The sequence below is a fragment of the Tasmannia lanceolata genome, unplaced genomic scaffold (genome assembly GCF_043159265.1).
Source record: "Tasmannia lanceolata isolate RefF3 unplaced genomic scaffold, GAP_Taslan_0.1 ptg000048l, whole genome shotgun sequence".
Lineage (NCBI taxonomy): Eukaryota > Viridiplantae > Streptophyta > Magnoliopsida > Canellales > Winteraceae > Tasmannia > Tasmannia lanceolata.
In genome coordinates, this window is record NW_027518725.1 from 4,605,313 (window position 1) to 4,734,055 (window position 128,743).

General features: G+C 38.6%; 8 protein-coding genes and 1 non-coding gene across 11 annotated transcripts; 5 read left to right on the top strand and 4 right to left on the bottom strand.

The window, feature by feature from the left end:
- Positions 1-18,840: 18,840 nt before the first annotated feature.
- LOC143864145 (2-methylpropanoate--CoA ligase CCL4-like) lies at positions 18,841-26,847 on the top strand. Its single transcript, XM_077375002.1, has 4 exons — positions 18,841-19,130; positions 19,219-20,017; positions 25,845-26,139; positions 26,387-26,847. Exons 1-4 carry the CDS (start codon positions 18,933-18,935, stop codon positions 26,748-26,750), a joined length of 1,656 nt encoding a protein of 551 aa, XP_077231117.1. The 5' UTR covers positions 18,841-18,932; the 3' UTR covers positions 26,751-26,847.
- Positions 26,848-29,902: 3,055 nt separating this feature from the next.
- LOC143864134 (Zinc finger, C3HC4 type (RING finger) family protein) lies at positions 29,903-78,032 on the top strand. Its single transcript, XM_077374956.1, has 13 exons — positions 29,903-30,685; positions 32,865-33,591; positions 34,271-40,275; positions 43,099-44,612; positions 44,991-45,254; positions 52,727-52,947; positions 58,235-58,506; positions 67,386-70,413; positions 70,551-70,683; positions 73,263-73,780; positions 74,168-75,073; positions 75,183-75,359; positions 77,596-78,032. Exons 1-13 carry the CDS (start codon positions 30,342-30,344, stop codon positions 77,791-77,793), a joined length of 14,307 nt encoding a protein of 4,768 aa, XP_077231071.1. The 5' UTR covers positions 29,903-30,341; the 3' UTR covers positions 77,794-78,032.
- A 1,505-nt stretch (positions 78,033-79,537) lies between these two features.
- Positions 79,538-80,639, bottom strand: LOC143864469 (uncharacterized). The gene is made up of 4 exons (XM_077375393.1): positions 80,497-80,639; positions 80,087-80,204; positions 79,698-79,943; positions 79,538-79,600 (listed from the first exon to the last, which is right to left on the bottom strand). The coding sequence occupies exons 1-4, from the start codon at positions 80,637-80,639 to the stop codon at positions 79,538-79,540; spliced, it is 570 nt and encodes a 189-aa protein (XP_077231508.1).
- Positions 80,640-80,738: 99 nt separating this feature from the next.
- Positions 80,739-81,836, bottom strand: LOC143864471 (protein FAR1-RELATED SEQUENCE 5-like). Its single transcript, XM_077375394.1, has one exon. It carries the CDS (start codon positions 81,834-81,836, stop codon positions 80,739-80,741), a length of 1,098 nt encoding a protein of 365 aa, XP_077231509.1.
- A 2,457-nt stretch (positions 81,837-84,293) lies between these two features.
- On the bottom strand, positions 84,294-92,971 carry HCF136 (photosystem II stability/assembly factor, chloroplast (HCF136)). 3 transcript variants are annotated; one of them, XM_077375118.1, is made up of 8 exons: positions 92,527-92,971; positions 91,600-91,835; positions 90,012-90,142; positions 89,614-89,746; positions 87,884-88,006; positions 86,322-86,396; positions 85,890-86,005; positions 84,294-84,524 (listed from the first exon to the last, which is right to left on the bottom strand). In XM_077375118.1, exons 1-8 carry the CDS (start codon positions 92,867-92,869, stop codon positions 84,458-84,460), a joined length of 1,224 nt encoding a protein of 407 aa, XP_077231233.1. In that variant the 5' UTR covers positions 92,870-92,971; the 3' UTR covers positions 84,294-84,457. The 3 variants fall into 3 exon arrangements, 2 of the variants coding, with proteins under 2 accessions (XP_077231233.1, XP_077231234.1); XR_013241121.1 differs by lacking the exon at positions 84,294-84,524 and having other exon boundaries at positions 87,874-88,006; positions 92,527-92,970; XM_077375119.1 differs by lacking the exons at positions 84,294-84,524; positions 85,890-86,005; positions 86,322-86,396 and adding an exon at positions 87,739-87,773 and having other exon boundaries at positions 87,874-88,006.
- A 275-nt stretch (positions 92,972-93,246) lies between these two features.
- Positions 93,247-93,319, top strand: TRNAA-AGC (transfer RNA alanine (anticodon AGC)). Its single transcript has one exon. It is a non-coding gene; the product is annotated as a tRNA-Ala (tRNA).
- Positions 93,320-94,680: 1,361 nt separating this feature from the next.
- Positions 94,681-100,906, top strand: LOC143864358 (Peptidoglycan-binding LysM domain-containing protein). The gene is made up of 3 exons (XM_077375286.1): positions 94,681-95,426; positions 96,241-96,371; positions 99,784-100,906. Exons 1-3 carry the CDS (start codon positions 95,223-95,225, stop codon positions 100,430-100,432), a joined length of 984 nt encoding a protein of 327 aa, XP_077231401.1. The 5' UTR covers positions 94,681-95,222; the 3' UTR covers positions 100,433-100,906.
- A 769-nt stretch (positions 100,907-101,675) lies between these two features.
- Positions 101,676-111,746, bottom strand: LOC143864289 (uncharacterized). Its single transcript, XM_077375204.1, has 19 exons — positions 111,593-111,746; positions 110,397-110,624; positions 109,666-109,788; positions 109,462-109,584; positions 109,290-109,352; positions 106,749-106,856; positions 106,077-106,154; positions 105,736-105,828; positions 105,387-105,473; positions 104,554-104,655; positions 104,348-104,467; positions 104,172-104,234; positions 103,586-103,716; positions 103,428-103,509; positions 103,254-103,312; positions 103,068-103,113; positions 102,336-102,427; positions 102,029-102,098; positions 101,676-101,939 (listed from the first exon to the last, which is right to left on the bottom strand). Exons 2-19 carry the CDS (start codon positions 110,610-110,612, stop codon positions 101,862-101,864), a joined length of 1,734 nt encoding a protein of 577 aa, XP_077231319.1. The 5' UTR covers positions 110,613-110,624; positions 111,593-111,746; the 3' UTR covers positions 101,676-101,861.
- A 3,034-nt stretch (positions 111,747-114,780) lies between these two features.
- On the top strand, positions 114,781-119,454 carry LOC143864360 (Metal-dependent phosphohydrolase). Its single transcript, XM_077375288.1, has 7 exons — positions 114,781-114,983; positions 115,112-115,142; positions 115,231-115,249; positions 115,524-115,624; positions 117,846-117,944; positions 118,316-118,488; positions 119,082-119,454. The coding sequence occupies exons 1-7, from the start codon at positions 114,798-114,800 to the stop codon at positions 119,166-119,168; spliced, it is 696 nt and encodes a 231-aa protein (XP_077231403.1). The 5' UTR covers positions 114,781-114,797; the 3' UTR covers positions 119,169-119,454.
- Positions 119,455-128,743: the final 9,289 nt, after the last annotated feature.

A 128,743-nucleotide genomic window follows, 5' to 3' on the forward strand; every position in this document is an offset into this window, starting at 1 on the left:
TAATTCTGTACTTTTTTTTCTGGATTTTCTCTACAATGAAAATACAAAAATAATGAAAATGAAAATCACGTAAGCACCAACATAGGATGACACTATCTTCATTCTTGTAATGTCATAAGGGTATTTGGGTCTCTTTCCCTCCCTTTTTTTTTAAAGAATCACACGTGTTCAATAGGTACTTTAATGGGCACCTGTGATTTATATTTTTTTGTAATTAATGCCCTCATTCCGTAATTTTTCAGAATATTCTCTAGAAATAAAGTACTAAAATAATGGAAAAGAGGATAATGTAAGCACCAACATAGGACTCTTTCTTCGTTCTGATAATGTTTAAAGGTTATTGGGGTCTCTTTCCCACCCGTTTTTTCAGAATCACACGTCTTTAGTAATTACTTCTATGGGCACCTGTGATCCGTAATTTTCTGAAAATATTGCCCTCTTTCCGTACTTTTTTTTTGGGATTTTCTCCATAAAGACAATACTAAAATAATTAAAAGGAGAATCATGTAAGCACCAACATAGGAGGACTCTATCTTTGTTCAGATAATGTCGTAATTTTTCGTAATTAGTGCCCTCATTCCGTAATTTTTATGCTCTGTATGGTTGCCGGGTTTTTTTTGTTCCTGGGAGTTATGTGGAAGAAAAAAATACCCTGAGAGATAGGTGGGAAAAAAAGTCCTAAAAGTATCCTGGTAAAATAAAAATCCCATGTTTGGTTATGTGGGAGAAAAAATACCCTGGGAGATATGGTGGGAAAAAAAAAACCTTTGTTTGGTTGCTTGAACTGTTGGGTAGAAAAAAATTCTTCTCAAGCTTATTTTTGGTTCCTGGGGTTATCTTGGGATGGGATGAAAAGGCAATCATTACAAAAGTGGGATTAAAAAATTCACCCCACAAGTAATCATTACAAGAGTGGGATTAAAATAAACCTAGTGTTAAAAGGCAACCAAACATGGGATGGGACCAAAATTTAACTTACTCTCCCACAAAACTCGCAGGAACAAAAAAAACCTGGCAACCAAACAGAGCATTAAGGATTTTCTCTAGAAATAAAATACTAAAGTAATGAAACGGAGAATAGTGTAAGCACCTACATAGGAGGACTCTTTCTTCGTTCTGATAATGTTGAAAGGTTATTGGGGTCTCTTTCCCACCTATTTTTTAAGAATCACCCGTGTTTAGTGATTAGTTTTATGGGCACCTGTGATCCGTAATCTCCTGTAAATATTGCCCTCGTTTCGTACTTTTTTTCGAGATTTTCTGTATAAAGAAAGTACTAAGATAATGAAAAGGAGAATCATGTAAACACCATCATAGGACGACTCTATCTTCGTTCTGATAATGTCGTTAGGGTATTGGGGTCTCTTTCCCTCCTTTTTTGAAGAATCACCCATGTTTAATAATTACTTTAATTGGTACCTGTGATCGAATTTCGGTGGAGACCGAAACCGAAATTTTTTAAAATTCTGAATTTCGGCCATTACCAAATTTAGGCCGAAATTTCAGAATTTCGGTCCGAAATTTTTGTAATTTCTGGAATTTCAATCTGAAATTTTTGTCAATTGTAATTTATTTATTTTAAAATAAGTTACAAAATTTAGGCCGAAATTTCGGAATTTCTGTCCAAAATTTCGAAATGAATTAAAATTTATTTTTTTATTAATACCAAATTTCGACTGGAATTTCGGTCGAAATTTCTGTTTTCCCAAGGTCCGAAATTGTTATCGAAACCGAAATTTTAAACAATGCTTGTGATCCGTAATTTTCTAAAATTAATGCCCTCATTCCGCAATTTTTCACGATTTTCTCTAGGGAAAAAAATACTAAAATAATAAAAAGGAGATTCATGTAAGCACCAACATAGGAGAACTCTATCTTCGTTCTGATAATGTCGTAAGGGTATTAGGGACTCTTTCCCTTCCGTTTTTACAAGAATCACTCGTGTTTATAATTACATTAATAGGCGCCCGTGATCCATAATTTTTCGTAATTAATGCCCTAATTTCGTACTTTTCTCGGGACTTTCTATACAAGGAAAATACAAAAATAACAAATAGGAGAATCATATAAGCACCAACATAGGAGGACTCTATCTTCGTTCTGATAATGTCGTAAGGTTATAGGGGTCTCTTTCCCACCCTTTTTTAAGAATCACTCGTGTTTAATAATTACTTTTAGGGGCACCTGTGATACGTAATTTTCTGTAATTAATGCGCTAGTTCCGTACTTTTTTCACTATTTTCTCTACGGAGAAAATACTAAAATAATGAAATGGAGAATCACGTAAGAACCAACAAACGAGGACACTATCGTCATTCTTGTAATGTCATAAGGGTATTGGGGTCTCTTTCCCTCCCGTTTTTGAAGAATCACAAGTGTTCAATAGGTACTTTAATGGGCACCTATGATTCATAATTTTTTGTAATTAATGCCCTCATTCCATAATTTTTCAGGATATTCTCTAGAAATAAAGTACTAAAATAATCGAAATGAGGATAATGTAAGCACCAACATAGGAGGACTCTTTCTTCGTTCTGATAATGTTTAAAGGTTATTGGGGTCTCTTTCCCACCAGTTTTTTCAGAATCACGCGTCTTTAGTAATTACTTCTATGGCACTTGTGATCCGTAATTTCTTGAAAATATTGCCCTTTTTCGTACTTATTTTCTGGATTTTCTCCAAAAGACAATACTAAAATAATGAAAAGGAGAATCATGTAAGCACCAACATAGGAGGACTTTATCTTCGTTCAGATAATGCCGTAAGGTTATTAGGGTTCCTTTCCCACCCGTTTCTAAAGAATTACCCGTGTTTAATAATTACTTTTGTAGGTACTTGTGATCCTAATTTCTCGTAATTAATGCTCTAATTTCGAGTTTTTCAGGATTTTCCCTACAAAGAAAATACTAAAATAATGAAAACGAGAATCATATAAGCACCAACATAGGAGGACTTTATCTTCGTTCTGATAATGTCGTAAGGTTGTAGGGGTCTCTTTCCCACCCTTTTTTAAGAATCACCCATGTTTAATAATTACTTTTAGGGGCACCTGTGATCCGTAATTTCCCGTAATTAATGCCCTCATTCCGTACATTTTTTTCGCTATTTTCTCTACGGAGGAAATACTAAAATAATGAAAAAGAGAATCACGTAAGCACAACATACGAGGACGCTATCGTCACTCTTGTAATGTCTTAAGGGTATTGTGGTCTCTTTCCCTCCCGTTTTTGAAGAATCACACGTGTTCAATAGGTACTTTAATGGGCACCTGTGATTCATAATTTTTTGTAATTGATGCCCTCATTCCGAAATTTTTCAGGATATTCTCTAGAAATAAAGTACTAAAATAATGGAAAGGAGGATAATGCAACCACCAACATAGGAGGACTCTTTCTTCCTTCTGATAATGTTGAAAGGTTATTGGAGTCTCTTTCCCACCCATTTTTTCAGAATCACACGTCTTTAGTAATTACTTCTATGGGCACCTGTGATCCATAATTTTCTTAAAATATTGCACTCGTTCCGAACTGTTTTCTAGATTTTCTCTAAGAAAAAAATACCAAAATAATAAAAAGGAGAATCATGTAAGCACCAACATAGGAGAACTCTATCTTCGTTCTGATAATGTCGTAAGGGTATTGGGGACTCTTTCCCTTCTGTTTTTTAAGAATCACCCGTATTTATAATTACTTTAATAGGCGCCCATGATCCATAATTTTTCGTAATTAATGACCTAATTTCGTACTTGTCTCAGTATTCTCTATACAAGGAAAAAACTAAAATAATAAATAGGAGAATCATATAAGCACCAACATAGGGGGACTCTATCTTCGTTCTGATAATGTCGTAAGGTTGTAGAGGTCTCTTTCCCACCCTTTTTTAAGAATCACTCATGTTTAATAATTACTTGTAGGGGCACCTTTGATCCGTAATTTCCCGTAATTAATGCCTTCATTCCGTACTTTTTTCGCTATTTTTTGTACAAAGGAAATACTAAAATAATGAAAAGGAGAATCATGTAAGCATCAACATACGAGGACACTATCTTCATTCTTGTAATGTCATAAGGGTATTGGGGTCTCTTTCCCTCCCGTTTTTGAAGAATCACATGTGTTCAATAGGTACTTTAATGGGCACCTGTGATTCATAATTTTTTGTAATTAATGCCCTCATTCCGTAATTTTTCAGGATATTCACTAGAAATAAATACTAAAATAATGAAAATGAGATAATGTAAGCACTAACATAAGAGGACTCTTTCTTCGTTCTGATAATGTTGAATGGTTATTGGAGTCACTTTCCCACCCGTTTTTTCAGAATCACGCGTCTTTAGTAATTACTTTTATGTTCACTTATGATCCGTAATTTCCTGAAAATATTGCCCTCTTTCCGTACTTTTTTTGGGGATTTTCTCCATAAAGACAATACTAAAATAATGAAAAGGAGAATCATGAAATTACCAACGTAGGATGACTCTATCTCTGTTCAAATACTGTCGTAAGGTCATTGGGGTCCCTTTCCCACCAGTTTTTAAAGAATCACCCGTGTTTAATAATTACTTTTATGAGTACCTGTGATCCGTAATTCCCCGTAATTAATGGCCTAATTCAGGGTTTTTCAGGATTTTTCCTACAAAGAAAATACTAAAATAATGAAAACGAGAATCATATAAGCACCAACATAGGAGGACTCTATCTTCGTTCTGATAATGTCGTAAGGTTGTACGGGTGTCTTTCCCACCATTTTTTAAGAATCACCTGTGTTTAATAATTACTTTTAGGGACACATGTGATCCGTAATTTTTCGTAATTAATGCCCTCATTCCGTACTTTTTTTCACTATTTTCTCTATGGAGGAAATACTAAAATAATGAAATGGAGAATCATGTAAGTACCAACATACGAGGACACTATCGTCATTCTTGTAATGTCATAAGGGTATTGGGGTCTCTTTCCTCCCGTTTTTTAGGAATCACACGTGTTCAATAGGTACTTTAAGGGGCACCTGTGATTCGTAATTTTTTGTAATTAATGCCCTTATTCAGTAATTTTTCAGGATTTTCACTAAAAATAAAATACTAAAATAAGTAAAAGAAGGATAATGTAAGCACCAACATAGGAGGACTCTTTCTTCGTTCTGATAATGTTGAAAGATTATTGGTGTCTCTTTCCCACCCATTTTTTCAGAATCACCCGTCTTTACTAATTACTTCTATGGGCACCTGTGATCCGTAAATTCCAGAAAATATTGCCCTCGTTCCGTACTTTTTTTCTGAATTTTCTCCATAGAGAAAATACTAAAATAATGAAAAGAAGAATCATGTAAGCACCAACGTAGAAGGACTCTATCTTTGTTCAGATAATGTCGTAAGGTTATTGGAATCCGTTTTCCACCAGTTTTTAAAGAATCGCCCGTGTTTAATAATTACTATTATTGGTACCTGTGATCTGTAGTTTCCCGTAATTAGTACCCTAATTCCGTACTTTTTTTGAGGATTTTCCTTACAAAGAAAATACTAAAATAATGAAAAGGAGAATCATATAAGCCCCGACATAGGATGACTCTATCTTCGTTTTGATAATATCGTAAGGTTGCAGAGGTCTCTTTCCCATTATTTTCTAAGAATCACCCGTGTTACGAATCACCTGTGATTCGTAATTTCCCGTAATTAATGCCCTAATTCTGTACTTTTTTCAGGATTTTCCCTACCAAGAAAAAACAAAAATAATGAAAATGAGAATCACGTAAGCACCAACATAGGAGGACATATGTTCATTCTTGTAATGTCATAAGGGTATTTGGGTCTCTTTCCCTCCCATTTTTGAAGAATCACACGCGTTTAATAATTACTTTAATGGGCACCTGTGATTCGTAATTTTTCGTAATTAATGCCCTCATTCCGTAATTTTTAAAGATTTTCTCTTGAAATAAAATACTAAAATAATGAAACAGAGAATATTGTAAGCACCAACATAGGATGACTCTTTCTACGTTCTGATAATGTAGAAAGGTTATTGGTGTCTCTTTCCCACCTGTTTTTTAAGAATCACTCGTGTTTAGTAATTACTTTTATGGGCACCTGTGATCCGTAATCTCCTGTAAATATTGCCCTCGTTCTGTACTTTTTTTGTGATTTTCTCTACAAAAAAAGTACTAAGATAATGAAAAGGAGAATCACGTAAGCACCAACATAGGATGACTCTATCTTCGTTCTGATAAGGTCGTTAGGGTATTGGAGTATCTTTCCCTCCTGTTTTTGAAGAATCACCCATGTTTAATAATTACTTTAATGGGTACATGTGATCCGTAATTTTTTGAAATTGATGCCCACATTTAGCAATTTTCATTATTTTATCTAGAAAAAGATATTAAAGTAATAAAAAGGAGCATCATGTAAGCACCAACATAGGAGGACTTTTTCTTCGTTCTGATAATGTCGTAAGGGTATTGGGGACTCTTTCCCTTCTGTTTTTGAAGAATCACCCATGTTTATAATTACGTTAATAGGCAACCATAATCCGTAATTTCTCATAATTAATGCCCCAATTTCGTACTTTTCTCCAGATTTTCCATACTAGGAAAATACTAAGTAGGAGAATCATATGAGCATCAACATAGGAGGACTCTATCTTCGTTCTGATAATGTCGTAAGGTTGTAAGGGTCTCATTTCCACCCATTTTTAAAGAATCACCCTTGTTTAATAATTACTTTTAGGGGCACCTGTGATCCGTAATTTCCAGTAATTAATGCCCTCATTCTGTACTTTTTTCGTTATTTTCTCTACAAAGAAAATACTAAAATAATGAAAACGAGAATCACGTAAGCACCAATGTACGAGGACACTATCTTCATTCTTGCAATGTCATAAGGGTATTGAAATCTCTTTCCCTCTCGTTTTTGAAGAATCACACGTGTTTAATAGGTACTTTAACGGGTACCTGTGATCGTAATTTTTTTTAATTAAAGCCCACATTCCTTAATTTTTCAGGATTTTCTCTGAAAATTAAATACTAAAATAATAGAAAGGAAGATAATGTAAGCACCAACATAGGATGACTCTTTCTTCGTTCTGATAATGTTGAAATATTATTGGTGTCTCTTTCCCACCCGTTTTTCCAGAATCACCCGTCTTTAGTAATTACTTCTAGAGGCACCAATGATCCGTAATTTCTTAAAAATGTTGCCGCCATTCCGTACTTTTTTTGGGATTTTCTCAATAAAGAAAATACTAAAATGGTGAAAAGGAGAATCATGTAAGCACAAACGTATGATGACTCTATCTTTGTTCAGATAATGTCGTAAGATTATTGGGGTCCCTTTCCCACTCGTCTTTGAAGAATCACCCGTGTTTAATAATTACTTTTATGGGTAACTGTGATCCGTAATATTCCGTAATCAATGCCCTAATTCCGTAATTTTTTGAGGATTTTCCCTACAAAGAAAACACTAAATTAATGAAAAGGAGAATCATATAAACCCCGACATAGGAGGACTCTATCTTCGTTCTAATAATGTCATAAGGCTGCAGGGTCTCTTTACCACTCTTTTTTAAGAATCACCAGTGTTTAATAATTACTTTTAAGGGCACCTGTGATCCGTAATTTCCCGTAATTAATGCCCTAATTCTGTAGTTTTTTTCAGGATTTTCACTACAAAGAAAATACAAAGATATTGAAAATGAGAATCACGTAAGCACCAACATAGGAGGACAATATGCTCATTCTTGTAATGTCATAAGGGTATTTGGGTATCTTTCCCTCCCGTTTTTGAAGAATCACACTTGTTTAATAATTACTTTATTGGGCACCTGTGATTCGTAATTAATGCCCTCATTCCGTAATTCTTAAGGATTTTCTCTAGAAATAAAATACTAAAATAATGAAACAGAGAATATTGTAAGCACCATAGGAGGAATTTTTCTTCATTCTGATAATGTTGAAAGGTTATTAGGGTCTCTTTCCCACCTGTTTTTTAAGAATCACCCATGTTTAGTAATTACTTTTATAGGCACATGTGATTCGTCTACTCCTGTAAATATTGCCCTCGTTCCGTACTCTTTTCGAGATTTTCTCCATAAAGAAAGTACTAAGATAATGAAAAGGAGAATCACGTAAGCACCAACATATGACGACTCTATCTTCGTTCTGAAAATGTCATTAGGGTATTGAGGTCTCTTTCCGTCCTATTTTTGAAGAATCACCCATGTTTAATAATTAGTTTAATGGGTACCTGTGATCCGTAATTTTCTGAAATTAATGCCCTCATTCAGCAATTTTTCATGATTTTCTCTAAAAAAATACTAAAATAATAAAAAGGAGAATCATGTAAGCACCAACATAAGAGGACTCTATCTTCGTTCTGATAATGTCGTAAGTGTATTGGGGACTCTTTCCCTTCCATTTTGAAGAATCACCCGTGTTTATAATTACTTTAATAGGCACCCGTGATCCGTAATTTCTCGTAATTAATGCCCTAATTTCGTACTTTTTCTCCGGATTTTCTATACTAGGAAAATACTAAAATAATAATTAGGAGAATCATATAAGCACCAACATAGGAGGACTCTATCTTCGTTCTGATAATGTCGTAAGGTTGTAGGGGTCTCTTTCCCTCCGATTTTTAAAGAATCACCCGTGTTTAATAATTACTTTTACGGGTACCTGTGATCCGTAATTTCCGTAATTAATGTCCTAATTCCGTACTTTCTCCAAGATTTTCCCTACAAAGAAAATACTAAAATAATGAAGAGGAGAATCATATAAGCACCAACATAGGAGGACTCTATCTTAGTTTTTAAGAATCACCCGTGTTTAATAATTACTTTTAGGGCACCAGTGATCCGTAATTTTTCGTAATTAATGCCCTCGTTCCGTACTTTTTTCTCTATTTCTGTTCAAAGGAAATACTAAAATAATGAAAAGGAGAATCACGGAAGCATCAACATACGAGGACACTATCTTCATTCTTATAATGTCATAAGCGTATTGGTTTTTCTTACCCACCCGTTTTTGAAGAATCACACATGTTTGATAGGTAATTTAACCACACCTGTGATTCATAATTTTTTGTAATTAATTCCCTCATTCCTTATTTTTTCAGGATTCAGGATGTTCCCTAGAAATAAAATAGTAAAATAATGGAAATGAGGATAATGTAAGCACCAACATACGATGACCCTTTCTTCGTTCTGATAATGTTGAAAGATTATTAGTGTCTCTTTCCCACCCGTTTTTTCAGAGTCACCCGACTTTAGTAATTAAATCAACGGGCACCTGTGATCCGTAATTTCCTGAAAATATTGCCCTCGTTCCATACTTTTTTTTGAGATTTTCGCCATAAAGAAAATACTAAAATAATGAAAAGTAGAATCATGTAAGCACCAACGTAGGAAGACTCTATCTTTGTTCAGATAATGTCATAAGGTTCTTGGGGTCCCTTTCTCACCCGTCTTTAAAGAATCACCCGTGTTTAATAATTAATTTTATGGGTACCTGTGATCCGTAGTTTCCCGTAATAAATGCCCTAATTCCGAACTTTTTTGAGGATTTTCCGTACAAAGAAAATACTAAATTAATGAAAAGGAGAATCATAAAAGCACCGACATTGGAGGACTCTAACTTCGTTCTGATAATGTCGTAAGGTTGCAAGGGTCTCTTTCCCACCATTTTTTAAGAATCACCCGTGTTTAATAATTACTTTTAAGGGCACCTGTCATCCGTAATTTCCCGTAATTAATGTCCTAATTCTGTACTTCTTTTTCAGGATTTTGTCAACAAAGAAAATACTAAAATAATGAAAATGAGAATCACGTAAGCACCAACATAGGAAGACACTATCTTCATTCTTGTAATGTCATAAGGGTATTTGGGTTTCTTTCCCTCCCGTTTTTGAAGAATCACACGTGTTTAATAATTACTTTAATTGGCACCTGTGATTTGAAAATTTTCGTAATTAATGCCCTCATTTCGTAATTTTTAAGGATTTTCTCAAGAAATAAAATACTAAAATAATGAAACGGAGAATATAGTAAGCACCAACATTGGAAGACTCTTTCTTCGTTCTGATAATGTTGAAAGGTTATTTGGGTCTCTTTCCCACCAGTTTTTTAAGAATCACCCGTGTTTAGTAATTACTTTTATGGGCACTTGTATTCCGTAATCTCCTTTTAATATTGCCCTCGTTCCGTACTTTTTTCTAGATTTTCTCTATAAATAAAGTACTAAGATACTGAAAAGGAGAATCACTTAAGCACCAACATAGGACGACTCTATCTTCGTTCTAATAATGTCTTTAGGGTATTGGGGTCTTTTTCCCTCCTGTTTTTGTAGAATCACCCATGTTTAATAATTACTTTAATTGATACCTATGATCCATAATTTTCTGAAATTAATGCCCACATTCAGCAATTTTTCATGATTTTCTGTAGGAAAAAATACTAAAATAATAAAAAGGAGAATCATGTAAGCACCAACATAGGTGGACTCTATCTTCGTTCTGATAATGTCGTAAAGGTATTGGGGAATCTTTCCCTTCCGTTTTTGAAGAATCGCCCGTGCTTATAATTACTTTAATAGGCGCCCGTGATCCGTAATTTCTCGTAATTAATGCTCTAATTTCGTACTTTTTTAGGGATTTTCTATACTAGGAAAATACTAAAATAATAAGTAGGAGAATCATATAAGCACCAACATAGGAGGACTCTATCTTCATTCTGATAATGTCGTAAAGTTGTAGGGGTCTCTTTCCCTCCCGTTTTTAAAGAATTACCCGTGTTTAATAATTACTTTTATAGGTATCTTTGATCCGTAATTTCCCGTAAATAATGACCTAATTCTGTACTTTCTTCAAGATTTTTCCTACAAAGAAAATACTAAAATCATGAAAAGGGGAATCATATAAGCACCAACATAAGAGGACTCCATCTTCATTCTGATAATGTCGTAAGGTTGTATGGGTCTCTTTCCCACCCTTTGTTAAGAATCACCCGTGTTTAATAATTACTTTTAGGGGCACCTGTGATTCGTAATTTTTTGTAATTAATGCCCTTATTCCGTACTTTTTTCGCTATTTTCCCTACAAAGGAAATACTAAAATAATGAGAAGGAGAATCACGTAAGCACCATCCTACGAGGACACTATCTTCATTCTTGTAATGTCATAAGGGTATTGGGGTCTCTTTCCCTCTCATTTTTGAAGAATCACACGTGTTTAATTACTACTTTAATGGGCACCTGTGGTTCATTATTATTTTTAATTAGTGCCCTCATTCCGTAAATTTTCAGAATTTTCTCTAGAAATAAAATAATGGAAAGGAGGATAATGTAAGCACCAACGTAGGACGACTCTTTCTTCGTTCTGATAATGTTTGCAAGGTTATTGGGGTCTCTTTCCCACCCGTTTTTTCAGAATCACCCGTGTTTAGTAATTACTTTGACAGGCACTTATGATCCATAATTTCTTGAAAATATTGCCTTCGTTCCCTACTTTATTTTCGGGATTTTCTCTATAAAGAAAATACTAAAATAATGAAAAGGAGATTCATGTAAGCACCAACATAAGAGGACTCTATCTTTGTTCAGATAATGTCGTATGGCTATTGGGGTCCCTTTCCCACCCGTTTTTAAAGAATCACCCGTGTTTAGTAGTTACATTTATGAGTACCTGCGATCCGTAATTTTTCGTAATTAAGGCCATAATTCCGTACTTTTTTGAGGATTTTTCCTACAATGAAAATATTAAAATATTGAAAAGGAGAATCATATAAGCACCGACATAGGAGGACTCTATATTCGTTCTGATAATGTAGTAAGGTGGCAGGGGTCTCTTTCCCACCCTTTTTTAAGAGTCACCTGTGTTTAATAATTACGTTTAAAGGCACCTATCATCCGTAATTTTCTGTAATTAATGCCCTTATTCTGTACTTTTTTTTTCGGGATTTTCTTTACAAAGAGAATACTAAAATAATGAAAATGAGAATCACGTAAGCACCAACATAGGAGTACACTATCTTCATTCTTATAATGTTATAAGGGTATTTCGGTCTCTTTCCCTCCCGTTTTTGAAGAATCACACGTGTTTAATAATTACTTTAATGAGCACCTGTGATTCGTAATTTTTCGTATTTAATGCCCTCATTCCGTAATTTTTAAGATTTTCTGTAGAATTAAAATACTAAAATAATGAAACGGAGAATAATGTAAGCACCAACATAGGAGGACTCTTTCCTCGTTCTGATAATGTTGAAAGGTTATTGGGGTCTCTTTCCCACCTGTTTTTTAAGAATCACCCGTGTTTAGTGATTACTTTTATGGGCACCTATGATCCGTATTTTCCTTTAAATATTGCCCTCGTTCCGTACTTTTTTCATTATTTTCTCTATAAAGAAAGTACTAAGATAATGAAAAGGAGAATCACGTAAGCACCAACATTGGAGGACTCTATCTTCGTTCTAATAATGTCGTTAGGGTATTGGGGTCTCTTTCCTGCCTGTTTTTGAAGAATCACCCATGTTTAATAATTACTTTAATGGGTACATGTGATCCGTAATTTTTTAAAATTAATGCCCTCATTCAGTAATTTTTCATGATTTTCTCTAGTAAAAAATATTAAAAAAAAAAAAAAGGAGAATCATGTAATCACAACATAGGAGGACTCTATCTTCGTTCTGATAATGTCGTAAGGGTATTGGAGACTCTTTCTCATCCGTTTTTGAAGAATCACCCGTGTTTATAATTACTTCAATAGGCACCCGAGGGACAATTCCGAGGCAACAAAAGGCAACTGAGATTTTATTCAAAAAATAAGATGATCATAGCTGTTTACATTGAAGCCTATTTATAGGCTTTTGAAAAGAAAACCCCTACCCAAGCTTTCCACATTCTATTTTAGTTTCCAACAAAAACTCCTTTCCCAATAAAACTCTTCCTAATTCAAACTTCTACCTTAAATAAATACCTAAAAGAAAGAAAGAGATAATTACTAAATATTTAAGAGAAAGAAAGAAATATTAAACTCATTTTGGACCGTTGATCTGCGTAATTGATTTGGACGGCCAAGATGCACCTGCATCATACCCCCCTTCTTCGAAAGAACTCGACCACGAGTTCACATCATCTTCTGAGAAGGGATACAAGTACCCAAGTTTCTTACTCTGGTTTTGCCCGTTCACGCATTGCCTGGTATCCTTTCGGGATAAGCAAGAATGCTTCTTTCCGGATGCGTGTGACGAATCTCTTTCCTTTGAAGTGGTCAACACAAGCTTCTTTCCGGTGTGGTGGAAGGAATATGTATTCTCGCGGCCATCGTACAATGCACTCCGATCGTATTGCCATGGCCTCCCAAGTAGGACGTGACAAGTATCCATAGAAATTATGTCGCACCAAATACGATCCTTGTAGTGATCTCCAATACTGAAGGATACGAGACAACGCTTCTTGATCCACGTGTCTGTAGTGTCATTGAGCCAGGCTAGTCGGTATGGCTGTGGATGCGCCTCGACCTTTAAATTCAATTTATGCACTTCCTCTTTTGAGATCACATTCTCCCTGCTTCCAGAATCAATGATCAACTTACATCCCTTGCCATCGATGTTGCATCGTGTGGTGAAAATATTATGACGAAGCCATTCCTCTTCTTTCCGTGGAGTGAGACAAAGTCTTCGCGTGACTAAGCTTTGACCCGTAACATCTTCAGCGGCAATGACACAGTCTTCTTCCTCGTGTATCTCCTCATCTGCAATGAATTCTTCGAGAATTTCATCTTCCGGCTCATAGGCTAGTAATTGTTGCCGGGGTTTGGGACATGCAGAAGCAATATGTCCATAGCCTTTGCAACGAAAACATTGCGTATCTAATTGACTGTCGGGTGATCTTTGTTGGGCAGATTGGGCTACGGCTTGAGGCCTCGTAATCAGTGGGGTCAATGTCGATGATATAGAAACCCGATTTGGTGGTGGTGGAGCAGCACTTTACTCATAGGAAAATGAACGTGTAGTGCTTCTTCGTTGCGAATCTTCTATGAGTTTGGCTTTTGCATGGGCCTCCGTCACATTCTTGAACATATGACCAAGAAGGGAATCATATATTGATATTTTCATTCCTTCAAGGTACCGTGCTACGAGTTGCTCTCGTGATTCGCGTAGATTATTTCTAGCAACAAGCCTATGGAACTCTTCTGTATACTGTGATACAGATCGACTTCCTTGGACAAGTTGATGAAGTTTCTGATACATTACCTGCTTGTAATTGAAGGGCAGAAACTCCTTGCGCATCTCTTGACGCATCTCCTCCCACTCAGTGATAAGTGGTTCTCCTGCTTGGCGTTGCTGATACTTTCGGGCTTGCCACCAAGCAGCGGCTCGTCCTCGTAGACGAAGGGCTATGAGAGGCACCACTTTGTCATCGGGAATGTCCTTAAGCTCTAGGGCTTCTTCAACAATGGCACTCCAATCAATGAATTCCTCGGGTTCTAGCATCCCATGGAATTCTGGTATTTCCAATTTAATCTCGGAGTCCCATATGTAATTATTCCGCAGTGAAGAATCGGCTCTAACAACCGTACGTTGCTACGGTATTTGTCTTTGCACCGGTGGATCAATCTGCACACCTTCCACAAGATGATCGACTCAAGATGGTACGTGGTTCACACTGATTTCCCCAACTCGTTGATCTACTCCATCAAGCCTCGCCTCTTGTCTAACAGATGGACGATTCACTTGTTCCGTTAGTGCAGTAATCTGACCTTGGAACTGTTCATCACGAGCCCGTTGTTGTTCATCTCGAACACGTTGTTGTTCTTGGATTTCAGTAAATCTCTTGAGTAGCTCCATGCCTCCACTAACATGGGGTCAGTAGGGGCTGAACTTCCTTCTTCGTTCTTTTTTGGCGGCATGATTATGGTGGGGAATAGGATCCAAGATTTGCAAAGTTAAGAAACCCTGCAAGCCTTAGCTTTGATACCAAATAACGCAGGGGCGTATAGAGGAAGCTTGGATATCAAATATGCAGATAGGGTAGCGAAAGGAAAGCACTGGAAGGTGGAGAAAAAAGGATGTAAAAGAACTGAAATTAGAGGGGATAAGAAAGTTTATAGTGGCTGTTTTAATTGTTGTAAAAATAATTACCTAATAGAATTTGGGGAGGTCTCTGGGAGCATGCAATTGTGGGTGTAGTAAATAAGAGACGGGTTTTGGAACTAAGAAAATATGGGTCAGGTTGATCGGTTGGGTGATTAATTAACAGGTTTTGTATTTTTATTTTGCAGGTTTTATTTGGGGCTAATAAGATCGGTTGTAGGTTCCTAAAATCAAGTAGTTGATGGTATTGATAAGGGGGGAATGGGCTGAAATAAGAAGGCTTTGGGACTGGTTTTGGGTTTGGGGAATAATAGAAGGAATTGGCTAGGTACAAAAGAATTGTGATCGGATGAGTAAAATTTGGGTTGAATCGAAGTGGTGATAAGGGCTATTAGAACTGTGATTAAAGGGCTAGGATTGGAGATGGGCGAGCGGCTAAGAAAGATAGTGCAAGGGGGTGATAACTAACCTTCGATCCGTGGCAATGCAAGCAGCAGATGGCTTGCTAGAACAAACAAAACAAGCAGCGGGTGGCTTGTATGTAGGCAACTTTTCCGGCGAGCCGCAACGGCAACTCCGAGGGACAATTCCGAGGCAACAAAAGGCAACTGAGATTTTATTCCAAAAATAAGATGATCATAGCTGTTTACATTGAGGCCTATTTATAGGCTTTTGAAAAGAAAACCCCTACTCAAGCTTTCCACATTCTATTTCAGTTTCCAACAAAAACTCCTTTCCCAATAAAACTCTTCTTAATTCAAACTTCTACCTTAAATAAATACCTAAAAGAAAGAAAGAAAGAGATAATTACTAAATATTTAAGAGAAAGAAAGAAATATTAAACTCATTTTGGACCGTTGATCTGCATAATTGATTTGGACGGCCAAGATGCACCTGCATCCGTATTTTACTACATAAACTGCAAAATACATGTTGTGTGTTGCACGTGTCACCGGGTATTTTACTACATAAAACTGCAAAATACATGTTGAGATAGATACATTCATAAGATGTTGCTGTAACTACCAAAAACCGAAACTCCACATGGGCTAGGAAAGTTGTCCAAATGCAATACAATCTTTTCTCTGGTTAAATATTAGTTTTATTTTGGTGGGCTTTCTCAAATTTTCAAGGGACCATGCATATAGAAATGGGTTTTGGTTTTTTATTTTCTGATGCCTGTTTCTAACATGTCCAATCCAATTGCAGATATTTGTGTTGATATTCACTGATGCTGGAGTTGTTGGAATGAAGCTAGCATTGGAAGCTTTTTTTTTACCGTATACTTGTGGATATAAATAGTGCAGTGTGGGAACCGTGCTCCAACAACACCCAAAAATTGGATACATTGTGGATGATATGAAAGCTCTTATTTCTTCATACTCATAAGAATAGTAATGGAGAGTGGTACATCAATTAGCTAACCCAAAAATTTCATATTTTGCTACATCAGCTATATTGGACATAGCATTACTTTGCACCAAACATTGTTTTGTTTCTCATATGTTTGAAATATGAATGTTGCATACCTTCCCTCACTGTTGATACCTTACCTCATAGACACTTCTTTCATTTAGCTTCTATCAATGATGAATAGTTTTGGCTTCTCCTATTTTCTGTTTTCATTTTTTTGCACATCAACATGTTCATTAGGCAGTGTTAGTGTGGTCTTGCACAATGGTAACAACGATCTATTAGATGTGCTACCTGGTATTAAGATTATAGCGTTGCTATTTTGGGGAAAATGTATTTTGTTGTTATTTTGGGGAATAGATTAGAGAGTGTTGTGGTTTGCTTTATCATTTGTATTAAGATTCCATGTAACTTATATCATTTATATCAAATGATATATCGATTTGCTACCTGCAGGAGAATGTAGAAGGGCAGTAGATGTAATTATTTAATGCTGACGTGTAATTTTCACATTAAAAAAATCTTTTTTTCTCCCTCTATATAGCAGTAGATACATGTACAAGATATTATTTGGTAAAACTAAATTCACATTTATAAGGTATGTAATAGTTAAATAAAACTTTACATTTAAGGTTTTGAAAAACCTTAGCGCCGCCATGCTTGACCATTACTATCGATAAAAATGTAATTACAAGTCTATGTAGGTAAGTGATTCGCCCCTCCTTTGTACCCGGGAGAGCTCCCTCAAATAATGCATTTATGACTTCTCTTTTACACAAGTGAGAGCTGTCCCAAGTTAAAACAAGGGGTGGCTTCATAATTTCCCTTTAACTAACTCTTCAAATGGAAGACAGTCAAAACTAGGGGTGGATGCATCAGCTCCCTTCAAGCGACTCTTCAAACGGAAGACGTCTTCTTCCACCTTCCTCCCTTTTTTGTCGTTTTATCTAGTCGTGTAAGCAATCCACTCTTTTCTATGTCTTGAAGCTTGAAAGAGACATGGTTGGTGACGGCAACGACATTTGTTAAAAACAATACAAATACAAATTAATATATAATGTTATTTTCACAGTAGAAAGAAGAAACAGAGAGAGATCACAAGCAGAAAAAGAAAAACTTATATATTATTTTTTTTCTTAGGGAAATGATATCAGTACAACCATATTATGATATTTTCACTAACCCATCTTGACTTTTAGTATTTATAGAGCTGTCAAAAGGTTATTGTATTTCCTAAAAAGCTCTCACCAGCCAAGTAAAGAAGAAAGGACAGCTGGGTTTGTGCAAATATCAAAATATGATAGTGGTGATAACATTTCCCTTTTCTTATCCTAAGTCCTAACCATCCTTTTATTCACAGGCGAGAGATAGGGAGTGAGAGAGAAATTAATTTCTTTTAATCCCAAATTCCCAACCTCCTTTTGTCACAGTAGAGAGAGAGAGAGCAGAGAAAGAGAAATTTATATTTATATATAATATTTTCTTCTTAACCCAACAACTTTTTTGCACAGTAGAGAGAGAGATGGATAATTTGAAGCAGACCCAGCAAATTCATCTCCATTGACTCCCTTGGGATTTAATTAAAAGTGTGAGAAATTTACACTATATGCTAATTTATCGGCTGATGATAAATTCGCTCCTCCCCCCGGTACTATGATTCGCACCCTATGATGTGAATTGAAAGGGTCAAATTGACCCTTTGTTTACGCTCGGAAAATGCGCCCCATGTTTACTTGAATTGTGGGCAGACTTTAACGCTTTTTGACTGATAGCGGGGCACATAGTTTTACAGGGGATGAAAAAACCATCGCCCAAAGAAAACTTTACACTTCTACGGACTACGGTTTTAACTATTGACATTTAAGTAGGTAAGTGATATATTCCACCCCATTTTTACTGTCCTTTACACCAGCGAGGGCTGCACTAAGTAAAAACAACGGTTGGGTGCATCATTTCCCTTTAACTAACTCTATAAACGGAAGACAGTAAAAACAAAGGGTGGATGCATCATTTTCCTATAAGTAATAACTCTTCAAGACGTCTTCTTTCACCTCCCTTCCTTTTTTGTCGTTTTATTTAGTTGGGGTTAGGCTTGACCACTCTTTTCTCTCTGTGTTGAAAGAGATACAAAGATGCTGACGGACATTTGTTAAAAAATACAAATACAAAATTAATATATAATATTCTTTTCTCAGAAGAGACAGAGAGAGACAGAGAGATAACAACTAGAAGAATAGAAAGGACAGGACGGTTTGTGCAAATATCAAAATATCGTAGTGCTGATAACATTTCCCCTTTGTTATCCTACGCTTTCCTTTTATTCACAGGAGAGAGATAGAGAGAAATTAATTTCTCCTTTCGTCACAGGAGAGAGAGAGAGATATTTATAGAATAATTTTTCTTCATAACCCAACTACCTTTTTTGCACAGTAGAGAGAGAGAGAGATGGATAATTTGAAGCCAAACCCAGCAAATTCATCTCCATTGACTCCCTTGGGATTTCTTGACCGGACGGCCACAATCTACGGCGACTGCCCGTCGGTAATCTACAACAACACTGTCTACACGTGGTCCGAAACTCACCAAAGATGCATCAAACTCGCTTCATCCCTCTCTTCTATGGGCATCACCAGAGGCCACGTGGTAACATAATCTCCCCTCCTTCTCTTTTGATAACGCCACTTCTCCCCACTTCTTTCTTTGCTAAACCCTTCTCTCTGTTCTTGATCAGGTCTCCGTCGTTGCACCCAACATCCCCGCCATGTACGAAATGCACTTCGCGGTCCCTATGGCTGGAGCAGTCCTCAACACAATCAACATCAGGCTCGATCCCCGCACGATCTCGGTCTTGCTCACTCACAGTGAATCAAAGATCGTCTTTGTAGATTTCCAATTCCGATCACTGATTGAAAAGGCAGTCGAATTGATGAACAACTCTGCCCCGCCGCCTCTCTTGATCCTCATTGAAGATGAAGAAGAAGAAGAAAAATCCAGTCAGATTCCGTCTCGATTGACTTATCGGACCTTGATCGATAAGGGAGATCCGGATTTCAAATGGGTCAGGCCCGATAACGAGTGGTCCCCGATGGTTCTAAATTACACATCGGGGACCACTTCTTCACCTAAGGGAGTCGTCCACTGCCACCGCGGCCTTTTCATCGTGACCGTCGATTCATTGATCGAATGGTCACTTCCGAAAAAGGCCGTTTATTTGTGGACCCTCCCTATGTTCCATGCCAATGGATGGAGCTACCCGTGGGGGGTCGCGGCTGTTGGTGGGACCAACATTTGCCTCCGGAAATTCGATGCCAGCACCATCTACGCCGCCATCGAAAAACACAAGGTCACCCACATGTGCGGCGCGCCAGTTGTTCTCAACATGCTCACCAATGCCCCCGACTCGGCTCGCAAGCCGTTGTCTCATGTGGTTCGTATCATGACTGCCGGGGCCCCACCCCCGGCCCCTGTTATCTTACGAGCCGAAGCGTTGGGGTTCTCAATCAGCCACGTTCTGGGCTTGACTGAAACAGGTCTGAAACAAGCAATCTATCTATAATCTATACTAAGCATATTTCTTTCGAGAGCCCGGCCATCAAGTACTGTCAAAATGGTACCACCCTTGAAATTTGATCCAACAACCGTACATGTTTTAAGATGTTGCTTTTGGATCAAATACCAAGGGTGGTATGTTTGATGTACCACCTCCCCCGCCACCATATAATTTCTCTTCTTTCCATTGTCATATGCTTTTCATCCAAGAAAATATTTTATGCTCCATTTGTATGCTGGAATTTTTTTGGTTCTTGGGGCTTTTGTGGAATTTCCGCAGGAAACCCACGTTTGGCTGCTGGTTATATAGTGGGCACAAAAGAATCCCATGAACCAAAATAACACTGCACGAAACCCAAAGCTGGAAAAAAAGATCTCAGGAGCCAAAATAATCCCGCACGAAATCTGAGGAACCAAAATAATAAAAAGAAGAACTTTTTTCTTCCCAACAGTTCAAGTAACCAAACAAAGCATTGGATTTTTATTTTACCTGGATTTTTTTTTCCCACCATAGGTCAACCAAACATGGGATTTTTATTTTACCGAGATACTTCAAGGGAGTTTTTTTTCCCACCAATTTCCCAGGAAGTTTTTTGTTCCACAAAAATCCCAAGAACCAAAAAAAACATGGGATTTTTAGTGAAAAGCCTTTTCTTTATACCTCGATACGTCATGTTTCGTTTTGATGGGGAGGGGCCCAACATTTTTTGCTGAAGAATAGCATGGATGGGGCCACCGTTTTACCCTTAATCTAGTGGGCCCACCACCTATTCCCAAACCCATGCATATTTTAATCATACCTTTTGTTTGAATTTACTAATAATACGAACAGATATAAGGTGGATATCAAAGGCCATAAATTTTGGAAAACAAAACGAAATTGAAACGAATTAAATGCCGTGAATTTTGGAAACAAAATGAATTAGAAACAAATTATTAAAATATGCGTTTGGAAAGGAAAATGACATAAATTAAGGAAAACAAAACGAATTGAAACGAATTAAATGACATAAATTTTTTGAAACAAAACGAATTAAAAACAAATTGTAATGGAATTCGAAGAGTTATATAAGTAGAAAGGTTTTTTTTTCATTTACAATTTCTCAATGCCATGTTGGAAATTATATGCCAAGTACATTGAACGGAGGAAGGGGAGGGCTGCCACATCAGTGATCAGTGGTGAACAGTAAGCCCCCTTCCTCTTTATTATTTATAGATAATAGACTAGTTGCAGTCCCGTGCGATGCACGGGGTGGCGAAAAATTATGTTTTTGAATTTTTTTTATTTATTATAACGTAAGAGCAAAACAGCCCAAAATAGAATACCAAACGTTAAGGTGTAGAATTTCTTTTTTTATAGGTGTAGAATGCGAAACATTAGTGTAAGGTACTGGAAAGATTAGGATAATTATGATTCTTGCGATTAGGATAATTACGATTCTTGCAATTTCGTTAAAAGGGGGCGGCTTTCTCTCTTCCACGACGTTTCAGTAATGCTTTGGTTTAAAGTGTTTTGGCGTAGGTGAAACGTCACAAATACGTTTGGAATTCTTTTAGGCTCTGTTCACTTGTTTTCCCGGGAAAGGAAAGGAATTTGACGTGGCAAAATGGAAAGGAAAGGAAAAGAAACTGTGATTTTCCCATGTTTTCTCGCTGTTCACTTGCCCAGAAAGGGAAGGAAAATATGCAGGGAAGTTATTTTCTCGCTGTTCACTTGCCCAGAAAGCAAAGGAAAATATGCAGAAACCCATTTCCATCCAAGCCTACCTCTGTTTTTTGGAAAAAAAGACATTTGGTGAAGCGTAGCTCCCAAGTACAAGTGTTTATCTTGTTAAGCAATTTCATAGAAATTGAATTGGATGAGGCTTAGATGAGCATGAATACTTCCCGGTATTCTAAATTTTTTGAAGGGGACATGCCTTACTGCATCTATTCCTATAAGTTCCAGATCTTCCCATCATATTCTAAAAGAACATTTAGCATGGTCGATAGGATATCGGCTAATATTAGAATAGTGATAATTTTCAAAAAAAGATTCTCAACATTAGAGCAATACACTTGTTTGAGCAGCTATTCACACCCACGGAAAATGGAGATGAAGATGTTTTTTCACACTAAGAATTATAACTTAAAACAAATAACAATAGGAAATCCAATACAGAGCTTTGACATGGTGTTGTTCAACTGAATACCAAATTAAGACCACATACATTTAAAAGAAAAAGGATAGAAAGAAATGAGACAGAGACCCAAATGTGCTTGGAGTAACTCAGAGGAAGATCGTCGCTTCTCGACTTGAGCTGTATAATGCTTACCCCATCTTTTCCAACATTACTTTCCATGAAGTGCATTTGGGTCTGAATAATTCTAAACTTATTGGGACAGAAACATTCTGATCTAGATACAAATTCTGCATAAAAGAAACCCATAACTTGCTTGGAGTATCCTAGCTATAATCCTAGAGATTACCCCAATAAAATACGTACTTAGGCTTATTTCATCAAATGTGCATCAGTTCTGCAAAGACTGGCATAGCACTAGCAGGCAAACCCAACAGTACATTTATGCTTTTCCTCTCTTTTCCATGAGATAGAAACAAAATCACTTCTTTCTCAGGTAGAGCTACTGGACCTGAATGAAGAGGCTCACCCCATCCAAAATCAGTGGTATGAAAAGATAGCCTTGACCAGGTAGTAATTAGAAGAGTTGCAGTGAGAGAAGGCCTAACTCTAGTTACTTTGAAATAGTCAATGGCAGATCTCATGGAACTGTCTGTAACGATTGAAACTGCCTTCTTGACCAGCCCAACTGTAAAAGACAAGGGCTTCTCCAATATCTCACCTGCACTGCACAGAGAATTTATTAACACACTTGAACCTAGTCACCTAAATTAAAACATAACATTAGAAATTTATCAAAGTACTTCAAAAAGTCTGGTTATCAAAGATGAGCACTATCCAAAACAGAATTGGGCTCTATCAAAACTTACTTGGAAATAGTAAATTAAATCTACACCATCAAAGCTTCAATAAAAATGATCACCACTACCACCACCACAACATAAAGTTAAAAAACCTATGTGTTTCCAACCAATTACAGTTTAGAAAAACTGATTGTTTGGTTTCCTTCAAATCACCCAAAACATATGACTCAAACCTCCAATACCCACAACAAAATTTGGACAGTGCCACAACAAATTCTTTATTTGTGCTTCAGAGAATTACTCAGCTGCTTTATCTGATAACCCATGAAAGGGGAACTGAACCAAACCCTCAAAACCCACTTATTAAGCCTCAACACCTCTGTTTAGCACAAAAAATATGTAGCACAACAACTGATTTTTCTGGGTTTTCAAAGAAATGGTCAGAGCCAATACCCCAGATCACATTCTATAGAATTAAGCATTCACCAATGCAAGAAGTTCTGCAGACCCAAGAGATTTTTTCTCGGTTTGAGAAAAAAAGATGCTGTTTTTTTTTTTTTTTTTTGGGTTTTGTTCAAGAAAGCAACATGGCACAAACATCCACCCACAACCACCAACACATCCATACCCAAAACATCCATACACTAACAACCACCGACAGAATTATATAGTATTGCCATTGCAAACAGAAATCCCCCAAAATCAGCCATAAAAACCATTGCAAAAAAAGAAAAAAAAATCTGTATGAAGCCATTGCAGACAGAAAAATAGCATAAAAATGAAGAGAAAAGGGAAGAAAGGGGATCTGAACCTTAATACCCAAATAAAAGCTAACAAATAAAAGCTTTTAGACAATCCATTGCAAACAAAATGCCCCTAAAATCAGCCATAACAACCAAATCCGAACCCTAAAACCCAAATACACTAACAACCACCAACACATGCATACCCAAAACAACCATACACCAACAACAACCGTAGAACCGAGGGAGAGGGGGTTCTCCAGATCCGAACCCTAAAACAGGGAAGAAAAGGGATCTGAACCCTAAAAAACCTAAATAAAAGCTTTCTCAACACTAACACTGATATTTCCATGAAAAAAAATATTAGTGCAGATCAGAACTTGTCGAGGATAGTTGCAAGAAAAAAGGCCAAAATCCCACAATAAATGAAAAACGAAGAAGGAATGCAGAGATTCAGTAAAAAAATGAAAAAATGAGGGAGAGGGAGGAGATATCTGAACCCTACCAACGTTTTACCACGAAAAAATAAGAAAAAATCTCGAATAAAATGAAAAACCGAGAGGGAATGGCGAGTTTGGGCGAAAAAAAATAGCAAATGAGAGTAAGGAAGAAGTGCACTAACCTTTGTAGTGTTCGCTGGAGGTGGAGCTCGCCGGAGAAGATGATGTTGCTGGCGGGTTCGTCGAGGGTTTTGTCGAATGAGGGTTTCGAGAGGAGAGAGACACAGCGATGAGAAAAAAGAAGATTTTCCCGTGCGCGATTGTCTTGAATTTTCCCACTGTTTTTGCAAGATTTCACGAGAAAGGGAAATTGTGATTTAGAGGGAAAATCCATTTTCCACATCATTTTCTTACTTTTCCACATGGGTATTTCGATTTTCACGGGAAATGCAACGAACGGCGGCAAGTAAGAATCGCGAGAAAATTTTGGGTACTTTCCTTTCCTCTCATTTCTCGAGAAGGCAACTGAACAGAGCCTTACGCTTGGAATATATATAATATATATTAAAAACGTCTACAGTGGCAGTGAGCTTTTAATAGCTTTTAATAAATTCTCTGTAATAGCTTTTAACAGTGTAAATGGGCTTAGAGTACAGAGGGGTGCCACGTGGCACATCCTCAGCGTACCACATTCAGCTTTCTATAGATGGATTGATAGACATCTAGATAGATGGATGCCATGATAGAGTAGGTCCCACTATTCTACGCCTCGTGATTTGATGTGGTGGACCCACATCTCTACCCAAACACATGCATATGTATCATTTACACCTTTTGATGGGATGGGACCACTGTTTTACACCTCATGTTTTTTTTTATGGTGAAGGGCCAACCATCTCTGCTCAAACCTATTTATTAGGGTGGGGCCCACCATTTCATTAGGGGTGGTTATTCGGTTATAACCAAAATAACTGAAATTTGATAACAGAAATAATTTCATTAGTCAAATTTCGGTAACTGAAACCGAACCGATAAAAAATTCGGTTATTTCGGTTAACCGAATAGTGTGAGAAAAAGAGGGAAAAAACAAAATCTCGGTTTCGATCGGAGGGCTAGGATCATCCAATCGAAATGATTGTTTGAGCTCACCCTAATTAAGTTGTTATCAATCAAATTGACGATTTTGATCATCCTACGGAGTGCCTGTATAGCACTTCTTTTTTCTTTTTTTTTAATAATGGTTTTTATCAAAATTTCCGTTATTTCGGTTAACCGAATTTTTTTTTGAGATAACCGAATAACCGAATTTCCAAAATAAAAAAAACCGAAACCGAACCGAAAACCGAACCGAAAAGGAAAAAAACCGTTCGGTTCGGTTATAAGCAAATAATGAACACCCCTACATTTTATGGTATTGGGGCCACCACTAGTTACTCCCTAAAACTTAAGATGTGTTGGTATTATTTATTCATTTATACGTTTTGAACTGGGACCTACCGTGAGGCAACAACTTTGATACCATGTGAAACACCCGATTACTCCTTAAGCTTAATCGGTTAGAATCGGTGTTATTTAATTATTTATACTTTTTGAACCCAAGACCGGCGGTGAGGCGCTTTGAGACCATGTGAAACAACCACTCACTCCATATGGTTAAGCTCTTAGTGTTGGTGTTATTTAATCATTTATACTTCCACAACAGGTGGGAATGCTGTCTCCTGCACTTGGCAGGAGAAATGGGACCGGTTACCAGCTAACGAACGTGCGAAATTAAAGGCGAGGCAAGGGATTCGAACACTGTGTATGACGGACGCCGATGTGGTGGATACCGCAACTGGGGCGAGTGTGGAACGAGACGGGACAACAATGGGGGAGATTGTTTTGAGGGGTGGCTGTATCACTCTGGGGTACTTGAAAGACACCAGGGCAACTTTGAAGAGCATGCCGGGAGATGGCTGGTTTTATACCGGCGATGTGGGTGTGATGCATTCCGACGGGTATTGTGAAACAACTAATTACTCCAAAGGCTTAAGCTGTTGGGAATGGCATTATTTAATCTTTTATACTTTAACACTCTCTCACACACGTGGCCCCTCTTTTTGGGTTGGCTTACACATGGCACATGAGGCCCCTCCTTTTGGGTTAGCCTTTGCTCCGATACTTTGATACCATGTCAAACAACCAATTACTTCAAAAGCTTAAGCTATTGGAGATGGCTTTATTTAATCTTTTATACTTTAACAGGTATTTGGAGATAAAGGACAGGTCAAAGGACGTCATTATAAGTGGCGGGGAGAATATTAGTAGTGTCGAGGTGGAATCGGTTTTGTATCAGAACTCGGCGGTTAAGGAAGCGGCGGTTGTGGCTCGGTTTGATAAGTTTTGGGGCGAGTCACCGTGTGCTTTTGTGAGTTTGAATGATGGGAAAAAGAGACCATCTGAGGAGGAGATTATTGGGTTTTGCAAGGAAAAGTTGCCGCATTATATGGTGCCAAAAACTGTGGTCTTTATGGAGGAGCTTCCTAAGACTTCAACGGGGAAGATTCAGAAGTTTGTGCTTAGAGATTTGGCCAAGAAATTGGGTTCTTCTCGGGTGAGTCGTATGTAGGTCCGAGTTTAGGACCCTGGGTCGGGCCGAGTTGGCTTGTGTTCTGTGTGGGGACTTGGACAAAAATAAAATAAAATGGGATTGTCATTTCTGTCAATTTATTTTAACTATTTATTATTTGGGATTTGCTAGCCAATTTTGCGGAAAGCCATTTTGCGGTTAGCTTTTGCATGTGAGAACAGCCAGACGGGTTGACTTTTTTGCAGATATTGTCCTGTGCTCTTATTCATTTGATTCGTTTGAGGTGGCTGTACTCACATGCCAAAGCCAGTCGGGAAATGGCTTTTGGCATGATCATAGAAGATTGATTCAATTCAGGACTGTTGGTCTTGTGGAGGGCCCGCCGAGGTATTCTGGTCCTGCTGTGAGTGGATGATCCTGGCCGCTTAACTAAAATGGGCCTTCTTTTAGTTGGTTAGAGACTCAGAACAAACTAGCTGATGGTTTTGCACTTCCGAACGGTGCAAAAGCATCCAACGGTTCAGATTCAACCGCATCTTCCAAGAGACAAGTTTCTTTGGGCTATTGGCCAATTAGAGTGGGGGCCATGAGATTTTATATGTCTTGCATGTACATGCATGTATTTTTTAAAAATACAGTAGGCCCTCATTATTCAATGAAACTTCTGTAGAGCAGAGGGCTAGGATCATCATATCTAGAATGACTAAATTACATTTAAAATATTTCTGGGAAAAGACATCTGCAAATACTTCGGGCTCATGAAATGAATGGTTTAGATCACCCAATAACATGGGCTCCATTATTATTATTACTATTTTTCAATGCATGCACCTGGAGGAGCTTAGGTATATTTTAGCATTCTTGGCCCATTCGATGCTTGGGTGTAAGATAATGGCCCCACCTTAAGCACGGGCTCGGTGGAGATCGTGGGATCCATCCCATCAAAACATGAGGTAACATGGTAGGCCGGGACCCACGAATGGGATTGAGTGTGGTTGGTTGGACCTACGCTATAAAAACATGTTGTAAAAGGGTAGACCCCACCCCCACCCTATGCATGGATTTGCGTGTAGATGGTAGCTATGTAAAGTGGTGGGCCCCACAATAGACATGTTTTGTTAGGTCCCACCTATGTTAAGCATACGGGCCAAATGATGGGCTTGAGCTTGTAGGAACGTGTTATGAGATGATGGGCCCAACCTCCGCTATGCAAGGTGTAAAAAAAAATCGCCATAACAAAAAATTATAGTAAAATTTCCTATGCAAATTTTTTCCCCAACTATGGCATGTTTGGCTACCATGAATTCTTTTTTCATGATAAATCGGAGATGAGGTTGAAGTGGCTAAAAATCAAGAAAAAATAATAAGAAAACTAGTTCCGGAAGTAATGAGAAGTGGCTAAAAATCAGAAAACGAAAAACTACACTCAAAATATGATAGATCTTGGGGGATGATACTTTCACGCCCCTTGCATTATGTGCGCGCCCCCCTTATAATGTGATTTGACATAAAAAAGGGGAGCGTGCACGCAATGCAGGGGAAGTGAAAATATCATCTCCCTAATTCTTTTCTTGATTTTTAGCAACTTCTCATGCCCATCTCAATCGTGCGCTCTAAAGTCTCTCTCCTTCTCGCACTGCCCATCTCGATTTACCATGAAAGCAAATTCCTTACTGCTAACATGGGCTAAAAGTATTTCCTAGAAACAGAGTGGATGATTGAGTAAATAATTAAACTAAATTATTTATAAGTAAATACTAATTCAATTGATATTGTGATGTCAATTTCTTATATCCAACTTTAGATCTCGACTCAACAAATCTTAAATTTCATCCAAGAGTCCAAGACTTCAGGATGGTTATGAAAAACCTTTGTGTTTTACCTTGATCTGATCTACGGGAAGAGCATGTTTGATTAAAAAAAATAGGGAAAATTACATTTACACCCCCCGAGTTTCTAACACATCCACTTCTACCCCTATAGTCTAAAACGTGACAACTACACAGTTTCAATTTGTGTAAGGTAGACCCCCTCAGTTGACAGTTCATCTACAGATTGAAGGGTTAGGATGATCTGATGGAGCTGATTTTTTGGGCACACCCTATCTATGTCAGGGTCCATCAAATGAACGCTTTGGATCATTCAAATAATGAAAGCCCATACCCAAATCCAAACACTACAAAAAACACAGTGGGCTCACATTGTTTGGATGATCCAAAGCATTCATTTGATGGGCCGTGACATAGATAGGGTGTGCCCATAAAATCAGCTCCATCGGATCATCCTAACCCTTCAATATGTGGACGAACCGTCAACTTAGGAGGTCTACCTTAAACAAATCGAAACTACATGGGTGTAGTTGTCACGTTTTAAACTATAAGGGTAGAAGTGGATGTGTCTGAAACTAGAGGGGGTGTAAATGTAATTTTCCCAAAAATATAAAGAAGAAGGATCAAAAAGCAAATGAGTAAATAGAGATTATATGTGGTGAGTGGGTGTTAAGTCCGATCTGTTTTTTAAAAGTATAGAGAAGAGGATTAGGATCATCCAATGGAGATGATTTACAAGGATAAAAGGCTTATCTGCGTTGTGGCAAATCAAAAAGTACAGATCAGTCAGGCACTCGCAATTAGTTGTCATAGTTTTAAACGAAATAGGACCTAAGATTTTGATAATCAAAGTAAAATTAGAGAACAGAGGTCGGGTCAACCCAAAAATTAAATCCGGCTTACTACCTGACCCAACCTAACTTGGGGAAATGCCAATTGAACCCGGGCCAAATTTTGATTTAACCCATCATCTCGAGCATAGATTTAGATTCGGCCTCAATAGGAAAATGGAGCATCTAATAACGCATCTTCACAAATCAAGAACTATGAGATCGCCCATTTCATTTTGGGGTGACGGAAGGATCGTACCATTGGAGCCTTTTTTTTTTGTTTTTTTCCAATGCTTAGGGATGTCAGGTTGAGCCTAACCCGTTGCACTTGCACTCCCTGAATTAATCGGACCCTAACCGCACTTCTAGTTCTATTATGGAGATTCTTTCCTATCTAGAAAAAAAAACTAATGGCCAATTAAAATCGAAAAGTCAGATTGAAAATATCAACGGTCCAGATCACTTTCATTCCTTGCATTTCTTTCCCTATAAAACAAAGTAAAAAGAACCGGTCTTCGTGGACCAATAATAAACACCCCGCCATGATTTTTCCGGGAAACAACATCGCCAAATAGAAACCCTTTTCATGTGCTCCAATCTACGGGCGAAATCTGCCATTTCCTCAAAATTCCACCTCAAAATCCCTCAAAACCTAATCCTTCCTCTCACAATCATCCAAAATTCTGCCCTAGATTTCGATCTCCGCTCGAAGTCTCTAAATCTAGCCGTAGATCGTGCGGAATATTTTCAATTCTCTGTCTCTAATGTCGTACGGCACTCGAATTTAGGGTTTTCTCGTTGTTTATCTTTTACCAGCGAGTCATAGATCGCTCGAAATAGAAATATCTCCAATTCTCTGTTCTTCAATGTCGTCCCGCACTCGAATTTAGGGTTTTCTCGCTGTTTCTCTGTAGTTTTTTGTTCTTTAATGTCGCCGGGCACTCGAATTTAGGTTCTTCTCGCGGTTTCTAATGGATTCTTCGAGGATCGATCCGTTTCTTTTGGAGGATTTCGGTCAGAGAGTCGATCTTACGAGGAGAATCCGAGAGGTTTTGGTGAATTATCCTGAAGGAACAACAGTATTGAAGGAATTGATTCAGAACGCCGATGATGCTGGTGCCACGAAAGTCTGCTTGTGTTTGGATCTTCGATCACATGGCGTGAACTCACTGTTATCGGATCATCTAGCGGAGTGGCAAGGCCCGGCTTTACTGGCGTATAATAATGCTGAATTTACAGAGGATGATTTTGTTAGTATTTCAAGGATTGGAGATAGTAAGAAGCAAGGGCAAGCTTGGAAGACTGGTCGTTTCGGGTAAAAACTGGAGTTTTTGTTTTTGTTTTGGGTATTGATATTGGCACTACTATGTTTTACTAATTGAACTAACTTGCATTATCTTTTCTTTCTTAATTTGCTATTGAGAGCTTTTTTGGAAATTGTGATGACTTTTGATATTTGGAAATTGTGATAACGTTTGATAGCTGGTTAAATGGTAAACGGCAAGATGAGTTAGTGCAATTGTTAGAACATGGTAGTGCCCATATCAATAGGTTTTTTCTCTCTCTCTCTCTCTCTGTTTCTCAACTTCAAGTATACAATTAGTTGTTGTTGTACTGTTAAAACTTGTTTTTCTTGGCTACTGATATTGGCACTACCATGTTTTAATAATTGCACTGACACATTTTCTACTGAGTTTTTTTTTTTTTTTTGGAAATTGTGATGACTTTTTACAGTTAGTTAAATTTAAGGGCAGTGATAAATCGACTCCCAAATATCTTAAATCGACTCCCCTGTGTCTTTCTCTCTCCTCTGGGTTAGAGAGAGAAAGTGGAGAGAGAAAGACACATGGGGAGTCTATTTAAGATATTTGGGACTCGATTTTTCACTCCCCTAAATTTAAATAGTAAAAGGCAAGATGTGTGAGTGCAATTATTAAAACATGGTAGTGCCCATATCAATAGCCTTTTTTTTCTCTGTTTCTCAAGTTCAAGTGCATTTAGTTTTTGTTGTACTATTAAAAATTGTTTATTTAGCTACTGAGTGCTTTTTAATCAAAAAGCTTAATTTGCTACTGAGAGCTTTTTTTGGAAATTGTGATAACTATTGATTGCTGCTTAAATGATAAAAGGCAAGACGAGTCAGTGCAATTCTTAAAACATGGGTAGTGCCCATATCAATAGCCTTTTTTTTCTCCGTTTCTCAACTTCAAGTACAATTGATTTTCATGAAGAAATTAGTTTGAATTTGTTGGTGCAAAAATCTTACATTCTACTTTAATAAGAGATGAAATAACCTTCAATCGAAGGTTTCGAATACCAGTCCAATTTAATAAAAATGTGTCTAGAATTCGAGTAATGTGCGAACCGCAATCACTCAAGGAGGTTTCTCTTTCATCTTTCTCCAGGTTCGTGTGCCGCTTCGTATTTGGGCCATTTAATCTTTCTCTTTTCAAATTTTAAGTTCTCTGTGTGAACAGAATTTTAGAAACATTTTCTTGCTTTCTTCATTTATTTTAGATTGATCGAAGGATGCATGTTTATCGGCGTAATGCACTGAAATATATTGCAAGTCTCAGTTAAGACACGCCAAAGTGTAGAGTTTTAAAGTAGAGAAAGTTTGGACACTAGTCAAACTATTACAAGGAATTTTAATGTGGAGCCCATTAGTTCTTGTTACATAACCAGATTAAGGATCTAGTATTTCTAAAGATATGATACATCAAAACTTTGAAATTTTGTGAAATTGTCAAAGTTTTTCAGCATGATAGGCTCGAATAAAATATGGAAGTTACTGTGGCGAGCTTAAATTCATAACGTCAGCCACTTACCAGAAGACAGGCCAGATATGTGTTATGCTTTTTTTAATCATATGGAGTTGTGGGCGAATTTGAATGTTCAAATTATAATAAGAGGTGAATCTTTTTGAGTGAGTAGTTTTTATGTTGGCACACCTCTTACAATTAAAAATCCAAGTGTTAAGAGTGTCTAGGTAACGTATTTTCTCTAGGATTTGCTTTCCAATCCATCTGGATAGTTGAGCTCTGAGTTTTTTTTTCTTCTTTTCGACTTTTTAATTTTCTTTGAGCAAAATTTCCCTTAAATTGGCAGACATGGACCATTTGGTTACCATTTAGTTGGGAAGAATTCTTCAAACCACCGAGAAACTAGCTACCATGCCAAGTCTATCTTATCTTAGCTGGGCTTTGTTACTTTTCAAAGTGTTTTCTTCTTTTTCTCTCACAGAGCTATCTTCTCACATTTGCATTTCTGTTTGATGGTTAGACATTTATTACATTTTCTTTTTCTCTCACAGAGCTATTTTCTCACATTTGCACTTCTGTATGATATTACTTCTGCTTGTAGAAACTGAGCAATTGTTTAATTGATACATATTTTGTAAGGAAAAGCATTGCTCAATGGAAATTTAACAAATCTTGGCTATCAGTTACGTGATTTACATGTTCTTACCATTCATTGACGGTTGACTTTATTAGGGTTGGCTTCAACTCGGTGTATCATCTTACGGATTTGCCATCGTTCGTGAGTGGAAAATATGTGGTATTATTTGATCCCCAGGGTGTATATCTTCCAAATGTTTCGGCAGCAAATCCTGGAAAACGTGTTGAGTATGTTAGCTCCTCAGCCATCTCACTTTATAAAGACCAGTTCTTTCCATATTGTGCTTTTGGATGTGACATGAAAAAGTCTTTCCGCGGAACTTTATTTCGTTTCCCTTTGAGGAATACAGATCAGGCAGCTGTCAGTAAGCTCTCAAGACAATCCTACTCAGAAGATGACATCTCTTCTATGTTTGCTCAACTTTATAAGGAAGCAGTTTTCACGATGCTCTTTCTTAAAAATGTTCTATCAGTTGAGATGTACATATGGGATGCTGATGCCCACGGGCCACGGAAGATTTATTCTTGCTCAGTCAACTTACCAAATGATGAAACAATTTGGCATCGGCAGGCGATTCTAAGACTCTCTAATTTAGTCGAATCTCCAGATAAAGAAATGGATTCCTTCGCATTGGATTTTTCAAGTGAGGCAGTCAGTGGAACACATTTGGAAAAGCGGATCGACACCTTTTTCATAGTGCAGTCAATGGCATCAGCTTCTAGCAAAATTGGTTCTTTTGCTACCACTGCTGCCAAAGAATATGATCTTCATCTACTTCCTTGGGCATCTGTTGCAGCATGCATATCAGATAGTTTACCTGAGGTTAACTTGTACTATCTCTTATTGGGATTATTTCGAAATTTTATGTTTTCTATTGGGACAATATCAGCAAATTATCACAGAATTAACTTAAAAATTGGGCAATTTCAAAATATGACCTTTTTATTGGTTCAAAATATGACTTTTTTATTGGGACAAAATCATGAAGCTATCTCGGAATATACTAATTAATAAAAAATCTATAAAATATTGTAAATAAGAAATCCGTATTACCCCAATAATGAAATGCGTGTGTTTCTCTCACGGCTTGCAATTTATCATGAAATTATCTGTATAATATCATTTCAAATAATCATCATGGAAATATTGTGTTAAATTGTAATTATCAGAGGTAATCATCACATTGGATACTACACCCCCATTCTTTCCTTTCTTCTCATCCGAACCCGCACAAACTTTATTTTCTGTTTGTATATTTTATATTTTTATTTAATATACTTATAGTTACTGTTTATGAAAAAGAAAGAAATTAAAAAAATGATAAGATAATAATTGTTGAATCATATTCTGTCTCTTAAATTGAAATAATTAGAATTTACATGAGAATTGTTCATTTTCTTTTGTTGTTGGGAATGAGCCTGCAAATGCATTCGTAGCTTTGCCATGTTACACTGCTTACTTTAACTCAAATAACTGTTTTCGTGTAACTTGATTTTAACAGGTTGATGTTCTTAAACAAGGTCGCGCATTCTGTTTTCTTCCTCTGCCAGTAAAAACAGGATTGACTGTGCAAGTGAATGGTTACTTTGAAGTTTCGTCGAACCGCCGTAGCATATGGTTTGGTGCTGACATGGACAGGGGTGGAAAACTTCGTTCTGATTGGAATAGGCTTTTATTAGAAGATGTCGTGGCCCCAGCCTTCAATAAGTTACTGCTAGGTGTGCGCAAGTTATATGGTCCCACAGATTCATACTATTCATTATGGCCCAGGGGATCTTTTGATGAGCCGTGGAACATTTTAGTGGGACAAATTTACAGAAACATGGGTGATACTCCGGTCTTATACTCTGATATTGGAGGGGGGAACTGGGTGTCACCGGATGAAGCTTTTCTTCATGATGAGGAGTTTACTAAAAGCAAGGAACTCGAGGAGGCTCTTGTAATGCTGCGCATGCCCATTGTTCATTTACCTAAACCTTTGGTTGACATGATTTTCAAATATGCTTCTAGATTTCAGCAAAGGGTGGTTAGTCCTTTTACAGTGCGGCATTACCTTAGGGAATGTGAAAACCTGAATACTTCAAGCAGAATTTTGAAAATAGTTCTGTTAGAATATTGCCTCCTTGATCTAGTTGATGCTGATGTTCGTAGACATGCAAATGGCCTGCCTTTGTTGCCTTTAGCAAGTGGTAACTTTGGATTATTTTCCGAAGCCTCAGAAGGGATATCATATTTTATCTGCAACGAATTAGAATACAAGCTGCTGCATCAAGTTTCTGATAGTATAATTGATCGGAATATTCCTTCCGACCTATTTAGCAGACTTTCAGCTATTGCAAAGTTTTCAAACGCGAATATTGCTTTATTCAATGTTCAATGTTTTCTCCAGATATTCTCAATATTTTTCCCCTCTAGTTGGAAATATAATGATGGAATTGTCTGGAATCCGAATTCTAATGCTGACCATCCGACAACCTCATGGTTCATGCTTTTCTGGCAGTATCTTCGGGAGCAGTGCGACGAGTTGTCAAGGTTTGGCGAGTGGCCTATCTTGCCATCCATTTCAGGGCATCTGTACAGACCTTCCAAATTCTCAAAGTTGATTAACACAGAATTGTTATCTGATAAAATGAACACTGTACTTGCTAAGATTGGCTGCAAGATTTTGAACCCTAATTATGGAGTTGAACACCGGGAATTGTCTCTCTATGTTTACAATTCTGATGCTGCAGGTGTTCTGGATGCAATTTTTGATGTTGTTTCTTCGGATGAGAATTTCCTGCAAACACTTTTCCAAAATATTGTAGTGGATGAGAAAAATGAGCTCCGTCAGTTTCTTCTAGACCCAAAGTGGTATGTTGGAGGCCATCTATCTGAATCTCACATACAACACTGCAAATATTTACCTATTTATAAAGTCTACGATGGAGGATATATTCACCCCTTCCACTTTTCGAATTTAGAAACGCCTAAAAAGTACTTGCCACCTTTGGATGCTCCTGAGTATTTTCTGGGAGATGAGTTCATTTGCAGCTCATCTAATGATGAAGACGACATCTTATTGAGATACTATGCAATTGAACGTATGGGGAAGTCATGTTTCTACAAGAAAAATGTGCTAAACAGAATTCCCGAGTTGCAGCCAGAGGTTCGTGACACAGTTATGCTATCTATATTGCAAGATCTGCCTCAACTATGTGTGGAGGATGCATCATTGAGGGAATCATTGAGAAAGTTGGAATTTGTTCCAACACTTAGTGGAACTTTAAAGTGTCCTCAGGTGTTATATGATCCTCGAAACGAAGAACTATATGCTCTTCTAGAAGATTCTGACCTTTTTCCTTGTGGCTCATTCCAAGAACCGGGAGTTTTGGACATGCTGCAAGGTTTGGGCCTTAGGTCCTGGGTTTCTCCTGAGACAGTTATACAAAGTGCTCGCCAGATTGAATCAATTATGCATACCAGTCCATCAAAGGCATATTCGCGAGGCAAGGTGCTCCTCTCATACCTCGAAGTAAATGCAACTAAATGGTTGTCCAGTATATCTAACGATGGTCAAAGAACAATGAATAGGATGTTCTCAAAAGTTGCAACGGCATTCAGGTCTCGTGGCACATCTTTGGAATCCGACCTGGAAACATTCTGGAATGACTTGAGAATGATTTGCTGGTGCCCTGTTCTGGTTGCTGCTCCTTATACATCTTTACCATGGCCTTCAGTGTCATCAGTTGTGGCGCCACCTAAGCTGGTACGGCTGCAAGCAGATTTGTGGCTTGTTTCAGCAAGCATGCGTATACTAGATGGCGATTGCTCTTCAACAGCCTTGTCGGGTAGCTTGGGTTGGTCTTCTCCACCTGGTGGTGGGGTAATTGCTGCCCAACTTCTTGAGCTTGGAAAAAACAGTGAGCTTGTGACAGATCAGGTACTTCGGCAAGAATTAGCCCTAGCAATGCCAAGGATATACTCTCTATTGACAGGCATGATTGGCTTGGATGAGATGGAAATTGTCAAAGCTGTTCTAGAAGGGTCTCGCTGGATATGGGTTGGGGATGGGTTTGCAACATCAGATGAGGTAGTTATTAATGGTCCTCTTCATTTGGCTCCTTATATACGGGTTATTCCTGTTGATCTAGCAGTTTTCAGGGAGTTGTTTTTGGGACTGGGCATATGTGAGTTTTTGAAGCCTACAGATTATATTAACATTCTATGTAAAATGGCTGGGAAAAAAGATTGCACTCCACTGGATGCACAAGAACTCAGAGCAGCGGTATTGATCGTGCAGCATTTGGCTGAAGTTCACTTCCAGGATCAGCAGGTAAAAATCTATTTACCGGATGTGTCATCTCGGTTGTTTCCTGCCGCCGATCTAGTTTACAATGATGCTCCATGGTTACTTAACATCGGAGACAATACATTTGGAAGTACATCTACTATTTCTTTGAGTGCAAAGAGAAATGCCCATAAGTTTGTTCATGGGAACATTTCAAATGATGTGGCGGAGAAACTTGGTGTCTGCTCTCTTCGTAGGCTATTGCTTGCCGAAAGTGCCGACTCAATGAATTTGAGTTTATCTGGTGTTGCGGAAGCTTTCGGGCAGCATGAGGCTTTGACAACCAGGCTTAAGCATATAGTTGAAATGTATGCCGATGGACCAGGAATTCTTTTCGAGTTGGTGCAAAATGCAGATGATGCCGGAGCTTCTGAGGTTGTATTTCTCTTGGATAAAACTCAGTACGGTACTTCATCTGTTCTGTCTCCTGAAATGGCAGATTGGCAGGGCCCTGCTCTTTACTGTTTCAATAATTCTGTTTTTAGTCCACAAGATCTTTATGCAATCTCTCGTATTGGTCAAGACAGTAAACTTGAAAAGCCTTTTACAATTGGAAGGTTTGGGCTTGGTTTCAACTGTGTTTATCATTTTACAGATATCCCTGGGTTTGTTTCTGGGGAAAACATTGTTATGTTTGATCCTCATGCCTGTAATCTGCCTGGAATATCCCCGACCCATCCTGGCTTACGGATAAGATTTGTTGGGAGAAGGATTTTAGAACAATTTCCTGACCAGTTTGTACCATTTTTGCAATTTGGCTGCGACTTGCAGAATCCGTTTCCTGGAACGCTCTTCCGCTTTCCTCTCAGGACCGAAAATGCTGCTTCACGAAGTCAAATAAAGAAAGAGAGCTATGCGCCTGATGATGTCCTATCACTTTTCTCTTCATTTTCTGAAGTTGTATCCGAGGCCCTACTTTTTCTCCGCAATGTGAAAACTATCTCCATCTTTGTGAAGGGTGGAGCTGGTCAAGATATGGAACTACTTCATCGCATTGACAAGCAGAACATTAGTGAGGCTGAAAATGAACCCCATCCATTGCATACTATGCTTAAATTCATACATGGAGATCAACATAGTGGACTTGATAATGATCAATTCTTTAGCAAGTTGAGTAAAACCATGGATAGAGACTTGCCATGGAATTGTCAAAAGATTGTGGTAAAAGAGCTAAACTCTTGTGGCGAGAAATCCCATTTTTGGATGACCAGTGAATGTCTAGGGGGTGGGCGTGCCAGAAGCAAATCAGTCTCCGTGGATAACAGATCTCGCAATTTCATTCCCTGGGCATGTGTTGCAGCGTACTTACACTCAATCGATGTGAAAGATGTAAAGACACTGAATAATAATAGTCCGACTACTGAAGAAGAAGATGGTAGCAGCATTCAGGATCATTTCCTTATTTCTTCAGATTCCATACAACATAGAAGGGAGTTTGAGGGCCGAGCCTTCTCCTTCTTACCGTTGCCAATTAGTACTGGTCTTCCTACACATGTTAATGCATATTTTGAGTTGTCATCAAATCGAAGGGATATTTGGTTCGGCAATGACATGGCAGGGGGTGGAAAAGTACGATCTGACTGGAATATTTACCTCCTTGAGGATGTTGTTGCGCCTGCTTATGGTCACTTGCTTGCGAAAGTTGCAGCAGAGATTGGCTCATGTGATCTGTTCTTTTCATTTTGGCCTACAACTACCGGAGTAGAACCATGGGCATCCATGGTTCGGAAGCTCTACGTGTGCATTTCTGACCTAGGACTCCGTGTCCTATACACAAAAGCTAGAGGAGGTCAGTGGATCTCTACAAAACAAGCTGTTTTTCCTGATTTTACTTTTCCCAGATCAAATGAGCTTGCAGAAGCATTATCTGAAGCTGGTCTGCCTTTGGTCGTTATTTCTAAGCCTATAGTGGAGAGATTTGTGGAAGCATGCCCATCTCTGCATTTTTTGACACCTCAATTGCTAAGGACCTTGTTGATTCGACGCAAACGTGAATTCAAGAACAAGGATGCAATGATCTTGACATTAGAATACTGCTTGAGTGACATAACAGGATCTGTTCCCTGTGATACTTTGCATGGTTTACCCTTGGTTCCTCTTGCCAGTGGTTTATTTACTACATTCAGAAAGCGGGGAGAGGGTGAGAGAATATTTGTTACAGGCCAAAATGAGTATGGTCTTCTTAATGGCTCCGTTCCATATAATCTTGTAGACTGCACTATTCCTGAAGAAATTGTCAGGAAGCTGAGGGATATAGCTCAGTCGGGGGACTCTAATATTTCCTTGCTGACATGCCATTCACTGGAGGACCTCTTTACCAAAATTTTACCCGGAGAGTGGCAGCATGCTAAGCAGGTGTCATGGACCCCAGGTCATCAAGGTCAACCAAGTTTAGAATGGATGGGACTCTTATGGAACTATTTGAAGTCATCTTGCGTTGACCTTTCAATATTTTCCAAGTGGCCTATATTACCTGTAAGCAATGGCTGCCTCTTGCAACTTGTAAAAAATTCGAATGTGATCAGGGATGATGGTTGGAGTGAGAACATGTCTTCACTATTGCAGAAGTTCGGTTGTTTCTTCTTGAGGCCCGATCTTCCAATAGATCATCCACAATTGAATAATTTTGTGCAGGATTCTACGGCAACTGGCATCTTAAATTCTTTATTTGCCATTACTGGTAAAGCACAGAATATCGAAGATCTTTTTGTCGACGCATCAGAAGGAGAGGTGCATGAACTTAGAAGTTTCATTTTCCAGTCTAAGTGGTTCTATGGGGATCAGATGGATTCTAGGCACATTGACATGATTAAGCTTCTCCCTATCTTTGACTCCTACAAAACTAGAAAGCTTATCAGTTTGAGTGGGCCTACCAAATGGCTTAAACCTGTAGGTGTTCACGAGGAACTTTTGGATGAAAACTTTGTTCGTACTGAGTCAGAAAGGGAAAAAACTATTCTAAGAATTTACCTGGGAATTAGAGAACCTTCGAGGACTGAATTTTACAAGGATCATGTACTTAATCGCATCTCAGAATTCCTTTTGCAGCCCTTAGTTCTTTCTGCCATTTTGCTTGATGTAAAGCTTTTGATTGAAGAAGATTCTTCCCTTAAGTCGGTACTCTCACAGACACCTTTCGTTTTAGCAGCTGATGGATCCTGGAAATATCCTTCCAGGTATGCTTTTCATTTGTGTTTTCTACATCCTCAGCGGCCTCGCTTTGTGATCATGTTGCGATTAGAAGTGATTACTGACTTTCAGAAATTCTTTTATACTTAGTTTGTTAAATTTATAACTGAAACTAGATTATTATTATTGTCATCACTTTATTGTTGATCACCCACACACCCACTTTCTATGGAGAAAAGAGTAAGAAGAACAGAGAAAAAGAGAAGAGAAGAGAAGAAGAAAAGATGAAGAGAATATAAATTGTGAAGATTGGTCTCCAACCCCATGTCTCACATTCTTTTATCAACCACTGCCAATATTGGTTTTTTTCTTTTTTTTTTTTGATAAATCTCTAGTAGTGCTTATGCCAAAAAGGTCAAGGACATAAAAGCATGTTCTATGGTGTTATTTGATGCAAACTTTTGGTTGGACATCACTTTTTGTATTAAGCACTTAGTGTGATTAGTGCTTTGAGATGGCTGATTCTGAGGAAACTCATGACTCTAAGCTATTAGCGGACTCTGTAAGAGTCTACGGCCCTTTTTCACAATTTATTGGCTTGTTATAATCCATGCATTGTGATCCACAATTATTGGCTTGTTATGATTCATGCATTGTGATCTAGATAACCCTAATTTAGAAAGTGCTTCGGATTGATGCACTGTAGTCAAGAGATTTTAGGTTTATGGATAATAAAGGTTTGATGCTCTTGCACTGATGATATGGAAGTGGACTAAACTTCCACATCCCATAGATACGTGGGTGTTTTGACTTTCCAGCCAGCAACGAACTTGCATTCTTGCAATGACATTTTTTTTTTTTGAAAATTGACAAATATATTCATACCAGCAAAATTACAATGGGGACTAGTAGTCCCACTAGATTTACATAGTATGAATTACCCAGGAACATTCTCCTTGGCCCAAAAGAAAAACCCATTACGCCTAACATTACCCAATAGTCTCAATTGAATCGAATCCAGCAAAAAATGCCATATTTGTGGGGCCCACCAAGTCAAGATCATGACCTGACACGTCACACCGATTTCTCCACCCTGGCAAATTCGATTTTCAAAAATCCCGCTCGAAGGCCCAGAGCTATTGTGCGCCCCTAACCGTGCACGATAGCCAACCATCCAACATCATCATTCGATCTCCGGCGGCCTCCGTCTCGAACTACGACCAAATACCGGCAACTCCCTATTAAAAATATATCAAATCCTTCCACCATCCTCTCCAAAACCTACTTCTACTAACCCAAAGATCAGAATCCTCCTCCCCACTAGAATCAAATCATTCAGATCTCATCCGAAAGTATACTCCGAGCCCTAACCATAAACCGTAACCCTAAAGACTATAATACTCCCCTCTTCCTTCCCCTTTCAACCCTAATCCTAACAACCCTAATACTCCCCCCTCCTCCTTTAAACCCTAACCCTACATGGCTACTAATGCATCTCATTGCCGCCGTCCATAACCTCCCTCATCTCCACATCCAACCTCCTCATTTTCCTCCTTTTCCTTACTTCGGCCACTTCCACAGCCTCCGACGACTCCCCCACCCACTTTCTCCATCAACCCTAACCCGATCCGGCCCTTTCACCATTAAATCCGGCCTTCTCGAGCCCAGATCGGGCCATTCCGCCCCTTCAGCCACCATCTCTACAATTCCTGCGAGATGTGCCCATCTCCGGGCAACATCCGGCCACCATCTTCTCCCTTGCCCATCAAGAGAGAGAGAGAGATAGATCATAGAGAGAGAGAGAGAAAGAGAGACCAAAGAGAAAGAGGGAGAGATCAGAAAGAGAGAAAGGGGGATAAAAAATGGAGAGAGAGAGAGAGAGAGAGAGAGAGAGAGAGAGAGAGAGAGAGAGACGTCTCCCTCCCTAGGGATTCCATCGACCTAGGGAGGGAGGGAGCCCGGGGATTCCTCCGTTTTTTTTGGCTTTCTTGAATCCATTCTTGCAATGACATGATCCCTTTACCCATATTTTGTTGTCATGCCATATCTGCATTCTGTGCCATGGATAACTTTTGAGTTTGTGAATATAGCAGCAATATTTTTGGTATAAAACCTAATAATCTTAGTTTTTTTTTTGTTTTTTAAGCAGAAATGAAAGTACTTTTGAAGGAAAGAATGACATTTCCTGTATCCATTTTTGGTATATGAGCTCTCGCAGATAGATGAATGTCTTTTGTTTTAGTTATAAATTAATAAATGTTTCTTTTATGCATGAATGGCTCATGGATAACAGTTTCTTCTACCTACAAAAGCAAACTTTAATATCTCATAGATAAGAAAATGTAAAAGTTATGTTTTCACTAAGTTTCATTTATACTCAAGGTTTTAAATTTCGACCGAAATCCGAAATTTCGGGTTTTGGTCGATTCTGAAATCGAAATTGTGATTAGCCGAAACGTTACTTTATTTCTACCGAAATTTTGAAATTTCGGTCGAAATTTCGTTTCCCTTAAATTTCAGTCCGAAATTGTAGGAGAATCCACGTCAAAATATACACTTTATTAATTAGTTAAGATTTTCGCCCACAATTTCAGGCGGTATCAAATATTACTTTTATTATTTCACGGGCTAAGAACGAAATTTCGAAATTTCGGCTAAAAATTCGGTTTCAATGATTGTCGAAACGCATTACGAAACCGAAATTTAAAACCTTGTTTATAATAGCAGGTGTTTCACCCTTGACATGTATGACTTCTACCATATACATGAATGCCTATTTGCTTCAAGCTTCAATGGGTTTCAAGTACAATAGCAGATACTTCTTTTAGATTGTTATTACATCTTTTCTTCTGAAATATATGCCTTTGCAGGCTTTATGATCCCCATATTCCCGGGCTACAGAAATTGCTGCATAAAGAGGCTTTCTTTCCTTGTGACAAGTTTTTAAATACCGAAACTCTGGAAATATTAGTTAGCCTGGGACTTAAGAGAACCTTGGGCTTTGCTGGTTTGCTTGACAGTGCCAGATCAGTTTCAATGTTGCATGATTCAGGGCATGCAGAAGCACTCAGTTACGGAAGGAGGTTGCTTGTTTGTTTAGACTCTCTAGGGCTTAAGCTTACCAATGGAGATGGAGAAGAAAGTGGAAGTAAAATTAGTGATCCTAATTCACATCCTAAGAATGGCGAGTTATGTGAAGACCCAGAAGTTATTTACCCCACAAGGTCAGTTGAAGAGAACAGCTGTGAATGGGATCTGGAGATAGAATCTTGTTTGGGCATTGCAATCCATGATAAACCAGAGGAAGAATTTTGGTCCGAAATGAGATCCATCGATTGGTGTCCTGTTTGTGTTGATCCACCGTTAAAAGGACTTCCATGGTTGATATCTACACACCGAGTAGCACCTCCAAGCATTGTGAGACCTAAGTCACTACTGTGGATGGTGTCATCAATGATGCGGATGTTAGATGGTGAATGCCGCTCACAGTACCTACAGTGTAAGCTTGGTTGGTTGGATCAACCCAGCATCAGTGTTTTGTCCACTCAATTGGTTGAGTTGTCCAAGTCATACTGCCAGCTTAAGCTCCAATCTGAACAGGAACCCCTTCTTGATGATGCATTGCAGAAGGAAATCCCAACACTTTATTCAAAATTGCAGGAATTTGTTGATACTGATGATTTCATGATTTTAAAATCTGCCGTGGATGGTGTTTCTTGGGTCTGGATTGGTGATAATTTTGTGTCACCAAAGGCACTTGCATTTGACTCACCTGTGAAATTTCATCCTTACTTATATGTTGTCCCATCTGAGCTGTCAGAGTTCAGGGTTTTGCTTACTAATCTAGGTGTAAGACTAACGTTTGATGCTGTGGATTATATCCATGTTCTACAACGTTTACAACATGACCTGAAAGGCTTGCCATTATCATCTGAGCAGTTAAGTTTTGTTCATTGTGTACTGGAAGTTGTTGCAGACTTTTCTGGTGACAACTCATTATCTGATACATATATGGGTTCGTTATTAATTCCTGATTCTAATGGAGTTCTTATGTGTGCAATGGATCTTGTGTACAATGATGCACCGTGGATGGAGAAAAATAATCTTGGTGCAAAACATTTTGTACATCCAAGTATTCACAATGATCTGGCAAACCGTCTGGGGGTGCAATCAGTTCGCTGCCTGTCTTTAGTTGATGAGGAGCTGATGAAAGACTTGCCATGTATGGACTATACTAAAATACGTGAGCTGCTGGCATTATATGGAGACGAATTTTTGTTGTTTGACCTTCTAGAGTTAGCGGACTGTTGCAAGGCAAGGAAGCTGCATCTGATATTTGACAAGCGGGAACATCCCCAGCAATCTCTGCTCCAACACAATCTAGGTAACTGATATTCAGTCCCCTTGGTTGTAATTTTGAGATTCTGGGAAAAAAAATTGTTACCTTTCAAAAAAATATAAAAATAAAAATAAACGGTAACAGATATCAGTATGATAACCAGGTTGTAGTAATATAACTGAGAATTTTGTGGGGTTTTTTGGGTTTTTTTGTTGTTGTGGTAGAATGTTCTTGATTGAGTTAGAGCACTCTGTTGGAGTCTCTATTTCCAGTCTTTTGATGCATCTATGATCTAATATTTGTTTTGTTTTGGTTTTTGTAGAATGATTTTGATTGAATTAGAGCACTCTGTTGGAGTCTCTATTTGCAGTCTTTTGATGCAGCTATGATCTAATATTTGTTTTCAAATTGTAATTTATTCAGGTGAATTTCAAGGGCCTGCTCTGACCGCTGTCCTTGAAGGAGCTACATTGAGCAGGGAGGAAATATGCAATCTCCAGCTTCGTCCACCATGGAGGCTTCGGGGCACTACTCTTAACTACGGCTTAGGACTGCTAAGCTGTTACTCCATATCTCATCTCCCATCGGTTGTCTCTAGTGGTTTTTTTTACATCTTTGACCCTCTTGGTTTGGCTCTTGCTGCACCTTCAAGCCATACTCCCTCTGCAAAAATATTCTCTTTGATAGGTATGACACCTACTTTTTCCATCATTTATCAGTCAACAATTTTTCATTGGTCATGCTTGATAGTAATTATGAATCCATAATAGTTAGTTTCTTGTGATGATCCCACAACTTATACACGTCTACACCGGGCACTGTATGACAATGCTAAATTATTACTTAATATCAGTATTTCATACAAGTGGTTATATAGCTCATTGGATACATCACAGAGCTTGTATAATTTGGCCAACTCCACGGGTTTACTTCAAAAGTTAGTGAATATAGTGGAAGACCATACAATTTTTGTATAGAGCGGAGATTCTATCAGAGGAAGAATGTCAACCAGATAAATGGTGCAAGACCTATACTGCTAGTGGATTTTCTGTTTTTTTCTTGAATGCAGATATTGTCTGGTTCTGGGTTGCAACCTGCCCCGGTTTTAAAACACGTCCATACATGGAGAGAAGGGTTCACATATGTAGCCCATGAACTTTCTCTCTCTTTATGATGTGGGATCTTCCAATCCACCTGCCTTAGGGCCCAACGTCCTCGCTGGCAGAACCCCCTTTAGGGCCTAGCGTACTTGCTGGCACACCGTACGGAGGAGGTACGGCTGATACCATTCTGTCACGCCCCAGCTCCATCATCTAGATATTGTCTGGTTCTGGGCCGTAACCTGCCCCGGTTTTAAAACGCATCTACACATGGAGAGAAGGGTTCATATATATAGCCCAAGAACTTTGTCTCCCTTTCCTATGGGGATCTTACATAATAACCTAAAATTTGTACCAGTATATTGCATAATATCATTTGAAAACTACTCCAACCCTACCCTTTCTGCAACTGAAAGGGGTATGAAGTCTTTTGACTCAGTTTAATGAAACAATCATCTGACTGTTTGACTCCCTGAAGTTGGCCGTCTTCGTGTTTTCTTTGTGTGGTTCTTTATCTGTCATGTAATGGAAATAATAGTTTGATTGTCAGAAATGTGATTGTTGTAATTCTTCAAGTCAGCTCTCTTCATTTTTGGCAGTGTGGTTTTTTATCTGTTATATTATGCTGCATAGTTTGGAAATAACATTAGCATCATTCACTTGAAAGCCCCCAATCCTCCATGAATTTCTTCCCCTATCTCATGCATAACACCCTAACCCTAACAGTCTGTTAGAAATCTTGACTTTTATTCTCCATTTCATTTTTTCTATGGCTTATTCCTTTTTCCAATAACCTTTCAAATCCTTATATTTTCTCCTCATTTCTAACTTTCAACAAAGCCCTCTTAAATTCTTTCCACAACCAAGGGATTTTTGTTTGCTTGTTCCATGCTTATACTTCTACTTGTATTTCTTCCCTTTTACTTGTCTTTATTTCTCACTTTTTTTCCTCTTCCAATGGCATCTCTTAATTCCCATTTCATCTACTCTCCTATTAGTCACTATAACGCTACCCATGATAAGTTTCTCCTTCTGAAAGGACCAACTTTTCCCATTGCTCTAGCTCAAGGTATACTTGATCACCTCGATTGTCTCGTTGTTCCTCTGTATTGAGAGATGGAGAAGGGAAGAGAGGATAGCAGAAGAGAGTGAGTTAGAGAGTCGTAGCTCTCCCGTATGTATTTATATAAAGAGAAAAAGTACAAAGATCAAAGTGCTCTTAGGCACATATTCACTTCTAACACTCCCCCTCAAGTTGGAATGTAGATATCATACATTCCTAGCTTGGTTTTTTTTTGAAATGGAAAAAAAAAAAAACAAGCTAGGAATGTATGATTTATCTTGGCTTCACAAATATAATTTATCTTGGCTTTACTCAACTCAACTCAACTCAACTAAGGCTTTGTCCCAAACTAGTTGGGGTCGGGTAATGAATCCTTTAGAAAATTTTCATGAAGAAAGTGAAAGGATCTACCCGGCTCAAATTGACTAAAGTCTAATCCTGACACTAGTTGGGTTCGTCTACATGGATCATTTTCTTCCATTCTCTACATAGATCATTTTCTTCCACCAATCCTTACATTACTAAATTGGCTTTACTCAAGGGTTTCGTAAATACATCGGCTAGCTGATCTACTGATCTAGTAAAGGCAGTGCATATGTCCCCTTTTTGGATCCTTTGGTGTATGAAATGACAGTCCACCTCTATGTGCTTGGTTCGCTCATGAAACACTGGATTGGTGGCAATGTGAATAGCAACCCTATTATCACAATAAAGTTGAGTAGGAGATGAGGAAGGGAAGCCGATCTCAGATAGAAGAGAGTGCAACCAGATAAGTTCTCCGCCTGCGTGTGACATGGAGCGATATTCTACCGCTGCACTCGACTTGACTGCTACGTCTTGTTTCTTACTTTTCCACGACACAAGTTACCTCCAACAAAAGTACAATATCCTGTGGTAGATCTCATGTCTACTGGTGACCTTGCCTAGTCTGCATTGCGAAATCCTTCTAACTTCTCATGCCCGTGCTTCTTGAATAGTAAGCCTTTGCCCCGCGCGCTTTTCAAGTAGCGAAGAATCAGAATCATGGCAGCCCAGTGGGAGGTGCGTAGTGCACTCATGAACTAGCTAACCACCCCCACTGCATATGAGATATCTGGGCGAGTAACTGTAAGGTAAATCGATTTCCCAAGTAGCCGTCTTCATCTGCCAGGTTCATCTAACAAGTCTCCCTCTTCTGGATGTTGCTATGTATTTGGGTCCATGGGAAGAACAACTGGCTTTATACCCATAGAACGAGTCTCGTCTAACAGATCTAATACATACTTCCTTTGTGAGAGGGAGAGACTGCTACCAGAATAAGCTACCTCAATCCCTAAAAAGTTATCTCAGAAACCCAAGGTCTTTTGTGGAAAATTATTTTTGATGGAAGGCCTTTAGCTTCTCTATGCTAGGCTGTGTCACTCCCAGTAATGATAATGTCATCCACATAGACTGAGAAGGACATGCCTTCACTAACTAAAGACTGAGTTGTCAACTGCACACTGTGCCATGCCAAATCGTATAATAGCATCACTGAATCTCCCAAACCATGCTCTAGGAGATTGTTTAAGTCCATATAAGGATTTGTGTAGTCGGCACACTTAGGAGTACATCTTCCCCTAGCAACATACCCTAGAGGTTGCTTCATATAGACCTCCTCAGTCAAGTCGCCATGAAGGAAGGCATTCTTGACATCAAGTTGATATAGGGGCCATCCTCGGTTGACAACAAGTGATATCATTACTCTCGCAGAAGGAATTTTGGCAACAAGTGAAAAAGTCTCTGTGTAGTCAACACCAAATGTCTGAGTATACCCCTTGGTAACCAAACGCGCCTTAAGATTCTCAACTGTCCCATCTGGCAGATATTTGATGGCAAAGACCCAGCGACAACCAACTGGCTGAGCACCATGAGGAATGGGAACCAAGTCCCAATTGTGATTGGCCTGGAGAGCGACCATCTCAAGGTCCATAGCAGCACGCCACCCTCGATGAGCAAGGGCCTCTGGAACAGACCTGGGCAAGGAAATAGAGGACAAGGAGGACACAAAGCTGCGAAAATGAGGAGTAAGATGATCATAAGAGAAAAAGTGAGAAATATGATGTGCAGTAGAATGAGAATGAGTCCGTGAAGCAATAGAGGTGTCTGCAGCCACATCTGGAGAGGGAAGAAGAGGCATTTGAGATAGAGCTGGAATTTTCGGCTGAGAAGATGATGCCTCGGGAGGAGGGTGAGGAGCACTTGGCCGCTGCCGCCGCTGATAGACCTGCATAGGAGCGGAAGAAGGGACCAAGGGAGTCGCCAAAGGGGAGGAAGGTGGGACAACAGGGACAGGGAGAAGAGGGTTAGGGAGAAGAGGGTCAGGGAGAACAGGGAGAGGAAGAGGAACCAGAGGGTTGGAGATAAAGGGATTGCTGTCCGCAGTAGTAAGAAAGACACGGATTCAAAGAAGGTGACATCGGCTGAAACAAATAAGCGTCGCAGCCGAGGATTATAACAACGGTAACCCTTCTGAGTATGAGAGTAGCCCAGAAAGACACACCGCTTTGCCCGATGATCCAATTTATCTGGGCTGGGTGAGAGGTTGTGAACAAAACAGACAACTAAAGACCCATGGGATGAGGGGAAATGGATCCCTTGAGGGTGTAGGATGGAGAAGGGAGAAGAACCACCTAAAATATAAGATGGGAGGTGATTAGCCAGGGAACAAGCTGTAAGAATAGCATCGCTCCAATAGGATTTTGGAGCTTGCATCTGGAAGAGAAGAGTAAGGGCTATATGAAGAAAGTGTTGTAGCTTCCTCTCGGATTCACCATTTTGCTGAGAGGTGTATGCGCAAGTGGACTGATGGACAGTCCCATGGGTGGAGAGAAAATCACTAAAGTCGGTGAAAAAGTACACCTGTCATTTCACGTTGGTTTCGGTGGAAATTTAAAACCATGTCCATAATGCGTACACTTTCCATTATCACGCTCTCTACCACTATGATAGCCTCCTTGAATCATTGCCTCGGCTTCTCCCAATATCAAAATGTCGTCTGGCAACATCACCTTTGCTTATTGAATATGTCCGGGAGACTCATCACCCACACTAAGATTCATGGAAGACTTGGAGATCCTAATGTGTTAAAGATGAGAATACGCATTATTAAGGGAAGGAACCTTCTTTTTAGCAAAGATCCGTCCACGAACAGAATGGAGCTTTGAATTGAGCCCAAAGAGAAACTTTGCTACCCTAAACTCTTCTCATCTATCATGTGATAAGAAAAATCTGAAGGCAAATATCTATTAGGGTACAAACAGGTTCAATATTCCACAAAGGGATCTTTACATTCTTCATCTTTTGGTAAGTTTGCAAGCTAGCATATCTCATTGGTGTTTAGAATGTCCAATCCTATGATATGTCAAATCCTATGATCAGCACTTGACAGCTTATATCCAACCTACCCATAAATGATGCAAAATCCTCATTCTCTTCATCCTTCATGTTCCTCCTAAAATTGATAGTCCACTCTAGAGGACCATTATGTCTGACAAACATTTATGCTCTTCAAAAGGGGGATCCCCACATCATAAATCTAACTACTATATATAAAGGCAAAATGATGGGTTAAGTTCTTCCACCCTTTGCCGTTATTTCCGCTTGTGTCCCACTGCCATAATTCCAATTGTATCCCACATGTAAGGGCATTTGTGTCATTTGCCGTTATTTCCGCTTGTGTCCCACCTTTTGATCCACACGTCAACATTACTCTTTTACCATTAACCCCTTTGCTGATATCTAACATCCGTCTCTATGAGAAATTATTTGAGGGTAAAATCGTAATCTACATACAAAAAGTACCGACACGGGGTACCTGTCTATGACAATTATGGCAAAAAATTACCAAGAAGAGGTAAAGACACATGACAATGACGAAAGAACTACTTTATATTACTCATGCAGGACACTTGCAAAAGATTGATGGATTCCGGGCACCTTAAGAGGAACAACAATTATGGAAACCCCTATCGATTGGAGGGCTAGGATCAGCCTATATCGATTGGAGGGCTAGGATCAACCTATGGAAATGGTTTTACGGGCACAATCGATTGATGTTGTGTTCCATCACTTGGACGGTTTAGATCAACCTATAACCCTATATAGATCGGAGGGTTCGGATCAACCTATGAAAATTATTTTTGGGGCACAACCTATGTAGGAAGTGGCCCATCCAAAAGAAATTTCTTTTCTTTTTGTCTGGGATTTACACATCAGCATTACTCTTTTACCATTAACCCCTTTGCTAATATCTAACATCTATCTCTATGAGAAATTATTTTAGGGTAAAATCGTAATCGTACGAAAAGTACCGACAGAGGGTACGGGCCATACCGTACATTTTAATAGAGTGAGGAGTGCGATCACCAAAATACGGTGAGTAGTGCCATTATAAAATATGGTAGTGAGAACATTAGCACTATATATAATTTCAAACCGTCGTTGTTACTTGGATGTTCCCACGCAGGTCGGGTTCAACCCGAATTTGGGTTGGGTCGGGTTGGGCTGTCGGGCAACCTGACCCGAAACCCGAATTTGGGTTCCATCTGAAGAATTTTTGTATATGTGTGTTTTTCTTTTTCAACATTGAAATAGTCTCCACAGTCCACAATGGACGGTCTGGATAATCCTATGGTGCGGGCCATACCGTACTAGAATAAAGTGAGGAGTGTGATCATCAAAATATAGTAGTGCGGATAATATTTCCCTTTGTTAATTGTTAGTTCCTGTTTGGTTTGGATTTTGAGAACCAATTGTGACTTAAAAACCTATTATTGGTGACTCACCATTGGTTCTCAAAATCCAAAACAACCCGGCTTGAGTTGAGGTGGTCAACAATTGGTACCATATCAAATCGGGTCAGCCCGACCCAACCCAACCCAACCCGAATTGGGTCGGGCTGACACCCAAGTTGCATCCCCAACGATGACGAAAAATCTACTTTTCCTTATTCACTATGTGCAGGTCAAATTACAGAAATGTTGATATTACGAATGCAAGACACCTGTAAAAATATTGACGAATTCTGGGCACCTTAAGAGGAACAACAATCATGGAAACCTCTATAGATTGGAGGGCTAGGATCAGCCTATGGAAATGATTTTACGGGCACAACCTATTGATGTTGTGTTCCATCACATGGACGGTTTAGATCACCCTATGATGTGGTATGTACAATTTTAAATGGATAGCATTTTTACTAGTCCTCTCAAAAGTCAAAACCCAACCCTATTGTTACACCTGCCCCAAAACTAATCCCTTTCAAGGTGTTGCTCCCAGCGGCACAAATGATTTTCCATTCCCCAATCCCTAACTTCCTAGACACTTGCCTTGCTTCCCACCCATAAGCAGAAGATCCAGATCTCTTCTTATTGATATCTTCCCAAAAACCCCATCCCCTTGTTGTATCACCAGAGGCAATATCATATTCTGAAGAGGGTCGATTTTGGCCATTAGTGAGGGTATTTTCCCCGTTTCTTCTGTCTCACCCTTTTTTTTATTTTGAAAATAAAAATGAGTTGAACGAACATCGTGGAAATTGTCCGAAGCTTTTTTCCCTAGTTCTGTACATCCCCTACCCAGCTACATGAGATATTGTCTGAAGAGGAAAACTTGGCAACATAACATCTTCATTAGAAAGCCTATCAACAACAAGGTTTACTTCCTTATGGATTTTGTTAGCTGTAAGCAAATTTACATATAGCTATGATGGTGGTCCATATTTAAGCTTGGTTGCAGTTTAATACTGTCTTTTACATTCAGAAATCTAAAAGAATTAAAAAGTTTACATATATAGCTATGATGTTGGTCCATATTTAGAGTTTGGTTGCAGTTTAGTACTTGTCTTTTACATTCAGAAATCTAAAACAAATCAAAAGTTCAAATCTCTGAAAATGTTGAACTCTGAACATTATCCAATACAATTGTAATTTATGAGGAATTTTGGAATCATGTTTTAGCAAATTTATGCTTTGCAGGTACTAATTTGACCGAGAGATTCCGTGATCAGTTTCATCCAATGCTTATCAGACAGAATGTTTCATTGTCATCATCAGACTCCACAGTTATTCGCATGCCTCTATCATCAGAGCGCAAGACAGAAGGATCTGAGTCCAGCTGTAAGAAAGTAAAGCAGATGTTTAACAGATTCATAGAGAATGGTTCTACAACACTTCTATTCTTAAAGTCGGTTTTGCAGGTACTAGAGTCTGGCATTCTACTTGGTGCTTGCATTGTGCTCATGGATCTACTTCTGTTTGTTGTTCCTGTTTCCTGTGCCACTAATGCAATTTTTTACTAGAATTTCAAGAAGTCGGTTCTCCACATTGTTTAAAAACTCCCCGAGTCAATCATCAACTTGCACAACTTGAATCAATTCTACCTTGGCCGAGTTATTGTCTGAATTCAAGTTTGGATCTAGTCAATCAATCGAAATCTCCTTTACTCACCCTAGTTAATGAAGACTTGACCGTGTCAATCCTTGACTCATCTGGGTCAGCTCACCTTTACCTTGGCCGAGTTCTCGTCTAACTCCAAGTTGTTAAACATAGGTTCTCCATGTGCTTAGCTTTTGGCAATGAAAGTTGAAAGGCACTCTGGTGTTCTATTGATGTGCTAGCATTAGTTGAATTCATGGGCATGTTCTTTTAAACTGCCAGGGTAAAGGTGAGCTGACCCATATAAAACTTGTTGGTATTTCACTGCTAGAGAATTCCAGCATGTTGTTGTAATAATTTCTTGAATGCAAGTGTGATCATATAATCCGTTTATTCATGTCTGAATAAGTGCTTTAATTTTTATTAATAAAAATTTCTCATCCTCTTGGGCTCTGTTGTCAGCTCTGAAATGTTGGGCGTACTGGCAAAAACAGGCAAAAGAAATCGAAGTAGTAAACAAAGCAAAGCTACATGTTCTTTCACTTATCTGTAGAAAAAGGAGTTACAATAAATGAATGGGTGTTCAGGTGTTGACCTTTTTCTCTTAAGTCCATGTAGAGATATTGGCTTAACAGTTACCTCCCAGTGGCTGATGAATAGGCACACTCATTTGGGCAGATTTGTAATCTTGGCGTATATGAAACAGGGTTGCATGTGTTGCAAATTGAATAATCAGACTCTATAGTAAACATTGACATAATTATATAAGGGTTTTCCATCATACACATTCATACAGTGGATAACATGATAACTAGTGGCCGATTTAGGAGCATCCTTCAAGAAGAAATCTGAAAGAATTGATGCAATGTGATGGCCCCCTTCCATTTGAAAAGTCCTCCAAAGGAGGTGAAATGAAGGAAGAAAAACAAGTATTCTTGGGCTGTACGGATGGTAACGGGCCCCATCCATGTTTGTTTGTTTTGGAATTCTCTGGATTTGATTGGCTTGATATCTGGAGAAGTACAATGATTTTAAACTGATTCCTATGGTGAATCTTTGTAGGTTTTTTTTTTGAAAGATGACATTAATATTTATAAATCATACTTATAAGTACATGAGATAGGGACCAGGAGTCCCCCATGATTACAAGCATGAAAACATCGGACACTCTCCAATGTCAGGAAAAGAGAACCTTAGCAAGGTAAAAAAGATGCTCTCTATCCATTTCCTGAACATTCCTTAACATAACCATCATACAACTCCTTTGTGATCTCCACTAGGGATCTTGAATACTTCTCCCTCGTCGAACCAACCCAACCAATCAACTTTGCCCCATTGTAACTCAAACTCCATCAATTTCTTCTGATTAGATGAGACTAAACATACTATATCATAGGGCTCCCTTCAGCAGTGGCAAGTTAATAAGAGACTCAACAATAGTCGAGCAACTGCATCGTTTCATACACACATCTTGCTTCTTAGACCAGAGAAGAAAATACATCCCGAGCGGTGAAGAACAAGGTTCCTCAAGCCCACTCTGATGTTCCTTTATTATCTTCCATTTAGCACTACTGTTGAAGAAAGAACTGCCAGGACCCTGCCTTTAACAAAACCTCCAACTCCGTTAATGCTTAAAAGATTCCTTAAAGTGAGATATCTTCTCACTCTAGCCCAGAGATACTCCACCACAGAGAACTTTTAACCAGAGACTTCTACTTCCAAAAAGATCCAGACCTTCTTCAAATCCATTAAGAATTTTTCACTAAAAGACTATTAGAACCAGAAAAGAGAAAAAAGGACACCAAAAGGCCAACCCAAAAAGATATTTACAACAGTGAGAGGAAGGGGGGCTTTCTAAATACTATGGTCCAAAGACCCATCTCTTTTCTGCCCCGACTCTCGCTTTTTTCCTTTTCCTTCCCTTTGTCCTTTGGTGAGTGGTCACCCAGAAATGCCACTTGAACCCAGAGCTAGTTGGTTCTCCCCGAAATGCGTTGAGGCGCAGCAGTTGACTGGACATCTAGGGGTAAAGCGCTGTTTCGGTGCAGGCCGCGAGAGCGGTACCAAATCGACATGGCTTTCTTTGGTACGAAATGAGCCACTTCAAATAGGTTCATTGCTCCGGCCCAGAATACGATGAATCTGGCATGGGCTACTAAAAAAATCCCCTCGCCAAGAAATCGTCCACCTCCTCCCCTACACTAGCATCCTCCTCTACTCGAGAAGACCCCAGTTCCTCCGAGAGAACTACCTCAACCTTTCTTTCGCTCTTTGTACAGACGCCCATCTCTGCCTCCTTTCCTCTCTTTCTTCTTCTGGAGCTTTTTGAAAGACAGGGAGTTTGTATTTTGGAACGTAGAATTTTTTGACATCTCTCGTTCCCGTTAAGCCGAAAAATTCCTCTATATTTTTTCCAGCATCCACCTTGATATGTTTCCAATCCTTCTTTAGAATCTCCATTTCTAGCTCTTTTGGTGTCGGAGGCCCTTCATAAGGCCTTTTCTCTTTGACTTTTGGTGGTTTTTTCTTTACGTCTGATGGCTCCTCCCATTCCCTTTCCCTTTCCTATCTTCCCCGTCACCTTTTCTTGAAGAGTTAGGGTTTTCCATTAGACCTTGAGTAGAGGACTTTACTTTTTTCTTCTTGTTCTTCCCTGCTTTGAGATGACCCTGAAGCTTCCTTTTAAATAGTGATAGACCGCCTTTAAAGGCCCGAAGCGTCAGGAGTTTGTGGTAATGATTATTTATTTTCAATTTACCGCCTTTTCTCGAGATGGAGCCTTCTCTTTTACGGCAACTCTTCGAGTTCCATACCGAAGGGACATGTTTTCCCCATAAATGACGCCTGCCCTTCTTGGCCCAATTAACTTACCACTTGACTTATTGAGGCTCTCATTAGATTTTCTTGAGCCCTTCAAAAGTCTTGTAAAGATCTTTTTACCTTTCTATGAAGCGTGTTTAACCGTCTTCAGTTGAGAGCCATCTATACTGGCCATTACTGTACTCTGGAAATCCTTGCAATTAGATTCTCCTTCTTTTCCTAATTTTTTCTTTTTTGACTTGACGAACGCAGCCCTAATTCTTGGAATACGGTCCGGGACCCCCCACTTAGTTCAAATTCAAAAAATGCGGGCAACGGCTCTTTTTTCTCCCTTGTTCCTTTCCTTGGAATTTTTTTTCCTTTGCTTACGCTGATTGGGTTTCGCTTTGGCTATGACATGCTACTGTTCTTGTCTTCAGCCTCTTGGGAAGCATTAGGAGATCATTCTTTGTTGGATAGAAGTTCACTAGTTAGCGTCCCTTCTTATACCTCCTCAGCGTGTGTCAGGAAGCTGCTTGAACCTACTTTGAGACGAGTAAAAGGAATATGGTATTTCCATTCCATGGATAAAACCCTAGCCGAGGCATAACTCATGCAATGATCGTGGCTGCCGGTAAGCTGAACTTCAATTACTTGCCCGAAATACTTACCCAAAGCCTCGACTGTTAATGAGGTCTATGCATGGAGCGGTATATCATAGAATCTGATCCATCTAGCTTTCACTGAAGAGGCTGTCGATGGATTCCAGGGTTTCAGTGAAGAGAGGAAATCACCAGAGGCCTCTGATCCTTGGTGAAGGAGCCTTTCAACTAGGGATTCCGATTCAAAACTGAAAAGGACTAATAATGGCCCAATCGAGAAAGGTTTTGGTAATTGGGGCATGTTCTAGAGACTTTTGCTCTTGCCCAAATCTCGTGCAGACTCCATTTACTGTTAGTCATTGCTCCCACCAAGCATCTTTTAAGGGCCAATGATCGCTCTTCGATCTGCTTGATTGGTATTCTAATCTCCGGCGGGCCAATGCAGGGTCCAATCGAATGGGTTGTACCTTCAAAACCTCCTTGAGGGTTCCTTCCTTGCGCTCCCTCCTTACGCCACCTCCAACACCTCCGACAGAGATTGCGACCCCCAAAACTCCTATTTCCACATCCTGGGCATTTCCAATCCACTAGATGGGAGGCAGAAATGGTCCTCCTTCTTCTCACCCCCTCTACCCTGTCTCTCTTTTAGAGTCTTTCCCAACCATTTCGAGGAAAAAATTTCCTTGCATTCCTTACATCCAAGGACTGATACCGGTAGGGATGGAGCAGCTCAATGGAGTTTTTGGGCACTGAACCTAGTCCTAAGTGCTGAGCTTCTCTGAAGAAAAAACCCTTCTCACCATATATCCCACTTCTGTTGCTTTCTTCCGAATCTTTGTAGGTTTTGATTGGTTCTATTTAGCAAAAAATGAATAGTATTTTCCGTTATGAATGGAGCCTTAGGAGTCCTTTGGTATTTGTTTGGTCCCAAACTACGGCAGTTTTAATCATTTCTATTTTAGGATATTCTTGGTGATTTTCAGTTGAATTCAGGAGAAGGATTAAGTTGTTTTAAGGGAATTGGAACTATCTAAAATGACGTGAATAGTAGCATTGAGCTTATATTTTTCTTTTCCTGTTTTAGGAAGTTCTTTGGTCTCAGGGAGAATGGCATAGTGAGTCTTAAAGTTTAGGATTAGAAAAAATCAAGGTTTGATGATGCATAGGAATCAAGTTAGGATTTTTGCTCCTATTTGTTGTTGCTTTCTGCTGAAACTTCACAGTTTTATGAGAATGATTGCGAACTTTTGCTTTAAGATTTCTTTGCTCTGTGATATAATTTTATTTTCTCTATTGTTCTGACTTCTGACCGTTTAATGCTTTGATTTGATTTAGTGTGAAGTACTGAATTTCTACTATGTTTTTCTTCAATTCCTTACATAAGAGGGATTGTCAACTTTGGAATATCATTAAATGTACCAACCTGTCTTCTAATTGTTTGCTTGTTCCGGACTTTAGACTTGCATCAGGCTCTTGTTGAACCATGTCTTGATTGACCTGATTTTATTTCCACTTATTTTATGATTTGCTCCTTTCTATGGTTCATAGGGTATTGTTCTTTTTATCAAGCACATTACATTTTACTTAATGATGTTTCATACTAAGCATAGAAATTTTGTCCATGTATGAAGTTTGATACAAGATGTTATAAATCACATTTGTAAGTGCTTTTTTTGCAACACACTTCTTCAAAATATTTATATATCAGGTGTCATTATCAACTTGGGAGGAGGGGAGTTTGCATCCAACTCAGGACTATTCTGTTTGTGTTGATCCATCATCTATTGTTATGAGGAATCCATTTTCAGAAAAGAAGTGGAGGAAGTTCCAGATATCAAGGTTATTTAGTAGCTCAAGTGCTGTAATAAAATTGCACACTATAGACATGCACGTGTTTCAAGAAGGAACCAAAGTCATAGATAAATGGCTAGTTGTGCTTAGCCTTGGATCTGGACAAACAAGAAACATGGCCCTTGATAGGTACGTTCATCATAAAGCTTGGTACTTTTAAGCATCATGAAATGATTTTTTATAGATGTAACTGAAATTACATCATGAAATGAATTTGTACTGTATTCCATGCTGGCTATAAACTCCATACCTGCATCCTTATTTGTTTCTAAAATGAACTTGGGATGTAAAGGCATGCAATTTATAGGAAACCTTACAGCTGCCACATACGTACACATATGTAAGAATCACCTTCAATTATTAATTTTACTTATAATTTGAAGTATATAGCGTACATATATTGGCAGATATGTGTATCTTGAAATTTGTTAAGCTAGCTTCTATGTCTTTTGTAGAGGGCGAGCCTTGGCTCAATGGTAAGGTTGCTCCATTGTGACCTGGTGGTCACGGGTTCGAGTCACGGAAAGTAGGCGTAAGGCTGGGTATATCTAGCCCCCCCAGACCCTGCAATGGCGGGAGCCTCGTGCACTGGGCCGCCCTTTTTTTAGCTTCTATGTCTTTTGTAAGGAAGTATTCAATGGTGAGCTACCCGTTTTTCTGCCTTCAAAATGCAATTGCTTAGATGCTTTTAGAAGAGTCTGACCATACATCCAAAGTGTAAGTTAACAAAAGTAGTGTACAAGGATCACAAATTATGAGCAAGAGCTGTCAATTCTTCATTTTTTTAATTCTCAAAACATAACAAATGAAATAGCTAAGACACCCCATGCCACCCCCACCCCCCACTGCACCACACAAACAAAGTCACAAAAAAAAAAATGCTTGTAATCTCTAACCAACCCCAGAAACCCACTGCAATCTCAAGTCTCAACACTTCGCTACCATCTAATCTTAGCTGCATTATAATCTTCATGACCTCTTTCTAAATGCACAAGACTGCTAAAACTGAAATTTTAAACTAGAATGTCAATAATTCCATCACTGAATTTTGGGATACTTCTTGAGGTCTGAAAAGATAGAATCTTGAAAATTTTAAGATAGCAGTAGTAGGTCTCAAATAGCTCTTCAAAACAAGATATAATCACTTAAAACGAATACTTAGGGCTTTGAAAGGTTAGAATATTTAGACCTGTCTAGTCTTGGTCTTTGTCTTGTGTCAGATACACAAAGGCCCAAGGCATGATAAAGTTTATCTTTATGGAAGCACTTTACATGTCCAATATATCTGCATGATTTCTCTCTGTGCTTCCTTTGAGACAAACTTGTAGATTGGTATATCATGATAAAACTATAGGAGACCCACGTTTTGAATCTCGCTCTACATTTTGGCATCAGAGGGAGATCTTTCACTTTTGTGGTGTCACTCTTGAACCATGAGTGTACCCATAAACCTCAATCTCCAATTTCAAAAATATATGTGGAAATTTTTCGGTTTTTCATTTGGATCACCATGTGGTGATTAGCTGTTAAATCCCTGGACAACTCACCAACAGCTTGGGGGTTATTTATGCTCTTATTTTCAAATATGTAACTACTATCTTATCACATAGTCCATAAATACTGACTTGGATAGGCATTTCTGAATTTTGCATGTTAATAAATTAGGTTCCAAGTGTGGATAGCGCATAATATCCTATGCGTTAGTTGATAATATCTAAAGACATAATATGGACATTTTTAACCATTCAAAAAAAATAAAATATGTTCATTTTTTATAAAGATAGTAATTTAATTAAAAAATAAAGATCACAAGTGCACTTCGGGCGGCAAAGATTGCTCCATCTAAAGAGAGGTTGTAGATGCTCCTGATTGGGCAAGATGATCGGCCAAATTGTTGGCATTGCTAGGAATGAGAGAAAAAGAAAAAACGCCACACAAACACATATCTCCCTTTGGCCCACAAAATAGTATTAGAGGAATCACTTTCCATTTACAAGATGTCCTCCATCTGGGTTATGAAAATGGTCAAACCTTGGTGAAGAGCACAGACCTCGGCTTCTGTGGAATCGGTGATGCCAATTGAGCCCGCAAAAGAATAGATGATGTCTCCCGATGAATTCCTAGAAACACCTCCAATACTCGCCTTGCCTGGGTTGCCAAGGTAGCAACCGTCGACACTTAGTTTAATGATGTTTCTAGGAGGGGGTTTCCATCTCACTAAAGTTTTGGTAGTGCCACCTGTCAAAATTATGTTCCAATCTCTAGTGTATGCTTGGATGCCACATGCCTGGCATTCTCAAGGATTTCCCAAGCAAAAAAATGCACTTTTCTTCAACTTTATGGTGTTTGGTTGCCAATTTAGCATCGAAGTCCCTAGAGACTGCCAGACAAGTTTCAGAGGTAATCATTGCATTCTAGTGACGTAGCATCAATGTCCCCTCCTTATACTTTCCAAGCCAATTTTCTCATAAAAGAGGAATTTGACTTGGAAAATTATGCTTTTTCTCTTTCTCTCTTTTCTTTTTCTATATTGGTAATGGTACGCCCTCCCACTGCTCTACGAGGTCGGCAACCAAACACTACTTATGACTATTCTACAAGGTAAATTGTAGGTAAATCAAATGTTTGTCTCCTCCATATTGACTACTTATTCCATTATTCTACAAGGTAACTTCATGTATCCAAATAGTGATGATGTCTGTCGAGTATTCTGATAAAGAGTGGTGTTGAAGAACCCAAGCAACTACAGTTGATTTTATATTCCATGCCATCCAACCTAGAGATGACTCTCTACCTTCAAAAGTGCGCAAATTTCTCCTCTTCCAAATAATCCAAAATACAGCAAAAGGTGTGAGACACCACAATGTTAGACTGAAAGAGCCAAAGCCTGTTATTTTCCAGCTTCGTATTATCGATCGAATTCGGAAATACCCAGTTGACCCCATACCAACTGAGAACCTGGCTCCAAATAAAAGAAGACACTCTGCAGTGAACGAAAATGTGTGAAGGAGATTATATTGCATAATATGTGACTTTAGTATCAATGTCGAAAACACTGAAAGCACAAGAGTAACTTTTCCCATTTTGCTACCAAGATGTAGAAGCATAAGAGTTTTCTATGGTTCTAAAAATTACAAAAAATTACAGAAAATAGGAAACATAGGATAAATGTTAAAAAATGGCAAAACAGGATAAGAAGATAAAAGGTGATGTAATTAAGAAAAACAGAGCAAGAATTCGGTAAAGCTCTATAAATAAATTTACAATGATATTACATGAACTTTGTCATATTCTTATAAACTAATCTATAGTTTCTTTTGGTAAATTTATTTTTCTGATTATTTTTCCCTTTTATTTGTTTTTGGGAAAAGGTACTATGAGAAAGAAACAGATTTTCTACTTCTCTGATTCCCGTAAGTGAATCTAATTTTGAATACATAGCGTATGTCTATGAGATTTACACTGTTGATTGGATAGCGTTAATGCATCCAAATTTATCACGATTTTGATGTCATTGTGATAAAATGAGGGATAATATGTATAACCCAAATTGTCATGATAATTTGCAAAAATTTCCATGGCTATTCCTAAGGTTACCTCTAGAAAAATATGAAAAAAATATAAAAGACCAATACATGACATTTATGTGATACAGGCTCGGAGAAGAAATTAGAAGAAGAAGAAGAAGAAGAGAAGAATTGGGGAAGAGAAGTAGAAGAACACAAGAGGGGAAGAAGAATTCACTCAATTCAATTGTATTTCATCAAATGTTAAACAAAAGAGCTGTAGCTTTGCTTATAAATAGGCAATTAATAATCCTCAAATAAAGAAACTTGCTAAATTAAGAGTTTCTAAAAAACTAAAACACCCTAAAGACTAAAATAACCGTAATAAATCAAATAGGCCCCAAAATACCCCTAATAACACTAAAAATAGCAAAAAGATCTCTACGGGGCTCCTCGAGGGCAGCCCCGCCGAGAATAAATGCGCAATGGGCGTTGATCTCCATCATTTCCCCCCGCTGAAAAGAACTCTCCTCCAGAGAGTGAAGAGAGTGGTACCGCTCCAGAACGTCAGGATCTAAACGACGAAGCTCGTCCTCCATAAGCCAAGTAGCGTCTGAAGAAGGACGATCACACCACTAAACAAGGTAGCGCTGAAAACCACCATGGCGGGAGGAAACGATCTGGTCGTCAAGTACAGCCTCGATCTGGTCTAAAGGAAGTGGTAGCACTGGTGGAAACACTGGCACTGGTGCTGAAACAGAGGAGCTGGCAGTCCGACCTGGAGAAACATTTGTAGGCATAGGAGGCTCAAAGGTACCTCGATAGGGGATTAGATCTTCAATATTGAAAACATGACTAATATTCTTATCAGCAGGTAATTCAATTAAATAAGCATTCGGGCCATATTTACGAAGAATACGAAAAGGTCCGATGGCTCTAGCATGCAACTTTTTAAAAAATGACGAGGGTAACGTTCGGGACGAACACGAACCATTACATAGTCGCCTTAATTAAAGTCAAGGTTCCTACGATGTACATCAGCTGCTAGCTTATAGCCAACATTACTTGTAGCAATCCTACGACGTATATCAGCATGAAGGTCATGGATGTGCTGGGCAAAAGAATCGGCGGATTGAGAGGGACGGGCATCAGGTGGTAAAGGTATAAGATTAACAGGCCGACGAGGGTTGACACCATGAACACTTTCAAAGGGGCTCTTTCCAGTACTATTGATGGAACTATTGTACGCAAACTCAGCAGTGGGTAACAACAAATCCCATGTACCAGGACGATCTCCAACCAAACATCGCAACAAATCACCTAAACTACGATTAACTACCTCTGTTTGACCATCAGTTTGTGGTTGAAATGCGGATGAAAATTTCAACCGGGTGCCAAAAAGTTTCCAAAGTGTCCGCCAAAAATAACTAACAAACTTGACATCTTGATTTGACACAATGGAAATAGGGAGCCCATGAAGTTTGACAACTTCCTTAAAGAACAACTTAGCTACTTGCACGGCATCAGCTGTTTTGCTATACGGAATGAAGTGTGCCATCCGTGAGAAACGATCCACCACAACCATGATAGAGTCATGTCCTCGAGCTGTCCGAGGCAGACTAAGGACAAAGTCCATGCTGATATCTTGCCATGGAGAATGGGGAATAGGCAAAGGCGTATATAATCCAGTATTTTGTTTCTTAGCCTTTCCTAATTGACATGTGCGACACTGTGACACGATTCGCCCTACATCTTTCTTTAAAGATGGCCAATAGAATCTGTCCTCGACTAACGCGATTGTCTTATCACGGCCAAAGTGTCCTGCTAGGCCTCCAACATGCATTTCCCAAACAAAGAAATCGCAAAGGGAAGTGCGGGGAATACATAACCTAGTATCTCAAAAGAGATAACCGTCATTTATCATTCCCGACGGTTACCATCATGGACATCCTGAAAGATGATGCCAAAATCAGGACACGTAGAATATTCGTCCTTCAGTCTATCAAAACCTATGACTTTGACAATCATGGACTGTAAGACCATAACCTTACGACTTAAGGCATCGGCTACTTTATTCTCAATTCCTGCCCGATGATTGAGTACAAAAGTATACTCTTGGAGAAATTCTATCCACTTAGCTTGACGTTGACTTAATTTCTTCTGTGAATGAAGGTATTTCAACGCTTCGTGGTCAGAATATAAGACAAACTCCTGAGGTAAAAGATAATACCTCCAATAGGACAATGCCCGTATAACAATGTATAATTCTTTATCATATGCGGAATAACGTTGTTTAGCCTCATTAAGTTTCTCGCTAAAATAGGCTACAAGATGTCCTTGACTTAAAACACCTCCTATCCCTACTCCTGACGCATCACAATAGACTTCAAAGACTTTAGAAAAGTCAGGATGAACTAGGATAGGAGCTTCCATCATCTTCTGCTTGATATTTTGAAAAGCTCGTGTAGCAGAAAGGGTCCAACGGAATTCGCCTTTCTTCATGCAGTCCGTTATTGGAGACATAAGGGTACTAAAACCCTTAACAAATCTGCGATAAAATATGACCAATCCATGAAAACTTCGAACCTCAGAAAGTGTAGTAGGAACTGGCCAATCATTAATTGCTTGCACTTTTTCAGGGTCTGCAGAAACACCCTTTTCTGAGATGATAAAGCCTAGGAATATTACCTGGGTTTGCATAAACGAGCACTTCTTGAGATTTGCATAAATTTTAGATTCTCGAAGAATCTCAAGAACTTGGGTGAATCAAGGGAGGGGTGGGGGGTGGGGGTGGGTGTCCAAGTAAATAAGGGGGTGGGGTAATCTCTTTCTTTGTATTAGTTAATCGAACAGAAACATTTGGGTTTCTGTTCGTCGCGAGGACAGATAGAGATAAAGAGTGGCGAGGCGCAGCTCGGGACAGTGGCGCACGGAATCAGATGGAGGTTAGTTGCGGCAGGAAGCTCCGGCAAGGTGCGGCTCCGGCGAGTAGCTCCGGCAAAGAGGGTTTCAAGGTTCTGGCCACAAATTTTGTTTTTTCTTTGAAGGTCTGATGGTGGAGGATGGGAGAGGATCTGGGAAGGGGGAATTGCACGGCTAGGCCTAGGGTTTCTACAAGGGTTTGGGTTTAAAGTGGGAGAAGATGGAGGTACTGTTAGGGTTTTAAAAATAGCAAGTGTGTGGCTGTTAGGTTAGGGAGGAAGGATTTATGGCTAAGATTTAGAAGGTCTGTTAGGCTGGGAAAGTGGCTGTTTCAGTCCTCAACAGAGACTCGGTAGCAACTTTCAACAGATTTTTGGACGATTTGCGGCTCGATCTTCGGAGATTGATCTTCTGCAACTTGGATCTTTAGCTTTGATACCAATTTTATACAGGCTCAGAGAAGAAATTAGAAGAAGAAAGAAGAAGAAGAGAAGAATTGGGGAAGAGAAGTAGAAGAACACAAGAGGGGAAGAAGATGGAGGTACTGTTAGGGTTTGGGTTTAAAGTGGGAGAAGATGGAGGTACTGTTAGGGTTTTAAAAATAGCAAGTGTGTGGCTGTTAGGTTAGGGAGGAAGGATTTATGGCTAAGATTTAGAAGGTCTATTAGGCTGGGAAAAGTGGCTGTTTCAGTCCTCAACAGAGACTCGGTAGCAACTTTCAGTAGATTTTTGGATGATTTGCGGCTCGATCTTCGGAGATTGATCTTCTGCAACTTGGATCTTTAGCTTTGATAACAATTTGATACAGGCTCGGAGAAGAAATTAGAAGAAGAAGAAAGAAGAAGAAGAGAAGAATTGGGGAAGAGAAGTAGAAGAACACAAGAGGGGAAGAAGAATTCATTCAATTGTATTTCATCCATAGTTAAACAAAAGAGCTGTATCTTTGCCTATAAATAGGCAATTAACAATCCTCAAATAAAGAAACTTTCTAAATTAAGAGTTTCTAAAAAACTAAAACACCCTAAAGACTAAAATAACCCTAATAAATCAAATAGGCCCCAAAATACCCCTAATAACACTAAAAATAACAAAAAGATCTCTACGGGGCTCCTCGAGGAATAAATGTGCAATGGGCTTTGATCTCCATCATTATGTTTGCAAGAGTAGCTAAAAATCTAATAGATAGCCATAAAAATAACCTAATAAGTAAATAAAATAATATCTATGTGCAATAATACCGTGTTCAATATAAAATAAACAATGAAACTATCAGGAATCTTAAAATAAGGACTATAAACACTAATGATATTCAGTAGCAGCCAAAAGAAAAAAGACAATGGTTTCTTGCCCATCTTACCTCCCCTCGCTTCACCATCTCCATTGTTATTGTGATCACCATCTATTTACTCAATATGCACAACATCTAGGGGTGCAGCTCGGGTCGGGTTCAACCTGAAAAAAAGTCGGGTTGAGTTCGGGTTCACGTTCGGGTTGAGTTTGGGTCGTCGGGTTGAGCGTTTGGGCAACCCGACCCGAGTAAAACCGGTCATTTTTACCATTTTTTTTTTTTTTTTGTAAGCTTAAAAACTTGGCTTGGGTCGGGTTCGGGTTGGAAAAAAGGGTTCCTCGGGTCGGTCGGGTTTGCCCCAACCCGGCCCGAGTTGCACCCCTAACAACATCCTCATCCGAGTCCTCAGTCTTAGCCTCTTCTTGCTCCTTGGTTGGGGTATTTCTTGGAGATTCGTATTAGATTTCCACATTGACCTTTGTTATGCCATGGCTTGTGGAGCCACAATAACAAATATTACTGCCTAGCCTGGTTACATCATCAACATCAAACACTGGTGTCTCTATTGTACCCAAGAATTGGTTGCTCAAGCATAAATTTTGGTGAGTGATTGTTAAATCATTCAGATGCTTTTGTTCAAGCCTGTCTTCTGGGTTGTTTGCATTTCCTTTCCCCTTCCATAGCCCGGTAAAACTGAGAATGTCATTTGTTCATATATAAGATGTTTAACTTTCTCTCTCATTCAATTGACACAATATTCTGGTTTACCTCATGCTAGTGGAGATGATTGTGGCTCCCTTTATTTGCACTTATTATTCAAGTAGTCATTTCTTGAATCCATTACAAATGACATGTCATCCTGTGTCACCAAGGATTTCATCCCATGTGTTGACTGGCCAACTTTGTTGCATTCATTACATTCTTGGACTGTCTTGTCCCCTATTTGTAAAAAACTTATCTTTTCTGGCCATCACTACTTTCCAGCTAATCCCCAACCTGCAAAATATTAATCTAGTATTGGCTTTCAACACGTGACAGTCTCGATCTCCTGTTAGAAGTTCTGTAAGATAACTCTCCTTGTGCCAAATATTTTTGTTTATAAAAGCTATATTTTTTTCCCAAGCTTCGTTTGAAGAAAGTATCGGCAATTGAAGAAGTGATCCTTAATGGCATATACCATGACCCCTTTTTACTATACTGTGTTCTATTTTCCAAATCATCATGTTTTGTTTTCCATGGATATCCTCAAATGCATCTGATAGTCTTTACTTGTCACATATATGGCATCCCAGGCGGTATCTTGCTTACAACTTAACACCAGTTGCTGGAGTTGCCGCACACATATCTCGAAATGGAGAGCCTGCCTGTGCCCACTCATCCAGCTGCATTTTATCTCCGCTTCCTTTGTCGGGAGATATAAGCATACCAGTCTCTGCTCTTGGATACTTTCTTGTGTGTCACAATAGTGGTCGCTACCTTTTCAAACGCCAGAACAGCATGACCACATTAGAATTACAACCCGATGTTGGAAATCAGCTAATGGAAGCATGGAACAAAGAACTAATGTCCTGCGTTCGTGATTCGTATGTTGAAATGGTCTTGGAATTTCAAAAGCTAAGGCGGGACCCCTTGACTTCTAGCATAGAGACAAATTCAGCACGTGCTGTTAGTCTTGTTTTGCTGGCTTATGGAGATCGAGTTTACTCACTCTGGCCAAGATCAAAACAGCACTCTTTGTCCTCTAATCAACCTGACCCGGTTGACAATGAAACAGGTCCATTAAAAGTGGTCGGGGCAGATTGGCAGTGCCTGGTTGAGCAAGTAATAAGGCCTTTCTACGCACGCCTTGTTGACCTTCCCGTTTGGCAGCTCTATTGTGGAAATACGGTTAAAGTTGAAGAAGGCATGTTTCTTTCTAAATCTGGGAATGAAGGTGGCATTAATTTCCCCCCTGCGACAGTTTGTAGCTTCATCAAAGAGCATTATCCTGTATTTTCAGTGCCATGGGAATTGGTCAGTGAAATTCAGGCTGTTGGAATTACAGTCAGAGAAATCAAGCCTAAAATGGTACGAGATCTCCTTAAGGCTTCTTCTACATCGGTCGTGCTTCGATCAGTTGAAACATATATAGATGTTTTGGAGTACTGTTTGGGTGATATTTATGCATCACGGGGTCTTGTTAGTCTGACTTCTTTGAATGAAATGCATGTAGCAGTGGATAATAATATACCTGGAAATAGGGAACCATTTGCATCAAATCTAAACACGCAGAGATCTAATCGCGTGCTTACCCAGAGTCCTGATGCACTGGAAATGATGACAAGTATCGGCAGCAACCTCTTGAGCACTGTGTTGCATAATGTCCGAGGAGCTGTGGAGGATTTTGGCTGGGCCCCAGGGTCTTCAATCCAAAGTAACCTTACTGGAGGCAGTGGTTCAGATGCTGACATGGAGTTGCAATCTATAGTAGCTGCACTTAAAGGGTTACCATGTCCTACCGCGACAAAGCATCTTACGAGATTGGGGGTAACTGAACTTTGGGTTGGGAGCAAGGATCATCAGTTACTAATGGTTCCACTAGCAGCAAGATTTTTACACCCAGAATGCTTAGAAAGACAGGTCCTGGCTGATTTTTTCTCCAACCAATCCATTCACAGATTTTTGAAATTGCGGAATTTCTCCCCTTCCCTATTGTCAAGTCATATGAGGCAACTTTTTAGTGAACATTGGACAAGACATATAATGGGCTCAAATAAGGCTCCTTGGGTTTCATGGGAGCACCGTACTGATTCAACAAATGGGGGTCCCTCTGCCGAATGGATACGGCTCTTTTGGAGAAGTTTTAGTGGTTCATCAGAAGACCTCTTACTGTTTTCTGACTGGCCTCTTATTCCTGCTTTTCTTGGTAGACCAGTCTTATGCCGAGTAAAGGAGCATAACCTGGTGTTTATACCGCCCATTACTGAACCAACCTTGGAAAATGGAGACTCAATGGTGGGTGACGAGGGAACTGAGACAGCTTTGTCTGGGGATCATCTTGTGAAATCTGAATTAATGAAGTACTTTACAGCATTTGAAAATATCAAAGCAAGATACCCATGGTTGTTATCACTGCTAAACCAGTGTAATATACCTTCATATGACATGTCTTTTCTAGATGCCGGTGTACCATGTACCTGTTTACCTACAGCTGGCCAATCACTTGGTCAAGTAATTGTTTCCAAGTTGCTTGCCGCTAAATGCGCCGGTTACTTTTGTGAGCCATCATCTTTCTTGGAAGCAGATCGAGATGAGCTGTTTACCCTTTTTGCCTCAGATTTTACTTCTTCCCGTGACTCTACATACAAAAGAGAAGAGCTTGATGTGCTGCGAGCCCTTCCTATTTATAAAACTGTATTGGGAACATATACACGGTTACACAGCCAAGATCATTGTATTATTTCTCCAACTGCATTCTTTCATCCCAATGATGAGCGGGTCCTTTCTAATTCAATAGATTCAAGTGGTAGTCTGTTATTGCGTGCCCTTGGGGTCCCTGAGTTGCATGATCAGGAGATATTGGTTAAGTTTGGTTTGCCTGGGTTTGGAAGAAAATCTCAGGGTATACAGGAAGTTATTCTAATGTATTTATGTACTAATTGGCAAGACCTGCAATTAGATTCTACTGTTATCAGTGTTTTGAAAGAGACTAACTTTGTCCGCAATGCCAATGAACTTTGTGTGGAATTATTTAAACCCAAGAATTTACTGGATCCTTGTGATCCATTACTTTCATCAGTATTCTCTGGGGAGAGAGACAAATTCCCTGGTGAGAGATTTAACACAGAGGGGTGGCTTCACATTTTAAGGAAGATAGGCCTTCGAACGGCTTCAGAATCCGATATGATAGTTGAGTGTGCCAAAAAAGTTGAGTTGCTTGGAAATCAGGCAATGAAATGCACAGAAGATCCTGATGATTTTGAGGCAGAATTCTCCGGCGTCCAAACTGAAATATCTTTAGAGATTTGGTCTTTAGCCGAATCTGTTGTTGAAGCTATATTTTCAAACTTTGCGGTTCTATACGGCAATAATTTCTGTAATATTCTTAGCGGGATTGCTTTTGTTCCCGCAGAAAAAGGGTTTCCAAGTATTGGGGGCAAGAAAGGGGGGAAAAGAGTGCTTACATCATACAGTGAAGCTATCATTTTGCAGGATTGGCCTCTGGCCTGGAGTAGTGTTCCTATCCTTGCCAGACCAAATATTGTTCCACCAGAGTACTCCTGGGGTGCATTCCACCTGAGGAGCCCCCCTACTTTTGCTACCGTCTTGAAACATTTACAGGTAAATGAAATCAATTTATCTGTATTCATTTCTAGGAATTGTATCCCACATTAAACATATGATAAAATTGGCTATCATTTTCAAAAATAATAATAATAAAAAAAAAAAAAACATATGATAAAAATGAAATGCCTCAGGTTATTGGAAGAAATAGTGGTGAGGACACTCTTGCACACTGGCCAACATCATCCGGCATGATGACCATAGAGGAAGCTTCTTGTGAAGTACTGAAATATCTGGATAAGACTCGGCCATCCCTTTCTGCTTCAGGTTATTATTTGTTTCTATCTGTTCTTTCTGTTTTGTATCATTGGTATCTTGTCATTTCTCCTATGAATGTGCTGTGTACTTGAGCCACACTCAACTTGAAGTTTTGTTTATTTGTTACACGCATCCGCCCTCATCTTTGAACAAAATTCCCTATTACTTTTTTTATTAGCTTAGCTGGCTTGAATCCATAACCTTTTGGTTGCAACACAGAGCACCTACGAACTATGATATGGGCTCTAGCCCTATCCCATCCTTAAACAAAGTTCGTGACCGGAAAAATAAATTTTGAATTTTCAGTTTGATATGTTTTGGGTTCTAATCATAAATATGCACCTGACTCATTTTAGGCCTGAAAACAAGAATAATAGCTATTGATGATTGCAATATTACAAGTAGAAGGGGGTTGATAAATGGTTTGTCTCGCCCATGCTTAATGGTATGTTCTTTTTTCCTCTTTTTTTTTAAAAATAAAATCCTTTGCTATGATTCTAGCCTCTAGGATTTCCATATAGGATTGATGGTTTAGTGGAAAACCATCAAGAAATAGTGAAAATCCGGTCTGCATTGCGCTAGATCTGTTGAAACATAACTGAATGTTCCCTCTACTCGATCGCACATCTCCCAATCTCGTTAGTGAACCTCCTAGGAAACCAACTCCTACCCCCATCCATCGTATAATATTAATTTAATCTTCTTCGACAATCAATGAATCTAAGTCAACTTCCTTTACCAGGCGGACCCTGGTAAATAACTCATTGACTTCCTCTTATTTTGAGTTTGTTCCTCCCTTTTCTCCTTTATTGAAGTCCATATAACCTAGCCCCCGCCCCGCCCCCCCCCCCCCCCGCCCTTCCCTTCTCCCACGCCTTTTTTTATTTTTGAAATGGAGATTACTCATTTCTTTCCTATACAGATGCTCCTTATAGTTTTTTACTTTTTCTTAGATTTAGGAATCTTTCTTAACTTAGTCATAGGTTTTTTTTTTGAATGGTAACTTTAGTCATAGGTTTTGCATCTACTTATTATTATTATTTTTTCTTCTCTCTTCTTTTTTATTTTTTTACTTTTCCTTGAATTTAGTAATCTCATTTTTTAACTTGGTTGTAAGTATGCGGCCAGTTTTCCTCTTACGAAAGGGTTTTTACTTACCCACATGATTTGAAATTTTGGTCGAAACATTTTTTCAGTTAAAATATTTTGATTTTGTCTGCTACCGAAATGAAATCCACTTGGATTCAGAAAAATTTCAGGATTTCGTTAGGGGCCGTTTGGATACATGGATTTTAGAATCTTGGATTTCCTCAAAATTGTAGACGAGAGACGAGATAAGAAAGAGACCAGCTGTCTTTTTCTTATTTCTCGTCTTCTTTCCGACAGCAAGAGAGAAGGAGATCGTCCCATCTTTCCAGCTTTTAGAAATCTCAGCATGGGGGAGAGATTTCTAAAACCTGGATTTCATACTTAAAATCCAAGAAATGCTGTCTGTACATCATACAACACCTTGATCATGAACCCTCTTTTACACTATTTTCAAACTAAAACCTGGATTCTAGCCGCGGATTTTAGAATCCAGGTTTTAGTTTGAAAACAGTGTAATAGTCTTCGGTTAATGCAGGCAGGAGCTTTCAAATAATTACCTTCTAGGGGGGTTTCATTCCAAGTTTCCTCAATCAATTGTATACATTCTGCATTCAGAAGCCATTGGTGATCCATCCTCAAATAGGGCTTATCCTTGGTTGTCATTAATATAGGTCTATGATCATCCCTTCCGTAAAAGAGGGTTCATCATAAAGCTGCTGAATGCTGTCCTGACAGGGTTCTTGGATTTTAAGTTAGAAATCCAGGTTTTAGAAATCTCTCCCCTTTGCTGAGATTTCTAATACCTGGAAACATGGGACGATCTCCTGCTCTCTTGCTGTTGGAAAGAAGGGCTAGAAATCAGAAAACGACGGCTAGTCTCTTTCTTCTCTCGTCTCCAATCCAAGATTTTAAAATCCACTTATCCAAACAGCCCTTAGTGTTTCGGTTGAAATATGTGAAACATGCTACTTTCCAGATAAAAATGCAAAGTTTCTGTCAAAATGTCGACATTTCGATGGAAACCTCAACAAAAATCAACTTCACTAGGAGAAAAGAGAACAACAGGATTCCTTTAAGAAATTTCTAAAAAAATGACAAAAAAAAAAGCAGTGTTGAAGAATCTTACTTGGATTTCGGCATGGGATTCTTGGAAAACGGCAACCAGCCATGGAAATCCAGGCTGGCTATTGAACGCTGTGCCACTTCCCTCCTTATTCCAAGAGAAATGCTGCAACCGGATGGAGCCTTGAGGACAGCGATTTCTAACTTGGGCCTTGGCTAAACCCATAAGTTTTTATATTCTTTTAATGTTCGTAGTTATCTCTCGTATTTAATCTCATACAGAAGATAGGTTATATCTATTGATCATATTGAGCTTTGATACAAGTTCCTTGGGTTAATTGCGTGAGAATATTCTTTTGGAATTATTAGAACTATGCATTCATTTATTCCCACACTCATCTTACATTCACACCATTAATGCATTTTCTTTTTCTCAGATACTTCAGAGTTGCAGAAAGTGGCGTTCATTCCAGTTGCAAACGGCACACGTTTAGTAACGGCGAACTCTCTCTTTGTTCATCTCACTGTTAATCTCTCCCCATTCGCATTTGAACTTCCTACTCTGTATCTCCCGTTTGTTAAGATCCTCAAAGACATTGGGCTACAAGATGTCCTTTCCGTCGCCTGCGCAAAGGATCTTCTATTAAATATCCAGAGATCATGTGGATATCAACGTTTGAATCCGAATGAACTCCGTGCTGTAATGGAGGTATTGCACTTTATTTATGATGATGTTCAGGCAAAGTCAGATGGATCCGATTGGGTAACAGACGCAATAGTTCCGGACGATGGCTGCAGACTTGTTCTGGGAAGATCATGCGTATACCTTGACGCTCAAGGATCCCGATTAATCAGGAATATAGATACTTTTAGGTTAAGATTTGTCCACCCAGATCTTCCAGAAAAGATATGCACAGCCTTGGGCATCAAAAAGCTTTCTGAAATGGTCTTGGAGGTAACATTAACGTTGGACCTCGTGCTTATTTTCTGTTTAAATTCATATTATATCACTCCAAGTAGTAACCATGATTTTAAATTTCGATTGAAATCTGAAATTTCGGATTTCGGTCAAGACTGAAACCGAAACTACCGGAAACCGAAATTTCAGCCAGAGTCCCAAATTTCAGCAACTTCGGTAATTTTTTGGCACAAGCAAATTTCGAAAATTTCGGCACAAGTTTGAAACATTTTTTTACTGAATTTCTGCTGAAATTTTGGTATTTCGGTTAAAATTTCAGTTTCGGCTATGTCCGAAACCAAAATTTTAAACCTTGGTTGTAATCAAAAGCATTTCTCCTTATAGAACTTTACCGTATCTCAAACGGACCTGCACTTGTTGCAGGAGCTGGATAACGAACAACAGTTCGATCCATTGGATCATATTGGGTCAGTTTCATTAGAGATGATAAAAGACAGACTCCTGAGCAGATCCTTGCAGGTTTCAGTATGGACAGTTTACAACAGCGTGTATGTGCCCGCATTTGAAGTCCCAACTTTTGATCAAATACAAAGGTCCCTCCAATCTATGGCAGAGAAAATACAGTTTGTGCGATGCCTTCACACTCGTTTTTTGCTACTTCCAAATTCTTTAGACATTACCCGCATAACCAAGAAATCCAGTATTCCTGAATGGGATGGTGGATCGGGACATCGGACCCTTTACTTCATTGATAGATCAAGGACTCATCATGTATTAGTTGCGGAACCTCCCAGTTATATCTCTGTTTTTGATGTTATTGCCATAATAGTGAGCCAGGTTCTGGGGTCACCAACTGTATTACCCGTTGCATCATTATTTTCCAGCCCAGAGGGTTCTGAGAGAGAAATTCTTGATGTCCTAAAACTTGGGTCTGATAGAGCTGAAACTGGTAGGAGTGAGAGATTGATAGGCAAGGAACTATTGCCGCAGGATGCTCTGCAAGTGCAGTTCCACCCTCTGCGGCCATTTTACAAAGGAGAAGTAGTAGCCTGGAAGATAGGAAAGGATGGTGAGAAATTAAAGTATGGTAGTGTTCCTGAGGATGTGAGACCATCTGCTGGTCAAGCTCTTTACAGGTTTACGGTGGAAACAGCACCAGGAAAGACAGAGCCTCTTCTTTCTTCTCAGGTTTTCTCATTTAAAAGCATGTCGTCAGAAAACTCAACTTCCCCATTAAAACTTCCAGATAATAGTCAGACAAATGTGAATAGGAAGCATAATAAGATGATACAACACGGTGGTGGAAGTAGCAAAACAGGGTCCTACCAGGTATGCAATTTGTTGACCCAGTAATTCCTGATTTTACCTTCTGTAACTGTGTCTTAGGTGTTAAATAACACGTGCTCGTGAAAATTAAAAGGTTTTTATTTTTTGGCAGACGGGTAAAGAACTCCAGTACGGCCGAGTATCTACAGAAGAATTGGTGGAGGCAGTACGTGAAATGCTTTCTGCGGCCGGGATCAATATGGATGCTGAGAAGCAGACACTGCTACAAGCAACTCTAACTCTGCAAGAACAGCTCAAGGAGTCGCAGGCAGCACTTCTGCTCGAGCAGGTTTCAGCCTTTTCCGCTCTGTCATTTATTGAAGTTCTTAATTCAGATAGGATGCTGCTCAGCTTACTGTTTTCACCTGCATTACTATATCAGCATACCTGTTTTCCCATTACTATATATATATATATATATATAGGGAGATGATATTTTCACCCCCGCTGCATTACGTGCACACCTCCCTTATAACCTGATTTGATGTGAAAAGTGGGCGACTTTATGTCAAATCACGTTATAAGGGGAGTGTGCAAGCAATGCAGGGGGGGGGGGAAATATCATCACCCTATATATATATATATATGGTGATGATAGAGAGAGAGAGAGAGAGAGAGAGAGAGAGAGAGAGAGAGGAAAATGATTGTGAGCTTGAAGCTCATATAGCTTATATGAGCTTGAGGGCCCAAACACATGAGTCCCACATTTTTTTTGGTGATCCAAACCATTCATTTGCAAGGCCCCATCATAGATAGAGTGTGTACCAAAAATAAGCTCCGTTGGATCATCCTAACCCCTCCAAAAGCGGAGGGCAAAAATGGACAGATTTGTGGCAAACGGTGTCTGTCCATTTTGCCCTCCACTTTTGGATGGGTTAGGATGATCCTATGGAGCTGATTTTTTGTACACACCCTATCTATGTAAGGGCCTTTCAAATGAATGCTTTGGATCATCCTAACAATGTGGGACCCATGTGTTTGAGCCCTCAAGCTCACAATCATTTTCCTCATGTGTGCGTGCGTGCGTGTTCGGGTTGACTTTTCCCAACCTGGTTTGGGTCAGGTTCGAGTTGAGGGTTTGGCAACCCGACCCGAGTGAAACCCGACATGTTTTATAAGTTTTTATTTTTTTAAGCTTAAAAACTCGTGCTGGGTCGGGCTGAAGTCGGATCGGGTTGGAAAAATGGGTTCTTCGGGCCGGTCGGGTTGAACCTCGTTGGGTTGGAAATCAGGTCGGGTTGGGTTGGCCTCAACCCGACCCAACCTGACCTGAGTTGCACCCCTAGCTTAAGCCTCAAAAAACCATGTGGGCCTCCATTTTCTGGATGATCCAAAGCATTCATTTGGATGGCCCTTACATGGATAGGGTGTGTACAAAAAATCAGTCCCATAGAATCATCCTAACTCTTCCATTTGTGGAGGTTAAAATGGACAGATATTAACCTTCCACAAATCTGTCCACGAATCTGTCCATATAAACCTCCACAAATGGCAGGGTTAGGATGATCCTATGGGGCTGATTTTTGTTCACACCCTATCCATGTAAGGGCCTATCAAATGAATGCTTTGGATCTTTCAAAAAATGTGGGCCCATATGGTTTTTAAAGGCCAGCACAGAGTGGGGTTTCTCTTGTGTGGTGTGGCAAGAGGAAGGGATATGTCGGCTGCCTCTTGGTGTGAGAGAGGGAAGGAGGGAGGGAGGAAGGGAGGGATTTTCTTCTTGGGGTTTTTGTCGGGTTACTCTCGATGCATCGTCTTGGGTGAGAGAAGCAAGAAAAGGGTTGCGGGTTTGTGGGTTTTGGGTTCAATTCATTATAATCCTTGTATACTGTTTTCTCATAGTGGAAGATCGTGTTTCCCCGTGGATGTAGGCTTGGCCGAACCACGTAAAATGTCGATGTTCATCTTGTGGCTTCTGTTTGGTTTTTTACTTTTCCGTTAATTTGTGCACAATCGGATTGGATTTGCCCGGTGGATTTTCTCAAGAATATATATATATATATATATCCAATTTACACAGATTCTTCTTAATTGACAAAGAACCTGTGTCGGATACTCCGGATTCTAATACTTCAAGATTTGCTGGGACACTTCGAGATCTCTTTTATCTGTTTTTTCGTGAATACTACTACCACAACTTTACAATTACCGCATGTTTTAGTTTTATCTATCCCGATAGTAAGTGTTTTTCATGAAAATTTATATTTACTTGGCGCATTAAAATTTTGAATGTATTACTTGTTATAATCATATTATTATGTAAAAAAATTAAAATTTGAGAATTGATTAAAATATTTTGACAAATCCATGAAAATCTTTCATTTTGAGGTTTCGAATCCGACACTCGGTATCCCCGTACCGATGCAAGACACATATATGTATGTGTGTATGTAGGTATTATCTGTTTTTCTTTGTAAAAATGTTATTGAGTGACAATTCAAATCAATATTCCCTCCTAAAACATGAAATCTTCCCACTCATTCTGTTTTCATAGTATCTTACTGATAAAAGAGGAATCTGTGAAGGAGAAGGCTGATGCAGCATCAAAAGAAGCAGACGCAGCAAAGGCAGCATGGTCATGCAGGATCTGTCTGAGCGCCGAAGTAGACATTACGATAGTTCCATGTGGACACGTCTTATGTCGGAGATGCTCCTCCTCTGTTTCCCGCTGCCCCTTTTGCCGCCTCCACGTCTCCAAAACCATGAAAATTTTCCGGCCATAAAAAGCCGGACGAGCCATTCTTTAGAGTGCATTTGCTGCTGCACCATTCTGCTTCAGTATATTGCCTCTTGTGTGATTTGATGAATTGCCAGGTTCCCATTTGTGTTGCAGATTAGAGGCTCAGAAGATCATTAGAAGAGATTGCTTACCGTATATATAAAGGAGGGAGACCTCTGGTGAAGTTGAGGTGGAAATTTAGGAAGCAAAAATATAGTTGGGACTTCTATAAACATTATTTTTTTTTAAAAATGTACTACAAGAGCAACTGTCCCAATTAGACTTGCATTCTAGAATTGATCCTGACAGTCACTGTCTGCTTAGTCACTCCTTTTTCTGTTTTTTTTGGCCAAAGCTTCTACATTTGGTAGGGGAAACACTTTGAAGAAGGATTCCGTTTGGGGGAAAAGACAAGTAAAAATGATGAAAATACCCATGTAAAAGTTTTATACGAACGCTTTTCAGGGTTGTTAAAATACTCAATATGCTATCCAGAAAAGTGTCAAACAAAGTGAATTGTGTCAATACCAAAATATGGTTGTGCGGATATCAGTTAAAAGAGAGAAGTGTTTCTGGGCAGTTTCTTAAAATGTTTTTCATTCGCTGATGGTAGTGGGTCCCACATACGTTTTAACGTTTCAACAAAAGAAGAAAAATGACACTCGAGCCCCCGTAGTTTTAACGTACAAAATATAAGTACAAAATATAAATGACCTAACATTCAGATTGGAGGGTTAGGATCATCCTATGGAAATGATTTTTAGAGCATAACCTATTTAGGCTATGGCCCATCTAATGGACGGTTTGGATCATCCTATGGTGTGGGCCATACCGTACTTTTAATAAAGTGAGAGTGCCCTCGTAAGAAAAAAGTAGTGTTGATAACATTTCCTTTTCTTTTTCTTTTAATAGGAATTTGCTAGCAAACTTCTCCTATGCCATTTCTCTGCATATGGCCATCCTTGTGCGTGCAAAGATGCGCACATGGAAAAAAAAGAAGAAGTAAAATAGCGAAGTTATAAAGTTTTAAATGAAAAATTACCTAGAAATGGTTTTAAAGTTTGAAAATTACAAAAAAAAATACCAACAAGATGTAGTAAGATATGACAATTATCAATCCAAAACTACAAGCAAAAGTAGAAGTTATTACAATTACAGTGAAAAAAATACCAACAACATTACAGACTTTATTTCATTTTATTCATTAACAACTAGTACATACAAGCAGTTCTTTTCAGTTCATACAACTCAAGACAGAAGTTCAAAATTTTCACATCAGTTTAGTTGATTTCTTCAACCTGAAAGTGCTTCAAATAGGCATTGCTTCAAAGAACACTTGTCGTGATCCCTGCACATATAATAAAAGCAAAGGTAAGACCAAGAATGAAATAGGTAGAAAACTCATCTATCATATAGGTAGCAAAAGTGAGACACTTAGGAGTCTGAACAGAAACTCCATTCACAAAGTTTGAAGGAAACTTAATTATTTCTAAAATGAGAATATACCATGCTCACCTTATGAACAGAAACCCTTTAACATATGAAATAAAAGTGCATACTCCCCATACTCAAACTGAAATGAAATGATAGTCAGATAGTCAATACCATATACAAATAGTCAATACACATGGAAAAAAACCTAAGTTCAAATATCAATGTATAAAACAAACCCAATGAACAAAACAAGTCATACTCACTTACAAAACATTCACAAAGATACTAACACATACCTAGTGAAAGGAGCAATATCACGAAGCGATATCTTCCGCTTTCCCTTCCTCTTCCTCCTCCCCCTCGTGTAGTGTACCCATCTATTAGAACCAATAAAAATTTAGTAATAATCGGAGAGAAAATTGCAACATAGAAAGAAGAGAGTATGTGCATATAGAGAAGAATTCAAAGTCAAACCTTGGCTTTCTTTTTACATGTTCTCAGATTATGTCCCAACTCCCCACAACCTCCGCACTTCTGTTTCCCCATTTTGGATTGGGAGAGCTCTAATGAAGACTTCAAGCATGATGCTTCCCTTGGCCGGCCCTTGGTTTTAACAACTTCGGGGTCTCGAATACATATCCCAGGTACTTGAGTGGGAAGAGAGTTAGACTGCACTTGGCTAGCCAATACGGGTATGTGAACTTGCCTCTCTTTCTTTCTCTGCTCAATCTCAACCACCAATTCAGAGTAAAATTCATCAACTTCTTTAAAATAAAGTCGTCATTATCGAGTTCCTCATCCACTATTCGTCGTTTTGCCATTACGGACCACTTTCTAAACGGGGTTGCACCTTCGTTACCTACTTGACTTGTAGGTTCTCCACCCAACAACTGATATCTAGCATCAATTGTCCATCTTCTTAGAATGTAATGCTCGGGAATGGAATTTAATTGCTTCTGGTCAAATACGGCCAGAATATGCCTTCATAATATACATGAAGTCTCAAACATGGAGCAATCACAAGTTGCACTAACACCATCGGAATCGTTGTATACAATCATATGCCCTTTTGACATTTCATCATCCCCACGTTTCCTTCTTATATTGAAGGTAGTCTCGTTGCCAATTTTACTATGTTTCTTACCCCAATATAATCTACTACCATTAAGTAAGCTCAGACAAAAAAAGGCAAAAAATTGTCCTTGTATAGTATTTTCTAGGATCATCTTCCAATGGGCTACCTGTAGTCATTGTCGGCTTTGAATTTTTTTACTTGAAATCCTCTTTTGTTTCTTTCCTACGACGGTCAGAAAGCGCTTTCTCATATTGATCAACAAAATCACGTAAAGAAGTCTTCTGGTTAACAAAACCATCGAATAAAGCATTCATGCTTTCACTGCGCTGATTAGAAGTCATGCCTGCAGTGAAAGTACCTTTCTAATAGGCCAGGACCCAGTGAATCCTTAGCTCCCACATCTTACTTAGCCAATCATTCTCATCAATTTTATACTTCAATCATAATCTTCCCCATTCCATCTCACATTCATCTATATCACCCGTGTTATACCAATGGTAGTAATCCTTTGGAAAGTCACCATCTGCCTCTCTCATTGCAGGAACATGCTCAACTAAGTGCTTTGTTATGTACCAAGAACAAAACCGATGACGTGTTTTGGGGAAGACATTCTTAATTGCATTTCGCATCGCCACATCCATATCCGTAATAATAGTTCCTGGAGCTTTTCCATGCATACATTGCAGCCACTGCCTAAACAACCAAGTGAAGGTCTCCTCAGTCTCATCAGCGAGGAGCGCACATCCAAACAATGTAGATTGCCTGTGATGGTTGACCCCTATAAATGGTGCAAAGGGCATCAAATACATATTGGTCCTATAAGTCACATCAAAGACAATCACATCACTGAAGGTCATATAAGACTCTCTGGCCCTCGAATCAGCCCAGAACAATGTACACTCTGAGTCCAACTCAATAGAAAAAAAGAAGTCATGCTCTTCAGCTCGTTTCCGTTGGAGACGGTCGGCCACTATCCCAGCGTCTAACCCCATATTATTTTTCTTCTTCAATCTCAAATGGGATTGCACTTGCTGTGGTGAGAGAACACCATCTGCGCCATCGGATTGGACATTAATGACTTTTGCAATTCCAGCAGCTTGCAACCCAATTCCATGGTAACTATCCATCAAATTTTTAACAGTCTCCTTCTTATATAGTCGGTTGTGTGAACGATGCATGCGTCTTCTAAGTGGAGAAGTGAGTTCATGCGAATGTTCGTCTTCAAAGACTGACACTATCCACTTCTTGCCTTTCACGTTAATCCCCATCTTCGCCTGACAATCAAACCTAACAGTGCGACGCGGAATCACTTCCTTACCTGCCTGTCTCTTGTCATTAGGGTTTTTCTTCCCCTCCTTGTCACACACATACTTTCTGAATATCATTTCATTTGTCTTGGTCGACTTGTTTGTAGTAGATTTTCGCACTCCAAAACCTTTACTCAAGCCATAGGTATTATAACATATGTAGGCATCTTCAAAGCTATCGAACTCCTGCCCAACAAATGGCCTTTTGTCTACACTCTCCTCGTCATTCATTTCCTCACCATCTTCTACTTGGTTACCTTCATTTAAATCTTCCCCTTGATCTTCTACTTAGTTTCCATTATTTAATTCTTCCCCTTGATCATCTAAAATGAAGGTGTGTTCATCAATATCATTTATCAATAGGCCGCATACTTGCGACACAGCGTCCTCAACAAACCCTGAGGATGTGCCACATACTTCATCAACATCAAACACAGAAGCGAGCAACGAAGCATCATCCATTTTACTAGGTCACAACACTAGATAACAAACCAGCCAACTACCACAAACCACCCATAAATCACCACCAAGCCTTGCGAGTGGAGAAGAATCATCCGTCAAAGGTTACTCTATAACAACCAACCATAACCCAGCAACCATAAACCAGCAAACAACCAAACCATCAGCCATAAAGCAACAAACCACCAGCCATTAACCACCAAACAACCACCCAAGAAACAACCAAACCACCAGCCATAAACCACAAAACCACCACCCATAAACAAATAAACCACCACCAACAAACCACAAATAAAAAAAGATCAAAACAGCATATTTGAAGTAACAAATATCATGCATTTAAAGAAGAACTGATATGATACAATTGATACCCTCAATCAATTTTTACTTTTAATTTTGGGTCCAATAATCAGTATTGAACTCAGTTTTGGACTCACAATCAGTTTCCAAAATTTAAATGATCTAGATTATCAGTCCAAAACTGATTAATTTCGATTGAGGAGAAATATATGAATTACTAGCAATTTGAAACTAAAGATATAGGGAAATGACACCAAAAGAAGAAAAATAATAGAAAATACTATATTCAGGGTTTTAAAGGGGGTAAAAAAGGTTTTAAAGGGGAAATGACGAAATCTGTTTCAATAAAAAGTGAGTAAAGGTTCTGGAAGAGGAAAATTTGGGTTTAAATAAAATCTGCAATATCCCTTAAAAAACACACAGAAATCCTAAATCAATTAAGAAGAGGAAAATCTGGGTTTAAACTACAAGAAAATCTGATTTGGAGGATGTATTTTGTAGTTGAGGATGTATTTTGGTTGGTTGAGTTATACAGAGCTTTCGTTCTAGGTAAGTTCAGTGATTTTTTAAAACCTTAACTCGAGAAAATCGAAAAAAACGGATTTAGGGGTTTTTCAAAGCCTGCAGAAAGCATTTAGGGCCCGTTTGGATGCTGAGAAGATTTTGATTTGGATTTCGACAAAATACCTGGGTGGAAGATGAGCTTTCGCAAAAGAGGTCTTCAAAATCCAGTTGTGGAAGATGACCACGATACCAAGCAAAGAAACCCAAGCTTTTCCCTTATTTAATCAAAGTTGGGTCTCGGCCTACTAGTTAGGGGAAACCAGTGGTGAAGAAGAGGAGAAGAAGGGGAAGCTTTCGTGGTGGAGTTAGATCTTTCCGACGAGGTGGAGATAGAAATGTCCGTCGAGGGTTAGGGGAAACCCTAGTTTTTTCTCCTCTTTTTTTATGTACAATTGAGGGGAACTCGAGTGGAATGAGGACTCGAATGGAATTTTTTCCGTTTCTGGGAAGTGTTGGAGGCGAAGACGGAAGAGGGAAAACCAGAAACAGAAAAAAAAAAAACCTAGCTTTCGTCTGGTTCGTTTTGGGAGAGAGAGTTACGATTGATAATTGTCATATCTTACTACATCTTGTTGGTATTTTTTTTGTAATTTTCAAACTTTAAAACCGTTTCTAGGTAATTTTTCATTTAAAACTTTATAACTTTGCTATTTTACCTTTTTTTTTGTAATGATTACTTTTTTTCTTACTTTTGCTTTTGCTAGCAACCTTTGCCATGTGCGCATCTTTGCACAAGGATGGCCACATGCCGAGCAGTGGCATAGGAGAAGTTTGCTAGCAAATTCCTACAAACACTACTGTTTTCTTACGAGAGCACTCTCACTTTATTAAAAGTACAGTATGGCCCACACCATAGGATGATCCAAACCGTCCATTAGATGGGCCATAGCCTAAATAGGTTATGCTCCAAAAATCATTTCCATAGGATGATCCTAACCCTCCAATCTGAATGTTAGAGGGTCATTTATATTTTGTACGTTAAAACTACGGGGGCTCGAGTGTCATTTTTCTTCTTTTGTTGAAACGTTAAAATGTATGTGGGACCCACTACCATCGGCGAATGAAAAGCATTTTAAGAACTAGTGGGCAGAAACATTTCTCTCCAGTTAAAATTACCATCTTTGCAAATAAAAACCAATTTTGGGGGTCTCCAAAAAGGCCCAAAGGGCTGCTAACTGACCTGACAAGCCCAACAGATCCGATTAAAATGGATTTGGCTTTTATTATGATCCAAAATAGCAGGATCTATTTTCAGAATCTTTGAACATGTTTGGATCCGAGTAGGATCCTGATAATTACTCTTTAGTAGGCTGCCGGATTTTTGTTTTTTCCATTTTGTTTTCATTACCGTCTCACAGAAGGATCTGGGCAATTCTCGAATGCAAATTAAACTGAAATCAGACCACATCTCTTACATGCAAAGAATTATTTGTATTACTCCTTACAATAATAAGAATACATATGGAAGAGTTAGACATGAGAATTTTCCATGTAAACGTGTGCCTGTAAGGCTGTAACTACTGCATTATCTATCCGAGATACCGAAGCAAGACGCCATCATTCCCCAGTACAAAACCTTTGTTATCATTGATAAACCTGCGCAGGCAAGGTAGAAATATCAAGAGCTTGCATATATCCTTTGTTGCATCAATACGGACACGTGTCGGAATCCAACAGAGATATTGAGTGTCAGATTTGGCATATCCCAAAAAGATTCATGGATTAATCAAAGTTATTTAATCAATTCTCAAATTTTTTTTTTTTTTCTATAATAATCTAGTTGCAACAAGTAATCTATTAAAAATTTTAATTGGTTTAGTAAATGTAATGTTTCATCTCCATTCTCCGTACAAACTATTAGGATGGATAAAACTCAAAACATGGTAATATCTGGATATTAAAGAGATCTAAAGTGTCGCGGAGAATCCTTTCAACAAGTATTGGAATTCGATATTTGTCGGACATGCGAAAATCCGCCATGCCCCATTCAGAAGAATCCTTCAACATAGCACAAATTTATTGGCAATGCAAAAATGACTTCTGGGTTCTGTGTGAGGAGGAGAAACTGGAAGAAACTACCAAGAATAATTAAGCAATGATACTAGGGGGCAAACTGACGATGTCAGCATCATCTGGTCCATTTATCTGTTAGACCCACCATCTCCAATCAGTTGTTTTTTGAATGACTGCAATCTTTGGGGTATGGCATCTCAAAGCTAACTAGAAGAATGGTGTGGATTATGCGGGAATACTTGGATGGACTCAATCATGGGGATCTTTAGAAAATACCTACGCTTTTTAGGATCGAGAAAGCTAAGTAGGGAATATGGTAATGATGAAGCTTCGCATGTCTATCAGCCTGTAGACAATGCTAAGGTGAATAGAGTTTATTAAGGGCAGTGCTGCAAATGACGAAATCTGGGATGGATTGGCTGCAATACCAATACGGGTTTGTTGAAGCGGTTTTGTGGAGAGGCGGCTTTTTGAATGGGGTCTACCATAATTAAGAATACTTTTAAGGTAAATAGGTATTTTGGAATTTTTCTCATCTAATTTCACTCAACTGTGACACGGTCATTTGCGACTCTTTCCCATCGATGAAGAAACATGATATCAAGGTTTTAAATGTCGGTTTCAGTGGAAATTTTGGCCGAAATCATGTAAAAATTTGACAAAAGTTTCCACCGAAAAGTACAAAATTTCGGGGAAATTATGTAAAAATCCGATTCAATGTAATTTTGGTCAGTCCAAACCAAAACCGAAATATTTCAGTAGAAAAATCATATTTCGGCCGAAATTTAAAACTATGCATGATATTAGAACTAAGAAGGGAAGAAAGTTGTAAATTGTTCCGGATGAATTGAACAAAGCAGGATCAAGGTAGGTTTTCCATTTGGAAGGCAATTAGCTTAACAATCCAAAACTGAAAGAAAACACAAAGTTTATCAGTGAAAAACTCACTTTACTGAATAGAGATTTGCAGCAATGTTGTCCGCAGCCTTATCACGGCTCCATGACTTGCCACCATTTGTTGTTCTCAAGAGGATTCCACTGCCACCTGCTGCCCAAGCTTCATCCTGGTACCAAAACAGATATTCAAAAATATCCAAAAGCAGAAAATTATGAAACTGAAAATTAGTATTTAAGATCGAACTTTATGATTTACAAAGAAGTATATGATAACAGTTTCGCTTGGTTTGGACACTACAATCTGAACTAAATCATATACGTCTACGTCTACATAGTTTCTTTGAGTAGACTCACTCTTTACTGTTCTACTCTTTCAGATGTACTTCTCTTATTAATTTTGATATGAAGAAGTGGAATAACTGCATAGTGTGTTATACTTGAAGCCAGGCATACTTGTTCTAGAGGATTTAATTCAGATATTACCTTTGAACGGTATCCAACATCAAGAATACCAAAACCCCGGCTCTGGACTGTAACTTCTTCAAAGTCCTCTGTGAGCTGAAAAATATAATGAAAATTTTGCTTCATATTTCACTCTTCAAACCAGGAATGTAACAGCCATGACATCTAGTACATGTCAGTCATAATCCACTAAAAAGCCAGAAGAAAATTCTATAACTAGATGTATAGTTGAATTTACAAGTAGATAAGAGGTGGAGACAAAAATGAAAAGTTTTCAAAAAAAAAGAAAAAAAGAAGAGGTGGAGACAAATGAAAATAGGGGGAAAGATATTATAGAAAAACGAAATCCACAATAATAGAAAATCAAGCTTGCTAGCAACCTTAACTAATAAACTGCAGCAAGTCACACAAGGTTGTAAAGAATCTCTACATCTATACTATGGAGCCGTTTGGATATCAACATTTTAAAATCTTGGATTTCCTCAAAATCCTGGATGGCAGACAAGGGAAGGAGGAGACAGTCCCGTCGTTTTCTGATTTCTCACCCCTCCTTTTGTCGAGCGAGAGAGTAGGAGATTGTCCTAAATTCAGGTTTTAGAAATCTCAAGATGGGGGAGAGATTTCTAAAACCTGGATTTCTTACTTAAAATCCAGGATAATGGATTCTAAAATCCAGAATTTTACACCACTTTCAAACTAAAACCTGGATTCTAAAATCCATGTATCCAAACAGCCCCTATATATAATGGGAAAATATGGGATGTCATGCACATTCCTCCACACTATTTAGAATATTAGAAAATCATTAATGCATCTGCATTATTAATTGCTACTAGATTTCTCACCCTATCTATACTATATAAATCAGGGAAACTTGGGCAGCCTTGGTTTATTTTTTTTTATATTTTATTTTTGGTAGGTAAACTGGGATCGAACCTCCAGCCTCTAGGTTGGACGGCCTTGGTTTAACTATTAAGTATCATATAAATTTAAATTTCTTATAGCTATTAAATATATATACAAGCATAAACTCTCCTGGATGCGTTGTATTACCATGCTTTCTAGCTATATCATGCACACGGATAACAGATTGATTGATATGAATTACTCACATGGTGTGGCTCACCTTTGATTGGCCATAGCACAAAAATCAACCATTTCAACCATATTTTCAATAGCTTTCTTGCAAAGTGAATCTGGACCATTGTATTTTTACATGTTATTGTATTTTTATGGATCTTGATTTGATTAATGTTCGTTCATAGTACATGCTGTTTTCTTGTTATGGAAATGTATGCTCTAGATTGTACATATGATGCTGATTCAGAACCGGAGTGTGAAGTGTAAATTAGAGCAGCTGGATGAGAACTTAGAGAGTTACAGAATAACAAATCACTTCAACACAATTAGAAAGTGAATATGTAGAATTAGCTTAGCCCCAATTAAAGTACTATCAGTTGGCTGAGCAATCACCTGTCAAATATTATAGAACATGCACTTTACAAAGATCCTGACATCATCAAAAGAGAAAATTACTGATACACCAATCAAAAGGACAAGGAGAAACTCTCACTTTTACTTACCCCTGTGCCTTTGCTGAGATAAAGTCCTCCACCACGCACAAGAAGCCAAAGGCCACCATCAGCTCTCCATCCCATATTTTGAATTCTCCGTGCAACAGCTCTATTATGTGGTTGCCAGTATGGCTGTCAATTATGAAAGAACTAGATAAAAATGTTGCGCCATTTAAAATTGCTCATTTAGCACAAAGAAAACAGAATAATTAGACAACAAGAAACAACTTCAAAATGAATTTCAAATCAAGCACATGGCCTTTCTGTCAGATGAGTGAGACTGCTAGGTCAGATAGGTCAGAGAAGCATTAGTAGCAATATCTGGATTCTGGATTTTGGTTATTTATATAACAAATGTCACATAGAACAACCTCTATTGATTCTGTAAATCAAATACAGAGCTTAAAGTTGAGAAGAACTAAGCTAGAAGAACATTGCAATCAATCAACTCAAACTCAAACCATAAGAATAGGCCCTAGCTTGATAGCATTGCAACACAACTTTGAATCGGCAAGGCTACAAGGCACAACCACACAACGTAATGACCAACCAGTAGCAGAGAGGCTGGAATATTAGTAAAGATGGGTTGATAAATGTCACAACATTGGGTATCTTCTCTTTTTGTGATGCTAGGAAGAGACTGAATCAGTAGAAAAGTTGGGGGTTGATTGAACTCTTGTAGTTGCACGAATCTTATACGAGATGCAATTCCTTCAGAATCTTATGACTCCTAGATGGACCAGGTCATAGAACAGCTCATTTCTCAGCACAATGGGTAACTAAGTTTTATACGTTGGGTATAGTAAAAAAACTAGCAGCTTAGTAAGAACTACCAGTTGGCCAACAATGGAACCATAGCCAGTAAAGAGGTGGATGCAGACAACAAAGGGGAACTCCCAGCTGATTTAAGAAGGAAAATGACGTAGGGGGCTGCTGGCTGCACCAGTACGACATCGATTTCTGAGAAAAAAGTACCAAGCAAGGACAGACAGATACTGACATCAAAGGTCTACAGAACTTTACCTCCAACTGCACTATTTTTAAGCTAAAAGAGAACAGCGGTTTACGGCACCTCGCACCATCACAACGTAGTCACCTCTAAACCTTCTATTGATAAACATGAACAATAAATGTAGGGGAGTGATAAATCGACTCCCATATATCTTAAATCGACCCCCTATGTGTCTTTCTCTCTCCTCTTTCTCTCTCTAACCCAGAGGAGAGAGAAAGACATTTGGGGGTCGATTTATCACTGCCCTAAATGTATCTACTATTCTGTTGTGCAAACAGATGAGGCCCTGCCTCCCCAGAAAATTTAATATAGGCAGTGTGGAGCACAACTTTTAGATCTCTTCCGCCAATCAAAACTAGTGCATCAGATGAGTTCAACAAACAAGCAAAAATACATTCAAGTGAACATTTTGATCTAATGGAACGGGAAAATGTATTTCAATCCCATTCATGTCAATGCATTTTCTTTGGATGAATAGCTCACAAGTGACAACTTAAATTGCAGAAGTGATGCTGTCAATTCTGTGACATGGTTGACTGACGATGCAAAAACCTTCATCATAGTAATCGATAACTCATCGCAGTGCCTCAAAACTAAGAAGAGACATTCTATGATGCTTTCCATGTGAAGTAGTTGAAAGAAAACCAAGCCCTTATTGGGTATATGAGATAGCACATGGTATTACGCTGGACAGAATTTGGAACAAGCACAAATTGAAGAAGCTTACCTGCCCAGGTTCCCAAGTCAGGTAGAAGTTCCCACGACTTGAGACAGCAACATAGTTTCCATCAGGTGAACGGTTTACCGTATTAAAAGTCCCTGTATAGTAGCTCGCGCCGCTAATGCCACTAGAAACTGTTCTGCAAAACCAATGAGGATATGTGAGTTTGAAGATGTGGAAACATGTCTCGAGTCTGAATCCAGATATGCTTTTTAGCATTGGTATTACATTCTGAAAGCGAAAAGAAACCACATAACAGCATTAGATTAAGAAGAGTGGTAGCAGGATTCCTGAGGAGGGATGCCAGAGCTGCGATTGCCAATCCCTGTCCCAGCCCTGGCATCCTCCCTGGCTGTGCTCAAATCATTTTCCCTGGATTAAATTAATTTCAAGTAAAAATATACCGGTTAAGAGTAGCTGAAACAGTCTCTTGAACAGCAGCCTTCCAGTTGTATCCTCTGTTTGACGTAACATAAATTGCTCCTTCATCAGTAACCATCTCTGCACTTTTATCCCCGGTTGCTTTTATATAAACCTTCAGAAATGGTGACAGAAAGATCAATTATGGTTCCTTAGAATGAGACTTCATGGCGAGCTTCAACTTTCCAAAAAAATTTGAGCAAAGAATGAAACAAAGTGTCATTCAAATGGGTTTTTTCTGAAAGCGACAATAAAAAGTTCATTTAGTGACTAATTTAGTATCTTGGTGATTGAGGTTTACTGAGTGCAATGTAGTATCAGGTATATCAGCATGTATTAGAAATGGTGTCACATAACTAGATGACCCTAACAACACAGTTATAGGAGAAAAATGAAGATCAGATCATATACGATGATTGATGAATTTAGCAGCCAGTTAACAGTTAAGTTCTAAACCCTATGAATTTGAGAGATCTTAAGAAAACCAGATGCCAGATGCCAGAACCATATTAATCTCAATAGTGTCTCTACCTTTCAAACTTAAGGACCATGGATAACCTTCTGTATCCATCAAGTTCTACCAGGTACATTCTTCCAACAAGCATATCCGACATTGTCTCAAGCAACTCCTCACAGTGAGCATAAGGGGCTCCAAAACATCAAATCAGTCATGAACGACGGTCTTCATATCGGTACAACACCGTTCCAAAACACTTTTGAAACTATTGATTTTCTTTCCATTGAGGCACCAGACACCTAGCATAACATCATTCCCGAAAACCTCCAATAACTAGCTCCTCAGAAAATCTCGAAAGCATTATTCCTTAGCAGTACTACCTCATAGGAAAGGTGTCCATCTCCAACAAGAAGATTCTCCCAAAGTAACACCATTATGATTAATTAGAGAAGTGCATTGCCTCCGTCCGAAATCCATAAACTGCTGATAAATAACATAACCTCCCACTTAAAATAAGCCCAATATCTATGCCATCTCCCATTACCAGTGGCTGTCAAATGTTCCCCAACTGTGTTGAAGTATAAAAGATTAAATAACACCAACTCCAACAGGTTGTTAAGCTTTTGGAGTATACATGATTAAATAATACCAAATAAAAAGAGGGGCCACACGTGAAGGGGAGTGTTGAAGTATACATGATTAAATAACACCAACTGTAACACCTTAAGCTTTTGGAGTAATTGGTTGTTTCACAAACTGGCATGACCTCACTAAGAACATTCTATTAAGCGTATAATAACAGAAAATGCTAGCCCCACCCAAAATGTGAACTGAATGCATCAGAAGTATTACTTACCTAGTTGACTTACATACATATTACCCAACAAAATCTATTTACATTTATTGATGATACACAATTCATTTATTTAATTTACAAAGTTTGGTGGATATGAAGAAATGCTTCTTGCAAGCTGTGAAATCAACTATCCTGCAAGTGCAAATGAAAACCAACAAAACCCAACAAAAATCTATTTACATAATGCTTCTTTCATATTGTGAGATTAATCATCACGCAAGTGCAAAAAAAAAAAAAAAAGGGAAAAAGAGAGATTTACCATATCTCCAGGAAGTTGATTGCTTAACGGTATTCTTTCCCAGCTTTCTCCAGCATCCGAGGTGTGTAACAAAATTGCAGGCTTTCCAACAATCCATCCTTCCTTCCCCTTGAAGCTAATGGAATTGAATCTGTAATTGAAATCTTCATCTTCCGCAGATGGTATCGAACGTGGAAACCACGTCTTGCCCCCATCTTTCGTCTCCATAATCGTTTGCCGCGTTCCTAATAGAAATCCTGAATTCCACCATCAAAATCAGAATCAGATTAATGAGTGTCTTTGCAATCTGTGAAACAACCAATTACTCCAAAAGCTTAAGCCGTTAGACTAGAGTTATTTAATCATGTGTGCCCCTCTTTTTATAGGATGGCGCTAGCCACGCTACATGTGAATTTTTAATATCAAGGAGTTGTTGGGTTTTGAAACGAAGTACCTCCTATAAGGGTGCTCGTTCAAGAGCATTTAAATGCCCTTGAAAACATCATTTTACACTTTTTTTTTGATTAAAAAGTCTCAAAACATGTGTAAAAGTCTCAAAAATTGTGTAAATTGATGTTTCCAAGAGCATTTAAATTTAAATGCTCCTTAACGAGCACCCTTAGCAAAATCCTACTCCAAAATCTTAAGCTGAAACTAAATTCACCGGAAATTGGTTTCTTAGATTTCGGTTGTTTTTACCTTCTTTTTTTTTTTTTTAAATCCACCGAAATTTTAAACATTTCGGTGGAAATTTTAAAAATACCAAAATTATTATCATAAGTTTACATGATTTAGGCCGAAATTTCTTAGGTTCTGGTGGTGGCCGAAACTGACACCGAAACCGAAATTTAAAACCTTGCTTAGACCTTAGAGTAGGTGTTATTTAATCATTTATAGTTTACACAATCAATTTAAAGAGTAGAATTGAAAGCAAAATTGAAATCAGACCGTGATTAATGTCGTCTGGGACGAATGCGATATCGAGAAGGACGACACCAGGATCGATGGGAAGATAAACTCTTTCCCATTCGGAGAGAGCGTCCTCAGCTTTTGCCTGTTCTTGAGAGCTGATTAGAGGAGCGAGAGTGAGTGAAAGAGCTGTTGTTTCTGTAATGAATTGCCTTCGGTTTAATGATGATTTCTCAATAGAGGAAGACGAAGAAGTAGAAGCTTTAGGGAGGACTGGAGCTTGAGAGGTGCGAAAATGGCGGTTTTTCCGTACGAAAAAGATGGAATTTAGGGAGGGTTTGAGGAGACTAGGGTTTGAATCTGTGAGTTGCAGAGTCGCCATGAAAACTCCTCTCTCTCTCTCTCTCTCTCTCTTATCTGTTTAGGGTTTTAATGAAGTCGCTTCGCGGGACTTTTGAGATCTCCGATGGATAACAAAAAGAGGAGGTGGAAGGCTGGGAGCAACATGATGTGTTCCAAATCCAATCAAGATGGTGGACCTTTCATTCATCTGGACCGTCCAATTACTGGGCCCCGAGCTGTTTTCCAGTTTCAAATAAAATGTTGATCCGACAATCCTACGGTGTGGGTCCCGTATAGTTTCTTGCCTTCTTTTGCAAGTTCCTGTTCGCAAACTAAAGATCATTTGATCAACGGCTGAAGATGCTATGGGGTTTAATTATACACTAATTAGTTTATATTTAAACCTGTTACATAAAAGGGGATGTAGCTCAGATGGTAGAGCGCTCGCTTAGCATGCGAGAGGTACGGGGATCGATACCCCGCATCTCCACGTAATGAAATTTTTTTTTTTTCACATTCAATCAGATAAGTTTTAAAATAAAGTGAGTATATCTTTCCACGAACGTTAAGCTTTTCTTCCCTTTGCCACGGCCAGTGTAAAAAGTGTGGTAAGGGATTGAGCCTGTAGCTTAATGGTTAGGGACTGGGCTTATGTTTTGTTAGCTTGATCAACGAACCCAATCACATCCATGTTAAATGGGCCCCAAATGTTTGGGAAGAAATCTTAATGTAGCTTGTCTTTACCACATTTTTTATATTGGAAATGATATATTCACCCCCTTTCTTCATATCACTTGCTCTTTTTTAATATATGCAATTAGGGAAATGCTTTTATGAGAGAGAGAGAGAGATTTGGGTCCATTCAGTTGCTTTCCATAGAAAGGAAAGTAAAGAAAAAGAAAGGAAGTAGAAATGGAGGGAGACAGATTTTAAGGTCTTAGAGGGCAAGTTGTTTATTACTAGAAATGATTAAAGATACCTATTAGTCAGAAAGCAATGTGGAGAGCCCTCATAACTCATAAATTGACATAATATCTTATCGCATGCATTCCAAGACATCCATTCTCCTCTACAAAATATTAAAAAAACTAAAAGAAAAAAAGATTTATTTAGGGAAATGATTTCTGCACTCCACTGTTTTGATAAACATGCGCTCCACTTGTTTGTCGTGCAGTATTTAAAGGGATGTCAGAGGATATTACGGTTCTCAAAAAGCTCTTAAAGCCCCATTTTCTTGCATGGACTAGTGTAGGTAGAAAATTATTAATAAAGAAGGACGAAGTGATATATTCACCCCATTTTCTTGCATGGACTAGTGTATTCATGACTACGATTTTACACTACAAGTGGGTGGCCCAGGTAAGAAGAATAAAAAATAATTTTAATATATAGGGATTTGGTAGGCAAATTTGCGAAAAGCCCTTTCGTGTCGGTGACTCGGTGCTACTCTCTGTCGGCGCAGTAATAAATAAACCTTGGCACACTGTATTCATAGCAAGCAATTAGAGCCGTCGATTTGGTGGGATGCCATCAAAATCTACAATGGATCAAGCAGATGTGGTTGATTGGGACCCGGACATGTTTCAAAGTGCTATCGTGCACACAAGGTACATTTTAGCACGGGGCAATTTCGTAAATATCAGGCCGACTAAGGGTCTTTGATATGATACTCCTTCCAACTTCATTTTCATCCCGGGATGAAGAAAATCGGTAACCCACGAAAGCAGAAAAAAGTAGCACAGTGAAATAACGACACGTGTCAGATTCTGCATACAACGCGTCAACGATAATAAACCTCAAGGTAAGGGCTAAGCAAACCCAAATTATGAAATTAACTCCCTCTCTCTCTCTCCCTCTCTCCCTCTCTCTAAACCTATTATTCTCTTCTCTCACTAAGACTGCCTTTCTCCGTTGTTATATGGAGAATCCGATCAGGATGTCGAAATTCAGGGAATTCATAGCTCGATTTAGATAATCTGCATCTTCTAATTTCCGCAAAAACGATACGATTTCGGTCTCTTTTGGTGAAAAATCGCTCCCTCTACAGCGATCTAGGGCATATTTAGGGAATTCCGATTGGACATTGCACTGCATTTCCCGATCTGAGTAACTGAGTGGAAAATTCTGTTGTCAGCAGGTTTTTAGGGTTACAGATGAGGTTATGGAAGAGAATTTCCGTTTTTTAGGAAATTTTAAGGAGGAATTTTGGAGATGGAGATAAATCTAGGTCGTTTTTAGGGAATTCCAGTCGGACATTGCACTGGATTTCCCGATCTGAGTAACTGAGTGGAAAATTCTGTTGTTAGCAGGTTTTTAGGTTTAGAAATGAGGATATAGAAGAGAATTTCCGATTTTTAGGAAATTTTAGGTTTTTGTTGGTGAGGATTTTGGAGATGCAGATCCAAAGGAGCCGGTGTAATGGTGATTCTCATATTTTTTCGTATGATTCGGTAGAAGGAGGCGTTCGCGAGAGATCAAACGATCCTACAATTTCCTCGAGTTGTATAGTTATGCCTGAGATTTCCTCTAATTATATCGAGCACCGTGTATCCAAGATGGATACCCTTGCTGGTGTCGCGATCAAATACGGCGTTGAGGTGAATTAAATCATAAATGTCTTCTAGTTAATTATATTTGGATATGATTTATTTGTGAGTGTGAGATTTTCAACACTTCTAAAATCTGTTTGGTCTTATTTCTATTTTTCCTCATACCTCGATGACTGTTGAAGGCTTCTTTGTAGAGAGAGGGAGAGAGATTTGAAAAAGATTCAGGGTTATTTTGGTTATTTATGCGTCAATTTTGTTGTCATTATGCAATAAAAAAGTGTTCTAATAAATTCTGTTGTCTTGAGTTTTTTTTTCTCTTCTAATTTGAGAGATGTCGCTGCTTTGTTTATGAAATTGATTGTGTGCGCTTTTTCAGTGTTCGGGTCATGTTTTCGTATGCAGTTTGTAAATGGCTGATTTTCTACTAATGAAGCTGGGTGGTTGGACCTGGGCTAGTAAAATTGGTCTCCATAGAACAATTTCTTAAATTCTTGGAAATGTGCTACTCTTGAATAGTTTCAAATTTCAATAACTAGCATTGATATTATAGAACTTTCCATGATAATGATTGTATAGACATTAAGATTCATAGAACTTGTGTCTTTTTTAGGCATTCTCATTTTGCAAGCTAGGTGTCGTTTGTGAATTATAATTAGCCTCAGTACCAATGGCCTGATAAGGGAATTTACCTTGTTCTTAGGCCTTTTTTTTCTGTTTGATATTTAAACAACTTTGCATTCATATGGAGTCTTTGATATGAAGATGTTAGCATTGTTTTCTACTAAGACAATGAGATGCCTTTTTTTGGGGGGGGCGGGGGTTACGATTACTTTGTGACAGGGGTGCATGTTTGATGTGTTAGGTGGCAGATATAAAACGAATGAATGGCTTGGTGACAGATCTTCAAATGTTTGCTCACAAGTCACTGCAGATACCACTACCAGGGAGACACCCCCCATCTCCCATCCAGTCAAATGGTTCACCTGCTCCAGGGTACTCTTATGCTCCTCTCATGCTTTTTTCTTGCAAAATCGCTATGTATTTTTCCTTGTTATTGTCTTCAATCATAAAAGACCATTTTTTTATGATTATTAGAAATTCTACCCCCCTCAGCATCATTCACTTACAGATGTTGTTTTGCTAGTGCATGTATTGTTTAGTTCACTAGAGTTATTACTCATTATTCTTCATCTTTAGTGTTCCATTCTGAAGGGTCTTTTTTTGTGTTCTTAATCGAGTATGTTGATCGTTGAAAAATTCAATTCAGAGGAAAAGTTCAGAGGTTTTTTTTTTTGTGTACTTTCGGCTTTGGGTTGGGAGAGAATGTTCCTTCATTAGGATATCCTCCCAACCATGTCTGATTTCCCAACACTAATGGAGAAACAGACAACCTATGACGATACATTTCTGGAACAGTTTTTTCACCTTTTCTCCTATTTTTTTGGTATTCAAGAGGTGAGATTGCCTTCTGTTAGTTTGTTCAGATTTTCTATTTGATTGGTTCAAAAGAAATCCATAAAAGCATGAGAAAGATCTGGCAACAAAATCATATTGGTGTACAATCATTTGTGGGGGGAAATCTTTTTAATTGACCAGAAGCATATCTGGGACCATCAGATAAACATGTCCATCAACTACAGTCCACCATGACAAATCACAGACTCCATATCAGAAGTATATCTTCCATCAAGAGCTCTACCAGTGAACTCTCAAAGTTGCAAACCCTAGACCAACCACTCTCATTCATAACATAAGCATTTACTCTCAAAGTTGCAATTGTTATATTCTTGATTTTGGTAGAACTTTGAAGAAAGCCATAATTAGTGACAGAGTGTCATTCTCCCATTTAAAATTATCTGAATAGATTTGAAGCTATAGAAAAAGCTTCCATCACAATCTCACAGATTGGAATGCACTCCTTGTCTCGGTTATGGTTACATGACAGCTCACTGACATTTGCCACATTTGCTCCCTTTTGCAAAATGGAAGTCAGGGGTTTTGAGTCTTTTGGCCTTATTAATTTAATGTGAGGCATGGCTAGTGTATCTGAAAGTAAAAACTGCATATATCCCATCTGAATTCTTTAATTCAAACTTGTAGACTCCCGAAAACCAGAGATACTCTTCAATTAAGTTTTGAAGTCCCTACAGATAGTTTCCAAGGTTTCCCGTTTATAACAATTGTGGAGGATGATACACTAACTTTCACCACACCAGCTCTGTGAAGTGCTAATTAAGTGGAGGACTCATTAGCCAAAGAAGTTGATAGGAATGAGCCGCCTATTGAAGAAAAATACCTTAACATCTTCTAGCCCTTTTGCTACTTTTGGTTTTTATCTACTTTCCGTGGCCCGGTAAGTCACGGCCCTTGGATTTTCCTTTTTTTTTCTTTTTTCTGTTTCACTAATCTTTATAGTTGACTAGAAGTCCACATCTGAGACCAACAGATAAATGTGTCCATCAATGACAATCAGCCATGACAGACCACAGGCACCATATTAGAAGTACTTCTCCCATCTAGAGTTCTACAGCGAACTCTCAAAGTTGCAAACCCAAGACTAATGACTCATTCATAACCTAAGCACTTGCAAAGATGCAATTATTATATTTTAATTTTTGGTAGAACTTGGAAGAAATACCCAATTTAGTTACAGTATTAATTCTCCCGTTGAAAATTGTCTATGTAGACTTAATAGATCCATCTTGAATATGCAAAGACTGGGAAGAACAGACCGTCTTCTGTTTAATTGGCATCTTTGATGCTAACTATGACTAGTTGCTCTTCATCCTGTGCTAACATTGTGTTAGACCACTTGTTTTGATGGTTGCAAATCGTGAATTTGGATCTTATTCCTGGTTCTTGTTGGAGGCAAGACCTAAATAGTCACTGTTGGCTAACTGTTGTCGCTGAAGGAAACGGTTGATAGAGCCATGGATGGAAGGATGCTGACCTCTCAATATCCAGGAGCACAGGCACTTGGATTTGACTTGCCAGTCCATGTTGGATACTTGGGTACTCATGTGGTTTAAGGCACTTTCAAGAGCTTAGCATTTGGGTATCACAATAGTTGCTAAGCATATATACTTAAATATTCAATTTTTTGGCAAAGCAACCATCTTTTCAGATTTTTTTAGTGCATTCTCTGAGAGTCTTCTATTTTGAGGTGCCACTCACTTTGGGATATTAGGCACCTTGGATCAACAAATATCTTATGTTTCTAGTTTTTTGTTGTTACTGCTTTTGGTAATTAATACATGTCCTCAAAGCGGACATTATCTACCTTAAAGGGAATACACATGTGAATGTTTTCCAATTGTGCCTTACAACTCATGCCCTGCTTTTCTAATTTTTTCATGTTAGCAATCATGCACCTCCTTTAGTGCATATATCAAATGCTCAAATCTTGGCTGAACATATCATATAAAATACTCTCCGATCATGACATTTGATTCAAAGGTAATAATAGCACCTTTTTGAATGATGCTTAGATGTGATATGTCGGAGATGAATTTTATAGTATTTACATCCTATAGCATGCCCTGCAGCAGTTTTATAGCTGCATAAGTTTTTCCAATTCTGCCAACTTTTTAGCGCCAACTGACTGTAAATTATAGCTGCATCAGTTCCTACGCAAATCATGAAATAATGAGGAAACCATAAAAATGAATATATTGGGAGATAATGTGAATGAATCCAAGAGCTGCTCATATTTTATGTACATACTTATTACAACTTATTTTATATCTGATATTTGATAAGTTCATTCTGAGGCCTCCAACTTCCTTAACATCCTCCCAAAATAATTTCAGAAAGGGCTTTCTTGTTCCGTCTATCGCTCATTTCTTTGTTATACTTTTTTTTTATTTTTAAATCTGCTGTTTTCTCTGTATTGCACTTTATTCTTTAGAAAATAAGTGTGAAACCAAGTGCTGTGTTAACTTTCATGTATACCATTCACAACATTTGTGAGAATAACATATGAAATGTAAGAAATATTATTCTATTCTACTACAGTTTGAAGTAGGACGATGCTGCAATCCTCCGCTTAGATGAAGAAAATGGTTAGACTAACCCTGCATAACTACAAACTTCAAAAACTCTAGGATGTTCTTGGGAATAGTATACTTACGGTTACAGGTTTTTCTGGCCTGTTATACGGTGCATCCTCCACTACAAATCTTAGTTGGTATGATCATGTGAGCAAGAATTTTCTGCAGGTTAAGTTTGGGAATAGTATATTTAAGACTTACTGGCAGCCATTCTATATTTTAATGATCAGTCAGAATAGATCATTAAGAGTGAAATATGTATTTCTATTTTAGTATTTAAAATGTATAAGGGAATTAATGGAAAGGCATAGTTATATGAATTTCACAGTTGCTTATTGTGGTGGCATTTGTTGCAGAGAAAGTAGCATCAAACCGACCATTACCCGCCGGCCTCATGTCGATCTCTTGGAATCGTTTGAGTCACTCAAGCTGAAATCCTCACAACAAAGAATTTCTCCAGCCATGTGTAGTTTACAGGGATTCTACGGTCTCACACCTCAGAAAAACAAAGGTGCAGCTGAAGGGACAGAAATGGCAGTATACAAAACAGGCGGAGCTCTGTACTTAGAAGATGCTGACATGCCTCCATCCCGGCACCATAAAACTAGAAGCTTAGTTAATGGCTTCTTGCAAGAGAATGGCGATCTCTCAGAGGATTGTCATACACCTGAATTGCTTTTGAAAGAGGATAGTGGTAACACGTTCTCAGGGCTAACAGGGAAAGGTCTAGCTCTGAGACCCAAATCTTCAAGCCGAACAGCTCTGGTAATGGACACTGATTCCGGTCGCCTGAATCCGATTCCGATGGGAGACTCCATTTCCGACAGCCTCGCCAGTGTTAGGAAATCTTCCAGCACATCGAATTTGCTGGACCCGGAAAGTGGCCCCTCAATCTGGCCTACTTCAAGGTGGACAACAAAACTTGATCCAACTATCACGAGACCCATCTATGATGGCTTGCCAAAGCCAATAACTGGCCGGAGGAACAAAGCTGCTTTGGATTAGTAGAGACTTTTGCACAGTTTTGAAATCCATTTTTTATACCCAAATTGTCACCCATGGACCATTCTCCTTGGAATGAGAATTCTCAAGCATGCCTTCGGTTAAGAAAGGCTTATACGGAAAAAAGTGAATAAGACGTGGCTGATGAACGATGGTTCCTGTGATTGGCCTTGATGGAAGAACAGTGGTAAACGTGTTTTTCCAAGCCAGATTAGCTGAGTTACATCTGTTTCAGTCCTTATGATCAATAGGATCAAATGTGATTTAATCAGCTCTGATTCTCTTGGAGATACAATGCAGCCCAGATAAAGTTTTTATGGTTTCTGTATCTTGCACTCCTTCCCTCTGCTCCTTATGATCAATAGAATTTTACTTTTGCTGTATGTAATTCGTTTGTGCTTGTAAAAGAATGCCCTCTGGGATTTGGTTGGTATCTTGAAGTGTATAGAGTGTCTATGTTTGCTTTTCTTTTCTTAATGGCCTTAACCTTCAACAAGATGGTTGAAATCTCTCTGCTGAAATGCCACCTGGGTTAGATGGAACAGGAAAATAAACATGGATCTTTCCTTTAAATCTTATTCACATTGTTTCATATCCTAAACCCAGAAATCAGCCTCACTCTTTTTGTGAGATTAAAAAACTTGTTTGGTAATGAGCTTAATCTTATATTTGTGCTGTGTAAATGGGTCCGACTGTTTAACCCTGGTTCCGTTGCATTCGTGTCTCTCGTGCAAAGGAGCACGTATGAAATGCACGTGAGCTGATTCGGCAATGATATAATGAGACTCATCTGACCGGAGGAGCAATGTAATGCACGCAAGGCATGGGCTTGGAGAAATGCTTGCTTTGTTCGGCTGCAATGAGAATGTCCACCGTATGCCAAAATAGTAAAATCTACTATTTTTTTTCCCTCTAAACACATGGCGTCACTGGCAAGAACCCATTTGTTAGGCTCCCTGCTTGGGATGATCCTAACTCTTCAAGGTTACGTTCATCATATGAAGCTGATTTTATGGGCAAGGCCTGTTTACGTTAGGGGGCCCAACAAATGAACATTTGGATCTCAAAATAAGGTGGGCTCAAGAAAAAATACACTTTATATGGTAAAGCCTACCTTGTTCAAAGATCTAAACCATGCATTCGTTGGACCTCCCGCGAGGGGAGAAAGTATTGGGCTTCACAACCGTAAAAGGAGGGGAATTTATCAGCGCCCATAAAGTTGGGCTGAATCATTTACAACTTGAACTTAGTAATTGATTATAATTTGAAGCTTGCTATGTATTTCTAACCTCAATCAAGTAGCTGAATAGATTATAAATCTGATGCATCAAAAGCCTCAAACAACAAGATACCAAGTTGAAAGACTTCAACCCTCTGTCCAACAAGGGTTGAATTGATAACCTCCCCCCTCAAAATTAGGACATCAAACATCCTAAAACTTGAAATCTTTCTTCTTTGATTTCCCTTCCTTTTCTTGCATCTTGCGCTTCTTCCTCTTCTGACTCTCAACCTGCACCAGTTCAATCTCATAAATAATTATCTCAGATAAATGAACCAGCAAAATTAAAATAAGCAAGAATAAGTTTGCCAAAAACCCACCTCGGCAACCATGTCGCTGAAATCCTCTCGTTGATTCCGCATCTTCTCCTCCTCCCTTGCTTCCTCATACCTGTGATACAATTCAAACATTGGTTATTGCCCCCAATTGCAGAGTAAGACACTGTTTGTTTTGGATTTTGAGAACTGATTCCGAGTCCGAACTAATTATTCGACTCGAGATTAAATGTAAATTTGAGTATGAGTTTTGGACTCGCAATTGGTTGTCAAAATCCAAAATCCAAAAAATAAAAAAATAAAATTAGGGCCCAATTATTGTTGTAGGCATTTTCGTTACAGTTCCACTTACTTGGCTGCCAAAACATTGTCCAAAACTTCCAACTCTTCAGGTTGTAGAGTAACATCCACTTTATCTGATTTTTGTCCTCGAAGCAGATCAACCTGTGAAAGACAAGCGATGTAGAAAAACATATTCATAAATGAGAAGAAAATCGTTATTTCCCGTATGAATCTGCATCATTGGAGTAAAAAATTTACAGAAAAGAAGAAAAAAAAAGTTCGTAACCATAACTGCAACCGATATAGATCAACCACAAATAGGCAGTTTACAAAACTTATATTGAAGGTTTGAGCACAATGAAACCAAGCATTTTCGGGAGTTTTTTTCCAGCAGAAGTTCCTTTCACAAGCCATTCGGCCATTTTGGTGAGTGAGCATTAATGCATTATTACAATTTAGGTATTACTACCAATACAGTTGGTAAATCAGACGATACTGATAGGGGGTGCAACTTGGATCGGTGGGGTTGATCTTTTGCTAAAAAATGGATTGAAATCAACCAGAACCTGACCCAATTCCATTGTAAAAGCTCAACCTGAATTCTGAGAAATTGACCTGAATTGCACCCCTAGATACTGATGAGTGGCCAAAACCCCTAGTGTATCACCAATGATATAAATGCTGTTTTTATGAGTTTAGTTTAATACCTTATAATTGTCAAACAAAACAAATTGCAACTATAATTTTCATAATGATGGCAGTAGCATTTATAAAACATGAAGTATGGGGTCAATTGCCTCACCCTTTTGGCAACTGTCTTGTCTTGTGTGCCAGTGGCAACCACGTACCTGTATAAAAGAAATCATCAGATTTTGCCCAACAATCAAGAAGTTTCAAGAATTCAATACATAATGTATGAATAATAGACTATATCCCGAGTATCAATCATATAGATGAGTTTAGAGTTGGCTACGAAACCAATACGCACGTGTGTGTTGTACCAAGCAAGGTCCCAGGAGCAATCTTTTCTTCCTTTTCTTCAAGAACCTTTTACAAAGAAAGAAATAATAAAGTCAATGTGTATTAGTTTGCAGATGTCAAATATATGCGACTACGAAAAATTCAAAATAAGAAAAAGCAAGGCTGCACTGATGGGACTCACTTGATACAAAGGTTTCTCGGGCTCCTTCCTCTGTTGCTTTCGCAGGTCAATCACATCAGGTGTCTCCACCCCAGTAGGGGTACTGAGTAAAGAATAAAATATTTAATATTAAACTTATAACAAATGAGAAAAAACGAGCATAGGAATAGGTAAAGCACCTTGAAAGGCTGTCCACAGATTGAATGCCTTCCTCCAACTCCTCTTCCTCCATCTGTTCTTCCTCTTCTTCTTCCTCCTCCTCTTCTTCCTCCAAATCACCCCAATGTTTACTCTTATCAACAGGTTCTTCCTGAAATTACAGGCCAGACATAAACCAACATGTAACCAATGGGAAAGCTTATTGGAATAAATCGACTTCAGCAGAAATACAATTATTTAACGCCTTCCTGAAATAAGAGGAATGATAGAATGAAGGGAGCCCTTGCAAAAAAAAACAGTAACAAGGGCACTCCTATTGGTCCCTGTCAAACAAAGTGCATTTATTGTTAATTTAATTTCATATTTGTTAATGTCATTTCCATGTTTTTCGATGCCACTATGAATGCACTATTTGAAATGAACCAATCGGGGCGTCCTTGTAACTGGTTTTTGCAGGCACTCTTCAATCTATCATTCCTCATGTAATAATAGTACTACAGTTGAATACGCCTCAAACCTCATGCCTGGGTTTCCTTTTTTTTTTTTTTGCTCAACGCAAGCCTATTGATTTAAAATGCAAGTAGGATTAAAGAAATGTATTAGTACCTCGTAGTTGAGTTGTTCTTGTTGTTGGACCCCAAAAACATCTCCATATAAAGGACGTCCATGCTATTTCACACAAACATTAAAAGGAATTTTAAAGCAAAAGCAGACGGGAAAAGTTTATCACCGCAGACAAGAAAAACATGGCAAAAAAAACATGAAAACAACCAAGAACTCACTTCATCAACAGGAGGTTTACCCCAACCTCCAGGATGATAACCAAAGCTAGCCCCGGGAGGAATAGGAGCGTTCAAACCAGCAATTTTCAGACTTGGATAAGACGGTGGAGGGCCATATCTCTGGTCAAAGGAAATTTCTGTCAATTCATTTAAAACTAGGTGCAAAAGATTGAACAAAACATCCAGCAGATACTTGCTCAGATAACCTGCATATTGATGAGCCAGGGCGGAGGAGCACCATCTGGCATACCGAGAGCTTCTTTCAGTTCCTGAGACAACATGCCTGGCTTCATCTCCCTTAGTTTGACCTGTATAACAACAAAAGAGACATTCATGAGTTGCAAACAATCAGTCGTCAAGCTATTTTCCCATAATGCCAAGGCTACTGCCTAGCCATTAAGCATATATATAACATATTAAGATTTTGGAAATCAATCTAGAAAAAATACAGCAGAGAAAAAGATAAATTGAAAGATAGCAGAGAAAAAATATAGATGAGGCAATTTTTTTTAAGGAGGTTCACTGAAAAACCCATGAACAAGAATTCCCCAGCCAGCCTTCTGCCATTGTTAACATACGACTATGACCAACTCTCTAGAAGAGAAATGCAAAAAAAGATAGAAACAAAACGATAAAACCCAATTGGAGGTGTTATGTATGCGCAATACTTCCAATCCACTGGTTACTCTAGTACATGACCAATGGAAAGAGATAACCTATGAAGTTCAAAAAAAAAAAAACGCCATAACTTCCTCAGACACTGATTCTGCCCCATAACAAACTACCACTGCTTACAAATTTCTAAAAACAATAATATGTACTCGGAAAACATCAATCAGTTTCAATATGGCTCAATTAAAAAAAAAACGGTTTAAACAACTGAATCCCATGACACAAACTTGCTCACGGCCGTTTTAACATCTATTGTAACATCAAAGAACTTTCGGATATATAAGTTTGATGCCCATAAAAAAAGTAAGAACCCATAAAAAAAGGATTATACGTTTGATCATGGAATATCAACAAATAGAAATTATACCTCAAATTCTTTCCCTTCATGATACAGGTCACCATGAGAGGTGAGTTTTGGTTTTGTCTGATATTTAAAAAATGCATCATGGAGAACCTGCAAAAAAACAAAACCATAGTATTAAACAGAAAGTTAGATTAATACAAGCAAGCACTCAACCAGAACTATGGGGATAAGTACGACGATAATCTTATGATATCATGAGATGTACATACAGGGAAGCATAGCCCATTCATCGAAACTTAGGAGAAAAAGAAAACACAGTGAGATCCTAAAAAACACTGTTTTTTTTTTTTTTTTTTGAATGGCATCCCAAAGAACAGTGTTATGCAAAGAAATAACAAGATCTTGGACTAACCTGATAATCAATATCCATCTTTCCCATTTTAGGTTGCATCCGCTCACGTTGCTTCTGTTTCAACTTCTTACTATCCTCTTTCTCAATGTATGCCTACATTAGATATTTTGGGAACATTAAACATGTAACAACCAATCAGTTCACAAACATAAATTGTGGATTTTAACCAGAAGTAAAGAACCATGAATTTAAAACGGGGCCAAAAACTGGTTTGAACTCGTTAAAAAAATACAGCAGAATGTATAAAAATGTAGTATGGTGTTGGCAAAAATGTGTTTTTTTCCACTTTTAGTGCACCTGAAAGTTCCATGTCCTTAACATATTTCACTATAACCAATTACCTGTCTTATTTTCTCAATACCGGTTGCAGCAATGAAGTCAGGAAGCTGGAAAGGTTGCTTCTCAATACCACGCTTTCCCTGTCAATACATCCAGAGCAAACCAAACGGATGAGGTCCAAAGCTTATAAATTATATGGAATCGGTTTAGCTCTTATTTGATCCTAATCACACCCATAATGAAATCGTGAATTTTAAGGCGTTGTAACAGCCCACATCTGCAATATCAAAAAGAACATATTCAGTCTGAGCACTACTACACAAATGATTCAGATTGTGAAATCCAAGCTCCATCCAAAATTGCACAACAAAATTAGGATGCCAACAAGTCAATAGTTCTCTAATTTCATTGACCAGGTCATCTAACCTAGACTTTTTTTATTTTTCAAAGTGGCAGCGTATGCAACTAACTAGACCCCACCCACCCTAGCAATATATCAAAAGATAAACCATTCAAAGGCTCCTTTTGGCAAACACCGAAATGTCCTGGCTCCATGATGGTTACAGCTGGCCCCTGCAAGAACCACGTATACATATAAGAGGGGTAAAACCTTATCGACTTGATCTCCCCTCACCCTCTTATGTGACTCCTTCCTATCGTGCATACCCATCAAACATGCATGCATGCATGCATATAATAGTTCACATCGTGTGGGCTCCAGACACACTCCTCACCTGTAAAAACTTCCGCTTTTGACACCAATGCCTAGGTACAGGAACTGTATTTCGGTAAGACTTCAGAAACACAAGCAACTTGGGGTCTCCTGCTGTCGCATCCCATACCTGAAAATTAAAAATAACACGAAACGCAATCAATTTAAAAAGAATAAAGATATTGAACGAATCATAAAAATAAGAAAAAGGTAGACAAATATGCAGCTGCCAGGTTAGAACCGTAGATCAAGGATAAAAGAAGAATACAGATAGGGAGATGATTTTTTCGCCCCCTGTAGGATAATGCGCCCCCCTTTTAACGTGATTCAACGTCAAAAGCATAAAATCCTGTCCACAATTCACTTTAAAAGGGGGTGCATTATCCTACAGAGGGAGGCGAAAAAATCATCTCCCCAAAGATATTAGGTTAAAATCAGAGAATAAAGTTAAATGACATTAAAAAAAAAAAAAGGCTCCAACTTTTTTTTGAGAGATATGCAGCTGTTTGTATTAAAATCTTCAAAGGACGAGGCAACCCCATAAAAAATGGAAGCAGATTACATATTACATCACAAATAAAATAGCAGCGGAACAATACAAAGTATCTATTGCAAGCCACTAGAGAAGAGGATAGGAGTTTCCTAGCTTCCTAGCTTCAGAGTTAATTGATCCACTCATTCTCTCGCTTAAATGTCTTTAACATCATCTGCATTTGAAGGAAGCAGTCAATAGCCTTCTTTGGTCTATAATATGGGAGGTTGATGCTAATTTTGATGCAGGCCAGGTTCCGTAAGAGTCCATAGAATATCTGAATCGCACCAAGAAGGAACGTCTAAGGAGGAGCCAATTGGGGGCCAACATTCATCAAATAGGACTTCCTTTTAGTCATCATAGGGATATAGTTATATTTTATTTTAATGTAATTGGGATGAGTTAGTAGATTCTTTTAGTTCGGGTCGTGAATTAGGCACATCAAGAGGAGATGCAATAACTATTGGTAGAGGAATTGAAGTGTGAATTGCAAAACCTGCAACGTTAAGAGTGAGCGGAAGACAAAATGGAGGTAACAAAAGACAACCGTAATGATGAAGATCATGTTGATCACCCAGAAGGAAGCACAAGGGAAGGTAATAATTTTTTTTGAAAAGGACAAGGGAAGATAATAATAACAAGATGGAAAATCCATTTCATAAAATTTCGCCACTTTTCAATGATTATGATGATTCTCACGAAAAGGAGGAAGTCACTCATGGTGATTCTCCACATATTTATGATGTCTATGACCATGATGACGTTGGAGATGAAGAAGTATCATTTGAAGAAACCGCAGCAATCTATGATGACATCGCTGAAGAATATGAAGGTGAGGATAAAGATGAAAATGAATTTGTCAATGAAGAAGAGTTGTATGGAGCAGTGTTTAAAAATGCGGATGCAGTGCAGAACGCAGCCCAAGGAAATCCTAGTCGACTCAGCACGACGTGGTTGACTACTCGGTTGATGTGACTGACTACTCAATTGACACTGTCATAATTTGGGAGAGTCAAAGGAGTTTTTATTGATTCTGTAGACAATCTAGGTGATATGCTCCATTCCATCATCGAAAGAGGGGTTTAATTGTTTGAAGGATACATTGGTGGCTAGGATATTTTGGAGAGTTTTTTTTTTTTTTTGAAATTAACGATTTCCTTCCAAATAGTCAAACTTAAAAAAGCGACGGGGACGAGACGTCCCCGTTACAATGAAGAAATCGTTGGAATAAACCAATAAAGCCTGTTAGATGTCAGCACAGGTGTTACATGTTATGACCCTACCCCAGCCCCTACCATGTTATGGACACTCGCGTGCTGACGAGGCATGCCCCTCTTTCGCCAGTCCGTCCGTCCCCTCTTATGGAGAGTGAAGAGTTCAATTTTGAATTGGGTCACAGGAAAGGTGGAGTTGAGGGTATACTCCGTTCAAGTTCTTGATAGGGAGTGGGACATATCACCAAGAATTGTAGGTCGGAGAACGACGAGATGGAACCCTGCGGCCACCATGCAATCAAGCTTAACTTTTATAAATCTTCTTTAGGGAACCTAGGGCAGACGGAGTTTGGAGGTGTTTTTCACAATAGTTTATCAGTGTTATTGTCTTAATCCATCCAAATTGTTGTTGATGATTCCAATTAAACGGGAGGCAAATTCCCTTTTAACGAGCTTTCAGATCATCAGTGAAGAGTTTGAAAGCACCTTGTGCGTGGAAAGGGACATTTTTTGTGTGTTGTTGTGGGTGATTCATAACATGTCAGGACCATGGCAGTTCACACACCTTATTAACAGATTTTCGGATTTGTGTAGAGGGAGAGATGTACTTTTTTCCATGTTCCTCATAGTGATAAAGTGCTTGCTAACATAATTGAAAAAATGTGTGTCCATAGAGATGTGCTATATTTGGGGCAACCTCCGCCCCAAATGTAATTTTTCTGCTTTTGTTTCCAATAAAGTTACCCATCAGCTTAAAAAAGAGTAACAGTAAAAGAGATGAAATTGCAATTGTACAGGAGTGCGACACAGATCATACCTCTACAACATCTGGTCTCGCGCATATTTGCTTAAGTTCAGCAATTTTCATTCGCCGTTGAAGCTAGACAAAAAGAAAAATAATTAGTTTTCCTTTTCAATCTTATTGAATATATCAACAATGAAATAGAAACAAGCTACACGTTATGAGTAATACGGCATTCACTCAAAACCTTTTTTTTCTTATTAGAGAGCCCTTTCTCTTTCTGTTGTGCATCCTGTTCTTCCTCGTCCGAGTCCGAATCGGCTTTCTTGTTGGAAGCTGCAATAGCTGTTTCATCCTGTTTATCGTTCCCCTGAAGGAAAACAGAACACGGCCAGTTAAACCAAGAACCATTCCACATTGAAACATTTCGGCTTAACTTCTTTTCGCATACCTCTGAGCTAGCAGCAGCATCCACAAAGCTGAACTTCTCAAAGACCTTCTTGAAATCCTCAAGCAAATTGTCCTCCAAATCTGCCTTTTCTGGGACGTACTCCACTTCTACTTGCTCCACTACCTAATGATTTCAGGGTATCTAATAATGCCAGTGATGGGAAAAATAAAACCTAATGTACAAAATCTGTAACTAGAATGCATGGATTTGATCACCTATTACCTGTAGCATTCCACAAAACTTACAAAAGAATAATAAATGGGGTTTTGTTAGCAAGTTAGGGCACTCATTAAGGTGCATTGGGAACTTAATTTTGCAATCACTTTACACATGTTTTGTGACTTTTACACATGTTTTGATATAAAAAAAGTCTCAAAACATGTGTAAAATTAAGTTTCTGATGCACCTTAAAGAGCTAGCAAAACCCTAATAATGAGGCATAAAGACAAGAAACAAGAAATATGAAATGATCCAAAACACAAAACATATGAGAGAAGGCATGAAAAATAGAATATGAAGCAGAAAAAACTAAGCAAAACCATAGCTGTAGCTACCGACGTAAATTCCAGCGAATGCAGTTTCCAACAGATTTGGGGAACTTATTAAACCCTCAATCTTCCCAAAAAATGGATTTTTTGTAAGTTCATATTGCGGACTATCCAAGCCAGGGTTAATTTTCAGAAGAAACAGTAAAGCTTGCAAGAGAGAGAGAGAGAGGGAGAAAGATTTACCTGATGAGGATCAGTGTTCTCCTTGGAGTCATCAGCATCATCACTATCTTCGTCTGTGGCAGGGGCGCCGTTGGCTGCAGCGGCGGACAAGGAGGCCTTGTTGTTCTTCTTCTGCTTCCTTCGTCTCCGTCGCCGCTCACTTTCCCGAGATTTCTTGGCCCCACCATTGGGCAAATCGCTGCTTATGCTGCCATTCGGAATTTGGGGCGCAATCATCTTTGTTCACCACTAAATAACCAAGAATCAAAATTTTGATTCAGTATCCATAAAATCTCTTCCTATGTTATACTATTAAGGCCATGTTAATTTTGGATTTTGATAATCGATTTTGAATCCAAAACTGATTATTGGACTCAAAACTTGATGCGTACATATTATGGTGTATATGATGTAGCTACAGTAGTTGTCGTAGGATTATGCATTTTAGATTTGTGGGTGTTAGTTAATTATTATGTACATCATGTAAGTGGGTAAATGGGTTGGTAATGTGGCACACTTTTGAGTTTGTATATACGAAGTTGTATCTTAATGAAAATGAAGAGAATTTGCAACCAAAACAGAAACTTTCTCTGAGAGAATCTTCTTTCATTCTGATGAATGAAGAACATATCTTCAACATGTTTGATTGATGACACATTTTGCTGCTTCTGAAGAAACATAGGTAGAGGCATTTAGGTGATGAAGAATGGCTCTATGATAAGGTAATAGATCTAGGAATGTTGAATTATATAGGTAGGCTTTTGGGATATAAGGAATGTTCAACATATTGTGCCTTCGGAGGTAGATCTTTTCATCTGGTTAAAGGTTGTTCTGTGATAGGGTTTGGATGATAAGTGAGAGTCATGACAACCCTAGAATTGAAACTTTAGGAGGTTCCCTTGCCTTAAATCAACCTCTCTCTCCTACTTTTTCTATCTTTTTCTTGTAGATTTTGATATGTAGATCTCTTGTACTGTCTTCTTCTTCTTTTTTCTTTTTCTAGAAGTAAACATAGATTTTATTCAAGAGATGCAGGATTGCAGTAATGTTTTCTGTTTGAATGGGATTTTCTTGAGAAAAAAAAAAACCCCAATTCGATTCTAAACGGAAACGCCCGATTTAATTTAAATGCAGAGTTTTAGGGTTAGGGATTAGTATGATTAGGGTTGAGGTTTAAAATAAAGAAAGGGCAAGATCAAAGTGATAAAGAGGAGTACCTTTTATTCCTCCTCTGTAAAACGATAGTTTGATTACTGACTTGTCGAGAGCTAATTTCTGAAAATAAAAGTTGCAGCAGAATGAGCTAAGAAGAAAAGGAAGAAAAGTTGCAGAAGAATGAGCCAAGAAGAAGATTATAAGGACGATTGGGTATTGATGTATTTACCCCCTATTTTTTAATTGGGACAACCACCTCTAGTGCAAAGGATTACTCATAACTCATAGTTCATAAATACAGTAGGGGGTGGGTGCCCCAAGTTAACAAAAGGGGACGAATATAACACTTCCTACAATCGATTAAAATTACTATCCTAACCATCATAAAGATCTGGCCTATTATAGTTGGTCATACCTTAGACCCTTGATTTTTAGCCAGGCCATTTTGGGCTTCTCTTAAGAGAAGTTAAACCCTAATGTTTTGTTGGTATTGATCGTATGGATGGGATGAGCATTTGGCATGGGACCAAGACCATATATGGATTGCCTCATGATGACCCCACCAAAGCCATGATCCTAATCACACACATGGATTGAATATTTCAAACCTCTATAGATTGGTGGGTTAGAATCCTCCTATGGAGATGATAAATGCTACCCTTTTCATCACTTAGGACACCCAGCTGCATTGTACGTGGCAATCAGGTCACTTCATTCCTTCAAATGTGAAGTACATCAACACCTTTGTAGTCATAAATACACTGTAGCTGGGTGTCCCAAGTAATGAAAATTGGCGCATTTATCATTTCCCAAAATGAAGAATCGACATTGGCAAAATGGAATACGCTGGAAAAAAAGATGAAAGGGAGACGATGAAGGAAAAAAGGGAGAATCGACGAAGGAAAAATGAAAGATACCGGAAAAATATAAAAGAGAGAGAAGAAGGAAAAGAGAAGAATTGACGTCATAAAAAATGTAAGACGTCAGAAAAAATGAAAAAAATGGGGTCGTATCGGTGAAAGTTGGGGTCGTGTAGGGAAAGAGTGGGGTGTTGTCAAGAAAAAGTGGGGTCGCATCGAGAAAAAGTGGGGTTGTGTCCATGCGTGTGCATGTTCATTCCAAATAAACATGACCCCATCTTTTCCCGACACAACTCCACTGTGTGTCTGTGTGTTTGTGTTTGTGTTTGTGTTCGTGCGCGGCGCATGTGTAATAGTGTGGGCATTTGTGTTTGTCACTCACACAACAGACACACACTCTCACACAGTCACACTGATGTTACGTACCTAGATGGCCTTACTTGGGTTGAATACATTAGTTTAGATTTGTGTGGAGTTTGTTATGGGTAGGGGTCTTTTAGATAAGGATTATCTAGATTATAGGTTTTATAAATAACATGTACGCAACCCTTTTTGAACGAATGAAGAAAATTGTTGCAGAAAGTGTGTCGTTGGGCACAAAGGAGGATTGTCCTTCCCTCGAAGTGGATCAAGCAAATCATGTTGCGAAACGATCCGGGTTCGTAACAAGTGGTATCAGAGCGGTCGATCTTCCACCATGGCTACGTATCGAGAGATTTTAGATCCCATGCATGAGGGGTTCAAATCATTTGCTTCAAAAATGATAGAGGAGCAACATCAATTTGTTGAAGGCTTGAACAAAATCAGCATATTGATCAAGGAAATACGAGAAGAAGGAAAGGTAAATCTAAAAATGCGCAAATTGTTGTCAGCAAAGATGATTTAGTTGAACGCCATGCCAAGCCTCATCTTGATTTTGTCAACCCATTCGATCTCCGCATTGCTTCAAAGAGTAGCTATGAAAAATCGTATTTTCCTCCACCTTTGATCACAACTGATTTCGAAAGTGAAATTCGAAACATCGTGCTCATTATTTATGAAGAACATGAAGACATGGCTGCAATTACAACATTTAACAAAATTGTACCCAATAAGCTTTGGGATCTTGGTGGAATAAATTATTATTTTTTCCAATAATCCAACCTTGAGGAGAAGGTTGATTTCGGGGGATTTTACGAACCTAGGTAGGCTCCACTTGGGTTGAATAAATTAGTTTAAATTTGTGTGGAGTTTGTTATGGTTAGGAGTCTTTTAGATAAAGGATTATCTAGATTATAAGTTTTTTAATAAATAACAAGTACGCAGCCTTTTTTGAAGGAATGAAGAAAATTGTTGCAGAAAGTGTGTCGTTGGGCACAAAGGAGGATTGATCCTTCCCTTGAAGTGGATCAAGATGATGATCTTCCCTTCAAGAAGATTAAATCATGTTGCGATCCGGGTTCGTAACAATCGACAGTGACACCTAGACCCACACAGACACTCACTCTCACACGCACGTGTGTTCACACACTCAGTCACTCATGCGACACCCACGCACTCACGACAAAAACAGACACACGTCACACACCCCACACTCTCTCTCACCCACACACAAGCCGATAGACCCCGACCCCTGTATACACATAGTACACAGAGATGACATACTCTATTCTTTTGTTTTTCTTTTTTTGGTAGGTTATACACATAGTACACAGAGATGGCATACTCTCTCACACACATGAAGCAAGTTTCTTTGACTCTTTCTCACACACAAAAGGCATTTCGTGGTCTGTTGCATCTAACAGCAGCCAGAGGCTCACTTTTCAGCAGATTTTGTCTTCATTCACGAGGTGGCTGCTGTCAGATGCAACAGACCATCCACAAAATGCCTTCGGTGGATGCTAGTAAATCCCAATGAATAAATATGAAATAGGGAGAAAATTGAGCAGTAAAAAACGTCCAACTCTCCTCTCTTATAAGGGATTTGGTAGGGACCATTGAGTAAAAGCATTTCGTGGCCGTGCGCGAGAGAGAGAGAGAGAGAGAGAGAGAGAGAGAGAGAGAGAGAGAGAGAGAGAGAGAGAGAGAGAGAGAGCAGCCACATTTGATGTTGGATTTTGTATACAAAATTAAGTTTGAAGCTTTGCCTTTAAAGTGTTTCGTAGGTGCACACCAACACTTAGTTGTTGTTCGTCAAATCCTTGCACCAGAATAGGACCGAATAACGTCTAAAGCGACGTGTTCGGAAGATGTACAACAGCTCTACACAACAGCTCTACATATACTGAGGATCATCTATATTCGGTTTGGTCTTTCCCTCTTTCTCTAATATCATATTAAATGCCGTTTTCATTTTTTCACCTACATTTGACACAAAAGGTCATTTTGGTCAAAGACCGGTCATCCGGTTCTTATTTATCAGGTTTCGATGTGGGAGAGAGAGAGAGAGAGAGATGGGGTTGAAAGAGTGAAGAAGGCAGAGCAGGTGGTGGAGTTGGCGATGGAAGGGCGCGATGCTTCTCATGACGCTGCTCACGCTTTCAGGGTTAGAGATCTCGCTCTCTCCTTAGCCTTTGAAGAGGGCTTATCATCTTCCCCACACTCCATGGAAATAGTATTCTCTCTCTCTCTCTCTCTCTCTCTCTCTCTCTCTCCATATTTTCCTTTCTTTTTCTCTCCTCTTTTTACTTTTTCCTCTCTATGTGTGTCTGTTTCTCTAAAGTCTATGTTCTTCCTTGTTAGGTAGAGATTGCAGCTCTTCTCCATGATATAGGTCTCTGTCTCAGAAATGAACTTGATTTTTTTTTGTTTTATTTGCTCTAGACTGATGGAATTATTGAAATGATCTCTCTTATTTGCAGGGGATTACAAATATGTGAGGTGGGTGTCTACAGTTGAAGCTCAATTTGGCACAAATTTTGTGAATTCTCTAATTTTTTTTTTTTTTTTTTTATTTGATTACAAACACCTGCTTAAGTCTGCTTGAAAGTTATATTTTTCCCCATTAGATTTCACTATTTGGATAGGATCATCACAATCTCATATGGGTCTTTTTTCTTTTGCCATTTCTTTTCGTGGGATTTTATTGAATGATTTGGAAATTTCTTATATTTTGATTGAATTTTTTTTCTTCTAATTCTTGAATTGGGTGCAGCGAAGAGTCTGAGGAAGCAATGATTGTTGAGAAGTTTCTTGAGGAAGAGGGTTTAGAAGAGAGCAAAAAAGAGAAGATATTGGGAATCATTAGGGGAATGGGTAAGATTCTACAATAAGGGGTTTCATAATTTTTAATTTTTTTTTTCTTATCTCAGTTCTCAACTCCTCCAATTTTGTGTAGAATACATCAGATTTATGTTACTGCAAACGATTTCAATTTTCTTATGCGTTGTTTTCGCTGTTCAAATACTCCGAATCGGCTTGCTGTTTCTACTGTTTTGATTCCCTTTCTTCTCTTTAGTGTTAGCTGTTTGAGAGCCAAACCATGCCACCACAGTAAGTGTTGAAGTATAAATTACTAAATAACACCAACTCTAACTGCTTAAGCTTTTGTAGTAATTAGTTGTTTCACATGGTATCGGAGTCACGCAGGTCTTGGGTTCAAAGCCAACAACCCTTTGATATTAAAAATCCACGTGTATGTCCAATGCTGCCAACCCAAAAAAGAGGGGTCACACGTGAAGGGGAGTGTTGAAGTATAAATGATTGAATAACTCCAACTCTAACCGCTTAAGCTTTTGGAGTAATTGGTTGTTTCACAGTAAGTCACCAACCGACATTATGTGAGCTAATTAGGGATGCTTATCAGTAAGGATGAATCTGCATCGTACAGGTATCATGCTTAACAAAAATTTAGGACCTGTTCGTTTTAGATGTTGACAACCGATTGCGAGTCCAAAACAGATTATTGGGCTCAAAATTACAGTTAATCAGTTTGGGTTTCACAATTGGTTGTCAAAAATCTAAAACGAACAGGTCCTTAGCAAATCAATGAAGTTCTTGAAAATCTATTTGGGTCTTATCAAGAATCAGTTCAAGTTATGGGCACAACTCTTTCTACAAGCCCAAGCAGACATGATTTGAATACACGAGAAATTTGCAAATGTCAATCAAATATTCAGAACATCAATTGATTACTCCAAACCATTGATCTAGTAGTGCTCAGGAGCTTGAAAAAATTGATTACAACCAAGTTTTTAAAGTTGTAAAGCTTGTCCTACCATAACAAAATGTTGAAAGGCTTGCTTAACTAATAGGCGAAGTTTCTAACCAACTTCATTTCAGGCGATTATTGGGTCAAAGTCAGGCTTCGAGGTTTTAAAACTTTCTATTATTATAGATAGGCATCAAACATTAACCTGGCCAAACTTGGATAGTTTCATCCAACTTATGAATCATGACACAGTAACTGAGTTGCAGAACACCACGATGGCATCATATTAAACTGCACCACCACTTCAATAAAACCTCTTTGACTTCATTTAAGGTAGAAATATTACTTGATGCAACTGTACTTAACCCTCCCCTCAAATTGATGTAACACAAGCAACTATTTTCCAATGAGGGGTTGAACCTCTAGCTTAATTGGCTAAGGTGTTGTTCTTCAACCTTGAGGTGGGAGGTTCAGTCTCCACTTACCAAATTTTTTTCCCGATGAGGACCAAATGAAGAGCTTTGATCATTGCATCAATGTATAAATCCGTGATCTGATACTTGTTAGAGATGCTTTTTCTTGAATGGTACTTCGTTGAAATCTAAGGCAATGTAACTTGCAACTCTGGGACTTCTATGGACTCACAACTAACCTCAATAGACTTTGTTCTGCTCTTTAATAAGATGAGTATAGAGGCAGTCTGGATAGCCATTCTTGTCACTCTGCAGTTATGTTGGTGGCTATGCTCAATACATGCCCTCAACACTAATATTAAATGCCCGGTGCCTAACCCCTCATTACCTACCAAAAAAAAAAACACTATTATTAGATGCTTTCTATTACTTTTCCTCCACTAAGTGATACTGTCAATGTGAACAATTTCAAACCATGTTTGTTGTCATTAGAGACATAAGACTGCTTATTTTGTTGTTCTCTAACTTGTATTTAGTCATTTACGTTTCTCTGTATCTATGATGCATGATCCACTGGAATGAGAAAGGAACTAACTTCTCCTTCCTAATCTTTGTTTTCTCACAAAAAATGCTTTATTGTAGTAATAATTATGATGATCAGAACGAAGCATCCTTTTTTTTTGAGCTCCACATAAGTCCACTTTATGATAATTATTCTCTTATCATCACCTACATTTGCTTGCCTATTTGCCTTCAATCAACATTTATAAATTGTATGCTGGTAACATTCTGTTCGTCTGAGTTTGACTTTGACAAATTCTAGGAAGCAGTATATGTTCTTGATAAATGCCCATCTTGCTTCTTTTTATGATTGTGGCCAAATTCAAGTTAATTGTTTCCCATTTAATTTCAGGTTTCAAAGATGAACTTGCAGAGAATGCATATGGAAGTTCTTCTCTAGAGTTTGGGGTCGTTCAGGATGCTGACCGCCTTGATGCAATTGGTGCTATTGGTAAATTTTATGTATATTACAAGTTTTGTAGGTCGATATCTTCTCAAAAAGTTCCGAATGTGGTTGGTATTTGTTGCTACTTCACGAATTCCCCAAGAGGTCCAAAACCTTTTTATTGTCTGGTGCCTTTCTTGCAATGTTTACACTCAATTCCAAGTCATGTAAATTTTTAGGACGTTAAACAAAAGCCCTCTTATTGCAAGTATTTTGTATGAACCTGTTGTTATCTGTTCTTGGTCTTTATTTATTTCATCACTTATTATGCTTAAGTAACATTTCTTTTGGTGTGTAGTTATTGTTGATATTTCTTTGCACTTTTTTGCCTTTTGAAACTGTAACTGAACAGATCTGATGTTACACATCAATTTCAGGAATTGCTCGATGCTTCACATTTGGTGGAAGTAGAAACCAAGTGTTGCATGATCCTGAGATTGAGCCGCGATTGGGTTTATCAAAGGAACAGTACATGAAAAAAGATAGGCAGACTTCAATAAATCATTTCCATGAGAAGCTTTTCAAGTTGAAGGATATGATGAAAACAAAGGTAGCCAAGAAGAGCTTTTCTCAACTCAACTCAACTCAACAAAGCCTTTGTCCCAAACTAGTTGGGCTCGGCTAAAATGAATCCTTTAGAAAAATTTCATGAGCCAAGAAGAGCTTTTAAAGTCAATAAATCATGAAGCTACTTAATGAAAAGAAAGTATCAGATTGAAACTCTCCTATATCATCCCTGTCTACCTAGCTATAGTCACACATGCATGTGTATATACACTTCATATCTGATGGTATATATAAATGTACATGCATGCTTGTATCATTTCCATGAGAAGCTTCTCCAACTGAAGGATATGATGAAAAAAAGGTGTCATGTGTTCTACTAGTATGACATGCTTTTGTAATCTTGCTGTTGAAAATTAGAGCTTATAACTTATCTCATAATCATTTTGTTCTTTGACATCCATGTTCACACAGCAGTGTTTTACTTTTGGCAAAGTCACTGATGTTGCTTTCCTTCTTCATATAAACAATAACATTTTTTTATACTTAAAACCTTGAATAAATTCATTTTTACTAAAAAAAAAAATCTTTCTTCAATTTTCTGATACTTTGGGATCATGTGGATGGTAAACTTTTCAGGCTGGACAGCGCAGGGCTGAGAAAAGGCACAAGTTCATGCAGGACTTTTTAACAGAATTCTATGAAGAATGGGATGGCAAAGCTTGAATCTTTTTAACAGAATTCTATGATGAATGGGATGGCAATACTTGAATCTAGTCAAGTCCCTCTATTTGTGTAAGCACAAATAGAATTTGTCCTTCTTCTAGTGTTTTGTGGTCTAAGATACTCATGGAATCACATTTCTACATGGTTTCCTAGTTTTATTTTGGCCTGTGGAAGAGGAAATAATGTTGTTGTATCTGTATCAACCAAAATGTTCAGTATAAGATGTTATTTGGGAGCCTAAGCTATATATCATGGGTTTATTACAAATTACAGTTTAAACTTTAAATGTTGTTCAAAACTCATGCAATTGCACTTTAATTCCATAGGAAACAATTCACGATTCAATTCGGATCCTACTTGCAAGAAAATATACATGTACAATGGATTCACTCAACTGTTACAGACCATTTGGATACATGGATTTTATAAGCTAAAACCTGGATCTTATAAGCTAAAACCTGGATTTTAATTATATTCCATGATTTTGTGGAACTCTTTATATTTCACTACATTCTTTCCTCTTTAACTTCTTTGATTTCTTGCTATCTCAAAGATTGTTTATAATTGCCTCAAACTTTTTCTTCCCCTCAGATCATGAACCTTCAAATGGCCTATGATCTTTGTCTAACATCATCTTGGCAACCAGGAAGGACGGGAAGGTGCCCATGTGTGTCGATTTTAAAGATCTTAACAGGGCAAGCCCCAAAGATGACTTTCTACTGCCATATATTGACATCTTCGTTGATAACAAAATGAGGTGTGCCTAACTCTCATTCTTGGATGAGTTCTCGGGATATAAACAGATCAAGATGACACCCGTGGAAATTGAGCATACCTGATATCATCCTTGAAAATTGAGCATACCTGATATCATCCTGCTCGAAAAAACTATCAGGCTTAGAAACTTAAAAGTGAAACATTGACCGAACCAACTAACCTCGATCAAGTCAACATACCTATTGTATAGTATGGTAAATTTACCATATCTATATGGTTTCACAATGATATGTGGATGCCCAACACGAAATCTATCACTCCTAATGTAACTATATTACTTTGTCAAAAGAGAATTAAAAAAAAAATTTTTTTTTTTTTTGAAGGGCCATTAATGTGAAATTTTTCTGGGCTAGATTTAGAGAGTAATTTTATCCATGCTCAATGGCCCATATGCAATATTGTATAGCTGTGGGAGTATTATGGTGATTTAATGTAAGAAGAGGTTTACATGCAATTCTAAACTTCGGTGGTTAATTACAATTTGTTTATGGAATTATCTTAATATTATAATTATAAAAGATTATAATTAATAATAGAGTTTTATTAGAGAATGAAATCAAATCAAGATCAAATATTCTGAGATTAGAAGATTTGATTTGATTAGGCTATATTGGTTGGTTGGGTTAGATTAGTATTATTTTACAAGTTTTAAATAGAACCTACAACTAAAGTTAGAGAACCCTATCAAATCCTACACCCATTAAGTCTATACAACCCTAAGGGCTATATAACTCAAAGGGAATAAAATTCTAGAGGGCCAACCACCTTTCAACAATGAGAAAGAGAAAGATGATAGGAGTAAATCCAAAAAAACAATTCACTTGTAATGTTTTAGTGAGGTAAAACCCTTGATTCCTTTCTTTACACTTTTGAATAGTTACGATAATTAGTAGCTGGTTCCTATATTACTGAAAGTGATACAATCACCCATTTCCTTACTTGGGACACTCCTCTCCAGTGTAAATGAGTAGTTTGCAAAAGTATGAGCACTCCCATTTATTTCCTAGGCTTTTTTATGAATCCACCCACCAATTTATATAGGCTTTCTTCATGAATACAAACCATTATTATTATTATTATTACTATTTTTTGGGTAAGTGATATATTTGCCCCCTTTCTTCCCTGGGCCAGCCCCCTCGTGTATTTATGACTACTTTTAACACTACAAAAGGGTGGCCCAATGAAGAAAAAGGGGTGAATATATCATTTCACCATTTTTTTTTTGTAATTTTGAGTACAATAATCAATTTTTACCCGAAATTGAAACGGAGCAAATCCTTAGCGAACACAAATAAATAAGAGGATTAAGAGAATCGTCGGTAGAAGACCTAAGAAATAAATGGTTTGGATCATAAAACAAGTGGCCCCCTCTTGTTTATTTTAAGGGAAGAGATATATTCGCCCTTTTTTTTCTTTTTTTCTTTTTACTTTGGACAGACCCCTTCAGTGTATTTATGGCTCTCTTACACTAGAAAGGGCTGTCTCACGTAAGAAAAAGGGATGAATTTGACGTCAAAAAGCGTTAAAGTTTGTAGACACCCCATTTTGGCCGAACCCTTTTACGTTTTGTTTTAAATAATTACCCTACTAAATTAGTGATCTGAGGTCCCAAATTGTGTCCTAGGTTAGCTTAGGGTCCCACCGAGGTCCCTGCAAAATTTCGTCAAAATCCGAGCTAATTTGCCCAGCGATCAAACCTCAGAAAGTGCCGTGGTACAAGTTCAGAAGGGTGGCGATTTAGCCAGAAAAGGGGTTGTGTTGGAATCAGAAAAACCAGTTCAAATTTGCTATTTTGGGCTGTCCAGGAGGATATGTGGGTACACAGATTAGTGTACAGTATAATTTATGGGTGTATTATCCGAGGGCAAGGCAATTTCGTAAATAAGAAATATTCCTTTCTTCATTTTCAAGTAATGATTAAAACCTAATCTAGTTTAAGGGAGGTTTAGGACTAGGATTAGTTATGAGGGAATATTAGGAAGCTTCGGTTAAAGAGCCTTAAATCCCCACCATTGAACATAAAGGGGATTTGAAGGGTGGAGATCAAGCTTCTAAGGAGATATTTTCCATAATGTTTTCCCCCTTGCTATTGCCCAAGACCACATTTGTCTTGGAAAATGGTAGTGATAAATACTCCATAAGGGTTGTCCGAGGCAATGAAAAGGGAGCCGAATATATCATTTAACCTTGGGTATGTTTTACCTGGCCGCCCCCTCCTTGTGCAAATAATCAGTTATATATACACTCGAATAGGCTGTCCTGGAAGAAATGGAGGGGTCGGATTTATCATTTCCCTTGCCATACAAAAACCCATCGAGCTAGGGTTTTGAGGGAGCTCATTTTCGAATAACAAGCAGAGAGAGAGAGAGAGAGAGAGAGAGAGAGAGAGAGAGAGAAAATCTCCCTAGCATCCAAACCCTTTCTCATCACTCCCGGTCATCTTCTCCAACCAACAACCGGTCAGAATCCAGCCACCCTCCTCTCGTCCAATCACCTCGTCCACCACCATCTTCTCTACCAACACATCCATCTTCTTCTTCCCCATCCTATCTCTGCAACTGCCAGCTCTCACCCTCACCTCTTCTACTTCACCCCTAATATCAAAACGCATCCCTACATCCATCTTCTCTTCTCACCACCAGCCGAGCCACCCACCTCCGTTTTATTCTTCTCCTTTTTCTTCTATCATTTTCTGCTTAAAACCCATTTTCTCCTCCACCAGATTTATAACCTATTCACCACCCTCTGAGTTTATCCCCATTAATTCCGGCCACAAGCCACCTGAATCCGGTAACCCCATTATTTCTACCCATCTCTCCGCTCCTAAACCCATATATACCAAACCCATTTCTAAATCCCACACCTCAGATTTATAAAACCCTCTTCAATACTCAAATCCCTACTACAACCACCATCAAGGAGCAGAGAGAGGAGAAGACCGATTGTCTTCTCCGGTCTCCCCATCGCCGCCGGCCATCACCTCCACTCGGAATATGAGCCGTCCCAATCATCACCCTCCTTCCATACATAACCCTCCATTTTCTTCTCCAATCCAGCCACCATCTTCCCTATCTCCTATACCCACTTCATTTTTTCTATAACCCCCAAACCTCGAAAACCCATCTCACACTTCCACCGACCCTAGCACCATCTCTCTAAAAACCCATTTTCTAAACCCCATCTTCTAAAACCTGATCTCTAATTATTTTTTTTCATTTTTATTCCCTTCAAAACCCACCATAACCACCTCCATCTTGCCGGATTTCCATTGATTCCGGTTATCACTGCCCATTTCTACCTCTTTACCCCCCCCCCCTCTTCAAACCCTCTTCACTACCCTAAACCCTATCCCCTCATCTTCGACCACCACCACCATTATCTCCGACCACCCAAGACCAGAGCTGCTATCTCGACCACAAAACCACCATCTTCATTTATTCCGGTCATCACCGCCGGAATCCGGATTTTCCTCATCATCTTCTCCGACCAAGTACTCTTGCTCTGGCAAATCCAAGCCTCGAAAAATCTCTGCAAATCTGATAAATTTGTAAGCTCCTTTATCATATCAGGTACTAATTTTCATTAACTGATTGTATCAATTCTTATATGGCCTGTTCAGAATGCTAGATGTGGAATTTTCTTATTTGATTTCCGATGTGGATTTATATTTGCAGATAGATAAATGTGGTTTTCTGCAAAATGGTTTGAATACCCCTTTTTAATCTTCATAGATTTGCGTTTTGGGTTGCGTATGATAAGGCAGTAATAGATTTCACAAGTTTTGTAGGGATTTCAGTGATTTTTCATGGATATTTCTTTATATGACCTGATTTCATGGTTTGGCTTTAATTCCACTGATATAAAGTTGATATTATGATTTTGTTGGTATTTGGTGTCGTTTTTTTTAAACTTTAAATGCCATGTCCCTGAGTCGATCTTGGTGCCCACATGATTTCAGATTGATGTAATAATAGGTTTTGTTTGCGAAGCAGATACATTTTAATATATCTTGTGGTGGTAGTGGTTGGGTTTGATCATTAATCAGCTTGTTAAATTGCTTGAGATTATGGTTTGGTGATCTAAACCCATATCGGTTCGTCAAGTTCCTCTTCCATCTCTAGTTGATCATGTACTGTAACTTTCATTTTTGAATTTTCTGTCTCCTATTATTATGCTTTAAAAATGAAGATGGTGAGGATCACAATGGAGAATAAAAGTCAAGACTCCTCTGTGAAATAAAATGGGTTGTGCTCATGCTAGCTCTCACTCTCCTCATTTTGATTCTGGTATAACTTACATGAGAGTATAAAAGCCAGCTTCACTCACTTGTCCATCCCATTTGCTATCATGTGAGAATCTGTTTGAAGTCTTTAAGGATGGAAACTTTGTTTTGCTGGGAGAAACTCCAAAAAGCTGAACCCTGATAAATTCTTTTCCTTAGTGCCCAATTGGTTCGAGGAGCACACCTATTTAAAACCAGGACAGGGTAAGAAAGCTAGCATACTTCTTAAGAAAATCAAGGTTAAACTAACCCAATTTTTATGATAGCAAGCCTCTCAAAAGACAAATTTAGCCAAAGGTAACGTATGATAATGTTAGTATTTTTTTTTTTCAAATTGGCTAGCTAATCAAATAGGTTTCACCAGGCATGAATTTCGAGAAACAGTGTGAGTGCAACCATATTTTTTTATACGCACTGCCTTGACTTATATGTTCTTCATTTTGGGCTTACACTTGGGAGGTGTTATCAAGTTTACCGTATTCTATAGAATTTCTTTGATGTTAATGTTGCCTGTTGGTGTCAAATCAGCGTAGTAGCAATGCTACCTTCCTATTTTGCGTCATCATGTTTTGACATGTGGAGGAATGGCATAACTGTGAATGGTAATGCTGAGTTTCTGCTTGAAGATTAAGACTGCGTATTTTAGCACATGAACTAGTGTTGGGATTTAATGGTGCTGCTATTGAAATGTGGCAAGATTTACACTATTTTTCTCTGTTTGAAATTATATATTAATCTTACCTAACTTCTATTTGAATGCATGAGAAAAAGAGGAAAAAGCGAACACTTGGCTCACTCTAGTTTAGTCTTATGCACATGCATTTCTTCAATGTTATTCAGTTGCTTAATTGCAGAATTGAACTCACATTGGATCTGCCCTTCTACTGTGTATCAAAAGTTTGCTATTACTATATGCATTGCTTTGTTTATTGACGTACAGTCAGCATCATAGCAGATTTTATGAGCAAAGAAATCTCAGAATTCATCTCATTAATAAGACTTGAAGAATCTTTCTCGCAGACTTGCACAATGCATTTACCAATGTACTATATGCTCGGAATATTTGTCATTCATGTATATGAGCTTAAAAATATTTGGTTATGATTGTGGATATGGGATGAGTGAATTCCCAGGTAATTGTAGGTTACAGTCAATTCTGAAATTTGACTTTTGGTTTTATATCTTCTTTTTCTGTGGGTCTCATTAGTGTGCTGCGCTAGGAGACACCCTCTGTCTCATTAAGGTAGTCCTTCTTTGAAGACAAGCCTTGTCTTTCAGAACCTCCCCTGAGGGAATCTGTTTTAGTTTGATAGAGAGTTTACACATAGGAGGCATGGCTTGCCTCATTTGTGGAGTCCCTCTTTTGAGACAAGCCTTGTCTCATTTAGGGAGTTCCCCTTTTATGAGGTTTACCCAACCTCATGTTAGAGTCCTCTTTTCTTCTAGAGAGAGTCTTTGACTCATTTATCTCTGTGGTGGCATTATTAGAGAGTCTTTGACTCGTCTATCTTTGTGTTGGCATTATTAGAGTCTTTGACTCATTCGTCCCTTTGGTAGTGTTAGATCATTTCCTTGTCTTTGTCACTAGCTTATCTGGTTTGGGGGTTTCTCCTGTTAGCCCTAGGGTTTGGCCCTAGGGTGTTGCTTTGTATATTCCCTTAGGTTTTTGACCAAAATGGTGAAAATATCTAAAAATTCAAAAACATGTGAAAACACTTTAAAATCCAAGAACATTGGAATATTTGAAAACTTTAAAAATATCAAAAACATTTGAAAAACATTAAAAAACCTTAAATCAGCTAAAGTGTTGGGTAGTTTTATAGCATATTAGGAGGGTTCGTTTCGAACTACGTTAGCTTGATCCTCTTCCACGAGGTATGTAGTGCAGCTTGGGATCTTCATCCCAAGTGCAACCAAACTTTGTAAATAAATCATTTGAAAATCTTTTTCAAAAATCTTTAAAACCTTATTTTCAACAAGATCTTCCCCTAGAGTTAGGAGTTTGTCCTAGATAGAGGGTTTTAGAGTTAGGAGTTTGTCTTTGATTTGTTGTGTGCTTGTTTGTGTTTGTTTTAGAATTAGGGGTTTGTCCTAGAGTTATAGGAGCGCCTCCGTCCGGTCAGTTGGCGATCCACATCGCCGACTGGTGACTAGAATAAGATGCGTTAGTGATCCCATTATTTTCCTTAGGAAATACAGCCTAGTTACACATAGGTTGTAGGAACCACCTGCATTAGCTCAGGGCTAAACCTGCATTTAGTTAGGGCATATAGGGTGTCCTAAAATCTACAATTCACTGGAATTTAAATAATCGTTCAAGAAGCTTTAATCATTAGTCCGGTCTTTTAGATCGAGTCTAAGATAGAGGTCTAGGTGTCTTAGGTATCATAGCTTAGAATAGGCGCGAAGAACTACGTTGTCTTGATTCTCGTGGAGGTGGGGATACGTAGGCTTCTTTGGATGAACATCAGACCATCCGAAGACTCGGGCTAAATCGTTTAGAGTCTTAGGATTTGTTGTTTTGCTATGTTGTGTGTTTTGCTATGTTTTCTTACTTTCATGCGCAGACCTTATACCTTTAGCTGTAGCATGCATGTGTTTGTCTACCAGAACTTAGACACCTATTAGGCACAACACTCATAACCTAGTTGTCATTAGGTGTCATTTATTTCGGTTATTTTGTGTGTGCTTATTTTCATCTCCAAGACATGCATGATTAGATAGACGTTTTCTCGGAGATGCGTGTTCCCATTTCACAGGATTTTCGCCTAAAACTCTTCGAAGTTAATAAATAAATGGCATAAGAGACCAAGTGTTCGCACTCGGGCGAATTAGGGGTGCTCTTCGGACCTTCTCCATTCGTCATCAGGCACAAACTTTTTGTATCTCCAGTTATCCATTGGAAACAGAGCATTTCTTTTGTTGGTTCCATGGCGCATCCATGGATGGCGACTCTGAGTTTATTTTTAGATACATCTTGGTTCGGGGATCTATCCTTGGATCAAGATGTATCTCTTTCATTTTGTATCGCCACTCATGCTATGTTGTGAGGGTGGCACCGTTTCGAGAGTTCCTTAGCAGAGCTCTCCTTCACGTTGTGGAGATCTTAGAGGATTGCAGGGGGGACCTCGCGTCCCTCGCTGCACGGGTCCTCTCAAGATCGGGGTCCACAAAGTTGCACACTGTTCACGTTATAAGGGGGGCCGAATGCATATTGCATAGGGGGTGAAAATATGGAAAGTGATATCTACACTCCTTTGTTTTAATAATGACACTCCTCACTAAATTAAATAATCACTTTCTCAATGTGCTGCTAATATCAAATTTGAAAAGTGTAGACTAAATTGGAGATGGAGTACGAGTATAATCACTTTTGGGATTAATTCTAACCATTATTTTTGGATCCACAAACATTTTGTAATGATCGCTTGCTATTGGTACCAAAATCATTTGTCTAGCTTTTTGTTGTCCTGATAGTAAATGATCTGGGATGGATAAAGGTGTTAAAGATTTTTCAAAATCAAGTGTTTTGTGTCAAAACAAGTTTTGAAAAATATTTTCATTTAGTTGTCTTGGGAAAAAAAACTATTCTTTGAAAAAGTTGCTTTTTGCTTTTGCTTTTAGAAAAAGTGTAGAAGTGCATTGAAAAGATAGTTCCACATTACTCTGGAGAAAAGTTGGAGATGCGCATATATTAGTTCACCCATTCCTCTCTCTTGTTTAAATGCACAATGGGTTGAACCGCGGGACGGTGCGTTGCACCGTCCGCACTTGCGCACTCGCATGCGTGGCATGGACAATAGGCTATAGGGCGCATAGTGACGCTTTTTGGACCGTTGGATCTAGACGATTGTAGATCGGTCTAGTGGGTGGGCCAAATAGTTCATAGGCCCATCAAGCCCAGTGCCGAATAGTTCGGTTGGGTTGGGCTTTGATTCGAGCCTAACGGTCGGCCCAGTACTCCAACGGTCAGTGGGTGCGATCCATTAGGTTGTGTCCCTTCCCCCAACGGTCAAGAATCTAGGGGGTGCGATCTGTACCGTAGATGGATCATCTAACGGTTACAGGGGAGGACGGGATTTTAAATATCCAATAGTCACTCCAGGATTGATCTGGATCATTGAATCGCGTATGGGCGCAATCTAACGGCCAGAATTCAACCGAACTGGAAAGACACTATTCAGGGGTGTTTTTCACACTGAAAAGTTACCAGAGGCTCAATAAAAAGTGCAGAACCCAGCCATTTCAAGATAGAAACGAATTTACTTATTTATGGGGCAATTCTCAAGACTTCCAGTGCAATTGTACTCTCTTTTCTCACTCCCACCAAATTCGGTTTACATACTGTTTTCATTATTGTTTATCTAATTACTGTTATACTGCAGTAACAGTAATTAGGCTGATTCTCTAAGGCTTGTTATTCTCTAAGGTCATTTCGGATTTGATTCCGCTTGTGCATAACGTCGTCAAATATAGTAGGACATTCCTACTGGCTTCATTGTATCTTGAAGGCAGT

What these genes read in the sequence shown, in the direction of transcription:
- LOC143864145 (XM_077375002.1), top strand. Translation starts at nt 18,933, where the DNA reads ATGGATAATTTGAAGCCAAACCCAGCAAATTCATCTCCATTGACTCCC. An exon ending in TCTGGGCTTGACTGAAACAG is followed by an intron (nt 20,018 to 25,844) that starts GTCTGAAACAAG and finishes CTTCCACAACAG; the next exon opens with GTGGGAATGCTGTCTCCTGC. An exon ending in GGTGTGATGCATTCCGACGG is followed by an intron (nt 26,140 to 26,386) that starts GTATTGTGAAAC and finishes ATACTTTAACAG; the next exon opens with GTATTTGGAGATAAAGGACA.
- LOC143864134 (XM_077374956.1), top strand. Translation starts at nt 30,342, where the DNA reads ATGGATTCTTCGAGGATCGATCCGTTTCTTTTGGAGGATTTCGGTCAG. An exon ending in TCCTGGAAATATCCTTCCAG is followed by an intron (nt 40,276 to 43,098) that starts GTATGCTTTTCA and finishes ATGCCTTTGCAG; the next exon opens with GCTTTATGATCCCCATATTC. An exon ending in TCTGCTCCAACACAATCTAG is followed by an intron (nt 44,613 to 44,990) that starts GTAACTGATATT and finishes TAATTTATTCAG; the next exon opens with GTGAATTTCAAGGGCCTGCT.
- LOC143864469 (XM_077375393.1), bottom strand. Translation starts at nt 80,639, where the DNA reads ATGACTTCTAATCAGCGCAGTGAAAGCATGAATGCTTTATTCGATGGT. An exon ending in GAAACAAAAGAGGATTTCAA is followed by an intron (nt 80,205 to 80,496) that starts GTAAAAAAATTC and finishes TATATTATGAAG; the next exon opens with GCATATTCTGGCCGTATTTG. An exon ending in CATGTAAAAAGAAAGCCAAG is followed by an intron (nt 79,601 to 79,697) that starts GTTTGACTTTGA and finishes TGGTTCTAATAG; the next exon opens with ATGGGTACACTACACGAGGG.
- LOC143864471 (XM_077375394.1), bottom strand. Translation starts at nt 81,836, where the DNA reads ATGAATGACGAGGAGAGTGTAGACAAAAGGCCATTTGTTGGGCAGGAG.
- HCF136 (XM_077375118.1), bottom strand. Translation starts at nt 92,869, where the DNA reads ATGGCGACTCTGCAACTCACAGATTCAAACCCTAGTCTCCTCAAACCC. An exon ending in ATCTCAGCAAAGGCACAGGG is followed by an intron (nt 86,397 to 87,883) that starts GTAAGTAAAAGT and finishes TATATTTTTCAG; the next exon opens with CTCACAGAGGACTTTGAAGA. An exon ending in GCAAATCTCTATTCAGTAAA is followed by an intron (nt 84,525 to 85,889) that starts GTGAGTTTTTCA and finishes TTGCCTGCGCAG; the next exon opens with GTTTATCAATGATAACAAAG.
- LOC143864358 (XM_077375286.1), top strand. Translation starts at nt 95,223, where the DNA reads ATGCAGATCCAAAGGAGCCGGTGTAATGGTGATTCTCATATTTTTTCG. An exon ending in CGATCAAATACGGCGTTGAG is followed by an intron (nt 95,427 to 96,240) that starts GTGAATTAAATC and finishes TTGATGTGTTAG; the next exon opens with GTGGCAGATATAAAACGAAT. An exon ending in AATGGTTCACCTGCTCCAGG is followed by an intron (nt 96,372 to 99,783) that starts GTACTCTTATGC and finishes CATTTGTTGCAG; the next exon opens with AGAAAGTAGCATCAAACCGA.
- LOC143864289 (XM_077375204.1), bottom strand. Translation starts at nt 110,612, where the DNA reads ATGATTGCGCCCCAAATTCCGAATGGCAGCATAAGCAGCGATTTGCCC. An exon ending in AGATGGATATTGATTATCAG is followed by an intron (nt 105,474 to 105,735) that starts GTTAGTCCAAGA and finishes GTTTTTTTGCAG; the next exon opens with GTTCTCCATGATGCATTTTT. An exon ending in AAGAACAACTCAACTACGAG is followed by an intron (nt 103,717 to 104,171) that starts GTACTAATACAT and finishes CTGTAATTTCAG; the next exon opens with GAAGAACCTGTTGATAAGAG.
- LOC143864360 (XM_077375288.1), top strand. Translation starts at nt 114,798, where the DNA reads ATGTGGGAGAGAGAGAGAGAGAGAGATGGGGTTGAAAGAGTGAAGAAG. An exon ending in CCCCACACTCCATGGAAATA is followed by an intron (nt 114,984 to 115,111) that starts GTATTCTCTCTC and finishes CTTCCTTGTTAG; the next exon opens with GTAGAGATTGCAGCTCTTCT. An exon ending in TGATGCAATTGGTGCTATTG is followed by an intron (nt 117,945 to 118,315) that starts GTAAATTTTATG and finishes CATCAATTTCAG; the next exon opens with GAATTGCTCGATGCTTCACA.